Raw genomic sequence first — 114910 nt, forward strand, 5'->3', positions numbered from 1 at the left:
TCCCCCCCCCCCCCACCGTGGGCTCACGACTGGGGGGGGGGGTGCTGATAGAAAGGCCTGGTGCTGGCTCCGGAAAGGAGGGAGCCCAGGTGTTCCCAGAGCCCCCGCCCCCGCCCTTGCTAGCAGGAGGGTCCCCAGCCGCATGGGGTGTGGGGGCGGCTCCCCCCCCCACCTCGCCTTCACAGCCAGCGCCACTGAGGCCCAGCCAGGCTGGAGGGAGATCTGGAGATCTGAGTCTTGCAGGGCCTCTCCCGCCCCACCCGCCATGGGAGGTGGGTTTGGCACCCCGGCCGCCCCCACTGGCCCTACTTGAGGAATGGGGGTCTGCGGGTTGGGGAGTGGGGGCCTGGGGAGGGAGAGTTGGGGGGGATGGGGAGGGAGGTGGGGAGGGGGGAGCTGAGGAGGAAGGGGTGGGGAGGGAGGGCTGGGGAGGGGAAGGAAGGAGGGCTGGGAGCGGGAGGGAGGTGTGGGGGTGTGGGGAGGGAGGGCTGGGGAGGGGAGCGGCCAGGCTGCGGGGGGGGGGGGGTTTCTGGGCATCCGCTCGTTCTCTCTCTCCCTCCTCGCCAGCCCTCCCCTCTCCCCCTCCCCCCCCCCTCCTCTCCCGGGGAAGAAAGGTCACCGCGCAGCTGATTACTCAGAGCTCGGTTGCCGAGGCAACGGCGGGGGAAGCGGGACGGGCGGCTTTGAGGACGCGCGAGGTCGGCCGCGGGCGGCTGGAGCCGGCGCGGGGCCCCGGGCGCCGTGCGCGGTGCGGGCGGGGGAGCCGCGCGCCGAGGCCTCCCGCAGCCCCGGCCCGAGCTGCGGCTCCGCGGCGGCTCCCCCTTCCCCTTCCCGGGCGCTGCCAGGGGCGGGGCGGGGCGCACCGTCCCCCCCCCCCTCCCCCCGGGCCGGCTGCTTTACTGGGGCTCTCGACGGCTTCCGGCGCGCTCCTGGAGATGTGTGCACGCATGCACCCGCGTGCACACATGCACCCGCGTGCACAGCTATACACACGTGCACCTGCGTGCACGCCTGCACCACGTGCACGGTGCACCCACGTGCACAGGCCCCATCCACGCTACACACCTGCACGTGTGTGCATACCTGCGCTTGCAGATGTGCATGTGTTGGCATATGCACACGCATGCACAGTACGTTCACACGTACATACACGTGCACACACATGCATGCTCAGAGCCCTCGGCTTCCCCCACCTCCCTTGTGTTAAGAGGCCTGGGAGACCCCAGTGGGACCGGGACCAAGGTCTCTGAGGGCCAGCCTGACCCTGATCTCCTGAAGTGGGGTCCTGGGAAGGCTGCAGGGGATCCGGCAACTGGGAGGGGCCGAGGCCTGGCATTGAGGGGGACGGGATTGGGGTTCCCCCAGTTTATGTCCACGTCCTAACCCACGTGGGGGGCCTGCCCCATGGCTGGTCCTAATGTGAAATAACAGGCCACTTGAGCAAGCACTTGCTCTCTAAAGGTGCTGAGGGCGTGAAGCAGAGACAGGAAGCCGGCCCAGCTGCTCAAGAGCTCCAGATAGGAGGGCGGAGCCCCAGATAGGAGGGCGGAGCTCCAGATAGGAGGGCGGAGCTCCAGGTAGGAGGGCGGGAGCCCAAGATAGGAGGGCGGAGCTCCAGGTAGGAGGGCGGAGCTCCAGGTAGGAGGGCGGGGCTCCAGGTAGGAGGGCGGAGCTCCAGATAGGAGGGCGGAGCTCCAGGTAGGAGGGCGGAGCCTCAGAGCCAGCCTGGGCAAGACAAATCCAAGAGACTCCAATTCTATGAGCAAAAAGCAGGCTGAAGGCATGGCTCAAGCGGTAGAGCATCCTCCCTGAGCAAGAAAGCAAGCCAAGGAAAGATGGAGGTCCTGGGGGTCTTTTTGTTTGTTTGTTTTGTTTCTGGTTGTGGGGCTTGAATTCAGGGCCTGGGTGCTTGCTGTTCCTTTGCTCCTTTTGCTCAAGGCTAGTGCTCTACCACGTAGCCACAACTTCACTTTCACAGTTTCAGAGATAGAAGCTCGTGGGCACTTCTCTACTTGGGCTGGCTTCAAACCGTGATCCTCACATCTCAGCCTCCTGAGTAGCTAGGATTGCAGGCGTGAGGCACCAGCGCCCAGCAGAAGTCCTGATTTTTTTTTTTTTCTTGGCCAGTCCTGGGCTTTGGACTCAGGGCCCGAGCACTGTCCCTGGCTTCTTCCCGCTCAAGGCTAGCACTCCGCCACTTGAGCCACAGCGCCGCTTCTGGCCATTTTCTGTATATGTGGTGCTGGGGAATCGAACCTAGGGCCTCGTGTATCCGAGGCAGGCACTCTTGCCACTAGGCTATATCCCCAGCCCCAGAAGTCCTGATTTTAAGCCCTATTTTAAGTACTGTACACACACAAGAGAGGAAGGTGGGAGGGAGGGAGGGAGGGAGGGAGGGAGGGAGGGAGGGAAAGACAAACATACACTTCTATCATAGAACCAACCCACTCCTAGGCCTTTTTGTACAGGTAAAGGAAGGGAGCGCACTGCCCACCATCCGCAGGAAGACCAGAACATTCTCCGTACAGTCAGGAAGGACCCCAGTGGGCACCGGGTTCCGCCAGCGCTGCCCAGCCAGGAGAAGTAGCCCTGAGATGCACCCCAGCCTCGAGGCTGCGGGAAAGGCCGCTCCAGAAGGCACACCCTGAGGGTTCTCCTTGATGGAAAACCCCAGAAAACGCAGCCTAGTCTGGAGGAGCAGAAGGCAGCACATAGGCAGCCTGGGGGTGCTGGGGTGGGGGTGGGGGTGCCTTCGACCTCCCTTGGGCAAATGGCTTAAGGGGAGACCCAGGCCGGTAGCTGGCGAGGAATTTGATATTGGCCTGGCACCAGTGGCTCACGCCTGTAATCCCGGCGACGCAGAAGGCTGGGATCTGAGGATCAAAGTTTGAAACTACCAGGCGTGTGCAAAGGGCCTGTGGGTGGTGGGCGTTTTGGGGCTCTCAGCATGGAGTCAGTGAAGTGGGGAGCACAGACAAGATGTCTTTATGGGGCACTGGATCACGGGGTTGGGGGGAAGGGCGGCTCTGAGGGGGGAGGGGCTATGGGTGCAGTTTGCACCCCACTGCAAAGCTCAGGGCATCTCTGATTTGCTCTGAGTCCCCACCTGGCCCATGGCCGGGGGGGGGGGGGGTGGCATGGCCCCTTCATGGAGCCTGGGTACCCCGCTCCTTTGCTGTGTTCCCTGAGCAGAGCTCTGCTCTTCAGCTGTGGCGGCTCCCGGCCCCCTGGGCCCTGCACCTGGGAGGCCCCAGGTAGGCAGACCAGCTTTCACCGCTCCAGTCCAGCTGGTGAGCCCCCTCTCCCGCCCCCAGGCAGGTGCAGCCCCCCCACCCCACCCCCGCCCTCCCTCTGCAGGTGCAGAGGCCCCCAGCCCCCATCTAAAGCTGGCTCTCAAGTTCAGAGCCTGCGCCGCCCTTTATTATTTTTTTTTTTCCTTTGCTGAGCAGTGGCTTGGTTCTACCTTTGAAGGAAAACGGCTGGGCTCAACCAGACAGACAGGTTCTGGCCATGATAGGGGGGCTGGAGGGGGGGGGAGAGCTGCCTTCCCTCCCTCTGCGTGCTCTAGTGCCCTGGGCCCACTCCAAAGGGTACAGGGTCAGACATCCCTGGGCTGGGCTAGTCCTGCAGCCCTGGGGAGACCTGCCAGGAGCCCCTGGCGGGGGGGCTGAGGAGGGCACCCTCCTACCCTGAACCCCGCCGAAGACCCGAGCTGGAGTCAGATCCGGGCACACCAGCACACACATGCGAAGGCCCAGGGCGGGAATAAAGAGGTTAGCGCTCTCTGAACGCGTCCTGCGGAGAGGTGGAAGGCGGCTGGGTCTCAGAACAATCTGGGCTTGTGCTATGCCGTTGGTTGTTTTCTGCGTGGGTCCTGGGGTTTGAACCCTGAGCCTGAGCGCTGTCCTTGAGCTTTAGTGTTCAAGGATAACGCTCCAGCCCTTGAACCACAGCTCCACGTCTGGCTTTTTGGCGGTCACTTGGAGATAAGAAGCTCACAGATGAGCGGCTCCCGTCTGTCATCCTAGCTAGTCAGGAAGCTGAGATCTGAGGATCGCGGTTCAAAGCCAGCCCCAGGCAGGAAAGTCCTCATGAGACTCTTTGAAGTGGTGGAGCGCTAGCCTTGAGCTGAAGAGCTCGGGGACAGCGCCCAGGCCCCACATTCAAGCCCCATGACTGACAAATGAAACACCCCGGAAGGGTCCCCCCAGGTCTCCCGGGGGAGAAGGGATGGCGAACACAAAGGCCGACTCCGACCCAGGCAGCATGAAGCTGGTAGCCGCAGGTATGGGGAGGGAAGGGCAGGAGGGAGGGGGTGTCCCTGGGTGAGGGCAGACAGGGCCCCCTCGGAGCCTGACAGTGAGGGAGCCTGACAGACAGATGGGCAGCCCCAGTCCATCTGTCGCGGGGGAGGGAGGAGGCCCGGGAGCTGTGGGCGAAGGAATGAATGAACAAGGGAATGGAAGAACGAATCGACGAATAGGCGAATGAATGAACGAACGAGTGAATGAATGAATGAATGAATGCACAGAGCCTCAGGGCGGGGCTCCTGTGGCTCACGCTGTCACCCCCGCTTCTCAGGAGGCTGAGATCTGAGGGTCGCGGTTCCCAGCCAGCCCAGGCAGGGACGTCCGTGAGACTCGTTTCTCCCATGACCCACCAAAGTGCACGAGTGGAGTTGTGACTCAAGTGGTAGAGCGTCGGACTCGAGTGAACAACGGAAACAAATGAGACCATGAGTCCCGGAGTTCAAGGCCCAGGACCAGCACACACACGCACACACACGCGCACACACACACACACACAGAGCCAGCCGTGGGGTCAGCGATGCTCAGAGCATCCTCAGAGCCTGGGACAAAGGAGAGGAAGAGGCCGGGACCGGCAGCGGATGGCTGGCGACAGGACGCAGGACCGGACCAAGAGGAGATTCGGGGCTGAGCGTCTCCACGCCTGTCCAGTCCAGTGTACTTTCTCACGCACACTAAATGTCTTGCTCGTGTGTGTGTGTGTGTGTGTGTGTGCACGCACATGCGCACGCATGCCAGTCCTGAGGGTTGAACTCGGGCCTTTGTGGCCTCCCTCTGCTTTCATGCTCAAAGCTGGTGCCCTACCACTTGAGCCACAACTCCATTTTGGCTTTGTGGCGATTCACTGGAGATAAGGAGTCTCACCGACTTTCCTGTCTAGACTGGCTTTGAACCTAGAGCCTTAGATCTCAGCTTCCTGAGTAGCTGACAGCAGACAGAAGCCTCTGGCTCCTGGCTCTAGGCAGTGTTCAGGAACAGGGCCTTTGGAGGAAGCCAGCTCGCTTCTGTATCAGAGCACGATCATGAACAATATAATGAAAGGTCCAGAGCTGCGGATGACATGGTAGAGCCTGCTTGTAACCCCAGCTATGAGGAAGGTAGATGTAGAAGAATAACCGGAGGTCAGCCTCTGGCCCAAAATGAGAGAACCAAGTTGGGTATTCACGCCTGTAATCCCAGCGACTCAGGAGGCCGAGATCTGAGGATGGTCACTCAAAGCCAGCCCAGGAAGCAAGGTACGCGAGACTCTTATCTCCAATTAGTAACTCCAAAAAGCCGGCAGTGGAGTTGTGGCTCAAGAGGTAGAGCACCACCCTTGAGGAAACAAACTCAGGGCCAGTACCCAAGCCCTGAGTTCAAGCCTCAAGATCGGTGCCCAGAGGTTGAAGGACCTGACCCTCCAGGACAAGCAGGCCACTCTCTCCAAGGTTCCCCCCAGCTCGGCACCATTAAATCAATTTCTCCCCACCAGGTCCCCTTGGCCACCTCCCCCTGCATCTGGGGACAGTTAGGCCCTTGGTGACAAGCCAGGCAGGGTAAACCCACCGGCCCCTCCCTTTCTCCTCAGAGCTGCAGGCAGAGAAAACGCAAATGCATGCGGTCCTTCTGCCAACACAAAGCCCCAGGGCCCTGGTGCTGGTACGGAGGCTGCCTCGGGCTCCCGGGTGGCCTGTCCTTCCTCTGTCCCCCAGCCCGGCTTGGGAGCGTGTCGGGGTCTCAGGGGTACTTACTCACGTGCCGGGGTGTGAACTCAGATCTGGATACCAGGACAAAAGACGTGTGTGTGTGTGTGTGTGTGCGTGTGCCTTCAGGGCTTTGCAATCTTGCTCACTTTTCTGGCTCAGAGCTGGTGGTGCTCCACCACTCGAGTCACGCCTCCAGTCCAGCACTTTGCTGGTGATTTTCAAAACAGTCTCGGCAGATGTTTTTCTGCCCCGGCTGGCCTCCAATTTCTATCCCCCAGCTCTCGGCCTCCTCAGTAGCTAGGACTGCAGATGTGAGTCAGTGCCTGGCTCAGGAGGGGCTCGGCAGGGGAGGGCGATGGGCCCGGGAAGAGGAAGCTTCCGGGCCGGTGTGAGGTCTCTGCAGTTCCGCCCTCTGAAACCCTATCCAGCCTCCCCCTTCCCCGTGCTGCGCCCCCCCCCCCCCCGCCCCACCGCTCAGTCCCGCTTCCCAGGGCCCCTGTCTATGAAATGGGACAGTCACAGCTCCGTGGGTATCCAGGGAAGCTGCCGCTGGAAGCCTTGGGCCTGAGCTCCAGGCACCTGGAGATGGGCTGGACCCCAGCGCCCCGGTCCAGGGGGGGCCCAGGGGCTCCCACCCCGCGGTGCTGTCTCCCGGGCCCTGGCAGCCTGAGCTCGGGAGTGAACAGCCTGGCTGGCCGCCCTCACTCGCCCTGGGGCTTGGGCCTTGGTGGCCTCACAAGGGAGGATCTAGACTACCGGGACTCAAGGCTGTCCTCATTGACCTCAGCCAGGCTGGTAAATGGGGTTCCGCATGGGCAAATGATACAAGTGAGGCAGCAGGTTGTGAGGGGCTGCTGGCGGGGGTGGGGGGTCCGGTTCCAACCTGACCTTCTACCTAAATGCCCATGGGGGGCAGCTTTGCCGTCATGGCAAAGGGTAACCTGTCTACACAGCAGTACCAAGGAGCTACAACGCCTGACCCCCGGGATTCGCCTGTGCCAGGGGCCTGGTCTAATTGTGAATGCCCAGATTCTCATATTCTCATTCTCTCTCTCTCTCTCTCTCTCCCCAATTCTTTTATTTATTTATGTTTGCCAGTCCTGGGGCTTGAACTCAGGGCCTGAGCGCTGTCCCTGGCTTCTGTTTCTGCTCAAGGCTAGCACTCTGCCACTTGAGCCACCACGCCTGGCTTTTCTGTTTGTGTGGTGCTGAGGAATCGAACCCAGGGCTTCACGCGTGCTAGGCCAGCTCTCTACCAATCAGCCACATTCCCAGCCCCCAGTTCTTTTCTTTCTGTTATTTAATTTTTTATTGTTGCTATAAAGGTGATCCACAGAGGAATTAAAGTTACATAAGTCGGGCAATGAGCACATTTCTTTTTTGGACAACGTCTCCCCTTCAGCTTGCTTCTTTTCTGACAATGCCTAGGGCTTTTGGCAGGGCCTGCTTCTGAAGGAGCTTCTCCTCCCTCAGAGTCCCACACAGCCGTAGCCGGGATTGCAGGCATGCACCACCAGACCCCGCTTACATTTTGCATCTTAAAGTGGGCCCCAAGACTGCAGAAGCTTCAAGCTCCAGAAAAGCCCCCCATCTCCACTCCACGGGCGGGCAGGCCCCTGTCTGGCAGGCGGAGGCCTGGTGCCTCATCTGGGGGAGAAGGCTCCCTGGGCGGGGGGAAGGGTGCCCCGGGATGGCCAGCACTGCCCTGCACGGTGCCCATGCCTGAAGCTCTGGACCTCTGGGCAGTGCAGATGCACAGGAATCAGGGAGGGGTGGGAGGGAGAAGGGGAGAGGGGAGCCAAGGAGGAAAAGGGGGGGCCGGAGGTCAGACTGAAGGCCCTTGAAGGGCCTGAGCCACCACCACCTGCCCCACTTGGCTTTGGTGATATCCACGGGGACCCTGGGGTCCTGGCATGTGTTCCACGCAGGCCCCAAATGAGGAGGGGCCCCCACACGGAACCAGGCTCTGAGCTAGTGGCACCTGCGATTCGGACGGGCACGGACTAAATTCCTGCTCTTAACCTCCCTAAATATCTCTGGGGCGCGGGACGCGTGGTGGGGTCCGGGGCGCGTGGTGTCCACAGGGCTTGTGGCGGGCACGGGGCGTGTGGTGTCCACAGGTTGTGTGGCGGGGTCCGGGGCGCGCGGTGGGCACGGGGCACGTGGCGGGGTCCGTGGCCCGTGGTGGGGTCCGGGGTGCGTGGCGGGCACGGGGCGCGCGGTGGGCACGGGGCGCGCGGTGGGCACGGGGCGCGTGGTGGGGTCCGGGGCGCATGGCGGGCACGGGCGCGTGGTGGGGTCCGGGGCGCATGGCGGGCACGGGGCGCGTGGTTGGGTCCGGGGCGGGTGGCGGGGGTCCGGGGCGCGTGGCGGGGGTCCGGGGCGGGTGGCGGGCACGGGGCGCGTGGCGGGGTCCGGGGCGCGTGGCGGGGTCCGGGGCGCGTGGTGGGGTCCGGGGGCGCGTGGTGGGGTCCGGGGCGCGTGGTGGGGTCCGGGGCGGGTGGCGGGCACGGGGCGCGCGGTGGGCCGGCAGGAAGGACCGGGGAGAGGGAGGGGAGCTGCGGGCGTGGGCCGGCTGTTCCCACGCCCCGTGCCGGTTCAGGCCTCAGCGCCGTCCCGTCTGGCCGGGAGGCCCGGCCCGCCCCCCCCCCGCGCCCCCCGCGGTCCCCGCCGCCCCGGGGTGGAGGGCGGAGCGGGGACCCCGGGCTGGGGGCGCCCCCTCCCTCGCCCCGGACCGTCCATCACGGGTGGGGGCGCGCGCCGGGGCGGGGTCCCGGGGTGCCCGGCGGGCGCGGGGCCAGCGCGCGGGCGTCAGCTTCCGCCGCGGGTTCCCGCTCCGCTCGCGGCTTCTCCTTTTTCTCTTTTTTTTTTTTTTTTTTCTTTCCTGGACCGGAGCCCGGCGCCAGGCGTCTGGAACCGGCTCGACGGGCTCGGCGTTGGGGGCGGGGAGGAGGGGGAAGGGGAGGGGAGGGGGAGGAAGGAGGGCGCGCTCCGCTGCGGTGCGCGCGCGGGGACCGTAGGGGCGGCCCGCGGGGGGTCGCGGGGGGTGGGGTGGGGGTGGGGGGTGGGGGGTGGGGTGGGGGGGGCTTCGCGTGGCCGGGCGCCGGGTGCCATCAGCAAATCCTGTTCCCCCCCCCCTCCCGCCGAGGCCGGCAGGGTGTCCAGGATGAGGGGGAGGCCGGCGTGGTGGGGAGGCCTGGATGTCGGGGAAGGCCTGGGGGTGGGCAAGCCCGGGGATGGAGGGAGTCCGGGGGTCGGGGCCGAGCCCGGGCCTCTGTGGCCCTTGACTCCGTGTGGCTGCACTGGTAGACCCATTCAATGTCGGGGGACCCCCAGGTGGTCAGTGGGCGCCCCCCCCTCCTGCCTTGCTGGTCTCCAGGAGATGGATCAGGGCCGTCCCCGCCCGGTGCTGCAGTCTTGACTTACTTAGCTCAGGGCCACTGTTTATAGTTGCTAGGGTTTCTGAGGGCCTCGCCCCGACCAAGCCTCGTCCCTCCCCAGCCCGGAGGCCGCCCGAGGAAGGCCCGGCCTGCTGGAGGCCGCCTCCTCCCGCTCCCCCCACTGAGCGATGTGGAAATCTACCCAGACACAGCCATGAGCAGAAATTTCCAGCCTCTTGGGCCAAGCTAGGTTGGCTCCGGGTGTGGCCCCAGGCCTGGCTGGGCAGGCAATGGAGAGGCCACTGCGCCGCCGAGGGCCCCCCTGTGTACATGGAGGGGGGCTACCTGGCCTCCAGGAGCCTCATCTTGTCAGCTCCTTGGCCAGCAGGAAAAGCATTCATATCTCACACACACACACACACACACACACACACACACACGAGTCCCTATTCCCAGTTAGTCACAAAGGCAGGTCCCAAGATGTGCAATCCTAGCAATGTGACCTTATTTGAGCAACTCAGCCTCTCTGGGCCTCTCTGCCCAAAAAACAGACCGTGGCGCCTGCCTGTGAGTCACCAGCAGAGATCAGCACTGCGGCAGGGGGAGATGGGGCCCCCTTCCCCGCCCCCCCCCCCAAGCCACTCTGCCCAGCCCAGCCCTGGGTAGAAGGAGATGTTAGTATTTCTCGGGGTAAGGTCACATACTCAGAGGAGACCATGGGCTTTCTCAAGGACACACAGGAAGTGACAATTTGAATCTTGAGCTGCTGGCTTAGAGCCTGAATTCCTAACGAGAAGCCATTCAGATGTCCTTTAAAAATAGAGCACCGTCAAGCGCCTGCAAGCTCGCCTCTGCCAGAGGACACTCGCGAGGCCCCAGTGTGCAAAGTAGCCCCTACTGCCCCCACCTGTGGGGGACAGGTGACAGGTTGGGGGGCGGGAGGGGGTACACGGCCCCAGAACAGCTGAGGCTAGACCTGAGCAGTGAACAAGGGGGACAGACACAGGGCGGGTCACACAAAGGCCTGGTGGCGTCCCTGAGTGGGGCCGGGCGGGGAGTGGCCCCCCTGGAAAGCCACCTTCGCTGTGTAGACACCAGCAGCCATAGAGCGGCTGAGGGCAGAGGCAGGCCGTGCGTTACAGGCGCGTTAGCAGAAGCGGTCTGGAACCTTCCACAAGCACAGGGCGAGGTCAGGTTTACACTCCTTGGACTTTGCAATGCTTCCTTAGGTTTAGCTCTTTATTTCTGCATGCAGTGTCCAACCTCAACCAAAAGAGAGCAAGGAGGCTGAGCACCGGGGCTCACACCTGTCTCCCCATTCATTCAGGGGGCTCACACCTGTCTCCCCATTCATTCAGGGGGCTCACACCTGTATTCCCAGTTGCTCAGTGGTGAGATCTGAGGATCGTTTGAAGCCAGCAGAAAAGTCCATGGGACTCTTAAATCCAATTAACCACTAAACAACAACAACAACAACAAAACACAGGAAAACCAGAAGTGGTGGAGCATCAGCCTTGAGTGGAAAAGCTAAGGGACGGTGCCCAGGCCGAGTTCAAGCCCCAGAACCTGCACAAAAGGGAGGGAAGGAGGGAGGGGGCTGGAATACGACCTAGAGGTAGAGTGCTTGCCTCGCATACATGAAGCCCTGGGTTCGATTCCTCGGCACCACATATATAGAAAAAGCCAGAAGTGGCGCTGTGGCTCAAGTGGCAGAGCGCTAGCCTTGAGCAAAAAAGAAGCCAGGGACAGTGCTCAGGCCCTGAGTTCAAGCAAGAACTAGCAAAAAAAAAAAAAAATGTGAGGGGGGGCGGCGAGAGACAGAGGGGAGGGAGAAAGGAAGGAGGAAATAGGTAAAGGGACCCAGGAGGGTGCCCAAGCCAGAGGGCTTGCCCAGCAAGTAGCAGAGGGGCTTGGAGACCTCTCACCCCAGCCTCGATCCTAGCCAGGCATTTACACACACACACACCACACACACACACACACACGAGCTGGGGCCTGCCTGTGTCCTGTGTAGGTGCAACGGCCACTGCGCTTGCCCACACTCACAACTCCGGGGCGTGGCATTCCCACGGAGTCCAAACCCAGGCCTTCCTGCCTGTGTCTCCCAAGCCCATCCCTGCCGCCCTCCAGGTACCCCCCTCCTCCCCCCTCCCCCAGCCTCCTGCCCCTCCGGCCTGCTCAGAAACCCAGTCGCCCTCTGCACAGGACTCCATCCTCTTGGCTGGACACTTTTAGGGGAACTCCCGTTCACCCCCGCAAAGTCCAATGGGACCGTTGCTTCCTCCCCAGAGGGGCCCCCAGTCTCAGCCCCTGTCATTTAGCCCAGATCCTGTGGAGGTGCCAAAGGGGTGAGAAAGGCTGAAGAGCATGGCTGGGTGTGGGGCCCACGCCCCCCACACTGTGGGTGGAGAGGAGGGAACAGGGGACCGGGCAGTGCAGTCCGGGACTGGCCTCTGGGGTTGTGTGGCTGAGGAGCTGCCGAGACCCTTCGCTGGGGAGGGAGCCCCCCACCCCCCAATCTGGGCTGGGCTGCCAGCACCTCCACATGGGCCCAAGGGACCACAGCCCTCTCTTTGGAGCCCTGAATAGCATGTGCAGGGCTTGGGTAGGCAGCTGCCTGCTAAGCGCAGGTGCCAGCCCCCCATCTTTGTGAACCCCAAGTGGGGCTGATTGGCGGTAGGAGCACACGGGAGGTCCACAGCACTCCCCAAATAAATGAATGCCCGGCCCCGGGGACCCCAGGCCCAGGGAGGGGCGGGGAGTCTTGAGGCCTGCGGGGGCGGGGGGGGGGGCTGGTGTGGATCTGACTCCCCAGCCCTGCACAGAAGGGGGTGTCTGCACCCACACTCACCCCTCAGTTTCCCCATCTGTGAAAGTGACAGAGGTACCACAGAGACCTCTGAACAGGTTTGCCAGGAAGGCCCTCAGGAGAGAAGGCCTTCCAGCACCTTCTGTCTGCAGGTGTCACACAAACAGCCAGCCTGGCAGGACGGTGGGTCCCGAGTGTGCCCGGTGGGTCCCGTGTGTGTGTGTGTGCCCCGTGGGTCCCGTGTGTGTGCCCGGTGGGTCCCGTGTGTGTGTCCGGTGGGTCCCGTGTGTGTGTGTGTGCCCCGTGGGTCCCGTGTGTGTGCCCGGTGGATCCCGTGTGTGTGTGTGCCCCGTGGGTCCCGTGTGTGTGCCCGGTGGGTCCCGTGTGTGTGTGTGCCCCGTGGGTCCCGTGTGTGTGCCCGGTGGGTCCCGTGTGTGTGCCCGCGGGTCTGGACAGGGCCCAGCCTCTCTCCAGGCCTCCGTTTCCCATTTGTCCTTCGGGCCCCGCAGCCCTGCGGCTTTGGCCCTTCTCCAAACCAGCCTAGAGCCACACACACACACACACACGCGCGCGCGCACACACGCGCACGCACGCACACACAGGTCAGTGATTCAGATCTGGACATGTGTGTGCACACATGCCTGCACACATAGCCGGTGCTCACACACCCGCGGGGGGCTCGGGTCTGGACACGCGTGCACAGGCATTGCACACCCGCGGGGGGCTCGGGTCTGGACACGCGTGCACAGGCATTGCACACCCGCGGGGGGCTCGGGTCTGGACACGCGTGCACAGGCATTGCACACCCGCGGGGGGCTCGGGTCTGGACACGCGTGCACAGGCATTGCACACCCGCGGGGGGCTCGGGTCTGGACACGCGTGCACAGGCATTGCACACCCGCGGGGGGCTCGGGTCTGGAGCCCGTGGACACAGGCATTGCACACCCGCGGGGGGCTCGGGTCTGGAGCCCGTGGACACAGGCATGCACACCCGCGGGGGGCTCGGGTCTGGACACGCGTGCACAGGCATTGCACACCCGCGGGGGGCTCGGGTCTGGACACGCGTGCACAGGCATTGCACACCCACGGGAGGCTCGGGTCTGGAGCCCGTGGACACAGGCATTGCACACCCGCGGGGGGCTCGGGTCTGGACACGCGTGCACAGGCATTGCACACCCGCGGGGGGCTCGGGTCTGGAGCCCGTGGACACAGGCATTGCACACCCGCGGGGGGGCTCGGGTCTGGACACGCGTGCACAGGCATTGCACACCCGCGGGGGGCTCGGGTCTGGACACGCGTGCACAGGCATTGCACACCCGCGGGGGGCTCGGGTCTGGACACGCGTGCACAGGCATTGCACACCCGCGGGGGGCTCGGGTCTGGAGCCCGTGGACACAGGCATTGCACACCCCGCGGGGGCTCGGGTCTGGACACGCGTGCACAGGCATTGCACACCCACGGGAGGCTCGGGTCTGGAGGCCCGTGGACACAGGCATTGCACACCCGCGGGGGGCTCGGGTCTGGACACGCGTGCACAGGCATTGCACACCCGCGGGGGGCTCGGGTCTGGAGCCCGTGGACACAGGCATTGCACACCCGCGGGGGGGCTCGGGTCTGGACACGCGTGCACAGGCATTGCACACCCGCGGGGGCTCGGGTCTGGACACGCGTGCACAGGCATTGCACACCCGCGGGGGGCTCGGGTCTGGACACGCGTGCACAGGCATTGCACACCCGCGGGGGCTCGGGTCTGGAGCCCGTGGACACAGGCGCACTTCACCGCCCACGCCCCGCACACTGGAGTCTGCGGGGCGCCGGGCGCGGGCGGGGGGTGGGGGGGCGCTGACAGCCCGCGGTCCCCGCATCCCCGCGTCCCGGCTCATGAATATTCATGCCGCGGTGATTAAAATGCGGGGCCGCGGCAGGAGGCGGCGGCGGCGGCGGCGGGCGGGGCGCGGGCGGCCGGGGGCACCGGGATGGCTCGGGACCGGGCGGGGTTGGGGGGGGGCCCGGATCGCGGGCCTCTCGGGGGATCGCGGCCCCCGCACCCTCCTCCCCCCGCCCCCCCCCCGCCGCCCCGTTTCCCGGAGCCCGGCCGTGACGTCACCGCACAAAACTTTCCGCGCCGCCGCCGCCGCCGCCGCCGCCCGGCTCTGAGTCATCGCCGCCCCCGGCGGGCGTCGAGGCGGACGGGGGGGGGGGGGGGGGGGGGGAGGGTGCACACGGGGAGCGGGCGGCGGACGGGGGGGGGGGGAGGAGAAGCACAGGGGGAGGGCGGGCAGCGGGGGGGGGGGCAGGGGCGAGGGCGGGGGCGCCCTGGTGCGTGTGCCCCACCCTGGGATTTGAACTCCCGGCCTGGCGGGTGCTGGGGCCGGCGCTGTTCCACCGCAGCCACGGCCCCACTTCCGGCTGGCTCCTTGGCGCTGAGTCTCCTGCCTGCCCGGGTGGCTTTGAACCTCAGTCCTCAGATCTCAGCCTCCCCTCCCGAGGGGCTGGGGGGGGGGTGCGGGCCGCGTTCCTGGGGCTTGCTGGGGGTGCGGGCGGGCGGGCGGGCCGGCTGGTGGGGTGAGGGTTCTGGGGCAGGGTTTACAGGGGGGGATTGTGGGGTTGGTTGGGGTCCTCCAGGGGCAGGCCCCTCGGGGTGGGGGCGGGGTGGGGGTCCTGAGGCAGGTCCCTCGGGGTGGGGGGTCCAGGGGCAGACCCCTCGGGGTGGGTGGTCCAGGGGCAGGCCCCTCGGGGTGGGGGTCCTGGGTAGGGTTTGCAAGGGGAAGGGTTGTGGGGGCCGTGTCTCCCCGCTCAGGCCCACCCCTCCCTCAGGCTCCATCTTCTCTCCCCCAGACTCCTCCAGCCGGGGTGGGGTGGGGTGTGGGGGGGTGCCCCGATGATTAGCAGCCCCTCATTATTAGCAAAGCCCCCTCCCTGCCCAGGTAAGCGCCCCGCAAGGGCTCCGAGGCCGCCTCCAGCCTCCTTCCCGGCCTGGCCTGCGGCTTCTCATCTCGGGACTCCGCGTTTAGGGGCAAAACTAAAAAAGGTTCACCAACCCAGCCTGCTGCTCTCCGGCTGGTGAGGCTCTGGGCCCAGGGTCCCAGGGTGTCCCCCCCGCCCCCCACCCAGGTCAGCAGCGGAGCCTCCACCAGCCCGCACACCCCAGGAGCTAACAAAGGCCAGACCAGCCCTGCTGCCTGCCGGCAGCCCTCCCCCACCCCCCCACCCCCCCCAGTCTCCTGGAGCCCTTTCAAGTCCTCCAGTGCTCGGGCTGTCTCTTCATGCCTGCAGGCCTTTGCACGTTCTGTTCCCTTCCCCAGAACACGCTGCCTCTGCTCTTGCTTTCCTGGTTAACTCTCCGCCTCCATCTCCTTCCTGCTTCCCCCCGGGGGAGTGTCCTAGTTAGAACCACTCCACAACACACGCGCGGGCACTCACACACACAGACACACTCACGCACGCACACATCACACGCGCTTCGTATTCGAGGATGTACAGCTGCTCCTCCTACAGCCCCAGCTTCCGTGTGTGAACCCCAAGTGAGGACAGGGCCCCACATGGTCTGTTGCCACAACCCTTCAGGCCTTGGGTTCTTCCAGAGCTGCTGGGACCCAGCCCTCCCCCTCAAACCCTCCCCGCCCCCCAGGTTTTGCTATGGCCAGCCCAGCCCAGGGCCACTTCCCTCGGAGGCCCGTTTCCTCATTTGTACCTGGGATAACCCTGAAAAGGACCTTGTAGAAACCCAGAAATGTCTTCACTGGACGTGGTGGTCAGTCTGTCCACCAGCTTCCTTCTGGGCTGGGGCTTTGGGAACCCCGAGTCTTGAGGGTGCAGCTCCTCCCTCAATGAGTCTCCGGAGCCCGCTCATCCAGAAGCTGGCTGCTGCCAGCCCCAGGGCCGGGGTGGACAAAGGCCAGGTGCCAGCTGCTCCCTGGGGGCCTCTTCGGGTGGCCACCACCCCTGCTTGACCCTCTCCTATTTAGGGAGAGGTGGGCCCGGCCAAGCCCCCCTCCTCAGCAGAGGGACCACCCCGGTCCTGCTCAGTGGTTGCCACCTGAGCCCCCGCCTGCAGAGATGGAGAGGCTGAGGCACCAGCGGGGACAGGTGGGCCAGTGAGTGAGCTGCTTCCGGCTCACCTGTTCCCCGGGGGACAGAACTGCATGCTGGGAGCGCTGGGAGGCCATGGAGGCTAGCTGAGATCCCGTGTAAGCCGCAGGACAGACCATGGGAGGACGGAGACCCCCCCCCCCCTCCGGGAGGGACTTCAAAGTCTGCCCCCCCCAACCCGCTCACGCAGCCCCAGGACACACCGGTGGACACACTGGCCCTGCAGCCGGCAGCAAGACTTGGCCTTGGCTGGGGTACAGGCGGGACCCGGCTCAGCTCTGGGCTCCAGCCTGTTGTTTGCTTTCTGTGGGCCTCTTGCTGAGCTCTCTGTCTCCATTCCTCATTCTCTAGACTAAAGGGAGTCATTGCTGTTTTAAAATAAATGAATGAATGCAGAGGTCGTGTGTCCAAACGGGCGGGCGCTACAAGCTGGCAAGAACGCAACAGACACTCGCAGCCATTTTCCATCTCCTGTTGTTTGCACAGTATTGGTGCTGAAAGTCTTTCACTGGGTTTTTACTTTTCTGTACCATGTGAGTCACAGTTCTACCTCCAGGTTTTGGGTGATTAATTGGAAATAAGAATTTCATGGACTTTCCTGCCCGGGCTGGCTTCGAACTGGGATCCTCAGATCTCGGCCTCCTGGGTAGCTGGGACGGCAGCTGGCTTGTCTTCTGGTCTTGAATCCAGGGCAGGTCCAAGTCCCCTTCACAGTGCCCACTGGGGACCCCTCCCAACATCAGGCACTGTGGGGAGACCCAGAGCCAACAGGCTGCCCAAGCCTGGTCCCCTGGCCCCCACGCCAGGTGCGACATGAATTGGCTTCAGAAAATGTCCTAGCTACTCTGTTCACGAGTCTAGTCCGCTTATTCTGCTATCCAGGAAAGGCGTCCGAGAGGGCTGGGGAAGAAGAAGAGGCTGGCATGACGAAGATGGAGAGAACAGGTCGCGCACAGAGGGAGTAGCATGCGTGAAGACCCTGGGCAGAGCAAGTCTGCCCAAGTCAGAGATAGGGTCCTGATGCTGGAGCTCAGAGCCAAAGGGGAGCCAGGCGGCCTGACTCGTGTGTGCGTGTGTGTGTGTGCGCGCGCGCGCGTGTGTGTGTGTGCGTGTGTGGAGAGGGAGGGGAGAGGAAGTGGTCAAAGACTGTGTCAGGAAGAGGGAAAGCCGATAGAAAAGGGCGGCCGGCCGGGACTGTGGGAGAAGCTGGCACACTGGCAGGAAGCTCCCCAGGATCTGGCATTTGGTAGGGAGGTGGGAGAAGACTGGGGATCTCTCTAGGGATCTGGTCAGGGCTGGGTATGTGACAAGGTCGAGGCTGAGAAGGGAGACACCCCCCCCCTCCAGAGGAAGCCCCCCCCCCTATCTGTGACTCAGGGCCTCTGCAGCAGCACTGGATCCCAACCGGAACCCAGTGCCTGGGACCATGCGCAGGACCCCTGGGGCCAGCAGTGCCGCGATTCCTTTCTCCAGGATGCTGGGAGGTGGCTGTCTGCAGAGGGAGGGAGGGAGGGAGGGAGGGAGGGGGAGGCTGGAAGGGGAGGGGGTGTCTCCGCCGCTGCAGCTGCTGACTTCTAAGCAGGCCCCCAGCCTTCCAGGTGTGCTCGTCTCCTGAAGAGATGCTTGTCAAGGAAGCCGGGCAGGATGCATTTGATCTAGCAGTGCGATAGCCTGATTATAAGTTGCAAGCACTTAAGACGCCACTCACGTGGGCCCGCCTGGGCTGACCCACCAGTCACACGGAGACAGGAAGCTTCCCTGGGCCCCCACGACCACCTCCGGTAGCCCAGCACCCCGTTTGTGCTCCAGCTGTCCCCCCCACCCCCCCCCGCTTTGGGGGGGCCGGGGGGGGGGATCCTGTCTCTCTGGGAGGCCCTGGCTGCTCGGCCTGTCACAGGGCCCCGGGCTGTGGTCAGGCTCGCTGGATCTCAGTCCTGGGTCTCCGGTGGAGGCGGCGGCGGGAAGCAGCCCCTCCCCGGAAGTAGCTGTGCTGTGTGGCTCTGGAATGTTCTCGCTGGGTGACCTTGGGATGTAACTCCACTGCTGGGAAACCGTTTCCTCCCTCTGAAAACCTCTCACAGCAAACGTGGTCCCTGCAGAAGGGAGGCCGTGTGGAGCGCGGGGGTGGGGTGGGGGGGTGGGGGGGTGGGGGAGGGAACCCACGCGGGGCGCCCCGCGCTGGGCAGGCACGCGGGGAAGGAAGCAGCAAAGGCCGGCGCCCCGCGGGGTGAAGGCGGCCGTCCAAGGCCGCACAGCCAGACCGGGTTCGGGTTCTGACCACCTGACCCCCCCCCCCCCCCGCCAGCCACCGGCCCAGCCGGAACTTGGCCCCTCCGGGTCTCGCGTGTGGCCCGGCCCCCGAGCCCCGCGGGCCCGAAAGGGTTAACGGGCTCCGCCGCGCAGGCCCCGCCTCCGGAGCTAGCCAGCCAATGGGCGCGCGCGGCGGTGAGGTAATGCGGGGCGGGGCGGGGCCAGCGCGCGGCGGGCCGGTCCCTGCAGTCTCCTCACCCCTCACCTTTGACCCTGGGGTCCCAGTTCCCCCCACACACACACACACGCCACGCCCACCGGGCCGCCCGAGGGCGGCGGAGCTCCTCACGTCGGCTTGCTGTGGGGGGGGGGGGGGAGGATCCCCGAGCCGCCCGGCCATCACACCCCGGGCCTCAGTTTCCTACCCGCGGGTAGGCCGGTGACCCCTCCCCGGCCTGAGCCGCTGCTCGAGGGACCCCGGCCCTCGGCGACCTCGCGACCCCCGCGCCGTGTCAAAGTTCCACCCGCACCAAAGTGAGCTGCGCGCCCAGGCGGGTCCCGGGGGGGGGGGTGGGGTGGGCGGCGGCCCTCCCCTCCCCTCCCCTCCCCCGCCCCCTCCCCCTCCCCCTCCCTCCCGGCCCGCCGGGCACGAGGCGGTTAAAGCCCGCGCGGCGCGCAGGCCGCGGCGACCGCCGGGCTCCGCGGAGGGGGGGGTGGGGAGGGAGGGGGGGGTGGGGAGGGGGGAGGGGGCGGGGCGGGCGGGCTCGGCGCAGAACCGCGGAAAGCTATTCTCAGGGGCTCGGGAGAGGGAGGGCGGCGCAGCGGGAGCGGCTGCTTCCCAGAAAGTTGATTATTTTTAACCCAGGAAGAAGAAAGGAAGGAGGCCGGGAGAAGGACTCGGAGAAAAGACGGGAGCGAGGAGGGGGGGGAGGATGAAGAGGAGGGCGGGAGGGGGGGGTGGAGGCGGGAGCCCGCTGGACCCGCCCCCGGCCCCCCCGCTGAGACCGCCGCCCCCCCCCTCCAGCGGCCATGAACCCCAAGGTGCTGCCCAGCCAGTGGGCAGCGCCCCAACCTTGGTCCCCACCCCCCTGCCTGGCCACTGGAGCCGGAGCCCAGCCGCCAGGGCCTGCTGGGGCGGGGGTGGGGGGCCCCGCTGGGCCTGCGGCTGGATCAAGGGCCTGGCACCCCCCTTCTGCCAGGCAGGAACACACATTCAGACAAGGCCTGGGGGGGGAGGGGCCGGGGGCCGGCGCTGGAAGATGGCCACAGCTGGGACACAGCCCCCCCATCCCCCACCCATCCCCGGGGGCTGGCCGTCAGGGAGGGGGCCGCAGGCTGCCCCGAGGAAGGAAGGAAGGACACAGTGACTGGGAACCGAGTCCGGGGGGGGGGGGGGGAGCCCTGACCTCTGCGGGGATCCGAGGAGGTGCCTGGGACCGTGCCAGCTGGATGAGGGACCCCAGCCTCCAAGCCAGAGCCCCAGCCCGAGCTTTGGAAGGGTTTTACAGAGGGCAGTGGGGCGGGGAGACCAGATAGATCCACAGGGCTCCTGGGGAGGTGGGGGGCAGGGGAGGAGCTGGACTTGGGCAAGGTTGGGGAGGTGCTTGTGACAGGACTGGGAGACCGGGCTGTGGCTGACGTCATGATGAGAGCTGGTAAGTCCCTAGAGGTGGGCAGCTCAGGGGCCAGCTCCTGGCAGGCTAGGCCAGCATTCCTTCGGAACAGCAGGAAGGGTGTGACCCGGGGAGGGAACAGCCTGAGTAAAGGTGTGAGGTGAGAGGAAAGGGAACTTGTTGTGGGAAATGCTGGAATCTTCTGGGTGGGGCTGAGTCTGATCTTGGTGGACAGAGGAGCCTGGATCCTAGTGTGGGGAGCAGATGAGGGAAAGGAGGGGCATTTGGCAGCTGGACGCAGCAGCCCTGTGAGGGGCTGTGCTGGCTGGACTTGGAGGCGTGTCAGGGACCCAGCACTGAGCAGCCTGTGGGCGTGGCTGAGTGGCCGTGGGGTGTCCTGGCATCGCGGGGACGGGCTTGAGTATCCAGGCCGCCCCTACCGAGCCACCGTGGAACCTTGTCAGCATCTGAGCCATCTCCAGCTGCTGGGCACTGGACACCTCAACCTCTGCAGGGTGCTGGGGCAGCTGCCGAAGGCCAGCCCTGGGCCATGGGGGGGGGGGCTGTGTCCTAGGGGTGCTCAGGGGCACCGACCTTCACACCAGGTGGGGCCTGATTCTAGAAGGCCAGCCACTGGTCTGAGCTGGGTGGGTGGGTAGGGGTGAGGGTCCTAGGTAGCCAGAGGCCCTGGGAAGGGAGGCTGTGGGAATCAGGGCCCCCTGGAGCTGGAACCACTGAAACTTCAACACATGGCAGAGAGGAGGAAAGGGACCACGTGGCTTGGTTCTCCATCTGAGGGTTCGCAGAGTCCAGCCCAGTCACCCCAGCTCTATTTGCAGTCACAAAACCTGCAGTGTCTTGTAGGTCTCTGTGCTTATGGGTCCCCCATAAAAGGCTTTGCCAGGACAGTGGTGAGAGGAAGGGGAGCCGTCTCCAAGATGACCCCCCCCCACGGGCCCTGCTACCCCTGCCAGGCCCTCCCCCCAGGGTGCCACTGAAAGTCAACGTCCAGTGTATGGGGCTGGCAGGCCAAGGTAACTCATGCCAGTAATCCCAGCCACTCAGGAGGCTGAGATCTGAGGATCATGGTCTGAAGCCTCAAAAGTGGGGTTCAGAGAAGTTTCTGAGTTCCCCAGAGCCGCAGGGCGCAGACCCTGTGGGGGGTTGTGCTCCCGGGCCTGCCACGGCCCCCACCTCCCCTCCTGAGCCCACACAGTAGCCTGGGGACCCCTCAGTCGGGGTCTTGTCACTGTGCCTTCCCAACCCCCCTCCCCCAGAGCCAGCCCTGAGCAGAGGGGGAGCGGCGGCGAGGCAGAGAAAGGAAGGGCTGCCGGGCTCCGAGCCACCGGGCTCCCCGCTTTCTTCTTCCTTGTCTCAGGCTCTTTGTTAAGCTCGCTTTCAGCCCAGCAGCCGAGCCCGAGAGCGGGGAGCTGAGGATAATTGCTGTGTCTAGACAATGTCTGGTTTGAGGCTCCGTCTCTGTGCCTCGCTGGGCTCCCGATGCCCAGCCCCGCTGCCCCTGCCCCGCGCCCTCCACGGCCCAGCCCCTCCCGGGCTGCTGGGGGTGCCCTGCCTCCCTCCTCCTCGCCCCCCACTGCCCGGCGCTCCCTCCCTCCCTCCCCCTCTCCTCCAGGCCTGTGGGGGACACAGGTGGTCTGGCACCGGACCTGGCACCAGCTGGGAGGCTGGAAGAAGAGGCCCCCAGCTTCTGGCTGCTTAGAAGTCTGGACGGTGGGCAGAGCTTGCAGGTTCTGGACTTAGTCCTGCAAACAGCCTTCTTGCTCCTTCCATCACGTTCCCAGCCCAGGTTCGGGGAGCCTAGGAAAACACTGAGGGGCTGCTGGGAAGAACTTCCGGCCACCGAGCGGCCAGGGAGGACGGGGGATTTCGTATTTGCACAGGGTTTTGTCATCTGTTGGTTTTTTTTGGGGGGTGGTGGTGGTTTTGTTTTGTTTTGTTTGAAAGTGAGGCAGACACTAGGAAGGTGATCTTGAGGTTCTGGGTCTTTCTGGGCCCAGCTCATCTGTGGACTCTAGAAGATTCCGCAGTGGTGGGCTGATGTCTGGATAGGTGCTCAGGTTGAGCCAGCGGCCGTAGCAGCAACCCCACACCCCGCCCCGCCCCTCCTCACACCCCGCCCCTCCTCACACCCCGCGTGGGAGAACCAAGCGCCTCTCATTTTTGTGATGCTCCATGGCCCAGAAGGCAGAACGGGCCCCCGGCGAGCCCCGTGGTACAGAACATTGAAGGGAGGCCTGGGGAGCCGAGCTGGGGCTCCAAGGGGCAGCGCGCTGGCCTGGAGCGGACCAAGCTCGGGGACAGCGCCCGCGCCCGGAGTCCAACCCCACGACAAAAAAGAAGAAAGTCGAGGCACAGAGAAGTGACTTGTCTGAAGTCACGCAGCCTCAGAGCTAGGATTTGGACCCCTCGGGTGAGGAAGGAGGAGGCCCCTTCCATCCACAGCGGGCAGCCCCCCTGCCCCCCGCTCTGCCGCTGCTCTTCCTGCCCTCCCCAGCTCGTTGCAGTACTGGCATTTGAACTCACGTCTGGGGCTTGCTAGGTAGACGGCTACTGCTTGAGCCGCACCCCCCGCCCTTTTGCTTTATTTCTCTTTCCGACGGGGCCCGGTCTTCCTGTCAGCGCTGGACGCAAGACCTTGACTCACCCACCAGCCATTCCTGAGAAGCTGGCGCCCTCGGGGCAGGGCAGGGGCGGGGCTGGCTTCCCCCCCAAGGCCCTCATGCTGCCCGGCCTTGGGTCTCGGGCCTGGAGAATGGGTGTCCAGGATGCGTGCCAGCAGGGAGGCAGCCGGGGTCCCCACCGGAGAGACAAAGGCAGCGGCTGCCCGGGCTGCTTGGGCCCAGGAGGCCGGCAGCCTTCGCGGGCCAACAGAAGGCCATACATAATTCATTGCCAAACGGCCGCGGGCGGCTCTCAGCGGGGCTCAGCGCCTGGCACTTGGCTGGCTCGCTGGCTGTGCCGGCACATGGCTTCCTCCCATCTTCCCGCGCAGGAGGGGCCGGGCAGACCCGGCACCCGGGGTGGACCCAGGCCCAAGCCGCCCGCTCCTCGGGGGCCAGGCTGGGCCCTGGGCTGGAGACGCGACCATCAGGGATGCCCTGGTCCCTGGAGGAAGAGACAGACCCCAGGAGCGGGGAGCCGGGGGACCCCCCCCCTCGCCTCTGCCAGACTGCCCCTCAGGAGGGGAGGAGGCCTCCCCACCTCGCGCCTCCTCTCCGTGACTCTGAGACCAGGCAGGCTATTTGGGGGGGGGGGGGGGAGCAGCCCGTTCCCTCTGGGCTCCGCTTGGGAGCTGATAACAGGCACAGAGCCTTAGACATGAAGGACAGGCTCAAGGTCACCAATGGCACAGCCAGCTGACCGGGGTGGCCTCGTGGAATGGACAGGGGAGGGATCCTCGGGGGACGGAAGCACCCTAGGCTGGGATCCAATGCACAGGACCCAATACAAGGGACAGCAAGCCCCAGGGGGTGGGAGGACACAGCACCCCTGCTCGGGAGCCCCAGGAGACCTTCCTGTCAGGCACAGGGGTGCGTGCCTGTCACCCCAGCACTCCAGAGCCCACAGCAGGGAGGCAAGAGGTCCACGTCAGCCCGGCTCTCAGAACCAAAAATAAACACCAGGCGCCGGTGGCTCACGCCTGTAATCCACGCTGCTCTGGAGACTGAGATCTGAAGGTCAAAGTTCAAAGCCAACTTGGGCAGAAAGTGTGTGAGAATCTATCTCCAATTAATCACAGAAAACGCGGTAGAGTGCTTGTCCTGAGCAAGTAGGAGCTCAAGAACAGCACCCAAGCCCAGAGCTTGAGCCCCAGGACTGGCAAGTGAATGAATACCTAAAAGAAGCAGCAGCTAAGGAAAGAAAAATAGCCTCTATATGTATGCATAGAGTTACCAGTCCCACGGCCTCCCTTATCCTCTAGAAGCCTGAAGTGCTATCTGGTATTATTTCTATAAGCCTGAAGTGCTATCTGGTATTATTTCCCTTTAGCTCCAACACTTTTGTTTAGTATTTCTTTTTTTGTTTTGTTTTTTAACACAGACTTGCCATGGACATAGCCCAACCTGGCCTCAGGCTCCAGGCTCCAGGCTCCCCTCAGGCTCCAGGCTCCAGGCTCCCCTCAGGCTCCAGGCTCCCCTCAGGCTCCAGGCTCCAGGCTCCCCTCAGGCTCCAGGCTCCCCTCAGGCTCCAGGCTCCCCTCAGGCTCCAGGCTAGCCACAGGCTGGCCACAGACTCCAGGCTGGCCTCAGGCTCCAGGCTGACCTCAGGCTCCAGGCTCCCCTCAGGCTCCAGGCTCCAGGCTGACCTCAGGCTCCAGGATAGCCTCAGATTCCAGGTTAGCCATAGACTCTAGGCTGGCTTCAGGCTCCAGGCTAGCCTCAGATTCCAGGTTATCCACAGGCTCCAGGCTGGCCTCGGTCTCCAGGCTAGCTACAAACTCATGACCTTCCTGCCTGGCTCCTCATGAGCTGGAATTACAGGCACTTCCCACCAAACCCCAGATTTGTTCCACCGGCACCCAGCCATTAGAAATTCTTAAGCTTCACTTCTCTTGCATTTTCCATTCTCATTTGTCTTTTCCTTGATTAATATAAGATGGTATACAGAGGGGTTACAGTTACTTAAGTCAGGGTAAGAGTGCATTTCTTTTTGGACAATGTTACCCCTTCCCTTGCTCTCTTCCAGCATTTTCATTTTTCAAAAACAGGATTGATTTCTCCATCTGGTGGATAATCTCACTGATGCCATTCTCTCCTTACTTCTAAATATTGTTCTATTGACTTCCGACTTGCATTGTTTTGATGTGAAGTCTGCAGTCCTTTGCATCATCTTTGCCCCCTGCTCGCAGGCTTTACCTTTCCCCAGCAGCGCGCCCCTCCTCTTCCTTTTTCTTTCCCTTCCCTTTCTTTATCTTTTTGGTGGCACTAGGGCTTGAGGAAATTTCTTCAGCCCTTTCTCCTCTGGTTATTTCTCGGAAAGGGTCTTGCATTTTTGCCCTGAGCAGGTTTTGGCTTCCATCCTGCCCCCACATAGGTAGGATTACAGTTGTGTGCCACAACACCCAACTGATTTTGTCTTTATTTTTGTTTTATAGCAGTCTGACTGCAATGTGTCTTCTTCCTAGGCTGCTTTTCTCCTCTTCCTCCTTCTCCTCTTCCTCCTCCTTCTTTTTCTTTGTGCCAGTCAGTCTTGGGCCTGGAACTCAGGACGTGGATGCCTTCCCTGAGCATTTGTGCTCAAGGCTTTACCACAGAGCCACAACTCTGTTTCCAGCTTTCTGGCGGCTAATTGGAGCTAAGAGTCTCACAAAGCCCTAGCTGGCTTTCAGCTGTGATCCTCAAGTCTCAGCCTCCCGAGTAGTGAGGATTGCAGATGTGTGCTTCCTCTTTCTAAAAAGACAGTTTCAACAGCTTTCAGTGTCCCATAAACTTCACTGACCATATTCATCTTTATCCACTGGTGCCCCAAACAGAGCTGTTTTGATCTCCTGTCATTCATTTTTTTTCAGTGCACATTAATTGCACCAAGGGGTTTCATGAATTTCAGACATATATATGAAGTAATTTCTGTTTTAAATATATAATGAGGATGTGTCGTATCCTCCTGTTTCTTTGCAGTGTCTAGCAATTTTTTACCGTACGCTCGACCTTGCCAGTGAGCGTAGAATCTAGACTGCAGACACCGGTTTACTGTGGACTGTAGACTGGTGTAGAGCATTTTCCCAGTGTGTGTGAAGCTTGATCCTCAGCACCATAAAAGCAAAACAGCGCAACACAAAGCGAACTCTGTCTCCCTCAGTCCAAACGACTCTATGCTGAGCGTGGAGGCCACGCCTGTAATCCCAGCACTTAGGAGGCTAAGGCAGGAAAATCACAAGTTCAAGGCCTGCCTAGCTGGAACTAGTGAGCTCCAGGTCAGGCTGGGCTACTGAGAGACCTCGGATGGGAAGAGGGGATGGGTGGTGGGGAGGGAGAGACAGAACAAAACTCTGGGTGGTGGGTGCTATGTTCTGAAGCATTTTCTTTGTGCAGTCTGCAGTCTTTTCTCTCTGTGGTGTGGTGTGTTTGTGTTTTGCTGGGTTTTTCTTAGCCTAGCGTTTAAGACTTTGTTAGGGCAGGTGTGTAAATGTGTTTTTATATGTGTTGAGTGTGTTGTGTGTGTGGCACATGTTTGTGTATGTGTTTGTGTGTGTGTGTATGATGCATCTGCTCCTAATTCGTGGTCCATGGTCTCCGAGGATCTCCATGGAAAGCTTCTGAAGCCCCTCCAACTCGCTGAGATTTGATCTAGAAAAATCTATCTCCCCAAAGCCCAGTAGCACAGAACTCAGCCCTTCCCCCTCCCCACTATGCCTTGCCGGGGAGGCAAGGGCCTTCTCCCTCTGTGGAAGCTGCCCCTCTGCCAGCCAGCACAGCCTGGGCACACCACGGCCAGGCGAGTGCCCGGCGCTCCCCCTCCACTTCGGTCTGTCTGGGGTCACCTTTCAGTACTTTCAAGCCAATCTGTTTTAAGCCTGGTACTGGTGGCTCACACCTGTAATCCTAGCTACTCAGGAGGCTGAGATCTGAGGATCCAGGGTTCAAAGCCAGTTGGACAGGAGTCTGTGAGATTCTTATCCCCAATTAGCTACCAAAAACAAAACAAAAAAATGAAATAAATCAAAAAACATTAGTGGAGCTGTGGCTCAACTGGCAGAGTGCTAGCCTTGAGCGAAAAAGCTAAGCAAGAGCACAAGACCCTGAGTTCAAGCCCCAGGACTTGCACACACACACAAAAAGACCCCTCAGCCCCTCCCAGGCAGGACTAGAAATTGGGAGTCCTGACCGCTGCCACTGTCCTTCCTCTCGCATGATTAGGGTGGCCTCTGCCTCAGTTTCCCCATCTGCAGCACAGGGGGCATATGCCAACACTTCCATCTGTGTTGGAGTACCAAAGCACCAACACGGTGCTTTGAAAACCAGAACACAACACATATCGCTCCCCGAGATCTACATGTCGCACCCCAAGACCTGACACCTTGCAGGGTGCTGAGCACAGTGAGCCCAATCTTGAGTTTACAGGGGCAGCAGGAGAACCGGAGCCAAGCCCCCTTGGGGGAAAGACCCGGAGCTTTCCAAGAGACAAATAACTCGCAATTTAAATGCATAAGAGCCCGGGCTGTGCCACCGCGTATGCAGATAGATGCAAATGATATGCAAACGAGGCTGAGTAAACCTGGGTTTGCCAATGCGCTTTGCCAAGCAGTCAGTGATGAGGTTCAGCCAGGTCTGGCCTGTGCCAGAAGCTCACTTCTGAGGCCCAGAGGCCTTGCAGGGAGGTAACACTCAGTTGCACCTTCTTCTAGAAGCTTCTAAGACCCAGGCGGCTGCTGAGGCTGGCTTTGGTGTCTGGTTGTCCACAGGGGCTCTTTACCTGCCTCCAAACTGAGCCCCCCAGGGCAGGGGTTCCCCTGGGAACTACACCCCGGGGAATGTCCCAGAGCGGGCAGGGTGGCTGACCCACGCCGCGCCCGCGCCACGCCCACCTTTGTCTGTTTCCTCTATCAAGTACCAATGGCGTCCACGTCTACCAATGTTAGGAAGCGTTGCAGACACTTCTTGTGTCCCCTGGGACCCCCCCCCCACCCCCGGCCCCTCAAAGGACCGCCCTGTCTTCCGGGGAGCAGGGCCACCTTCCTGGGAGCGTCCCCGGGGTGCCCCGAAGCTGACAGGGTGGCCTGGGGCGGTGTGGAGCAGAGGCCCATGGAGCAGGCTTTTGCGGGGGGGGGGGGGTCGGGGGGGCAGGAGAGGGGAAGTGTGCTCCCAGAGTCCTGGGGGACCCCGCCCTCCCCCTCCCCCAGCAGCAGCTTCAGCCCGCGGCGCGCCCCGTAACCCCAGCCACTGAGGAGACTGAGATCTGACGATCGCGGTTCAAAGCCAGCCTGGGTGGGAAAATACTAGAGACTCTTCAAGTAAGCACCAAACAAGCTGGAAGCGAAGCAGGGGGTGCGGCCTAGCGGTAGAGCGCTCTCCTCGCACGCATGAAGCCCGGGGTTCCATTCCTCAGCACCACATACACAGAAAAAGCCGGAAGTCGTGTAGTGACTCAAGTGGCAGAGCGCTAGCCTTGAGCAAAAGAAGCTCAGGGACAGCGCCCAGGCCTCGAGTTCAAGCCCCAGGACTGGCACAAAAACAAACAAAAAAGAAGCCCACAGAGTGCAGTGCTCCCATTTTTTTTTTTTAATTGAGAGGAAGACACAAATTCTATTGCCCTCCCTCCCCCTCCCCTGCCTCCGTATCTGCCTCTGCTTCAGAGAGCACCAAGGTCCTGTCCCCACCACAGCCCTACTCCCCTCCCTTTCCCAGGCTGAGCTGGGGGGGGGGGGAGGGCTGGGTCCAGTGGCCTGCACCTCCCTGTCAGAGGACAGTGGACAGTGCTGTCCCCATAGCAGTAGCTGGGAGCTGGGAGGAGGCTAAGGTTGGGCTAAAACAGCTCCTTCCATGTCCTGAAACCCGACGCAGAAGCTGGCCCTGGCCGGGTGGGAGGGGGCGGGCCTGCTCCCTCCCACGTTGGACACGCCCCTTGATCCAGGCGGGTCAGCCCAGGACGGGCCTCCAAGGTCAGGTTTAAGGGCAGAGCCGAGGCTGGGAATCTTCGCTGCTCAGGAAGCTGAGATCCGGAGGACCCGGGTTTCCAAGTCCATCTGGGCGGAGAAATCTGTGGGATTCTGACCTCCCGTGAACCAGCCAAAGGCCAGACTAGAGGCACGGCTCTGGTGGCAGAGCAGCAGCCAAGCAAGCGAGCGGGTCCCAGGGTTCATACTCTGCTATTAGAAAAAAAAAAGTCAACACAAGAACTAAGGGTGCTTAGCAGGGGTGCGCCCCGTGTTCCACCCCAGCACCCCCCAGAGAAGCCGCTGCTGCAGGCACCCCCAGCCTGCTCCGCGACATCGCCAAACCCGTTCTGTCCCTCCATGCTCGGGGGGGGGTCAGCATCCGAGGCAGAATCGAACCCCCAGACCCGCAGCCGCACGCACGGGACCCCATTCCCAGCGAGGGCGCAGCCTCCCCGCGTTGGAGATAACAGTGGCCCCTCCAACAGCCTTTTAATGCATGGCCGAGCCTGCGGGCGGGGGGGGGGGGGGGAGAGGAGAGACTCAGGGGCAGAGACAAAGAGGGAGCTGAAAACCAGGGCCAGATGGGCCCAGGGGCTGGAGGGGGGGGCCTGGAGTGAGGGGGTTTGGGGGGCTGGGAGTAGGAGGGCACATGGAGGGGGCCTTGCAGTGCTGGACTCAGTAGCTGGGGGTGCACTTACACCCCCATGGGTGCAAGGTGCTAGGCCTTGGGCTGAGTCCCTAGAGTGGGCAGACCCCGCCCCCCACCCCCACCCCCGCCAGCCTGGAGCCCCGCGGCTCTGGAAAGCCACAACTACAGCCTTCAAGGTGTGGGGTTTGATAGACCACTCTGCTCCCCACATGCCCTGGAAACTCCCAAAGCAAGAATCAATTTCTAACCAAACCAGGCACCGGGTGTGGCTCAGGCCTGCAACCCTAGCTACTCAGGAGGCTGAGATCTGAAGATGGCGGTTCAAAGCCAGCCTGGGCAGAAAAGTCTCCCGGAGACTCTTCTCTCCAATTAACCACTCCCAAGCCAGAAGTGGTGCTGTGGCTCAAGTGGTAGAGCACCAGCCTTGAGCAGAAAGAGGCCTTGAGTTCAAGCCCCATAGCTGGCAGAAAAGAGGAGTCATCTCTCTCTCTGTCTGTCTCTATCTGTCTCTGTCTCTCTCTCTCGATTTGCCCTCGGACTTGCCAGGCAGATACTCTGCTAAGCCATGCCTCCAAGCCCTTTTCTGTGCTGACTTTTTTTTTGGCCAGTCCTGGGCCTTGGACTCAGGGCCTGAGCACTGTCCCTGGCTTCTTTTTGCTCAAGGCTAGCACTCTGCCACTTGAGTCACAACGCCACTTCTGGCCATTTTCTGTATATGTGGTGCTAGGGAATTGAACCCAGGGCCTCATGTATACGAGGCAAGCACTCTTGCCACTAGGCCATATCCCCAGCCCTTGTTTTTGTTTTTTAAAACAGATAGGGTCTCACTCCCTACCCAGCCTGCACCTGGGCTTTGATCCTCCTATTTTAAGCTTCGGGCCACAGCTGGGATGGTAGGAGTGCCAAGACCCTTTCACTGAGATGTTGTCTTGCAGATACCAAAGCGAGACCTTACAGCCTGGCCTCCTTGGAGTTCTCTGCAGATGAGTTCACGAGGAGAAAAAATATATCACAAAGCAAAAGCCGCCCTAAGTGAGATCCAGTGGTAAAACGGGATCCAGCAGGACTGGCTCTTCTAACAAGCAGACAGGACTGACTCCGCCAGCAGAGGCGCTGAGCCAGGAGAGAACCCGGACCAGCACACCGAGGCCCTGGGTTCCAGTCCCAGCTCTATACACAAATATACACAGTCACATCTTGGGAGGCCGAGATGTGAGGATTGCAGTTCAAAGCCAGCCTGGGAAGGCAAGCCCAAGAGATTCTTATCTCCAGTTATCCGTGAAAAAGCTGGAAGTAGAGCTATGGCTCAAGTGGCCAGGCACCAGCCTTAAACACAGCAGCTCAGGGACAATGCCTACGCCCTGAGTTGGAACCCCAGGATGGGTACAAACAAACAACTAATGAAAGCTTAACAAAGCCAGCCCATTAGGCTGAAGAAGAGGGAATGTTCCAGAAACAGAATCAGGGCTCTGTGTGGCTCAGTGTAGACCGTGTGTTTAATCTGCAGATGTCTAGGTTCAGTACCAGCACCTCACAGCTAAGAAGGGAAGGGAACTTGGGAGTCATTCTCTGGGAGCAAATATCCAAATCTTCAGAGTCCCAGGAGAACAGAGCAGCCGGAGAAAGCCAAGGACCCGGAAGGAGGAGCAGGGCCAATCCTAACATCGCTGCCAACTAAGTGAGACGCGTATTCAGACTGCAAATGGCTACCAGGAGTCCAAGAAAATGGAGGAAGACATTTGTCACTAACATGTACCACTGTGGAATCCACAGCCAGCCAAATTATGAAGAGTCCACGCTGAGGACACAATGCAGACATTTTCAGAAATGAATGCACTTGGGGCTGGGAATGTGGCTTAGTGGTAGAGTGCTTGCTTAGCATGCATGAAGCCCTGGGTTCGATTCTTCAGTACCACATAAACTAAAAAAAAAACAACTGGAAGTGGTATTGTGGCTCAAGTGGTAGAACACTAGCTAGCCTTGAGCAAAAGAGGGTCAGGAACAGTGCCCAGGCCCCGAGTTCAAGCCCCAGGAGGGAAGGAAAGGAGGGAAGGAAAGGAAGGGAGGGAGGGAGGGAGGGAGGGAGGGAGAGAGAGAGAAGGAGGGAGGGAGGGAGGGAGGGAGAGAGAGAGAAGGAGGGAGGGAGGGAGGGAGGGAGGGAGAGAGAGAGAAGGAGGGAGGGAGGGAGGGAGGGAGGAAGAGAGAAGAGAAGAGAAGAGAAGAATGAATACACTCTAAGAAGTCAGCTCTCAGCCGGGCACTGGTGGCTCACGCCTGTGATCCTAGCTACTCAGTAGGAGGCTACGATCTGTGGATGGCAGTTCGCAGTCACCCCAGGACAGGAGAGTCCGAGACTCTTATCTCCAGTGAGCCACCGAAAAGCTGGGAATGGAGTCATGGCTCAAGTGGTAGCAGACTCAATGCTATTAAACTGACAAACAGCAGCCGCCTGCCTCTTCTGTCACGCCTGTGGCGCCGCCTGGGCCGCCGGTGAGTGGCCCCCGGGTCCTGCAGCCTGGTCCTCACCCATGTCCCCGTGAAGGGAGGCGCGGGCCAGTGCTCCCCATCTTCCAGCGCCAGGCCCAGTGAGTGACCGACAGGAGGGCAGTGCGCGCGGCGTGGGCCCGCTGGGCGGAGGGGGGCCGGGGCCCGGGGCAGCACACGGGGTGGGGGTGGGGGGGGCCTGGGCAAGCCTTCATCCTGCTACTAAAAGCGTGAGCCATTGCAAACGGGAGCATGCCTGTTTCTGGATTTTCCCATGCAAGTTTCAGGCTGTGGGGGAGCCTGGGTAATGGAACCCAGAGAAGAATGGCAGGGCTGGAGGGGGCGGGGCCGAGCCGCCGCTCACATTCCTCTCCCCGCACGCAACGGTGAGGGACAGAGGTTGGACGTGCACGCGGCAGGACACCATTTGTGGAAGGTGCGTGGTGCCGGTGGCGCATCCCCGTGAAGCAGGAGGCTGAGCTGGAAGGATCAAGGTCTGAAGTCAGCCTGTGCCGGCGAATCTGCGACACTCTGATCTGCAATTAATCAGCAAAGAGCTAGAAGTGGAGCGACGGTGCACAGTGGCGGGTCAGCCTTGAGCGAGAAACACCACCAAGGGAGAGCGCCAGGCTCTGAGTTCAAGACCTAACGCAGACACACACACACAAAAGAAAGGATGGGCCGGGGCGCTGGTGGCTCGCACCTGCAATCCTAGCTACTCAGGAGGCTGAGATCTAAGGATCACGGTTCAAAGCCAACCTGGGCAGAAAAGTCCATGAGACTCTAATCTCCAAATAACCACCAGAAAACCGGAAGCGGCGCTGTGGCTCTAAGTGGTAGAGCGCTAGCCTTGAACTGAAGAGCTCAGGGACGGCGCCCAGGCCCAGAGTTCAAGCCCCACAATGGACAACAGAAAGAAAAGAAAAAGAAAGGGCGAGAGGGAGAGGAGAGGAGGGGAAGGGAGGGAAAGGGAGGGAAGGGGAGGGAAGGGGAAGGAAGGGAAGGGAGTCTACTTGAGCTTGCCCAGCATGGAAGGAAGCAGCCAGGCAGAGGCTGGACAAGACCTGAACCCAGGAGGAATCTGGGGAACAGACAGGTCGGGGGAGGGGGTGTCTGCCAATCGGGCTCTGGGTCCAGCAGAGCCCCCAGCAGCCCCGTGTCTGTGGGAACCCGCATCCAGCTGTGAACCCCTCCCGTTAGGTTTATTCCAGGTGCACACACGGGCAGCGCCAGCGCTCAGCCAGTCAGCAAACCAGCAGGCTGCCGAGCGGGCTGCAGAAAAGATACTTTTGGTCAATGGTAACCGTTTAATTGGGGCTTAATTAATTAATGTTCCCAGAGCGTTTGCCACGCTTCGGCCCTGCCAGAAGAGGCCCCGGACGATTATTTCATCAGCTGCTAGCTGGGTGTTTTTGGCCATTGGGAATTGTAGGTGTGTAAGATGCCAAATTAAATTAGGTGCAGGTAAACGGGAAATGAGTGTCCTTGGGTGACCTTGCCTCTCTCTACACATTTCCTTCTTCCCTTCTGCCTTCCAGAAATATCCTGGGTCTAGCGGAACCACTCTCCCTATCAACCTGGGCTGCCGGATTCTTACTTTTTGTTTACTTCTTTTGTGCCGGTCCTAGGATTTGAACTCAGGGCCTGAGCCCTACCCCTTAGCTTTTTCACTCAAGGCTAGCGCTCTACCACTCGATCCACAGCTCCTCTTTCCACGTTTCGGTGGTTCATTGGAGATAAGAGTCTCAGGGACTTTCCTACCCAGACTGGCTTCAAACTGCAATACACAGCCTCCTGAGTAGCTGGGTGACAGGCAGAAGCCACCTGGAGGGGGGGGGGGTACCTGGCATCATGCAGGGCTTCCTAAGTGCTTGGAGCCCTCACCCCCCCACCCCCCACCTCTGCCTCTCTGCCCATCCTTTGGCCCTCAAAGGGCCCGGCTGGGCAGAGCAGTTCAGGGGCCCCTGCCCTTTCCCAGCCGCCCGCACCCCTGCAGCTCAGGAATCCCCAAAGGGACCCAACACTGGGCCCCCCCCCCCGCTGCTGAACCCTAGCTGCCTCCCTCACTGGAACCAGGGGTCCCCCACCATGGAGAAAGGGGGTGCAAAGGAGACCCTGGCCTTCACTGGGGCTCAGTCTCCACCTGGAAAAACTTGCTTTGCACGTGAAGGTCTCTGAGGCCCTTCCAGCTCCAAATGGCTAGGATTTCCTGCTGATGGCCTTCAAATGAATACTTCCCCCCCCCCGCCCCCCCCCCGGCTGGGCTCTGGTGGCTCCCGCCTGTCGTCCTAGCTACTCAGAAGGCTGAGATCTGAGGACTGTGGTTCAAAGCCGGCCCAGGCAGGAAAGTTCATGAGCCTCGTCTCCAATGAGGCACCAACAAAGGCAGAAGTAGAGGTGCAGGCAGCCCGGGCAGTGGGCCTTGGGGGGCAGGGCCCGGCCTCGGGGGTACAGTGGGCAGGGCCCTGGGGAGGGCAGAGACCTGAGCCTGGGCAGCGGAGCTCCGAGCACACAGACTAGGGTGAACCCACGAGGCTCTGGGCTATGGGGGGGCATGGGTCGGGGTGCACTAATCAATCAGGGGGTGCACAGACAGAGGTGCACAAATCGAGATGAGGGCGGGGTGCACGGCTCGGGGGAAGGCGTGCAGCCCGGGGCCATGGACAGGTCAGGGTGCACTGGGCAGTGCCCTCCCCCTCCCCCTCCCTCCTTCCCCCTTTCCCCCCCTCCTCCCCAGACATTTTCCACAGGCTCCACCCCGACCAGGAAGCCACTGCCCTGGCCTGGCCGGAACCTGTGGCAGAGCCCGAGCACCAGGGGCTGCTGACCAAACCCCGGCTCCCCGTCCTCCACCCTTCCTCCCTGCTCCAGGGCGCAGAGTGGCAGGAAGGGGAGGGTCACCCCACGCCCCTGGGGACACCTGTGGGCTCTCCTCCTGTGGGGACCCCTCCCTGGGCTCTCCTCCTGTGGGGACCCCCTCCCTGGGCTCTCCTCCTGTGGGGACCCCCTCCCTGGGCTCTCCTCCTGTGGGGACCCCTCCCTGGGCTCTCCCACCTGTGGGGACCCCTCCCTGGGCTCTCCTCCTGTGGGGACCCCCTCCCTGGGCTCTCCCGCCTGTGGGGACCCCTCCCTGGGCTCTCCTCCTGTGGGGGACCCCTCCCTGGGCTCTCCCGCCTGTGGGGACCCCTCCCTGGGCTCTCCTCCTGTGGGGACCCCCTCCCTGGGCTCTCCCGCCTGTCCCGGGCTGATCTGAGGCTGGACCTCACCTACGCCTTGGGAGGCAGAGCTGCCGGCACATTTGGGGTACACGTGTCCAGGGAGGGATCTTCAAATCCCCTGGCCTTTCGCAGCCTCCAGACACCCCTCACACGGGTTCTGAATGCATCCACTGCATTACTTGAGACGTCCTGTATTCCGGGCACATTTCCAGAATTTTCCGGGGTTGCTCTTTTCCCATAACCACCGTAAACAGCCCCCCACCACCCCCACCCCGCCCATGCTCGTCAGCGCCCCACGATGCCTCACTCCCTCAGAGCGACCCAAGGCGCCACCTGGGCAGGCGTGTGTGTGCACACCCCGCACGCGCGTGGGGCGTGCGTGTGTGTGCCAGGCCTAGAGTGTGAACTCGGGGCCTCGGGCCGTCTGTCGCTTGGCTTTCCGGACGGCTTGCGGGGTGAGCCGCCGCAGGGAACTGGGGAGACCCTGTGTGCAGTTCCCCCACGCGCCCCCCACCCTTGTGAGGCTCCGCCCAGATGTCGGGGAGACTCCGGAGGGCGAGACGGAGGCGGGAGGCCCGGCGGGACGGAGCGGGGGTGGGGGGTGGGGTGGGGGGGCGCTCTGGATGGGGCAGTGCCCCTCAGCGGGCACCGCGAGGCCTGAGGAACAGGAGAAAGGAGGCGCCCGCCGTCCAAAGGCAAGGGCGTCCAAGGTCAGGCCTGGCCATTCCCGCCCTTCAGGGAGGAGTGAGGGGCAGGGAAAGGAGCTCACGGGGGGGGAGGGGGGGAGGAGGGGGGAGGGGGCATGTGCACACAGTGGGGGAGGCCGAGCCCCATCTTTGAGGTACAGGCCAGCTGAAGAACTGGGGTGAGGGGAGGGCTTGCATAAACAGTCCCAGACCACCCGTGGTTCAGGGGGGTCACTGTCTCGGTTAGGGGGGTCAGGGAAGTCTTTATCTTTGTTATTACCTGGGGGAGCAGTCCGGTCCTTTTTGGTTTTTTGTGCTGGTCCTGGGGCTTGAACTCGGGGGGCCTGGGTGCTGTCCTCAGCTTTTCCACTCAGCTAGTGCTCTACCACTTGAGCCACAGCTCCGCTTCGGGCTTCCTTTGCTGGTCCACACAAGGCTCATGGTCTGTCTTCCCCTGCCTGGCTTTGAACCTCGATCGTCAGATCTCAGCCTCCTGGGTAGCTGGGATGCCAGGCGCCCCGCACAGGGGCAGCAGTGGGATTCTTGTGACGTGACTCCCTTGGCAGGAAACTGTCCTCCCTGGGGGGGGGGGAGGGAGGGGGGGGTGTCCTGCCAGGGCTGCTGCTCCCTCCCTCCGGGGCAGTTTCAGTCCCTGGTCATAAAGACGCGATGGCCAGTGCTGTCCTTCCCAGAGCCAAAGGTGACTGCGGCGGAGAGGGCGGGAGGAGACGGCTCCTTGGGGCGTTGGGAGGAGGAAGTCCGCCATGATGGCCGGTTGTCCGCTCCCGGTGCTCACGCCTGTGATCCCAGCTGCTCAGGGTGCTGAGATCCCAGAGTCCTGGTCCGAAGCCAGCTTGGGCAGGAGAGTCCTTGAGGCTCTTCCCTCCAACTCCCCTCCAAGAGGCCCCAGCGGGGGCGCCGTGGCTCAAGCGGCAGAGCGCTAGCCTTGAGCGAAAAAGCCGAGGGACAGTGCCGAGGCCCCGAGTTCAAGCCGCGGTACCAGAGGACGGAAGAAGTCCCTGTGGCCTCCGACGTGGCCAGGTCATCGCGGCAGAGCGCGGCTGGGATCATCTGAGATGCTTCCTCACTGCGGTTCCAGTCGCTGTGGGTGGGCTGCGGGCGGGTGGCCTCTCCGGGGAGGACCCCGCTTCGGCCGTGCGTGCGGCTTGAGCCCCCACTGAGATCACCCCTGAGAAATCCCCATCTGCAGAGCCGGCCTGCAGGACCGCGGCTCCCCGCCCATCGGGAGGTTCTCACTACAGCGCTTGCAGGAACTCTGAGGTGTCGCCCTCCTCTGTAACCCCATTCTTTATGGGGTGAAAGACTACTGAGTAATGAAAAAGGACAGTCGGCACCCACAGAGTCAATCCCAGAACCATCCCCCCCCGCCCCCCCGTGCAAAGAGCCACACGCAAAAAGGTCACTTCCCTCTGGGTTCCTTCTGGATCTAAGTGCACCAGGGAACTTTCCGGAAGGACGGGAAGGCTCTGTGTCTTCCTCGTGGTAACACAGATGCGAGGAATCCCCGGCTGTTTGGGGATGTGACTGCCTTTTACCAACTAAAGAATGGCTCTAGGGCTGGGCGCCGGGGCTCACGCCTGTGATCCCAGCTACGCAGGAGACTGAGTTCTGAGGATCGCAGTTCAAAGCCAGCCCGGGCAGGGAAGTCCACGAGACTCTTATCTCCAGTTATCCTCCCCCTCCTCCCTGCCAGAAAACCAGAAGGGGCGCTGTGGCTCAAGCGGCAGAGTGCTAGCCTTGAGCAAAAAAGAACTCAGGGTCAGCGCCCAGGTCCTGAGTTCAAGCCTCACGCCTGGCAAAAAAAAGAAGAGATTCAAAGGCTGATGCTCTTGGGGCTGGGAATATGGCCTAGTGGTAGAGTGCTCACCTCGTATACGTGAAGCCCTGGGTTCGATTCCCCAGCACCACATGTATAAAAAATGGCCAGAAGGGGCGCTGTGGCTCAAGTGGCAGAGTGCTAGCCTTGAGCAAAAAGAAGCCAGGGACAGTGCTCAGGCCCTGAGTCCAAGGCCCAGGACTGGAAAAAACAAAATAAAGGCTGAAGCTCTTGTAGTCCTAGCAAGCCCAGGACCAGCACACACAACACACAACACAAACAACAACAACGGCAGATTCCGATGAAGAGAAAGGACCCAGAGTCCGGGCAGCGCAGAAGTCAGAACCAGGCAGAAAGCCACCAGCCCGGCCCTCTCTGTCCCTCCTTCCCTCCCTCCCCCCACACCCCAGTGACTTTGGGGGGGGGGGAATCGTCTCCCTCAGCTCCCAGGCCCCCCCCCCGGCCCCCCCCCCCATCCCGTTGTCTGGGGCCCTCGGTGAAACCCGAACCGCCCCCTCCTCAGTCTGGAATGCAGTCTGGCAGGGGGGCGGGAGGAGCCCCAACAAAGGGCGAAACCACTTTGGAATCGCTTCCTGCCCTCACCTGCACTGCCCCCTCTACCCCCCCCCCCCCCGCTGCCCCTCAGTGCTGGGGTCACTGCCCTCCTCCCCCACGCCTTCTCCCGGCTCTGGCCTCAGCGGGGAAGGCAGAGGGGCCCGCGGGGGGCCGGGGTCCCCTTCTCCTCTCAGCTCCTGCACACTCTGGGAGGCCCAGTTTGCTCCCTATGCCTTTTGGGGTTCTGACTCCTGTGGGGCCTCCATGGTGGGGCCACCAGCCGGAGTCCAGCTGCAACCCCAGGTGGGGGTCCCCAGGAGCTGGCGAAGGACGCTGCCACCCCCTTACCCCATCTCTGAGGGAGGACAAGGGGGCACAACCCCCGCTTCTGCCCTCAGACATCCCCCCTCGGGGGAGGGGGCAGCGCCAGGCGGACCTCACAGGGGACCTCAGGAGTCAGGACAGGGGCAGCAGCCACAGCCCCCCTCAGGCCTCTCCCCACCCCCACCCCAGCCCCCAGCCCCCCTCACGCCTCTCCCCGCCCCCACCCCAGCCCCGAGCCCCCCTCACGCCTCTCCCCACCCCCACCCCAGCGCCCAGCTTAGGATTTTGGTGTTTGTTGTTGTTGGTAGTGGTGTGTGTGTGTGTGTTGGTTCCGGGGACTTGAACTCAGAGCCTGGGTGCGGTCGCTCAGATCTTCTGCTCAAAGCTGGCATTCTATCACGTGACCCACAGCCCCGCCCCTGGCTTCCCCCTGGTTAACTGAAGAAGAGTCTCCTGGACTTTCCCGCCCAGGCTGGCTTCCGACCACGATCCTCGGATCTCAGCCTCCTGAGGGCCAGGGGACACCAGGGCCTGTGAGGCGGAGGGGGGGGCATTTGATCCCCCCACCTCCGTTCAAAGCCCTCCCCTCTGGCCTCCCCACCCATGCCAGCCCCGCAGGCAGGACGCCCCAGGCCCAGGCTGCCCCCCCACCCCACAGTGTGAGGACCAGGTGGGGGGGGGGCGGAGTCTCTCCTGCAGTTCCCACCACCCCTCAGTCACCCCCCCCCCCAGCCCATAAATATGGCTGAGGACCGAGCACCGGGCAGGGGCTGCGGGGTGGCTGTGAACAAAGTCCCGTCATGGCCTCTTTGGAAGAGAAGCAAGAACAGAAGTAGACTTGCCGATGCCGGCCAGAGCCAGCAGGCTATAGCATGAGCCGTGAATGAATGAATGGATGAATGAATGAGTGAATGAGAGCCCCTGCCCACCACCTAGGCCCAGCCTGCTCTTCTTGCAGGTCCGGCTTGCTCTCCCGGGAGAGACCCAATGCCCAGGCGGCCATGAATCACGAGGCTGGCCGGGGCCTGACCTCTGGCTGACCCGAGCCCCTCCTCCAGAGCGCAGAGAGCCTGTGTCTCCCCTCCCTGTGGGGAGCTCTGGGTCCTGCCACGGGCCACGGGGGGGGGGGGGCCACACTCCAGGAGGCCGGCCACCCCTCCAGGACAGCCCAGTGGCTGGCGTCTCCTCCACACTCCTTGCCAAAGCTGAGGCCTGGGCCCCAGCTAGCCTCCTGCTGGGCTCTGCCCCTGGTGCCCCGGGCCTCGGCCCCCCACCCCCCACCCCTGCCACTCACCACAGGGCCTCTGCTGCCCCAACACTCACAAAGGAGAACTGTCCCGGATGACCTGCCCCGGGAGCTCAGGCTCGAGGAACAGAGTCGCAACACCTTGGTGTCACCAATATGGCAGGGGGCGGGCCCTGGGGAGGACCTCAGGACCCATGATCGGGAGGTGGAGGCAAGAAGACCTCCAGTTTAAACTAGCCTAGGCAGAGTGACTTAGCAAGATCCTATCTAGGAAAGACAATTTAACTTAGCAGCAAGAGTGCTTTCCTAGCAAACGTGAGACTCGGGGGTTTAATCCTCAGTACCATGAAAACAGATGAAAGAATGACCAAAAGAACACGGTGATGTGGCTGTATGGGAGGACATTTGCCTTGCAAGCCTGAGTCCCTGGGTTCAATTCCTAGGAACACACACACACACACACACACTTACACAGATGCAAACATACCCACAACTTATCCAACTGGAAAGCACCAGGCATGCTGGGCTCTGGTGGCTCACGCCCGTGGCCCGTGGCTACTCAGGAGGCTGAGATCTGAGGCTCCGCGGGCAGGAAAGTCCAGGACAGTGTTATCTCCAATTAATCACAGAAAAAGCTGGGAGTGGCATTGTAGCGAAGTGGTAGAGCACTAGCCGTGAGCAAAAGGAGCTCAGGAAACAGTGTCCAGGCCCAGAGTTCAAGGCCCATGACTGGCAAAAAAAACAAAAATAAAAGGTACCAGGCATGCAAAGTAGGAAGAAAGTATGCCTCAGGAGAGAAACATCCAGGTAGCACACACCTTTATTCCCACCTCTGGAAACTGAGGCAGGAGCATCTTGAGTCTGAGGCCCATTGGGCTACGAGGGGAGAATTTGTCTAAAGAGAGAGAAGGATTCCAGGGCAGAGGAGCTCAAGGTCACATCCTTGCTTACAAGCTAGAAACAGCAGAGAAAGATGTGATAACCATTATAATCATATCCCATAGTTTCAAAAAAATTAAGCAGAGACATGGGGAGTTAGTAAAAAAAGACCCCAATTGATGAAAATGACAATGTCTGAGGAGTACTGACAGATCAGACAAGGCGGACGAAAATATGGGTGAACTCAAAGGCCCAGCAATAGAAACTCACCAAGATAAGGGGAGCAGATAATCACAGGGAAGGAAGGAGAGAAGAGCTCGGAGGCTCCAAGGTAGCTCCAGGAAGGAAGCAGCCCCCCCCCTCTCTATATATATATACATATATATGAAATAATAACTGAAATATTCCCCAAAGATGAAATCTATAGACTTTGTAGCCAAGAAGCTGCACAAACCCCAGCAGAACGTGTGGTGACAGACTATGGAGAAGGCAGGCGAGGAGGAGGCCCGGGCTGGTCCCCTGGTTTTCTGTGGAGGTGGGGCAGGTGTCCAGGGATCGGAGTGGGGAGGGCCTGGACCGGCGGGGGGCACTGATGGAGGTGCGGGACAGCAGACAGGGCGGGTCTGATGTTGAAGTGACAGATCAGACATTCAGGAGGCCGGGGGGTGCTGTGGACACTGGAGGGAGGGACGAGGGCCAGGGTGGAGCCCCAGCCCCGACATCAGCCAGTCAAGGGGCAGAGTAGGAAGCGCCACCGGGGGTGGTGGTGTGGAGCTTAGCTGTCCACAGCTGCACCAAGTGCCTGCGAACCCCCCTAGACGTGGGCGGGGGGGGGGGGGGGCGGCGCGCAGGGGCGCAGTCACCCAGGGGACACCGCGCAGGAGATCTCAGCAGGCTGCGCCAGCTGCCGCCCCAGCTCCGGGCGGGGACCCAATCGAGAGGATCCCGGCCAGGAAGCGGGGTGCTCCAAGCGGAGCGGGGCGCAGGTGTGCGTGTGAGAGGCGCGCATGGCCACAGCCCCGTGGGGGAAGCCCAGCGGCTCATGGCAGCCTCCCCTGGCGAGGCACCCGGGGAGGCCTCGGCCTGCTGGTCCAGGCCACCTGCTGTCTGCAGCCGCTGCCAGCCCCGGAGCCCGAGGTGGGTGAGGAGCAGCTGGCTGCCGGGCGGACTCCATCCAGCTCGGCTCTCCACCTCCCCCGTCAGGCAACCAGCACGACGCCCCGCCCACCCCAAGCCCCGCCCACCCCGCTCCGGGCCACGCCCCCAGCGCCGGCTATCTGCATGAAGTCCCGCCCCTTCCGAGCCCCGCCCTCCGCACAAAGCTCCTCCCCTTTCCAAGCCACGCCCCCTCAGCCGGCAATCCTGCCGGGAAGCCCGGCTCCATCACAAGTCCCTCCCCTTCCAAGCCACACCCCCTCCGCGGGCAACGAGCACGAGGCCCCGCCCCGAGCCCCGCCCCGCCCGCCCAGCGCATCCGGCAGGAGCTCCGGGTTCCTCACAGGCGGGAGCACCAGCGTCCCGAGCGGAGGTTCTGTGCCCGAGCACGCGGGCGCGCACGCACTCACAGGAGCCGGCTCCGCGTGCCGTGAGCGCTCACCCCCCACAAGTGTGCCCAGAAAGCCACGTGGAAATGCAGAGGACCGAGACCTGGAGCTATCCTCAGGGCAGCCCGGCTCCGCCCTCCCCGGCCTCCTCGCGGCGGGCGGAAGGTCCGAAGGGGCCGGAGGGAAGGCTCGTCCCGGAAAGGCCTCTCCCTTCCGGAGGAGGGGCCCAGGTCTCACCCTCGGTTCCGCCTGCTTCCTTACCTGGCCCGAGGGGAGGACACTTCCCCCCCCCACGAGGCAGGGGGGGGCTGAGCGCCTCCAGGCCCTTTTGTCTATTTTGGGGTAAGGCCTTGAGGGGCCCTGGCACACCCAGGGCCCGGCTCAACACTGACACATCCAGGTCCCGATTCAGCCCCGACACACTCAGGGCCCGGCCCAACCCCGACACACCCAGGGCCCGGCCCAGCCCCGACACACCCAGGGAGCCCTGGCACACCCAGGGCCCGGCCCAACCCCGACACACCCAGGGCCCGGCCCAACCCCGACACACCCAGGGCCCGGCCCAGCCCCGACACACCCAGGGCCCACCCCAGCCCTGGCACACCCAGGGCCCACCCCAGCCCTGGCACACCCAGGGCCCACCCCAGCCCTGGCACACCCAGGGCCCGGCCCAACCCCGACACACCCAGGGCCCGGCCCAACCCCGACACACCCAGGGCCCGGCCCAGCCCGACACACCCAGGGCCCACCCCAGCCCTGGCACACCCAGGGCCCGGCTCAACCCTGACACACCCAGGGCCCAGCCCAGCCCTGGCACACCCAGGGCCCGGCCCAACCCCGACACACCCAGGGCCCGGCCCAGCCCCGACACACCCAGGGCCCGGCCCAACCCTGGCACACCCAGGGCCCGGCCCAGCCCTGGCACACCCAGGGCCCGGCCCAACCCTCACACACCCAGGGCCTGGCCCAGCCCTGACACACCCAGGGCCCGGCTCAACCCTGACACACCCAGGGCCCGGCCCAACCCTGACACACCCAGGGCCCAGCCCAGGCACACCCAGGGCCCGGCCCAACCCTGGCACACCCAGGGCCTGGCCCAAGCCCGGCACACCCAGCCCGGCCCAACCCTCACACACCCAGGGCCTGGCCCAGCCCTGACACACCCAGGGCCCAGCCCTGGCACACCCAGGGCCCGGCCCAACCCTGACACACCCAGGGCCCGGCCCAACCCCGGCACACCCAGGGCCCGGCTCTTCCTTTCTCGCTCGCGCCGGCACTGACCCTCCGTCCCCCCAGTCTCCCCTTCCGAGCGGCCGGGGCTGCGGGCGAGGCTGGCGGCCGCCTCTGCGGTTCCCAGGCCACGCGGTCCCCTCTCCCGCGCTCAGCCTGCGCTCCGGGGTCACCAGCCCTGCACACACGCATGCACACGCACACACACGCAGCCTGCCCGTCAGTGGTACTGTGCTTAGTGGGGGGCAGGGGCTGGGCACCCCAATATAGGAGCAGGATTAGAACTCAGATTCCGCTCCAGCCCCGCTCGCTGTGTGGGGAGGGGCCGGGCCGGGCCGGGGTCCGCCTCCCTCCCTCCCTCCCTCCCTCCCTCCCGGAGCTTCCTCCTCCTGAGCCCGGCTGGAGGCGGAGCTGGGGGCGGGAAAGCCCCCCACCCCCCCCCCCCACGCTGGGCGCACCGAGACCCGGGGCCTGGGGCCCTGATCCCACCCCGAGGCGCCTCAGCGACGCGCTCCTGGCCGCTCCCCGCCCAGCCTGCAGATGAGGAAACTGAGGCAGGGAGAGCCCTGGGGGTCGGGCCGTGTGGGGGGGGGGCCGCAGGGACGTCCTGTCCCCCCCCCCCGCCCCGCGCCCCGCGCCCCGCAGCGGTCAGCGCGGAGCTCGGCCCGGGCCCGCCGGGGATCGATAACTCATTTCACCGCGGCGGCCGCCCCGGTTTTTCCCGATAATTGTGCGCGGGCAGCGGCGGGCGCGGCCGGGCCGGATCAATGCGGCGCCCGCGGGGCCCCGCTCCCGCCCCGGGCCCTCGCCCCCGGAGCGCCCCAAACCCCGGGCCCCGGGCCGGGCCGGCGAGGCACACGGCCACCCCACAGGGCTGGACTGGGGGTGGAGCTCCGGCCCCACCGCAGGCCTCAGTTTCCCGGCCCTCCGAGGGCCCCGGGCCCCCAGCGGGAAGCGGACGAGCTCAGGCCGGGAGGGGGGAGCAAAGCCGGGAAGTGGGGCGGAATGGGGGCGCAATGCAGCCCCCCCCCCCCAGGGCCCCGCGGGGCGTCAGCCCCGGGCCCCGCCACCGGCTTTCCGCAGCTCCGAGCCGCTGCACCCGAGCTGTGCGCAAGGTCGCCGGAAAGCTGCAGACTCGGCGAGAATGCCGGAGGGAGGGGGGACGAGGAGGACGGCGGAGGGGGAGGCAGGAGGGGGCGGAGGCGGGACGGGAGACAGGAGGGGGTGGAGGAGAGGACAGGGGGGCAGAAGGGGAGACAGGAGAACCTGGGGGACGAGCTGCGAGGCAGGGCAGAGTTCTCCGGGGGAAATCGGGGTGCAGATGAGGAGGCTGGAGATGGAAGGGAGATGTGCTAGGGGCTGGGGTATGGAACAATCCAGAAACAAGCCTCACCCAACAGTGGGTCTGCTTGTCCAGCCGTCCAGCCAGCCACCGGACTGGGCTGCCCGCCTCCCCCCCCATGTCTTCGGGGGTCTGGGGAGCACTGGGCTGGGAGTCAGGGCCACTCTGGCGGGCTGGGACGCAGGCAGGCGCCTTGCAGCCCCCGCCCTGGCTGTGTGAGGACCAAATGCGCGTGCGCTGCCACGCCACGGATGCCTTACTCCCTCCCACCCCACCAAGTGAGATGGGGGCGACAGTGATCAGAGACCAGGCCTCACCCCCGGCCTTGGGGTTCACGTGAGCCACCCCAGAGGCTCCAGTCAGCCCTGGTGGCGGGGCCCGCCGGGCTCCCAGCTACAACCAACCAGCACAAAACTGCACGGCCTTGAGCCAAAAGGCCAGTCGAGAGCATGAGTCCTGAGTTCAAGTCCCAGAAGTGCCCAGTGCCTGTCTCTGTGGGCTAGGGCCAGGCCAGACCCCCTCCACCAGGGGCTGGGTGTGGGGGGGAGATGGGGGGCCCATCGGGGCTCTGCCCCTCCTCCCTTTAGCCACGCCCAGGCTGGAGGTGGAGGGAGGTCAGGGAGGAAGGGCGAGCTGTACTGGGGGGCCTCTGGAACCCCTTCCTTCCCGCTGGGACCCTCACTGTGCCACCCCTCCCCCACAAGCAACTGGTAAGGACCCGGCCTGCCCTGAGTGAGGGGCGCCCAGGGCTAGAGCTTGACCCCCCCCCCACCGGAGCACACCTGTGCACAAGAACCCACCCTGCTTCATTCATTCAACCAAAGGGCTCTGGGCCGGCCGGGGCCCCGTGCTGGGCGCTGGGCCCCCAGACAAAGACCCACATTCATGACTGATTGTAGGAATCCTCTTCCAGTTTTGTTTTGTTTTTTTGGGGGGGTAGGGGGACGCCTGGCTCAGAACCTACATTTCCCAGCTTCCGGTGCAGCTTGGCAACACCCATGTGACCAGGTCCTGACCAATGGAATGCTGACAGAAGACATGGTTTGCGCCACTTCCTGGGAGGTGGCTTTAAAAGACGAGGGCAGGCGGGGAACGTGGCTCGGTGGTGGAGCGCTCGCCTCGCAGGCACGAAGCCGCGGCTTCCATTCCTCAGCACCACGTACACAGAAAAAGCCGGAAGTGTGCAATAACCTGGGGGGGGAAGCCCCGCCCCATGTTGTCATCATTGCCACGCCCCACTGCAGAGCCTAAAAGGAAATCCCGCCCCACATTGAGGAGACATGAACCACTACCCCCAGACTGCAGGCAGCGGGGCGGGGTGGGGTGGGGTGGGGCTATAAGAGGACAGGATTTCTGGGAGAAGGGGAAGAGACGTGGAGAAAGCAAGACACCGGGAGGTGCCTCGTGGATCTGAGCAGTGCCCGGGGTCCCCTCAGGCCAGGAGAGCCCCGAGCCCTGGGCCTGTGTCGTGGAAAGGTCAACCCCGAGCTTGCGGACAGGGAGGCCCAAGTCCAGACGAGCTGCGCAGGGAGGCCCGAGTCCGGGCCTGCAGCGAATGGAGGCCGGAGTGGCCTAGCTCTGGGCCGGAAGGGAGGAGAGGCCTGCAGAGCCGAGGCCTGCTGAGAGCCAGGGGCGTGAGGAGGGTGGACAGAGAGTGGAGTGGAATGGAGCGGAGCCGAGCAGAGCCTGCGGCCTGCGGAGGAGTCTGGAGCCTGAGGCCTGGGGGGGTAGAGCGGAGCGGAGCCGGTCGGAGGAGCGGAGCCTGAGGCCTGGGGGGAAGTCCAAAGCCTGAGACCTGTGAGGAGTCCCGAGCCTGGTGCTTGTGGAAGGAGCAGAGACTGAGCAGTCTGCGGAGGCCCGTGGGGAGTGGAGGCCCACTGGGAGCCACGTGGAAAGTGAAGGCCCCCAGAGAGGGGAGAGGCCGGTGGAGAACAGGAGGCCTGCAGAAAGGCCTGTGGAAAGGAAGAAAGGAGGGAAACTCGCCCCCTGGAGGCTGCAACCCCTCCTAGCTCTGGGGTGGCCCGGGGCAAGGCCGTTGCAAACTGACTAATAAAACTCATTTCTCACCTTTAACAGTGCTGGGTGGATTTTCTTGCTCCCCGGAATACAATAAGTGGCGCTGTGGCTCAAGTGGCAGAGTGCTGGCCTTGAGCAAAAAGAAGCCAGGGACAGTGCCCAGGCCCTGAGTCCAAGCCCCAGGACTGGAAAAAAACAAAAGAACAAGAGCACTCTCTCTTTCCTCCCACCCCTTTTTGTGACCAGAATTGTGAGTACAGAGGTTGGTGCTGCTGCAGCCGTTTTGCCCTGTGAGGTTGAAGCCATGTGTGGTGAGGATGGCAGAACACCACCACAGGAGCGCAGGTACCCAGGGGGCGCGGAGCCCCAGCCCCTGGAGACCTGTATTCACTTAACCCCGGCAATGCTGGAAACTTTTCTTGTTTAACCTGGCCGGGGGTGTGGCCGGGATGGGGCTGAGCTCTTGAAGGAGGGAGAGGCCCGAGGCCAAGCCCTAGGCCACTGGGAGCTGGGGAAGGGCCTGGTCCTGAACCTCACCCGGCCCTGCCCTGGAGCCTGGGAGGTGCTGGGCAAGCAGTGGCCATCAGGACGCACAGTGGGCCATCGTGGTGCACAGTGGGTCTCCAGGGCAGGGCGCGGGTGCGGAAGCCACGGCTGGACCGGGCAGGAAATCCTAGATGGGCGTGTCCTGCGACGCAGGCGGCCTCAGCTGGGAACATTCTGACTTGGGGGGCCAGAAGGTGCGGGGGTCAGGGGTCGCTGAGGCTGGGGGAAGAAGTGGGTGGTGAGCTATCACCCCTTCTGCTCCCCTACCTCAGGGCCACCCCACCCAGCTGGCAGGGCGGCTCCACCCACGGGCCTCTGCCCCCCCTGGCATCCGTCCCCTCCTCCAGGAAGTCTTCCCTGTGGTCTGTGGCTGGGTCAGCCCTGCTATGGCCCCACTCGGGGCTTGAACTGGGGGCCCAGGCGCGGTCCCTGAGCCTTTTCAACCAAAGATGGCACTCCACTACTTGAGCCACAGCTCCGCCTTTGGCATTTTGGTGGTTCCTTGGAGATAATAGTCTCACAGACTTTCCCAAAGCCCAAGGCTGGCTTCGAACTGCGATCCTCAGACCTCAGCCTCCCGTGTGGCTGACCGTGACCGCCCAGCGCGGGGCTCCAGGGAGGTCTTGTGCTGGACCCGGGCTGCCTTCCCATCAGCCCAGGGGCTGACGCTGGCGGTGGGGAGGCCTTCGAGCACCAGGGTCCCCGTTACCCAAGCACCCCGGGGCTGGACTGGACGGGCAGCACCGAAGCCTCTGGTTTTCCCCCTTCCTGGGGTCTCTTGGGGGCCCTGGGGTAGGCAGGCCAACCTCTCCCCCTCCCCTCCGTCCCTGGCTGGGCAGCTGGCACCTCCTGCCTTGCAAGTCCTCCGCGGCTGGGGCTGCCATGATGCTCTGCACGCAGGAGGGAAACTGAGGCCGGCAGACGCGACCCGCACGGTGGGACGGGTCAGAATCCCACCCCCGGCTCCCGGGGCTTCCTCTGCTGGGCTCCGACCCGAGGTCAGGCGGGGGAGCTGCTCACCCCCGGGAGGGCGGGCCCCGGGGCCCCAGGGTGCCGGGCCCCAGGGTGCCGGGCCCGGGCCGGCTCGGACAGCGTGGCCGCCCGCAGACGCCAGCCCGGCCCCGGCCCTCCCGTTCCTCCCCGGAAAATCAGATAATGAAGGAAGCCAAGCACCGTGAAATGAGACACAGCCGCGCCAGAGCCGCAGAGTGGGGGAGCCATCAGGCAGCAGGGGGGCGAGGGGGGGGCGCCCCTGCCTGCGGGGCAGGGAAACTGAGGCCCAGAGCGCGGTGGGGAGATGCGTTGGGCTCGGCGGGAGCAGCTGGGCGGTCCCTGGGCTCCCGGAACACTGCGGCTACCTTTTCCTGTGAGTGCCGGTACTGGGGCTTGAACTCGGGGCCTTGCGTTCCCGGCTCTTTTCCACTGCAGGCTGGCACTCTGTCACTCTGGCTTTTTCTGGTTAGTTGGGGACAAGACTTTGCTGTCTAGGCTGGCTTTGAACTGTGACCCTCAGATCTCGGCCTCCTGAGTGGCTGGGAGGGCCGGGGCGGGGGGGGGAGCAGGCGTCAGCGAGGCCTTCTGGAAGGACATTAGAGGTAGGTGTGCCAGGCCCAGTGGCACAAAGGAGGCGGGGCCCTGCAGGGCCCTGGCCCGGGAGGGTGGCACTCAACGGGGTGAAGGGAACCAGGGGCCCCAGCACTGCCCAGGGCAGGGGGGGGGCAAAGGGGGAAGCCGAGGAGGGGAAAGGCCCGGCCCGCTGCAGAGCCAGAGGTGAAAGGTCAAAGGGGAAACGTGCAAGTTACATTCCCATGGAGGCCAGGAAATGGTGTCAGGGCCTTAACGCCACACTCGCTGGAGGCCCCAGCCGGACCCCAGGGCAGAACTCTCCTCCCCTGTCTGGGGCCTGGCTCCCCTGACCCATCTCTTCTAGAAGGTTCTGTGGGCAGGGGCTTGCTGTTCTTCCTGAGACAGCTGGTTATGGAGTAGGAAGGTCTCCTTGTCCTTGCCTGGGAGGAGGGGGGAGGGAGGGGGGGTGAGGGGAAGGGGGATGGAGATGGGGGAGGGGCCCCCACTGTCTGTGGCTCCCCACGGCGGCGTCAGCCCCCCTCGCCGGCTCCAGGCCGAGCTGCAGGGGGGTCTCACCCCGTCCTTCCGTCCCCAGCCTAGCCACCCCCGGGCTGGGCGCTGCTCTGCCTTGAGTTTGCATTCAAGTGCCTCTGGGGGGGTGTGTGTGTGCGTGTGCACGGTCTGTGCACGCACACGTGAGCACACGCTTGCCCGTGGGTGTGCAGGTGCACCGTGCACATGTGTATGCTTAGGTGTGCACACTGCATGAGTGTGTGTACATGCTTGCACGGGTGTGCGTGCGGGTGTGCGTGCATGCACTCGCGTGTGCACTGGGCACTGAGTCTTGTCAGGAGTGTAGACCGCGCAGGCCACCTTGGCTCAGGTCCTGGCTTGGTCATTTCCCAGCTCCACTCTGACTCGGGGGTTCACTGGCCACCAGGGTCTCCCGGGCTTTTCTGCCCACACTGGCTTTGAACCCGGGTCCTCGGGTCTCGGCCTCCTGAGTAGCTGGGATTCCAGGGGGCGCGGGGCTGAGGGGCGGCCGGTCACCCCCCAGGCAGGCAGGCAGGCGCCTGCCCCGCGGGGCCGCCCGGGCTCTGGAAGGTTCTGCAGGGGCCGGGCTCGTGCCCTCTCGTGGAGTTGTTCGGGGGGGATGCGGGGCGCCGGCCCCCCCCCTCCGCCACCCCCCTCCCCCCCCCCCCCCCCGTCCAGCCCCGGCGCCCGCATCGCCTCCCATGCTGGGCACGGTGCCGGGGCAAAGTCCCGAGGGAGGGTGGGTGGCGCTGCCCGTCGTGCGTTGGGGGTCCCCACTGCCCCCAAAGCCCCCGCCAGCGCGCCCCCTGGGGCCAGGGCTCCCCCCCCAGGAATTGGGGGACACAGAGCCCAGGCAGGATGAGAGCGGAGACCCAGCTCAGCCCAGGCCCCGAACCCCAACCAGGGCTTGGCTGCCGCCCGGGCACCCCGAGTCCGCTCCACCCCGCTGCCAGGGACCGGCGCCCCGCGGGGCCCCGTGTGCAGGTGTGTGCGCGCGCATGCGCGTGTGAGGATGCTGGGCGGGGGCGCGGGGCGCGGGGCCGCGGGGTGCGGGCGGCCCCCCCTCCCTCCCCCGTGCGCCTCCTCCCGGCCGGGCCGGGCGCCGCTGGGGCGCGGGTTCGGAGCTGCGGCGGGCGGGCCGGGGTCTCGGGCCGCCGGGAGCGAAGTTTCCCGCCGGCCCGGGCCGGGAAGTTTGGCGGCGCAAAGCCGGGACGACGCTGCCCCCGCGTGGCGGAGGCGCGCGCTGCAGCCGCGGCCCGCGGGGAAACCGAGGCGCCTGGGGAGGCGGGCGGAGGCCCACGGGGACCCGCCCGCCCCGGGGGTGCCACGCGCCCCACCCCCGGCCCCCGGCCGGGAGCGGGGCGGGGTGGGGGGGGAGCAAGGCCCGGAGGCGGCGCGCAGGGCCCCCCACGCCTGTCCCCCCAGCCACGCAGGAGGCTGAGATGGGAGGATCGCGGTTCAAAGCCAGCCGGGGGCCAACGAGCCGCCGGGGCTCAGGTCCCGGCTTCGCCCCGGGCCTCCCACCTTCCAGGAGGAGGGGCCCCGGGCCCCCGGCCTGCAGAGACCCCCAGTCAGGCTCCGGGAGACCCACGTGGCTGGCTGGTTTATTTGTGGGGTGAGGAGGGGCTCCCCCCTCGGCGTGGCCCCCCGGGCCCGGGCCGGGCGTCGGCAGGCTTTCCTCCATCCACCCCGCGCCGCCGTCGGGGCTACGGGCGGCTGCGCTTCAGGACGGACTGAAGCACCAGGCTGGGCAGGAAGGGCTCCTGGGGGGCAAGAAAGGCGGGGCGGCTGGGCTGCGAGGGCTCCCTGGGGGGCTGCGGGGACCCCAGGCTGGAGACGGGCTCCCCAGGCCCCCCATCCCCTGGGGGGGGGCTTCCTGCCCTGGAGGGTGGGGAGGGGGCTGGCAATGGTCAGCCCCATTCTCCACCAGGAGGGTGGGCTGGATTCGAACCCAGCCCCTGGCCCAGCACACTGGGCCTGGCGCTCACCCGCTTGTGGCTACAGGAGCAGGGCAATGGGCTTCCGTGATCCAGGGTGCCATAGGCGTCCAGGAAGGCTTTGTAGTCTCCCCTTGGTTTTGGGGTGCTGGCTCTGGCGATGAAGGGCAGGCGGGTGCGCAGGGAGGCATTGGAGGCACTGGAGAAGGGGCGCTGCGGCTCCTGGGGGGGTCTGGGGGAGCCGGAGCCGGTGAGCCCTGCCCTGCCCCCCTCCCCGCGGCTGGACGGGGCGGCCCTGCCCCCCTCCCCGCGGCTGGACGGGGCGGCCCCCCGCCTCACACGCCAGTGCGCTCCCAGTACGAGCTGCTGCTCATGGCCTCTTTGAGTCTGGGGTACACCGCCTTGGGCAGACTCTCCAGCCACTTCCCCACGTTCCTCAACACCCGCTCGGGCACAGAACCTTCTGGAAGTGTGGTGGGCTCTTCCTCGAAGACATTCCTGTGGACTAGAGAAGAGAAGGCTTGACTGAGTGGGGGGGGGGCGGGTGGTCAGAGGCCCCTCCTTCCTCCCTCCCCCTCCTCTCCTTCCTCCCCCCTCCCCCAGCAAGGCCAAGCAGAGCCTGTCTCCATGGCAACACCAGGCTCCCCAGTGCCTTCTGGGAAAGCTTGGGTTTAACAACATGTCTGCCATTATTACAACGCTGTGCCCCCCACCCATACTTGTGTTCCAGTCCAACACGGGGGCCCCGACCTGACGGGGAGCTGGGCCCCCACCCTGCAACACGGGGACCCCACAATGCAACACGGGGCCCCCACCCTGCAACACAGGGACCCCACCCTGCAACATGGGGCCCCCACCCTGCAACACGGGCCCCGTCCTGAGGGGGACCTGGGCCCCCACCATGGAGCTCAGAGGTGATGCTTAAGAATCCTGGGAGGAGGATGGGCATCAAGCTGCCCCCCCGGGGTCCAGCGCCATGTGAGCGGGGTCCCCCCTCATGTCCCTGCCTTCCCACACCAGGTCCTCCTTATCACCCCAGAAACTGGGCACAAATCACAGCTCGGGGATCCAACTTTGTGTGGCTGTCTGGGGCCCCCCGTTTTGTGGGCCCACGGCGGGGGGGACTCGGTGCCAATGCAGACCAAGGGCAAGGCCCTGTGGAGCCCTGGGCAAAGAGGGGATCGGGGTTCAGCCCGGGCCGGGCCTCTGCCCCGCCTTCTCTGGGCACCTGCTGGAAGTGGTCGGAACAGAGACCGTCACGGTCCCCCGGTCCCCAGAGGGCCAAGTGCACATCCTGCCTGGGCCCTGGGGGGCGCGGGGTGCAGTCTCCCCTTCCCACCGTCCTGGCCTCTCTGCAGCCAGCCCGGCCATCTCCCCAATCTCCCCGCCCACATGGGAGGAAGATGTTTCTGGAAGTTTCTGGCCCAGGTGGTGAGGGTCCAGGGCAGGCCGTTTCTCCCTGGGCCTCACTACAGGGGTCCTTGGCCTCGAACTCACCACCAGTCACCTGCAGCCTCTGGGCAGGCGGGCAGGCCGTCACCAGGGCCTGGAGCCCCAGGCCCCCCGCTTCTTACCGGCACAGCTGCGCTCCCAGTATCTGCGCTCCGAGTCCCGCAGGGTCTCGTCTGCAAACCGCACCCTGAACGGGCAGCAGCGCCGGCTGCGGCGGGGCACGGTGCCCTCCCGGGGGCTGTGGATCAGCACGGTCTTGATCCGGGGGACCTGTGAGCTGGAGAGCCTGCCGACAGAGAGGGGGAGCAGAGCCTGAGCCCCAGGACCCCAGCAGCTGACCAGGGCCGGTGTTCTGTGGCCCAGGCCCTGGGACAACGGAGCCACGCGCGGGCCCCAACGGAGCGCTTCCTGCTGGCGGCCAGTGGCCGGCCGGGCACGGGGCACCACGCCCACGTGGCCCCACTTTACCCACGGGGAAACTGAGGTACAGGGACTTGCAGCTGGGAAGGGTTGCATCCAAGATGGCATCTGACCCAGAGCCAGTGCTCAGCCCCAACAAGCAAGCAGCGAAAGAGCCCACCGGCCCAGGGCCCCGCTGACCCGGGACTCCGAGGGCCTCCTGTGTTTCTTTATTGGAGAGGTCAGCTTCCCCCGAACGGTTAGGAAGGGATGGAAGGAGCTGTGTGTGTAGACACCTCCAACTGAGTCAGGTGCTCGTGGTCACACCTGTAATCCCAGCTACTCCAGAGGCTGAGGTCTGGGGACGGTGGTTCAAAGCCAACCTGGACAGAGAAGTCGATCAAATTCTTATTTCCAGTGAGCCAAGAGAACAAAAAAATCAGAGCTGGAGGTGTGGCTCAAGCGGTAGAATGCCAGCCTCGAGCAGAAAACGCCCAGCGAGGAGCCTCAGGACCTAAGTTCCAGCCCCAGCGCGTGCACACGTGCGCACACACACACACAGTGTACCTGTCACGTTTACGTTACCGACACAGTGGTTTCACGTGTCGTTAGATTTCAGCCTCCAGGTCCACCCACGGCACTGTCACTCTGAAAGGGCACCGCGGATGGTATTAGGTACTCATGTTTTCTCTGTCGGTGCCCATCGGCCCTGCCACACCTTTGTGCAGCTGCACAGGGGACACTGGGAGGGGACGAGGACGCGGCCTGACTACAAGGATGGGGATCTGTGGCCCAAGACCTGCTCCCGAGCCAGACAAAGGCATTCACCCCCCAGCTCTGCCTGCCGTTCGGAGACTGTGACATCCCCACTCGGGGAGGAGGGCTGGAACCCGGGCCAAGGCACCCCGGGGCCCCCACAGAGCCCATTGGGGAACCTCACACAGGTCAATTTTGAGCTCGATTCTGGTCCATCATTGTATCTGGAGCACAGTGCTGGGAAGGGTTCTGTGCTGTGATCCATTAGTAATGTCTGCCCTGGTTCAGGAGCAGGAAGAATGGTGTGTGATTAGTCATGTCTGCCCTGGTTCAGGAGCAGCAAGAATGGTGTGTGATTAGTCATGTCTGCCCTGGTTCAGGAGTAGCAAGAATGGTTTTGGATTAGTAATGTCTGTTAAGTTTGGTTTGTAGTCCCAAGGAAACCACCACCCAGGCAGGTGTTCTACCGACGAGCTGCTCTTCCAGCCCTGAGTCTGGCTGTTTTGACCCACCCCTACTCTTGGGACGGAGGGTGAACACAGAAACTTGAGCTTGTTAGACTTGTACTCTACCACCTGAGCCACACCTCTGCTCTGTTTTGGTTGGTTAGGGCCTTGCTTCCTGCCGGGGCACACACCCAAATTGTGGCCCGCCTACTTTTAGGCTCACTGGCTGAGATTACAGGTGTGAGCCACTGGTACCCTGCCCGCAAGTTATGTCTGAGGTAGTTTTCATCCCTGCCGGGGTGTGCGCCTGGACTGAGATCCACCTGTCATGGGCTCCCTGCCACAGCGGGGATGGTGGGGTGGACTACAGCGTCTGGCATTCCTCTGGAGAGGCGTCTGAAGGCCTTGTCTGCCTGGGCTGCCTTGGGACCACAGCTGTCCAGCTCTCAGCTGCCCACATCACCCCACCCATGGATCAAGATCCCGAACTTTGTTCTGTGCGGGCTGGACTCAGACGGCTAATCTGAGCCTCCCGATGACTGGGATTCCAGGCCGGAGCCACGGGTGCCCCGCTCACCTCCATCCTTGGTTGTATTTGACTTGTGGTAAAATCTAGTGAATGCTGGAAAAAGAAGTGCATGAATGAGGGTAGGAGGGGGGAGGACTGGAGGGGTGGGTGGGTCGATGGTGGAGGGACCGGGAGATGAATTAATGACACAATCTGCAAAGGAGAACTGAAGGGTGGGTGAGTGGGCATGTGGATTTCTGGAAGGTTCTAGTACAAGAGGCAGAGTGTCCTGGATTTGCAGATGGATGGATTTGTGGTGTGGCTGGTTCCGGGATGGCGGGTAGGGCCGGGGACGTTAGTGCAGGTCAAGGATGGATGGAGAGACGGAGGTCCAGGCCCATGGCTGGCTAATTCCGGGGTGGCGCGGAGGGGGCAGGGGAAGGAAGCCGGCCCGTCCTCCGCCCTCGCCCCGTCCAGGACTCACGGGTTGGCCGTGCTCGCGGTGAGTTTCCAGCGGTCACCTCTCCTCGGGCCCGGCCCCGGCGGCGGGTGGGGGTGGCCGGGCGGGAGGTGGTGGAAATGGGTGGGGTGGTGCCTGGAAGACAGAGGCGGCGTCCTTGGCAGCGGCCGGAGGGGCGCCCGGCCCGGCCCGCCCGCCCGCCCGCCCGGGCTGCCGTCACTCACCACAGCTCGGGCAGGAAGGGGCAGGTGGGGCACTGGGGGCTCCGGCTGCCCGCGTGGACCCCGCCATGGCCGCGTGTCTGTGCTGAGAGCCAGGGAGAAGGGGGGCGTCAGGGCGCCGGCCGCCCGGGGCCTGCGCTTGTGGCCTTGGGGGCGCTTGGAGACGCTCGGGGGACGGGGCTGGCGGGAGAGGTCAGAAGTCCCGGGGGTCCAGGACGCGGGGTGCGGGACTGGCGGGGGGTGGGGTCGGAGCCCCCGGGGGTGCGGGGCGGTTGGAGGCCCCGGGGGTCCAGGGGTGCGGGGCTGGTGGGGACATTCGGAGCCCCCAGGGGTCCAGAACGTGGACGGGCGGGGTTTGGGGGTTGGCCGGAGCGGGGAGAGGGGGGGCGGGTTGCGGGGCTGGTGGAGGAGGCGGTCGGAGCCCCCGGGGATCCGGGCCTTGGGGTGCGGGGCTGGGGGGGGTCGGAGCCCCGGGGGGGGGTTGCGGGGCTGGTGTGGGGGGGGCGGCCGGGGCCCCCGCGGGTTCGGGCTTGGGGTGCGGGGCTGGGGGAGTCGGAGCCCCGGGGGGGTGTGGGGCTGGTGTGGGGGGCGGTCGGGGCCCCCGCGGGTTCGGGCTTGGGGTGCGCGGCTGGGGGGTTCGGAGCCCCAGGGGGGGTCGGTCGGGGCCCCCGCGGGTTCGGGCTTGGGGTGCGGGGCTGGGGGGGGTCAGAGCCCCGGGGGGGTGCGGGGCTGGTGTGGGGGGTCGGTCGGGGCCCCCGCGGGTTCGGGCTTGGGGTGCGGGTCTGGGGGGGGCGGTCAGAGCCCCAGCGGGGGTGTGGGGCTGGTGTGGGGGGGCGGTCGGGGCCCCCGCGGGTTCGGGCTTGGGGTGCGGGGCTGGGGGGGTCGGCCCTGTCCCCCCGCCCCGCTGCCGGCCTCACTGTGCGGCCTCGGGGCCTCGGCGCGCTTGGGCTGCATCGCCCGCAGGAAGTCCCGCAACTTGCTGGGCAGAAGGTCGCCCAGAAGCCCGCCCAGGGAGTCGGGGGGCGCCCAGGGCCTCTCGCGGGGCGCCGGGGCCTCCCCGGCCCACGACCGCGACCCCCGGGGGCCGCCGGCCGGGAGCAGCGGCGGCAGCAGCGAGGGGGCCCGAGCCGCGGGGCGCCCGCCGCCCGCCCGGGGCTCGGGGTCGCGGTCCCGCCTCCAGGCGCCGCCCGCACCTCGCGGCGCCCGCGGCTCGGGCCGGGCCAGCTCGGGCAGCAGCAGCAGCGGGACGCCCCACGGGCCCGCGCGGAGGCCCCGCTCCTGGGCCCGCGGGCCGGGCGCGCGCCGGGCCATGCTCAGCCCCGGCGGCTCAGGGCATCCTCGGCCGGCCGGGCGCGGAGGCGAGGGCGGCGCGGGGCGGCGCTCGGGCCATGGCGGCGGCGGCGCGGGGCGCGGGCTCAGGCCCCGGCCCGGCCCCGGCGCGCGGGGCCCCGGCGCGGCCTCTGTGTCCTCACCCGCGAAGGCGGTGACGGGGCCGTGACGCGCGGGCGCCGGGCCGGGCCGGGCCCCGCCGCCCCCCTGCGCCCCGGGGGTCACCCTGGAAGAGTGGCTGCACGAAAAGCATTCTCACCTAAAACGACGGTGATGCCCTGCAGGGGTTCGACGCCGCCCTGCTCCTGATCAACCCTGCGACCCGCGACGACCCGGGGCCCCTGGCCCTGCTGGGCAGGAGGAGCGGCGCGGGCGCGCGCGCCCCCTGGTGGACAGGAGCAGCAGTGCGGGGGAACGCGCGCCCCCTGGTGGACAGGAGGAGCAGCGCAGGGAACGCGCGCCCCCTGGTGGACAGGAGGAGCAGCGCAGACAATGTGCACTCTCTAGTGGACAGGAGGAGCAGTGCAGGGAACACACGCCCCCTGGTGGACAGGAGGAACAGTGCAGAGAATGCGCGCCCCCTGCACCCCCTGGTGGACAGGAGGAGCAGCACAGAGAATGTGCACTCTCTAGTGGACAGGAGGAGCAGCGCGGGAACGTGCGCCCCCTGGTGGACAGGAGCAGCAGTGCGGGGGAAACGCGCACCCTCTGGTGGACAGAAGGAGCAGCGCAGAGAATGTGCACTCTCTAGTGGACAGGAGGAGCAACATAGAGAACGAGCCCCCCCTGGTGGACAAGAGAGCAGTGCAGAGAACGCACGCCCCCTGCACCCTCTGGTGGACAGGAGGAGCAGCACGGGGAACACGCACTCTCTAGTGAACAGGAGGAGCAGTGCGGAGAACGCACGCCTCCTGGTGGACAGGAGGAGCAGCGCAGGAAACACGCACCCCTTGGTAGACAGGAGGAGTAGCATGGAGAATGCACGCCCCCTGGTGGACAAGAGGAGCAGCACAGAGAACATGCATCCCCTGGTGGACAGGAGGGGCAGCACAGAGAACGAGCGCCCCCTGGTGAACAGGGAGAGCAGCACGGAGAATGCGTTCTGGTGGACAGGAGGAGCAGCGCGGAGAACGTGCACCCTCTGGTGGACAGGAGGAGCAGCACGGAGAACACGCACTCTCTAGTGGACAGGAGGAGTAGTGCAGGGAACGCGCGCCCCCTGGTGGACAGGAGGAGCAGCACAGCGAACGAGTGCCCCCTGGTGGACAGGAGGAGCAGCGCAGAGAACGCATGCCCTCTGGTGGACAGGAGGAGCAGCACAGCGAACGAGCGCCCCCTGGTGGACAGGAGGAGCAGCGTGGAGAACGTGTCCTGGTGGGCACAGAGGGAATAGCAGAGAGAACGCGCGCCCCCTGGTGGGCAGGAGGAGCAGCGCGGAGAATGCATGCCCTCTGGTAGACAGGAGCAGCACAGAGAACGAGCGCCCCCTGGTGGACAGGAGGAATAGCAGAGAGAATGCGCACCCTCTGGTGGACAGTGCAATGTGAAAGCACGCCCCCTGATGGACAGGCTGAGCAGTACACAGTGAACACGTGCCCTCTGATGGAAAGGCCAAGTAGCACTGAACAAACGCTCGCCCCCTGGCAGATAGGTGGAACCATTCAGGTCAGTGAAAAACTTGTCCTCTGGTGGACAGGCAGAGAGGTGCAGAGTGGATGCGCCCCCCGCCCCCCGTGGACAGACCAAACAGTGCTGAACGAATGCACGCCCCCAATGGACAGGCCAAGCAATGCTGAACATGCCCCCTGGTGGATAAGTTGAACCATGCAGGTCAGAGAGTGAAAGATTGCCCTCTGGTGGACAGACCAAGCAATACTGAGTGAACGCAGGCCCCCCCCCCCCCGGTGGACAGGCCACCGATAAGAGGATGCACGCCCCCTGGTGGGCAGGCCGAGCAACACTGAGTGGATGCACAGCCCCTAGTGGACAAGCCGAGCAATGCTGAGCATTCACGCATGACCCCGGTGGGCGGGCCGAGCAGTGTGGAGTGGATGCACGCCCCCTGGTGGACGGACCGACCAAAGGCTGCAATTAGGAAACCCGTTCTCCCTATCACGTGGCCACCCAGGCCCCCACCCCTGGGGTGGGAGCTTGCTAGACATTCATTTGCTTTCCCTTTCCCCTACTTCCCATCCCAGATTCTGAAGCAGTGGGTTGGCAGGAACCCAGGATCTCGAGTACCTCCATGGAACCCAGGACCCCTACCTGCCACTCCCAGCCCAGATAGAGCACTTTGAACAAACACCCGCTTTAGAGACTGAGCACCAGACTCTGCTCAGAACTGCACTAGGGTCTCGGGGCCAGCCTGCTTCCCCGCACACCCTCACTCCCAGGCTAGGTCTGCTCTCACCTGGCTTCTGGGAATTGGTACACTCACCGTGTCTGGATTTGGGGGCAAGGTCTCTGAAGATCTTGTGAGTTTTGGACCTCTTAGCAGGTGGACCAGTCCTTGGGAGAGCCTCATCTTCCTGTCTGTCCCCTCCACCAGCCCCTCCCAGGTGTCAGGGGGCCGCTTCTGAGCCATTGTGATCTGCACATCACCCAAGATCACTGCCAGGCAGAGGACACAGAGGCTTAGGGGCGGTGCAGGGTCTGTTGCTGGGTGCTGTCCCTGGATGCTACGGCTGCAGAGGACCAATGCCCAGGGATGCCTGGTCAGGGCAGCCAGGCCCTAGGGAAGGGCCCAGCTTCAGCCACCCTGGAAGACAGAGGGGAGTGGGGAGTGGGTGGTGTTGGGTGGGCAGCTCCAGAGGAGCTGACAGTTTGTTACTAAGTGTCTAGGCTAAGCTGGCACCATGGGTCACACCTATAATCCTAGCTACTCAGGAGGCTGAGATCTGAGGATCAAGGTTCAAAAGCTTCCTGGGATGAGAAATCCCTGAGGCTCTTATCCCTCAACTAGAAAAAAGTCTGAAAGCATAGCTGTGGCTCAAGTAGTAGAGCACCATCCTTGAGCACAAGCACTTAGGGACAGGGACCAGACTCTGAGTGCAAGCTCCAGAACTGGCACATGCACAAACATGCACACACACACACACACACACACACACACACACACACACACTTTGTCAAATTACTGGGTATTAGCCTGGCAGAACCATCCAAAAGATGCCGTTTATTTTCTGGAAAGTTCCTCAGTAGGAATCAAAGGCCACAGTTCCTTTGGAAGTTAGGATAATGAGTGAAGGAGCTAGGCAGTTTTGAACTTAAGAGTATGAGATGGTGTGTACACGTGTTGTTTCTGGTGGCACTGGAGTTCGATCAAAGCCTTGCACTTGCCAGGCAGGTGTTCTACCACTTGAGCCACACCCCCAGCCCTGTCACAAGGAATTTAAAACATGGGTGAAGGCCACCAGGACAACCAGATGGCATCAAAGAGCTTTCTAACCCTTGTTGTCATTGTCTTCTTCTTCCTCCTCTTCCTCCTCCTCCACCTCCTTCTCTTCTCTCCTCGCCCCCTCTTGCCCAAGATTGAGACTCAAACTCAATGGCTAACACTTTTGCTCACTGGATAGCACTCTTATCAATTCAACCAGGCCTCTAGCCTCCAGCCCTTGCATTTCACAAACATTCACTGGGCAAAGTCTTAAGTGCTAGGCTTGAGAATTCGGAGGTCCCCTAGCCATGGAAAGGCCTTGGAACATGCCAGTAGGAGTAGGGGGAAGGATTTTCTCTTGCATCGATGGGAAATAGGGTAGGGCAGGGACTGGTTTGGAGGCATTTAAAAGACTGGATCGGAGCTAGCTTCCCAAAGAGGATTCTACACAGTCAGGATCTAGAAAGATGGAAAATGAAGCCTGTGAAAGGCGTCTAGTCTTGACAATAACGTGATCTAGAATAGCTTAGAAAGTATGCCAAATTATATATACATCAACTGAAATGCTGAAGGAGCTTTTCACTCCCTTCTCTAACTTCATAGGTTAAAGGAAGCACACACTGGGTGTCATAGTGCATGCCTATAATCCCCGCCCTCACAGACTAAAACCTGGGTAACTCATTGAAACCCTGACCAAAAAAACCCAGACAAACCAACCAAGCACTTTAAGTGCTTCCTGTGTGCACTGCCCAAATGAAGGCATTTGTACACTGACCATCAAGATGTTAGTTTAGGGACTGTCCGCTCACTTAAGATGAATGCTGTCGTTATAATTACTATCATTCCCAGAAAAGCTGTTGAAAGTGAAGGCTGGGCTGGCAACACTCCCCACACAAGTGCCAGAGCCTTGCCGAGCAGGAGAGGAGGCTGAAGCTCAGAAGGCCTATCCACCTGCAAGCTTCAAGGCCATCCCAGAGCAGGGTGCCAGGGGCTCACACCTGTCCTCCTAGCTACTCAGGAGGCTGAGATCTGAGGACCAGGGTTTGAAGGCAAGCCCAGCAGGAAAGTCTGAAAGACTCTTATCTCCAGTTAACCACAAAAAGCTAGAAGTGGGGCTGGGAATATGGCCTAGTGGTAGAGTGCTTGCCTTGTATACATGAAGCCCTGGGTTCCATTCCTCAGCACCACATATATAGAAAAAGCCAGAAGGGGCGCTGTGGCTCAAGTGGCAGAGCGCTAGCCTTGAGCAAAAAGAAGCCAGGGATAGTGCTCAGGCCCTGAGTCCAAGGCCCCAGGACTGGCAAAAAAAAAAAGCTAGAAGTGGAGCTGTGGCTCAAGTGGTAGAGTGTGTGTGTTTGCACTTGCACACACACACACACACACACACATCAGCCCAGGTAACTGTAACCCTTTAAGGATGGGAACTTGTTTTGCTTATCCGGCCTAGCAAATAAGCAGAACAACCTCCCTTCCCTTCCTTTCTCCCCTCTCCTCCCTGCCTGTCTAGTTTTTCCTCTGCCAGCGTGTTAAGTTGCTTATGAGCAACCATGGCCCTATTTCCCTCTTTTTTTTTTTTTTTTTTTTCCTACCGAGTGGGAAACCCACACACCCTTCAATTACAGGACCAGCATAGCTGGGTATGGCGGCCCACGCCTGTAAGCCCCAGATCTGGAAAGTTGGTGGTGCAGAAAAGATCTTAAGATCGAGGGCAGCCTGGATTATACAATCTCCAAAAAACTAATAACAATAATAATAATTAAAAACGGGGAGAGAGAAGGCCCAGCTGGGTGCGGTGGCTCCCCCCGGTTACCCTTGACCCGAGGGTCGCAGTTCAAAGCCAGCGGGGGCAGGGAGGTCGGGGGAACTCAGCCGTGGGGCGGCGGCTCGCGTGACACCCGCCGAGTGTGCGCCCGCGGCCGGCACCCGGCTCGCCCGCCAGCCCGCGGGCGCCGGGAACCCACCTGCGCGCGGCCGGCTCGCTCGGCGCTCCGCCCGGAACCGGAGACGACGCGGGTTGGCTGCGAGCCCGAGGGAAGGGGCGGGACTACCGGCGGGGGCGTGGCCCGGGTGGGCCACGCCCACCCGCGCGTCCGGAAGTGACGCGCGCGGACAAAGACAGCGCGGCGCGAGGCGTCCGGTGTCCCTGCCGTGCCGCGGTGGCTCCTGGGTCCTCGCCGCCGCCTCCCGGTCCTTGTACTTCTCCCCGGCTCCCGGGCCCTGCGTGGGGTGAGTAGCGCGAGGAGGGCCCGAGGGGCGGCGGCCACCGGGAGCGGGGAGGGCCCGGGGCCGGGGCCGGGCGTGTGCGCGTCCCGGGAGGGCCACACAGGCCGGGGGCCGGGCCTGGAGGACCCGGAGGGCCACATGGGCCTGGGGACCGGGGACCAAGAGGGCCTCACGGGCCTGGGACCCGGGGACCGGGTGGTTAATACCGGGCCTGGGCTTGGCCGCTGGGATGGAGGAGAGGCGGAAGGTCGCGGCTCTGCAAGCTTGGGCTGGGAGCTTGTCCCAGGCGCAGCAAGCCGCTTTCCGAGCCTCAGTTTCCCCTCTGGGACTCGAGGTTGGGGAGGGGGCCCACTGGCAGGGGGTCGGCAGGATGCGTGGAGTACCGGGCTGAGCCTGGCACACCGGAGCGCCATTTCACAGATCAGATTTACTTTGGGCCTAGCCCAGCACCGGGGCACAGGTGCAGCTCAGACAGCTGTCGCCAGGAGCCCTTGAGACCAAGGTCAGCTGAGCCGGGTGCCCGACTCCCTCCTCACTTTGCTCCGCTGCCTGCGCTGTTTCAAGGCCCTTGGCTTCTTTTTTTTTTTTTTTGCGGCTGGTTTTCTGTGTATATAACCTAGGGTCTGTGCACGTCGAATGTTCCAGTAAAGGCCTGAAGCCAGAGGATCTGGAGGACAATTGGCTAAACTGCAGTGACTCTGATCTACGTGAACCCCATCACCCCCCTCCACCCACCCTGTAGGCTCCCATTGGTTGGAGGGGCTGTTAGGCCAATAACAGTTCCCCACCCCATCCCACCACAGCTGTTGCTATGATTCAATGAATCTTTCTTACAAGATCTTTAAGGTCAAGAGAGAACAAGAGAAGCCAGCCTTGGTGGCTCAGCCACTCAGGAGGCTGAGTTCCGAGGATGGCGGTTCAAAGCCTGCCCAGGCAGGAAAGTTGGTGAGACTCTTAAATTCTATTACACCCCCCCCCTCCCGCAAAATAAAAGGCCAGAAGTGGAGCTGTGGCTCAAGTAGGGGAAAAGCTAAGGGACAGTTCCCATGCCCTGAGTTCAAGCCCACGTATTGAGAAAAATAAAGGGGAGGGGGGAAAGGAGTGAGAGAGAGGGAGGAAGAGGAAGGATGTGCCTGGCACTGTGTGAAGTCCTCCAAGCTTTTCGTGTGCACACTTAATAATCCTCATGGCCTCAGCCTTCTCCTAAAGTCAGTGTCACTTCCCATGTAGAAAGAAGAAACCAAAGAACTTTGAAATTAGGATGTTTTGAAAAAAAAAATTTAATTTTTGGCTGGTCAGGGGGCTTATACTCGGGGCTTGGGTGCTGTCCCTGACCATTTTGCTCAAGGCTAGCCTCTACCACTTGAACCACATTTCCACTTGGGTCTTTTTTGGGTGGTTAACTGGAAATGGAGTCTCATGGATTTTCCTGTCCAGGCTGCCTTTGAACGGTGACCCTCAGATCTCAGCCTCCGGAGTAACTAGAATTAACAAACGTGAGCCACCTGTGCCCACTTAAAATTGCATTTTATTATTTTGTCTTTAATGCAGGACTGGGATTTGAATTCACACTTGCTAGGCAGACACTCGACCACTTGAGCCACACTCCTAGCCTTTTTGTTAGGTTTTTGCCTATGCCGGACTGGACCTTGATCTTCCATGGGGTTAGGGTGACAGGCCCATACCACCACACCCAGCTTGATGGTTGAGATGAGGATCTCTATAGAACCATGGTCTTGCCCAATCTCCATATCCCAGTAGGTTGGAGCCACGGAGCAAGTTTTGCATTATTACTGTTATCATTCTGTGCCTCCCTTCTCCCACTGTTGCGGAGCCCTGCGTTCTCCTTACCCCATGCTGTCTACGCCCATCATGGAGAGCAGGCCCGGTCCCCCAGGCTGCACACCAGCAGGGGTGGTCACTCCTGGCAGACTTGCCCTCCCCTTCCCTTCACGGTGATAGCAAAGGTCATGGCCACCATTCTCTTGCCTGGGTCCTGGGAGAAAGGGTGCTGGGCACGGGCCAGGTATGGCCACGTGGGGCGGGGAAGAGGATGTGCTGGTCCAGGGGTTTGGCTTGATGAACCAGGGGTCTTTTCTTTATTGGGTCTAGCTCCTAGCTGCACTGTGTCTGCCCCTGACTGACCCCTTCCTGGGTCTTACAGCTCCTCACTGTGCTTGGACTTCCTGACCAAGCCTGCTGTTCCCACTAGAGGGCCTAGGGTGGACAGGACACACACACACACACACACACACACACACACACACACACACACACATCTGTTTTCATGAATCAGCTGTTTCAGCGAGTGTCAGTCAGACTTGCCATTTCCCGCCAGCTGTGCCTCCCTGCCAGCTTCCCGGAGTCTGCTTGCTGGTGAAATTCTTGTAAATCACATTATCCCAGGGACCTTGACTTTGAAAGGGATCAGGTTGTGAGGTATTTGGTAAAGCAAACAATCACCTTGTGGGGTCCAGCCCTGGTGATGCCAGTGGTGAATAGTTAGGCTTTGTCCTTGGCTGGCAACATTGTATTCTTAACAGGGGCTTTAACTGGCACCCTGCTCTTGGCTTTTTTTGTTCTAGTCCTGTGCTCTGCCACTTGAATCATACCACTGTATCCAGCATTTTGCTGAGGAGTTGGGGAGTCTCACCGACTTTGCTGCCTGGGCTGGCATCAAAGCTTGTCTTGAGCAGCCAGGATTACGGGCGTGAGCCGCCTGCACTTGGCCTAGCATTTTCTTAGTAGTGGCAAATGTCGACAGGCACAAGCTCATTCAGGCATTCCACAGCTAGGGGGAAACCTGGGGGGGCGGGGGGAGCGGGCAGGTAAGCAGGGAGAGATGGGAGATCGCCTCATAAGTGTTTGGCCCATTTGCTCGGGAGCGAATCTTGCTGAGTGGCCCTGTGTCCCGTGGGTTAGCAGAGGAAAGCGGGGATGAATCTTGGGGTGTCACCATCTCTCCAAGGAGCCCCAGTCCAGTGGGGAGATGGGTCTGTGGGCCCAGCCTGGTGGGCAGGCCTTAGGAGGGCTTGGGGTGATCTTGCTGCCTGCGTGCAGGGGCGCCCTGCTGGCGTGGTGAGAAGCGTGGTTTGAAGGCGGTCCTTGGCTGGGGCGCGCTCCCCTGGCGCCCGCCGCGCCAGGCCCCGCAGGTACGCGGCGGCGCTCAGGCTGGCAGCCCCTCTCCAGGGCTCCTGTCCATGCTCTTGTGCCTGTGCCTGGCTTGCAGCTGGCCACCAGCCTGGCCGCAGTGAGGAATGCGGGGTGTGGTACTTGGAACCAAGGTCCCCCTGCCTGGTACTCCACAGAATGGAAGCTCGTTGTGGCCCTAAACACTGTACCCGAAGAGCAACGAGACAAGAATTCAAGGTGGCGCTGGGTGCCAGTGGCTCACGCCTGTAACCCTAGCTACTCAAGAGGCTGAGGTCTGAGGATCACAGTTCAAAGGCAGCCTGGGCAGGAAAGTCCAGTAAACCAGCTAAAAGTCAGTAGTGGAGCTGTGGCTCAGGTGGTAGCGGGCCAGCCTTGAGCCAAAAAGCTGGGCATAGGATAGTAGCCAGGCCCTGAATTCAAGCCCCAAGACCGCCAGAAGCAAGATTCTGAAGTGGGGTTCAAGCAGACCTTGGTCTAGATCACAGACCCAGAGAGAGCTGGACTCTCCCTGGGCATACTCAGTTCCTTTTCTGGGTGCCCGGGAGCATTCTTGCAGTGCTTGGCCTTGTGGGCAGGCTGCTTCTGGAAGGTTCTGCTTTTAGAATAGTTTGGAGTGGGCTACAAACAGTTTGAGCTTCTCGCCCTTGTCCCTTATGGTCTGAAGGCCCCATGCTCAGCTGGGGTCCTTGTCACTTGGTCCTGGGGTTTTTGAGGACCTCTTCCCTGCCCCCCCCCCCCCACCGCCAAGCATTCGCTGTGACTGTGGAAGGCAGTTCCAGGGGCTCACGGCCCGCGGGGGGGCCAGCAGGTGGGTTCTTGCAGCCCAGCCCTCCAGGCCTGCATGGGGTGAGACAGCCTCACCTCTACCAGACGCCATGCGGGCCACAGGGCTTAGTGCTGGGCCCCAGACGTAGCAAGCTGTGAACCGCAGCGCCCTGCTCCATGGGGCTGACCTGTAGGGAGGCTGAAAAACAGGAGGAAACCGAGTCAGGACACACTAAAGACAGCTAGTCACGGGGAGGGGGTGGCCCGGGCCACTTCAGATAAGCAGCTGGGGAGGTGCTGAGGTGACACAAGCCGAGCCCACCTGGTGGAGGCGTGGCCTGCCAGGGAGACCTGACCGCACGTGCGTCCGTCTGCTCGTGCGTCACGGCGCCCGGGCCCTGCTATCACCACCCCCCTCCCTCCCGTTCTTCCGTGTTCTTCCCTCATCCGCCACACTGCCTCGGGTGTCTGCCCCTTCCGGAGCCCTCCTCGTCCTTCAGGGTCCGCCTGGATCCCTCTGAGCTGTGCCCGTCTCCCCTGGAGAAGGCCTCCTCCCTCCAGGGCTGGCGTGCAGCTCAGCGTGGAGCTTCCCACGTGCAGAGGCCCTGGGTTCATCCTCAGTACCCCAAAAAGAACTCCGTCCTGAGTGTGAGAGCCCTTGTTTTTCTTCTGTGTTTTAGCTGCTTCCATTTTCCTTCCTGTCCTTCAGGCCCTGAGCGCCCTGGGCTGGGCAGCCAGGCTGTCAGGAGCGTGCGTGCGTGCGCCGTTCTTCTGTTCTCCTCTGCCTCTCCCCTCTCCTGTGGAGGTCCCCACTGTCATCCTTGGTCACGGCTCTGCCAGGCTGCGTCCCTGCGTGTGGAAGGACCAGCCCCGCCCTGAGCTGCTGCCATGCTGCTGAGGCCTAGGAGGCAGAGGAGGGGCCTGGGTCTGCTCAGGCCTCCCGAGGCCCACCCCGTGCCCATGCCCAGGGCTGGGGTCCCTGCTCGGTGTGAGCTCCTTTTCCTTCAGAGTGGATCAGGGTCCCGAGGCTGCAGGTCACAGCCAAGCACCGCGTAGCTACGTGGGCCGCTAGATGCCAGGGTCTCTTGCTAGGACCGGAATGCAGGAGACATGGCGCCACAACCTCAGGGGCAGACGCAAATCTCGGTGTGGGAATGGCTTCCTGGCTCCCAAGCCTGGGCCACACCGGCCCTCCCCGTGGCCTTGCTGGGTCCTGACCCAGCCACTCTTTCCTGTAGGAGTTGCCCCTGCCCAGGGTGGTGACACTGACGTGGCTGGTGCCAGCATGACGAGCGAGCTGATTGAAGATGAGACCCAATTCTACTCGAAGGCCAAGACCTACTGGCAGCAGATCCCGCCCACGGTGGACGGCATGCTTGGGGGGTATGGCTACATCTCCAACATCGACCTCAGCAGCTCCCGGAAGTTCCTGCAGAGGTTTTTGAGGGTAGGCAGGTCTGATGTCCTCTCCAGGAGAGGCCGTGGCTCACCGGCAAAGCGTGGGACCAGGCAGGTGGCAGGACTGAGCCTGTGCATTTCTGGGGCCTCCCCCACCTGCCCCGCTCTGCCTGGCTGGGGTCCCTGGGGTGCCCCCTCCCACCGTCACTCTGCCTTGATTCTGTTGAATTCTTCAGCTCAGGGCTGCCTCTTCCTGGGTCTCGAGCCGGGAGACACATGCCACTTTGAGTGGACGTTGCCTCCACCTTAGGAATGCGTGGTCCCAGTGTGCCGCGCTCCCCCCACACCCCCCCCTCCCCGGCTGGTGCCCAGTCCTGACCTGGCGCGGGTGGGCGTGCGCCGTTTCCCCGTGTCACGGCCTCCTCTGCCGTTTAGGAAGGCCCAAATAAGACGGGGACGTCGTGTGCTCTGGACTGCGGCGCGGGCATCGGGAGGATCACCAAGCGGCTGCTCCTGCCGCTCTTCCGGGTGGTGGACATGGTGGACGTGACCGAGGACTTTCTGGCCAAAGCCAAAACCTACCTGGGGGAGGAGGGCAAGCGGGTGAGGAACTACTTCTGCTGCGGGCTGCAGGACTTCAGCCCCGAGCCCAGCTCCTACGACGTCATCTGGATCCAGTGGGTGATAGGTGAGGCTCCCGGGGCCTTCCCACACCACAGGGCTGGTTTCACCAGAACACCTGCCGGCCACCCAAAAGGCGGTGTTCAGGAGCTTCAGTGGCCAGCGACACTGATTCAGAGAAGGGAGTTTTGTAAGGCCTAGCCAAGGGTTTGGGGTAGCACTAGGGTTTGGACTCGGGGCCCAGCGCTTGCTTGGCAGGTGCCGTACTGCTGAGCTCTCCCCCCAGCCCAGGGTGGAGAAAGCAGGGGGAGGTAGAGGGCGGCCGTCCTTGTGCTCTGCTGTTCTGGGCCGCACACTCCTGGGAGCTCCCGCTCCGAGCTCCAGGCGAAGCCCCAGGGCGGGCGGGCCGCTGGCTCCGAGGTCCACACTGGGCCCGGCCCATGGACTTGCGGTGGAGGCGAGGGCTTGGGCGCACTCCCCCCAGTGGAGCGGGTGGTGGTGGAGTGTGGGGGCTCGGCTGAGCCCCACCCAGGCAGCTGGGCCCCCAGCTCCAGGCTGTTCAGTATGGGCGACTCCTGAGCCTTGGCTGTCTTCTGCGCGTCCTGGGGTCCGAGTAGAGCCGAGGAGCCGGGAGGACACACAGAATGAGGGGAGGGGGCCATTCCGTGCCAGCCCTGTAACCACGCCTCTGCACCCAGGCCACCTGACGGATCAGCACCTGGCGGAGTTCCTGCGGCGCTGCCAGCGTGGCCTGCGCCCCAACGGCATCATCGTCATCAAGGACAACATGGCGCAGGAAGGCGTCATCCTGGACGACGTGGACAGCAGCGTGTGCCGCGACCTCCAGGTGGTCCGCAGGATCATCCACGGCGCCGGCCTCCGCCTCCTGGCCGAGGAGAGGCAGGAGAACCTTCCCGATGAGATCTACCACGTCTACAGCTTTGCCCTGAGATGAGCCGGGCTGGCAGAGCGCCAGGGACCAGAGCTAGGGTGGGGCTGGCAGTGGCGAGGCCCGGGCTCCAGGCCAGGGGCTCCGAGAGCCAAGCCACTAAATACACTTGTGTGCTCTCCACACACTTACATTTCTTAAACGCGCCAAGAGGGAGCCGGCAGGGAGGGGTGCCACGCGGGGCTGAGGAGGCGCCCACCCTGCTGCACGGGGGCCGGGCGGTCGGGCACCGGCCGGGAGCTCCGCCATGCCAGGCGCCTCGCGTGGAGGAGGAGGCCGCACGCCTCTCCTTGGCTGCGGCCTCCTGGGCAGGAAGGGGCCAGGCTGGCCAGTGTCTGGCCCACTCCTGTTAACCAGGGGTTCCTCTTTGGCAGGCATTTTTAGTCAAAAATAAAAAGGGGTGAACCGGTCTGGTGTGGTACTTTACAGAGACGCAAGTCAGGTGACTAAGAGATCACCGGGGAAACAGGTCCCCTTCACCCAAATGCATAGCGCGGCAGGACTGAAGCACCGTCACACAGACAGCCCAGAGAACCACTTTAATTTTCCAATATAAATAGACCACTGCATCACCTTGGCTGATTCCCAAAGGCACCTGCAAGTGACGGGGTGCGCCCAGGTGGTGTGGTCCCTCCAGGCTTGGCTTGCTCCAGACGAGCCCCCTACAAGCCCGGCCTGGACACGGGCCTGTCCTGGTCCACTCATGATTGCTTCTTAGAAGGCATGGTCCCTGAGACCTGGGCTGGGCCTGGGCGGGTGGCAGGACGTGCGGTCCCTTCAGCGGGCTCCAGCAAGGGGAAAGCCCCGCCACGGCCCACGCCCCTCCCCTGCTCACCAAAAGCACTTTGTGGCTACGCCTGTGACGGCAAGGCAGGCGGGTCCTCGGTTGGGCGCCACCCGGTGGTGGCTCTCCACAGGACAAGCCAAATGGCACTGTGATCCCCAAATACCTACAGCAGGCGCTCACCCAGTCTACCTGCCTCCCTCCAGTGTGGGCTGAAACTTGCGGTGCTGCCACAGGGGAGGGGCACCAGTGGCCCTGGAAGACACAGCCACGCGGCCCAGATCCCAGGCCCCCAGGAGGCTGGCACAGGTGAAGTCTGCTGGCAGCTGCCCAAACCACCCCCCTAAGACTGGTCAGCTGTCGTCCTCGGCCACGCCGCTGTGTGCGCTCAGAAGGTACCACTTGAGCCGGTCAGGCAAGGGCAGCGCTTTGACCTTGGTGTCCACGGGCCAAGGCTGCAGGTGTAGCCGGATGGACACGCGGCACAGGTGCTTGAGGGGTGGCGGGTGGCGCTCCAGCTGCCGCAGGGAGGCGTGCAGGGCCTGCACCTGCGCTGCCAGGCTGCCCACGGGGTGGATGTCGAAGCTCGTGGGCAGCTGCAGCCTTGGCGAGTTGGTCACCATGAGGTCCAGCACGGTCTCGGCTTTGCGCAGGAGCTCCCCACAGCTCTCGTCCTCGGCGCAGCCCACGGGGGCGCAGAGCCGCTCGAAGACGAGGTGGAAGCCAGACCAGCAGCTGGCACCGTGCAAAGAACAGTTGTAGGCGGCCCCCGACTCCAGGAGGAAGCGCAGCAGGGGGAGATGCAGCCTGAAGCTCTTGAGGCAGATGTAGGTGAGGGACTCGTGGGCTGGACACTCGCTGGGGTCGGCCCCGTGGGCCAGCAGCAGCTGTGTGACTTGCAGGCAGAAGCGGTTGATCATGCTCACCTCATCCTTGTCCCCGCCCACGGCCTCGCCCAGCAGGAAGATGATGCAGGTGAACACAGTGTCCCCATCTTTGGTGGTGGCCTTGACGTCTGCTCCTGGAAGAGCCATTAGAGCACAGGGTGGGGGCGGCCTTCAGCCCTGGCCAAGCAAAGCTGGAGGGGTGGGGGGCCCCCAGGTGGTCCTCCCCGGGGTGAAAGGACGAGGGCGCCGGCCTCACCTCCCTCCAGCAGGAGCCGGATGTTGTCCGTGTTGTGGACCTGTACCCCATCGCTGCTGGCCAGAGCGTGCAGCAGAGCAGTCTTCCCTGGGAAGGAGGGAGAAAGGTGGGAGGTGGGGGCACCGAGGCCAGCGACCCCCAAGTGGGGATGGAGCTGGACCCCTGAAGGTCAGACCTTGAAATAGACTCCTCAGGGCTGAGGGCCCCTCTCCGCCCCACAGCAGGGGGGCAGGCCAGCATAGCAACACTTCCCTGCACCCCACGAGGCCTCTCAAGGGAACCACAGAGGCTGGGTACACTTCTTACCCACCCCTGCTGGCAGCCCGAGGCGGGGTGCGGGACAATGAGCTCACGGTCCTCCCGAGCCCCTGGGCTCCACCTGGGCCACTGGCCCGGGGGGCTGGCATCAAGCTGACCTCCCGGACCCCTCTGCCTTTCCAGAGCACCCACCGTGCTTGTCAGCCGCGTTGACATCCGCCCCCAGGTCCAGGAGGCGCCGCAGGCAGGGCAGGCGCTCAGGCTCCTCGCTGGCCAGATCCAGGGGGCTGCTCTCGTGAATCTGAGCCGGGACAGCACCAACCAGGTCGGTCTGGGGCTGGCGCGGCTGCTCAGGGACCCTAGCATACCCCAGCTGGGCTGGCAGCTCTTACCCGGTCCCTCCGGTTGATGTCGGCCCCGTGGCGGACCAGCAGCTCCACCATGTCAGGCTGGTTCCGCAGGACGGCAATGTGCAGGGCTGTGTAGTACGTCACGGGGTCTGAGAGGACAGGCGGCTTGCATCAGGCTCGGGCCCCAGCACCCTCCCTCCAGGTGTGCAGAGCCCTCCTCAGAGGTGCTCTCCAGCTACAAGTCCTCCCTGCTTTACGCATGTGGGCCTCAGTTGCCCCTTCTGCTTAGCGGGGCAATGAGACAGCCCATCCTCCCTCAGGACAGCAGGGGACTTGCAGAGGCGACTCAAGCCTGGCAATGCCGCTGGGCTCTCTGGCTCAGTCCCATTTTGTACCCCAGGCGGGCCTGGGTTGCACAGTGATCCTCCACCTTTGAGGGGCTGGCGGCCAGGTTCCTGAAGCCCGGTCAGGTGGTGAAGTGATGGACTTCAGCTGCTGGACTCCCCCAGGGGCCTGGCAGCCTCTGAGCCTGTCCCAAGGGGCAGGCTGTATACGGGGTCAGCCCTGACCCCCATTCTCTTGCAAGCAGCCGTCTCTTGTCTCCCCTGCCTTCACCTGGTGAAAGCCAGAGAGGACAGGAGAGCGGCCCATGCCCACTCCTTCCCAGCCAGAAGCTGACAGGGCCCTGCTGCCTCAGTGGTCTACCTGTGGCCTCCCGTCTGTGGTATGAACAAACCCATGGGGTAGCTCAATGTGGCAGAAAATCAACTTCGCTTGGCTCTAGCTGGGAGCCACAGGCACCAGTGATGTGAGCAGGATTAGCCTGGAGTCTGGGCTCTAAGAGGACAGTAAAGCAGAGGCCGACCCCGGGCTCCTCCCGCTGACCTTCAAAGTTGAGGTTGGCTCCATTCCTCAGGAGCACGTCCGCCGCCCGCATCAGCCCCAGCTCCGCCATCTTCAGCAGGGCGTTGCTCACACCTTCCTGGTAGAAGGGGGAGTGGGCCTTCTTCTCCAGAAGCTCTGTGAGGACCAGGATTCGGCTCTCCTCACTGGCAACATAACTGGGCCTGGGAGGAGGAAGCAGACCAGCTGAGGGCTGGAGTGGGCGGGCCCTGGCACCTGCTGAACCCACTCAAGGGGTCGAGGCCTCAGCTCTGTGGGGGCACTTTTTCATGGGATGTCTAGTTGGGAAGGTCACTCCTTCAGCTGGCTCAGAGACAGAGACAGACACAGACAGCACTGCTGGTCCCTGCAGTGATACAAAGTTTCCTATCTGGGATGGGACTACAGAGCCCCAGAGGGAAGAAACCAGAACCTGACCCTGGTGCTCCTCCCTCCAGAGAGGACCTGTGCTGGAAGCGGGTGCTACTTGCCTGTGATCCCAGCTACTCAGGAGGCTGAGATCTGAGGCCTTCAGCTCAAAACCAGCTTGGATAGAAAAGTCTGTGAGACTGTTACGTTCAATTAGCCACCCAAATGCCAGAAGTGGAGCTGTGGCTCAAATGACAGAGCACCAGCCTTGAGTGAAAGAGCTAAGGGATGGTGCCCTGGCCGAGACCAACCCCCAGAACCGACAGACAGACAGACAGACAGACACACACACACACCTTCACTCCCTTATGGGTGCCATGACTGCTCAAAAGACTCCGCACTTCCCTCTCGTCCCTCCCCACCACGCCAGGAGCCCCTGGGCGGTCAGGCCAGCACCACCTGCTAAGAACTGCTTAGACCCTGGACAACTTCCAAAGCTCGCACACTGCTCCTGTGAGACTCCCAAACGCCTTCAGAGGTGGCCACGTCGTCCCCCCTGCACTTGTGCCTCTACTCACGGTCCCGTAGTCGCACCCACCCCCTGCTTCAGCTATCTGCTGGCGGCCCAAGAGTCGCCCTGTCTGTGTGGGGCAGGATCGGTGTCATCCCCCTGCTGAGCCGTGCCCTGGCGGTGCCCTGGCCTCGGGACGCAGAATGCACAGCTAGGAAGCATCTCCGCCGGCCGCTGGGCACCCCGATAAGCGGCGCAGCCGCCCTCCGCTGTGCCGCCCCCCGCTGGGGCCGCCTCGCGGGTGCCTGCTGATAATCACCGCCGGGCCCGTCCACGGCTCTCCTCGCCCCCGAGAACTCAGGTCCCCAGTACCCAGCGGTCCGTGCAGGGGCCTGCATGGCGGCCCCCAAAGCTCAGCTCCTCAGTGCTCGGCGACCAGAATAGCGGCCCTCGGGCTCCGCCCCGTTCCCGCCCCAGACGAGGCGCCGGCCGGAGCTCCCCGGCCGCGGTCTCCGCACAGCCACCGCCCGGCGCCGCGGGACTCGAGGTGCGGTGGGGCCCGGGCGGCTGGCGGGACGCAGCGAGCGACCCACCCGTCCAGGGGCTCCTGCCGCTCGGGGTCCGGGATGCCCAGGGCGCCCAGGATGGCGTCCACCAGCGGCTGGTACTCGAAGATGATCCTCCGGAAGCCGTGCAGGAACGGCATCGCGGCGGGACGCCGGCCGCTCGCGTCCCGGCGGGGGCCCCGTACGCCGCTACGCACCCGGACCCGGAGACGGAGACCCAGCCGCCGCACCGCCCGAGCCGCCTTCCGCACCGGAAGTGATCGGCACCGCACTTCCGGTTCGCGCCGGCCGGGCTCGGAGCGCGTGCGCCACAGCGCCCCCGCGCGGCCCGGAGGCCCGAGGACCAGCGCGGAGGCGGCCGCAGGCGCCGGCGGGGCCCCAACCCCCGGGCACCCTGCCCGCGCCCCGCCTTCGCTTCCCCGTCTGTGAAATGGGACGATCGCCCCCCTCGATCGCCTTCTCCGTCCAGGATCGGTGCTGCAAGCCGAGCGCCGGGGCACGCCTGCAAGCCCAGCCACTCGGGAGGACCGCGGTTCGAAGCCAGCAGCCCCGAAGCCCGTGAGAGTCTCATCTCCAGTCACACACGCACACGCACACGCATGCCTGCTCAAGCGCCCGCGCACACACACACTCACACTCGCACACTCAGCGCCCCGCAGATGGACGGAGGCCGTGAGTTGAGCAGGGGGACCCCATGTCTCCATCCCGGCAGCCTACCTCAGGCCGGCATTTGAGCCCCTGTCCCCCCCACCCCCCCCACCCCCCCCACCCCCCAGAGCGGGGTATGCCGCTCAGCTCAGCCCGCAGCAAGAGCTGGATCCGGTGACTAGCCCTGACATTGTGCTCTCGTGGGGAAGGAAGGAGGGTTTCCCGCTCACCCAGCAAAATCCAAGGGGCCCCGGGGTTCCCGGCCGGTCTCTCCAGTCATTACCTAGAAGGTGGGGGGATGGAGTGGAAAAGCTGCTCCTACTTTAAAGCTCCACACCTTCAACACGGCAAGTTCTCTGTTTCTGTGGGTTGGGGTTCTCTTGGCTTCCGGGACTACCCCCCTCCATCCAGAAAACCACCATCACCATCCCCTGCTTAAGCCCTTTATATAGAATAGCATAATATTCGCAGAGAAACTACCAGTATCTTTAACTCCAGCTGCCTTAAGATACCTGACTCAAGGGAAATGCTGCGTGAATGGTGGTTATGTTGTATTATTTCAGGAATAGCAGCAAGGACAAAGTCTGTATGTAGCTGGGCATGATGGAGCCTGCCTGCCATCTCAGCTTTTCAGGAGACTGAGATGAGGAGGATTGTGGTTCAAAGCCAGCCTAGGGCAAAAAGTTCTCAAAATCCCTTCTCAGCCAATAACAATCTGTTCTCCCAGCTATTTGGGAAATGCACATAGGAGGGCCCTGGTCCAGGCCAGGCTTGCATTTATGGAGTCCTTTCTTTTCTTCTCTGGCTCTGGGCTGGAGATGACCTGGACGTTTAGAAGGGAGGAGCTGACCTCTGACCTCTCACTGCCCTGTAGAAAGCGCTGAGCCCCTTGACCTCCCTCCTGTCAGCAAGAGGAGCCTTATTTCCTCCATCTGCCTCTCATTAAGGCTCTGTCACTCAGAGCCTCCGATCCAGAGCTGATCTCTCTTTCCTTGTCTGCCCCCAAGCGCCTGGCCAGTGAGCCGCCACCCTGCCCCTCAGCCCCAGAGTTCCTCAGCGGAGTGGGGAGCAAACACCCAGAGCACCTACTCCCCAGGAAGAACGGGAGTCACGCTGGCCATCCAATACTCAGAGAGGGGAAGCCTCAGTATATAAAGAACTGTTAAAAAAAAATCAACAACAAGCAGGCAAAAACACCAGTAGAAACAGGGACAAAGGATGTGCACAGGAAAGTCACAAAATGTGAAAAAAAAAACTGTCCCCCCAACCCCCCCAAACAACTCAAAACCTAAGGAGAGATGAGCAGCCTCCCTAGCTGCCCAACAATAATAACTAACAGATAGGACTTGGTGTTCATGAGACAAAATGACACAAACTGAAGTGGCCCCTGGAGGAGCGCATCTGGGAGGTGTTGTGTTGGGGGGGGGCGGTGCAGCGGGCTCTCCTGGTGGGGGTCAGTGTTGCTGACCCCTTGCTGAGACAGAGCAGCCCTGATCTCCGTGCACACCCCATCCGAGATGGGGTCCAGGTGTGTCCCCGCAGATGCCCTCTGTCCCCAGACTCCTCCCTCCGCACTTCACTTCCTGAGCCTGGGCTGGGGTGCAGCTCATTTCTCTCCCCAGTGGCAGGGGTGCTCGGGTTTCTACGGGCATCCACGGGGGGCCTCAGCAGCCACAGTGGCCAGGCCCAGGTCCCTGAGCGCAGCTGGACGAACCAACACACCGTTGCCACACTTCGAAGTAAGGAACAGCCCAGGAGCCAGGCTCGGAGGGAGGGAGGGAGGGTGAGCCAGTGGGAGGGAGGGAGGGAAAATCGGGGGTGGGGTATGGGAGAGACCAGGCACCCCAGCTCTAACCTCGCCTGCAGGCCACTGCCCAGCTGGTCTTTTACCGTGGGGTTCTCTGAGACACACACACATACACTAATGCACACACATTGCTCACACACACACACAGACCCTCTCATACCTTCCCACATTTTCCCAGTGCACGCACTGTTGTCACACTCAGACACTTGCCCTAACACTACCCCAAGCTCTTACACACACACACACACACACAGCCTCCACACTCCCCCACCTTCTCAGACACACAACCACAGAATCAACTCTCCCTCTCACCCCCCTCGGCCCAGGTGTGCCGCTCCAGGGGTGTGTGGCATCCAGGCCCCCTCCAGCCCCCCCAGAGGGTGGCCTCACCTAGAGGTGTCACTTAGGAGGTCCTTGAGGGGGAATTTGTGGAGAGGCCGCGTGTGTGTGTGTGTGTGTGTGTGTGTGTGTGTGTGTCTGGGGGAGGGAGTGTCCCGAGGCTTGAACTCATGGCCTGGGCACTTTCCCTGAGCCTTTTCACTGAAGGCTGGAGCTCTACCGCTTCTGGCTTTTGGCTGATTAATTGGAGAGAAGCATCCCAAGGACTTTCCCGCCTGGGCTGGTTTCAAACCAGAATTCTCAGATCTCAGCCTCCTGGGTAGCTAGGATTATAGGCGTGAGCCACCAGTGCCTGCCTGAGAAGTCACTCCTTCCTTCCTCCCTCCCTCCTTCCTTTCCTTCCTTCCTTCTTCTTTTCTTCCTTCCTCTCTTCCTCCCCTCTCCTTCCTTCCTCCCTCTCTCCCATCTCCCTCCCTCTCCTTTCTCTCCCCCTCTCTTTTTTCCTTCTCTCAGCCCTCCTGTCCTTCCATTTGGTGGCCACTCGGTGCAGTGCACTGTCTGGATGTGACAGGCACCGATTCTCTCCCCACTGTGACCAGGCCTGGGCTGCAAGGCGAACAGCGGACCGGCTAGACACGTTTCCAGCATGCGGGGGGGGGGGGGGGTGCCGGGAGCCAGCACCCTCTGCCCCCTCCTGTCTGCACGTCTCCAGACCCAGCCCCCCTCCCTTTCATTCCTCCCTCTCACATCTGACCCCACCCTGAGTCATCCGCCCGCCCAAAGGCCCAGCTTGCTCAGAATCCTTGTGCAGAAAGTGGGGGGCCCCATGTCAGGAGCTTCCTCTGTAGGCTCACAGGGGAAGTTGAGGCACCGGGGTTGGGCTGGGACAGTAGCTAGGCCTTTGGCTTGGCCTGCCAAGGTGCCCAGGGATGTCTGTGTGCCCTTGGCTGTCCTGGGCCCCCCAGTCCCGCCCAGGCTGTAGCTCCTGCAGCTGTGCTGGGCAGGGGCCTCTGGGAGCGGCTCAGGGGCTGAACCCCGATGGGCAGCTGCCACAGAGGACACCAGGGGCGTAGCTGTGCACCACCTCCCATCACCGTCCCCACCTGGCCAACTCCACCCTGGAAAGGGGGACCCGGGAGGCCCAGGAAGCCCACCGAGGCCGGTGGAGGCCCATACCTGCCCCACCTCTGGTGACTGATTAGGCCCCAGCCCCGGACCCCAGGATTCCTGGTCTAGAGACCCTGCCAGTGCCTACTTGGCCTCAGGCCCTGGCAGGCCAGCTCCAGGCCCAGAGCTCAGGGGAGGGGCCCTGCAGCCCAGCCCATCTCTCTGCCAAAAGCCAGTGGAAAGGGAGGGCAGGCATGGGAGCCCAGGGCCTTTGTGCTCCAGGGGAGACTCCTCCAAGCGGACAGGACAGGAAAATCCCATGGCTGCCCATCCATCGTCAGAGAGACAGAATGGGTCCAGTGAGCGCCTGCCCAGGAGGGGAATCTGATCGTTAAAAGTCCCTCCTGCTGGGGGGGGGGGACTTAATTAAATTGCTGGAGCGGCTGGGAGAGGGACCACATCTGGATCCAATATGCAGGCTTTGCTAGTGTTCTCTCTCTCTCTCTCTCTCTCTCTCTCTCTCTCTCCTGCAACAGGGAATATGGCAGATCTGTGGAGACCGGGTTCCCCAGGGGACAGGATTCTTGGAAGCCTGAGTGGTGAGAGCCAACCAAGGCAGGCGGATCCCCAGCCCCACAGTGAAGGAGACAGAGAGAGGCCGGGAAACAGAGGACCATGAAGACAATAGAGGCGGAAAAAGGGTCAGCCGTGCAATGGGCATTGGTTGAGGCTGGGAAGTCCAGGACCATTTTACAGATGGGAAGAATAGTCTCAGAAAGCTCTAGAAACCAACATGTCCTGACAACAGTCTGTTGCACTTGCCAGGCACTTTGCCCCTCCTCTCTTGGCTGGTGAGCCCCTCCCTGCACCGGTGGGAATGGAGTCACTTGTTCTAGGTGTGAGGGGAGGTGTCCTAGGACGGCAGAGTGCGTGGATAGCAGCGCAGGTTTGCTCCGGGCCTGTGGGTGTGCTGTCTAGACGTGTGGTGTGAGCCATTTGGCATCTGTGTATTTCACACTGGCGCTCGGATCTGAGGAGATGGCAGGGTGGGAGATGGGTAGTCCGGTCCCAGCAGGCGCTGGCACGGCCCCGGGCAGGCTCACCCCACCTGGGCTGTGGGGAGAGGATAAGGCGGGCCTTGCACTGGGTGGGAGCTGGCGGGTGGCAGGGGGTGGGGGGGCGACCCTGCAGGACGGTGTCCTTCCCAGGAGGCCTTTCCTGGGCATGGAAATGGGCAGGAGGTCTCCTGCATGGACCTCCAAGGCCAAGCCATGGAACACTGGTCTAGAACTCTCTTCCAGCCACTTTCCTACTCTGAGTCTGGCCCTGGCTTCACACTTGCTGGTTTCTTCCCAGGTCCCAGATTCATGGCCCAGCCCAGTGGCCACATCCCGGCCAGCCAGGGAGCAGGGGAAGGATATGCCCCCCCCCCCCTACAGCCATCAGCACCTCGGAAAGCCTGCCTCCTCCCATGACCCGAGTCCATGCTCTGCTCTGTCACGGCTGAGGCCTTCGCTCTGTCTCCGCTCTGACACGGTGGCCAAAGTCGAGGCCTGTCCGGTCCACAGGCCCCTGACCTGACCCCAGCCCAGCCAGGGCGGGCAGAGAAACGAGCTAGGCATATTTGTGAAATGATGTCCCATAATCTTGGTGGATCCAAAGTAGCTTAAAAAATATCCTTTGAGCTCTCTGGTGTGGAGGGGAGCGTGGCATACAAAGACAAAAGCAAAAACGAAAAGCAGAAGCAAAACAAAAGCAAAGCAGAAACAAAAACAGAAGCCACAGGAGGCGAGGGGCTGCTCCACAGCTCATCCCCACTGTGGGGGCCTCCAGCCTGGCTGCACTGAAATCTAGCCACCTCCTGCCTGCCAAGCTCTGCTCGCTCTTCCAGGTGGAGGCGTTGAGGCCACTTACCCCGCACCCCAGGAAGTCCTCCTGATACCTGGCTTGCAGGTCCCGGGTCTTGCTCCTAATTCTCTCTCAAAATCAGCTCCATGACCGCACTGTCTGCTTCTGCTCGGTCTCTCGTGCCCAGCCTGAGCCCTGCACAGGCTTCCGCAGGGAAATCTGTGGTCGTGACTACGCCCTAGATGAAGAGCGGGAAGCAGGCCGGGTCCTGCCGGACGGCTCTGGTCCAGGCCCTGGTTCTGTGGCTGAGCACCATAGGCTGGAGGTTAGGCAGGCAGAGCCATGCACCCTCCCACCCCACCCTTCTTATCCACATTTCACAGACTTGAACCCAGATCTGTGTGGGGCAGAGTTACGGATATGACCTCTGAGCAGTCCTTCCTCATGGGGCCAGGAAGGGGTTCTCCAAGAATCTGGGGGAGCCATAGCCTCTGAGTGGCAGAGGCAGGCAGGATGGGGGAGGACGTGGGTGGAAGGCTTGAATGGGACAAGACATATTAAAATGTGGGTGGGGCTGGGAATGTGGCCTAGCGGTAGAGCGCTTGCCTCGTATACGTGAAGCCCTGGGTTCGATTCCTCAACACCACATATATAGAGAAAGCCAGAAATGGCGCTGTCACTCAAGTGGCAGCGTGCTAGCCTTGAGCAAAAAGAAGCCAGGGACGGTGCTCAGGCCCTGAGTTCAAGCCCCAGGACTGGCATTCAAAAATGTGAGTCATCAGATGGGACAGAGGCTGTACTGGGGGTGGGGGTGGGGGACAAAAGCAGTCGTCGAAGGCTGTACTGAGGTCCCCCAGGGGGACGGGAGAACCAGCAACCCAACCCAAGGGTCAGACCTGCAGCAGCGCTAACTCAACACAAATGAAGCCAGCGCGCCAGGGCCAGGCGTGGGAGAGGCCCTGACAAGGTGCTGATATACAGACTTTTAAATAAATGTATCTCATTAGAGATGCGTCGTCTGGTGAGAGAAAAATGATGCCCTTCCCCACGCTGTGTCTCACTTCCAAAAGAGAAAAGAAAAAGAAAACCTTGTGCTACAGCTTTAACAGGAAACAGCATTAATACAGATTGTTTTATTTTAAAAACCTTGACCTCTACTTCAAAAAAAAAAAAAAGAGTCATTAGGAACTCCCCCCTTTCAGAGGCAGCCAGGGCGATTAAGGGAGGCCGGTTCATTTCTCAATGACTTACAGCCAGGGCAGGGGGAGTGGGGGGGGGAGGGAGGAGGAGGAATCAGGGCTAATTTAAAGCTCCCAGCAGAAAGGCGTGTAAATCTTTGCAGGTCTTAAGAAACTTTAGGAGACTAGTAAGTCTGAGGGAGGGGAAAAGTGGAAGGGCCTCCCCCCCCCACTTTCTTCCATCCTCGCACCCTGCTTTGGAACTCTGATCTCTTTGATCATAAAAATAGTCATATTTCAGCTCCAAAATATCAGCCATCAGCGGGCTAAGGAAGTGGGTTTCCATGGGGAGCGTGACTGTCCGTCAGACCCTGGGTTTCATGATTTAGAACCTGCCTGGGGCAGGCTGTGAACTCTGCCCACCCTGCCTTACCCCTGCAGGTAAGTTGTAAATAATAACCAGCCATCATTTTGTCTCCTAATTAAGCTGGGAGACTCATGTGCAACGTGTGTGTGTGTGTGTGTGTGTGTGTGTGTGTGTGTGTGTGTGTGCTGATACTGGGATCTGAACTCAGGGCCTTGCATTCTTGCTTAGCTTTTCTGCGTGAGGCTGGTGCTCTACCACTTGAGCCACAGCTCCACTTCTGGCTTTTTGGTGGTTCACTGGAGATAAGAGTCTTCATGGACTTTTCTGCCCTAGCGGGCTTCAAACCTTGGTCCTCAGATCGCAGTCCCCTGAGTGGCTAGGATTACGGGCCTGAGCCTCCAGGGCATGGCTCATTTGCATGTGCCACCATGCCCAGCCTCAGACGCAATTTTCTCCTCCTCTTCTTCAACCCTGGGCCTGAGCACCCTGAGTTCCTGCTGTTCAAGGTTAGTGCTCTACCTGAGTGAGCCACAGTGCCACTTCCAGCTTTTTCAGTGTCATTTATTGGAGATAAGAGTCTCACTTTCTGGCCTGGGCTGGCTTTTAACCCAGATCCTCAGATCTCAGTCTCCTGAGTCGCTAGGGTTGACAGGCGTGAGCCCCTGTCACCTGGCGTGACTTTCTGAGCCCAGGTTGGTGGAATCTTGTGTATCTAGAGGGCTGACTATAAAGTTGGCCAAGTGTTGAGCCAGTTACTGTACAGATGAGGATCCCAGCCAGGAGGGGGAAACGGAGGTTTGGACAGGTTTGCAGAACAAGCCTCCTTCAGGCCTGGGAAGAGCCCTCCACCCCTCCACCATGGCAGCCTGACACAATATCCACAGAGCACTGTTGCCTGTCACCATTTATAGCATGCAGCATGAGTAGCATTCCCTGTGGGAGCCTTCGTGAGCTCTGCCCGCTCTCTGTCTCCTGGGGGCCGCAGGCTGAGCCTACCTGTCCTCGGGCTGTCGCCCCATCTGTGGAATGGGCTGGTCTTTGCATGGCTGACAGTCAAAGATCTTGCAGAGATGTTGTGAGGGCTAAAGAATAGCCCTCTCCAGGGCCATGGCCTGGGTTCCACCCGTGACAGAGCCCTGTTCTGAGTGCGAGGTCCTTGCCGAGGTTTGATCTAGGGAGGGAGAGCTGGGCTCGGAGAAGCGGTGTATAGATCACGCAGCAGTACCCGGTGTTGCGAGGATGGAACCTAGGTAGGCCCTGACAGGAGCCCGTCTGAGCCCGGGAGGCAGCTTCTCCTTGGTGGCCTTCCTTGGACTATTTCAGGAGCTTGCCAGGTGCATCCGCGAGGGCTCCTCACTGCCCAGAGCCCCGCCTGTCCTGGCTCTGTCCCTCAGAAAGCTGGCCACCCCACACCCCAGAGTAGCTGGGATGCCAGTGGCTCTCGCAGGTCATCCCAGCTACTCCGGAGGCCGAGATCTGAGGATCGTGGTTTGAAGCCAGCCGGGGCAGGAACATCTGTGAGATTCTTATCGCTAACTAATCACCCAAAATCGGGAAGTAGGGCTGGGGATACGGCCTAGTGGCAAGAGTGCTTGCCTCGTATACATGAGGCCCTGGGTTCGATTCCCTAGCACCACATATACAGAAAATGGCCAGAAGTGGCGCTGTGGCTCAAGTGGTAGAGTGCTAGCCTTGAGCAAAAAGAAGCCAGGGACAGTGCTCAGGCCCTGAGTTCACGGCCCAGGACTGGCCCTCCCCCCAAAAAAATCTGAAAGTGGAGGCATGGCTCTAGTGGTAGAACACCAGCCTTGAGTGAAAAAGTGAGGACCTGAATTCAAGCCCCAATACACACACACACACACACACACACACACACACACACACGCTGTGTGAGCAGCACCGGGGAGAGTGCCCTGGTTCCCACACCGAGCTGCTACGAGCCCCCGGGGGAGAAGGAAGGCCACCTGCCAGCCTTTCTCACCGCACACAGCTGGGGCAGCATTCTGGGGAAGGCCGGTCATCCCTGACGCTCAACCTCTGTGTGGGTTGGCCTTGGTGGCTTGCTTTGCCTGAAGCCACTCTGGGAACGCTCAGTCTCATTTGGAGGGATGACTCCTTTCTGGGAGAAAAGCCCCCAAGTAAATGACGTCCTGAGAAAGGCAGGCTGCCCGCCAGTCTGCAGGCCTCCCTCGATGGGCATGGGTTTTCTTTGAGAGGGGATCTTGAAGACCGCCTTCAGGTGTGGCTGTTTGGGTTGATTTTTTTTTCTTTTTGTGCTGGTCCTAGGATTTGAACTCAGCACCTGGGTGGGCACCTTCTCTGAGCTCTTTTGCTCAAGGCTAGTGCTCTATCACTGAGCCACAGCTCCACTTCTGGCTTTTTGCTGGTTCGTTGGCAGTGAATCTTGAATCTCAGGGCCTCCTTTTTCCCACCCAGACTGGCTTTGAACCCTGGTCTTCTGATCACAGTCGCCTGCATAGCTAAAAGTATGGGTAGGAGCCGCTAGTGCCCAGCTCGGCTGGGTCGAGCGCAGGCTTTGTGGTGACAGCTTGAGGCTGAGGGTGAACCAGCAGCCTGGGCCGAGACCCCGGGCATCTGAGGCCGAGTCTCAGCTCAGCTCACCCCGTGAGGCTTTTCTGGGCTTTCCTTGGAAAACACAAACAATGTCTGTCCCTCTCTCCCTGTCACCTGTCAGTCCGGCTGTCACTTCCTGTGTACACTGGGAATTCTTGAGGATAACCCCCAGTTCCCGGCTTGTTTTTCCTTTAGGAGGTCTGAGGCACAGAACGGAGGGTCACCCAAGGAGGGACAGAAGAGATGCGATGAGCTGTGTGTGTGTGTGTGTGTGTGTGTGTGTGTGTGTACACGCATCAGTTCTGGGGCTTGAACTCAGGGCCTGGATGCTGTCCCAGAGCTTTATTATTATTATTATTATTTTATTTGCTCAAGGTTAGCGCTCTATCACTTGAGCCACAGCTCCACTTCCAGCTTCTGGCTGGTTCGTGGGAGATAAGAGTTTCATAAGCTTTCCCGCCCACCTTGGCTTTGCCGTGGGATCCTCTAGGGTGACGGGCGTGGGGCACCACGGGGTGTCTGGCCCGCAGAGCTAGCCTTTGCCCTTTGGCGGGCAGGGCAGGGCAGGCTTCGCGGTCTGCAGGAGGGAGCCCGGGCGAGGCCCGGTGACACCGGCCCGAGGTGGTCCCGGCGGGCCCGGGGATGGACGGGGTGGTCTGCGCCCTCCTGGAGCCTCCCCCCCCCGACCTGCGGGCCCCAGGGGAGGGCCGGCGGGGACCCTCACGCGGGCGTGGCCCACCCACTGAAGTGCGGGAGGGGGTGGGGGGAGGGAGGGAGGGAGGGAGGGAGGACCCCCGCGCCCCGGGCTCCGCCCCGCCCCTCCGGGGACGCGGCCCCCTCCCCGCGGCCGGGCGGGGCGGTGGGGACCGGAGGCCGGCGCGAGGCCGAGCCGCAGCGCGGCGGAGCCGGCGGTCCGTCCGTCCGTCCGTCCGTCCGTCCCGCCGGCGGAGCGGGAGGAGGAACGCTTCTCCCCCCCCTCTCCCACCCCACCCCCCCCTCCACCCCCGACGGGCGTCACTGCGGGGCCGGCGGGGCCGGGCGGCCGGGACCCGCGGGGCGGCATGGACGGCGCGACCGCCGCCTTCGCGCCGGGCCAGCCGGGGCCGGGGCCGGGGCCGACCGCGCCCGCGCCGGGGCCGGGGCCGGGCGACTGCGCCCAGGCGCGCACCAACTTCTCGGTGAGCCACCTCCTGGACCTGGAGGAGGCGGCGGGGCGGCTGGCGGCGCGGCCGGCGGCCCGGGCCCGCGCGAGGGCGGGCGCCGCGCGGGAGCCGTCCGGGGGCAGCAGCGGCAGCGAGGCGGCGCCGCAGGACGGTGAGTGCGGCGGGGCCCGGGGCCCGGGCGCGCGCGCGGGACTGGAACCCGGAGCCGGCGCGGGCGGGCGCGGGCGGGCGCGGGCGGGCGCGGGCGGGCGCGGGCGGCCGGGGAGGTGCGGGGGACCCTGGGCTGCGGCGATCCACACGCGACGCGGGGGGGGGGGGCGCCCGGTGCGGGACAGGCTGCCACCCTGGGGCCCCCGGGCCGCCCGCTGAGCTCCCGGCTTGGGGACGGTCCGCGTCGGGGGTGGGGGGGTGTGGTGGGGGGTCCGGGCCTCCTCGGTGACCTCGGGGAGGCGGGCGCCCTGGTGGTGCCCCAGTCCCCGCCACTCCATTCCCGCACGTAACTGGGGAGAAGGTGTAATGCAAGTGTTGTCATGGTACAGCTGGGGAAACTGAGGCTTTGGAGGGACAAAGGGACGGACCCTCACAGCGGACTCCCACCTCTGTCGCCCTCCCCGTACACCCTCACCAGGCCTGGGGTTCTTGGAGGGGGGCAGCCCCCATCTGCCCAGGGAGCCCTCCGAGGTGCAGCAGCGGCTCGGCCAGGCCTCTCTTCCCGGCGCAGGTTAAAGGTCATCAGGAAGGGGCTTTTAAAACAAACAATTCACCCAAGTGGCTGTTAATTCACCCGGCCACAGAGTCCGGAGGCGTGGGGGATGGGGAGAAGATGGAGAGTGGAGGACCAGGGTCCAGCAGCTCACCCGCGTCCTGGGGGGGCGGGGGGGGGGATGGAGATGAGTGCAACTCCATCACCCGACTACCTGTCATCCCAGCCGCTCAGGAGGCTGAGATCCGAGGATCAAGGTTTGAAGCCAGCTGGGGCGGCAAAGTTTGTGACCGCGCACACACACACAAAAAAAGCCACAAGTGGAGCTGTGGCTCAAGTGGTAGAGCACCAGGGTTGGGTGACAAAGCCAAGCAGGAATACAAGGCCCTGAGTTCAAGCCCCAGGATGGCCCCAGGACACGGGAGCTCAGTGGCCGCGCCAGCCGGCATCCGCTGGGCTCCGGGAGGCCGCACTCTCGCACTGCGTGCGTGCCACTGGCTGCCCTGTCCAGCTCTGGCGACGGCCAGCGGGGTGACGGGCCCTGGGAGGGGCGGGGTGGGGTCCCCACTTTATGGTGCGGGCAAGGGTTCCACGCGGGAGTCGGGTGCCTTGTAGCTAGCTCACAGTTCCTCGGGGATGAGGGCCAGCCCCCCTCCCGGTGAGGGAGGTGCTGGTGGGGAGACAGGCAGACATTGCAGGTGAAGGGAATGGAGGGCGGGGGGACAGGAAGAAACAAAGAGATGAGGGGGCTCTGGCGGGTGGCCCCTGGCCCTGGCCCTGGCCAGACTCTGGAGGTGGAGGCGAGGCTGAAGTGGTGGAGCCCCAGCTTGCCGGTGCTGGGGGACCCTTCTCACTGCCAGTCAGGAGGAGATGAGGAAGGGCTCCAAGGTGGAGGAGAAGGAACCCCTCTCCCCCCCCCTTTTTTGGTCGGTTCTGGGGCTTGAACTCAGGGCCCGGGCTCTGTCCCTGAGCCTCTCTCTGCTCAGGGCTAGCGCTCTACCACTTGAGCCACGGTCCCACTTCCAGCTTTTTCAGTTTACGTGGTACTGAGGAATCGAACCCAGGGCTTCATGCATGCTAGGCAAGCACTCCACCACTTAACCATAGTCTCCGCCACCCCTCTTCCTTTAACCTGGGGAGCCCAGTGGCATTGGACCCATTGGAAACTGGTCCCCCAGGGCTGGAGCAGGGCTCAGCAGCAGAGCCCTGAGGCCTGAGTTCCACTGCCAGTACCACACACACTCACACACACACGTGCGTGCACACACACAAGCATGTGTGCACTCCACATACACACACACACACATACACACAGAGAGCCAGATCCTCTGGTACCAGAACTTGGGACACCAGGGTGCTATCTCCCCATCTAGGGTCTCCGGAGCCCCCATACCTCACTGAGAGCCCCCACACACTTGGAAGTGGGTTTTCCTGTGACCTCTGGGCCCTTCCCAGGTGCAACAAGAGAGACTGGCCTAGAGATGAGTGGCCTTCTAGTAGGAAAATAACTTAAAAAAAATTTTTTTCCAGTCCTGGGGTTTGAACTCAGGGCCTGAGCACTGTCCCTGGCTTCTTTTTGCTCAAGGCTAGCACTCTGCCACCTGAGCCGCAGCGCCACCTCTGGCCTTTTCTATACATGTGGTGCTGGGGAATCGAACCTAGGGCTTCTCTTGCCACTAGGCCATATTCCCAGCCCCTCTAGTAGGAAAATAGAAGTTACTGGAAAACCAACTGAACTAGAAAATGGATGCGTTTTGTTTTCACTCTGCCAGTTTAGCCAGTTCAGAAAACGGCGTCACCTCAATGGCGTTCATTCGTAGGACTCGCTCGTCCATCCAGCCCCACCCTCCTGCCAATGGCTTCTCAGCCTCTGCCACCCGCCTCCGGAGCTGCTGGCCCTCGTCACTGTGGCTTCGCCGGTGACTCAAAACAAACTGAGGGTCTCGGGTTCCTCCCAAATCAAACGCCAAGAGCTGTGCCTGGGCGCTGAAATACGCCGACCATGTTAGGAAAATAAACCCTTGTCTGCTGCCTTTTTCAGTGACTTACAACAAAAGAAACCACATTAATAATCCAGAGTTTCTTTAAAGCATTCCCTCCTGTGGGCAGGGCGGAAACCGGACCGTGGACACACTGTGCAAATAAACACAGCCCCTGGAGCCAGGCAGGGGTGAGGCCCCCAGGGCCCATGGCTCAGGGCTAGAACCTGCTTGGGAACAGCCCAGGACACACTTCAGGAGATCCTGGTGGTTCCTAAGAAGAGTCCCCTCGCTCTCTCTTTCCCTCCTTTCCTCCCCTCCTGCCCTCCCTCCTTTCCTTCCTTCTCAGCATTGCTAAGAGTGCAGATCCGTGGCATTAAACACGTTCACGTTGTTACGTAAGCACCACCACCATCACCCAGCTCCTGAAACCGCATCCTCCCAGACCTATCTCCCCCTCCCCACCCCGCATCCCCCTTCTACTTCCTGTCTATGAATTTGACTAGCTAGGTCATTCAGATATGCGACATCATACACCGTTTGTCCTTTGGTAATGTCTAAGAGGTTCGTGGATGGAGCATGTGTCCATGTTTCTTTCCTTTTGAAGGCTGTGTAATGTTCCGCTGTATTAATGTACCTCACTCTGTTCATACACTCAGTCAGCGATTGATACTTGGGTTGTAGCTACCAATTGTAAACAGCGCTGATGTCAGGATGGTGTGCCTACCTGCACAGTGTGCAAATAACTGCTTTTCATTCTTTGGAGTACGTTCCCAGAAGTGGAATTACTGGGTCATATGATAATTCTCTTTCCTTTTTCTTTCCTTTTTTTTTTTTTTTTGCAGGAATAGGGATTTACTTAGGGCCCCAAGCTTGGCTATTCTAGCAGGTGCTCTTGAGTTATAACCACTTGAGTTATATCCCAGCTCCCTTTTGACTTGCGGTGTGTGTGCGCGCGCACGCGTGCTTGTGTCAGGAACTCTCAGTCTCCCTCAACTTTTCGCAGCACAGCTAGCGCTCTACTACTTGAACTATAGCGCCACTTCATTGGAGGTGAGAGCTTCTCAGATTTATCTGCCTGGGCTGGCTTTGAATTTTGATCCTCAGATCTCAGCTTCCTGAGTAGCTAAAATTACAGGTGTGAGCCGACGGCACTGGACTGCCTTGGCTATTTATTTATTTTGCCAACACTGGAGCTGGAACTCAGTCCCTTAGCTTTTGCACTTAAGGATAGTATTCTACCACTTGAGCCATACTTCCATTTATGGCTTTTTTTTTTTTTTTTGGCCAGTCCTGGGCCTTGGACTCAGGGCCTGAGCACTGTCCCTGGCTTCTTCCCGCTCAAGGCTAGCACTCTGCCACTTGAGCCACAGCGCCGCTTCTGGCCGTTTTCTGTATATGTGGTGCTGGGGAATCGAACCTAGGGCCTCGTGTATCCGAGGCAGGCACTCTTGCCACTAGGCTATATCCCCAGCCCCATTTATGGCTTTTTGCTGGTGAAATGGAATAAGTGTCTCATGGACTTTTCTGTCTGGGCTGGCTTTGAACTGCCATCTCCAGTCCTTAGATCTCAGTCTCCTGAGTAGCTAGGATAACAGGCATAAGCTACAATCATTTGGCTACTCTATCTATCTATCTATCTATCTATCATCAATCATCTATCTACCTAGGCAGTTGTGGGACTTGAATCCAGGGCCTGGGCTCTGTCCCTGAGCCTTTCCACTCAAGGCTAGTGCTCTAGACCTTTCAGCCATAGCACCACTTCCACTTTTCTGGTGGTTCAATGGAGATAAGAGTCTCACAGACTCTCCTGCCCAGACTGGCTTCAAACCTCCATCCTCCAATCTCAGCCTCCCGAGTAGCTAGGATTACAGGCGTGAGCTACCGATACCTTACCTTGTTTATTTTTGACATAGGGCCTCTGTTTCTGCCCAGGCTTGCCTGGTCTGTGATCCTCCTGCTTGAGCGTCCCTGTGTCCCTGGGTCCCTGGGGATAACAGGCACAGAGTGCAGACCTGGTGTCCCCCCCCCTCCCATAGCTAGGCGGCAGCCTCCATTTCCTGACCTCCACCTTGCAAGTAGCTAGGATGGCAGGCGTGAACCTCAGCACTAGGCCCTGACTTCAGGTTTTAGCTGGATTTCTGGTAACTGATTTTGAAACAAGGCATCCGCAAAAGCTGGCCTTCCAGACAGGAGCAGGGGCTCTGAAGGGGAGGGCGTAACAAGTGGGTCTGGGCCTTTGAAAGATGGCAGCCTCGTCTTCCCTCCGCCTTCTCCCCTTCCGTCTTTAGAAGCAGCAGTGACAACACCTGTGTGTGCTTGTGCCCCGAGGCCTAAAAAGAACCTCAGTGTGGCCGCCCAGAGACATCCCTCCCGGCAAGTCCTGAGTGGGTGTGGCCCGCTGAGACCACGGGGCATAAAGTTGGAGCTGCCAAGGTGCCAGCTGCCGAGACCCCCTAGCCAGGCAGCGCCGTTGATTTCTGCCCTGTTGTTTAGAGGCCTAGAGAGGTAAAGCGACCTGCCCAAGGTCCCACAGCCGGGAGGGAGGACTGCCTTTCTCTCCTGAGCAGACCAGGGTCTGGGCGGGCCGAGTGGGAGCCGGCCTGGTGGTCGGGGGACGCCCTGCTGGGCTTGGGAATTAAGGAGGGTAGAGAGACAGGGGACAGCTCTGTGCACCTGCAGGGCTTCTGAGACCAGAAGGCAGGGGCTTTGGTGGCTTTTCCTGCACAGGGCCCTGCGGTCAGGTTGGACAAGATAGACCTTGGCAGAGTTTCGTGGTGTCCCAGGCCTGGGACAGCTCTGGCTAGAAGCAGACTCGGGCAGGTGGTTTAAGAAGGGTTAGCTTGGCTGGGGATATGGCCTAGTGGCAAGAGCGCTCGCCTCGTATACGTGAAGCCCTGGGTTCGATTCCCCAGCACCACATATATAGAAAATGGCCCGAAGTGGTGCCGTGGCTCAAGTGGCAGAGTGCTAGCCTTGAGCAAGAAGAAGCCAGGGACAGCGCTCAGGCCCTGAGTCCAAGCCCCAGGACTGGCCTGTGCGTGCGCGCACACCTCTGTAGCGTGGTCGTTTCAGAGCGAAGGAAGAGTGCGGAAGCTCAGGTGGGTCAGGTCAGGAGGAGTCCATCACGGACTGGCCTTTGGGACCCACCACGTGGCAGGGTCACAGACAGAGCCACACCCCGGGCCGGGCACGCACACGCACACGCACACGCACACGCACACGCACTCCACTCGGAGGAGGCCGGGACAGCCAGGACAGCGGGGGCGTGGCCAGCGGGCAGACTCGGCCACGTGCAGCAGGAAGTAGTGGAGCTGCTGGGGGCCATCGTCCAGGCTATGCTGAACCCCGGCACAGAGACAGGGTGCCACCAGCTTCCAGCAGGTGAGGGAGGTGACGCGGTGGGGGGTGGGGGGAGGAGGCGGCACTCACTAGGCGGGGAGGGGCAGAAACCCCCCCCCTTCTGCCCAGGACGTGGCCAGCGGTGTGAGGCACAGCAAGGAGAGCCGCCGGGGGCACCCCCCCACCCCGCGGGGCGGGCGGAAGACGCCGATCGAGCGCGGGCGCCGGTGTGCGCGCCCCCGAGCCCTGCGGCCCACATCTGGGGAGCTGCTCGTTCCCAGCCGGGCTCACGGGGCCACGGCGATGACAAGTCACGGCCCACATGAGGCCCTTTACGGGTAATGATAGCTTTTATTGTATCCTGAAAAAATGAGGCGAGCTCTGGAAGATATTACTTTGGGTCTTTCTTTGTGATGGATTTGTATTTCGGGCCTGGGAGGGGTGGGGGTTAGAAACATGGCCGCTGGCACCTTCCAGTTTGGGGGTACAATGAGAGGGCCTAGAAGAGGCGGGGGGTATGACTTATAGAGAAGCCAGGAAGCCCAGAAGGCTGGGCAGGGGCCGGGGGACTGCTGGGCGAGGGCTGCCGTCTTTGGTGGTCCTGGGTGTGAAGCAGGGCAGCCCCACCCAGAGCAGAACCGGAGCTTGGGGGGGGGAAGGGGGAGGGGAGGGGGGAGGGAGGATGTGCCGCATTCTGTGACACTGCTGCCTGTGGGGGCCCAGACCAGGGGTTGTGAAAGCGGGGCTTGAGCCCAGCCCGCCACCTCCCCACCCCCCCCGTTGCTGGGCCTCGGTTCCCCGTGTGTAAGTAGAGTGGACTATTTCTGCTCCGTGTTCTTCGTGTGTGTATGTGTGCATTGGTCCCGGGGCTTGAACTCGGGGCCTGGGTATTGTCCCTTAGCATCTTCACCCGAGGCTGGCCTTCTACCACTTGCACACAGCTCCAGCTTTTGGCTGATGTATTGGAGATTGGGGTCTCTTGGATGTGTCTGCCTTGGGTTGGCTTTGAACCTTGATCCTCAGAGCTTGGCCTCCTGAGTATCTGGGATTACAGGGTGTGAGCCATGGCACTTGGCTCTGCCTAGCTTTGAGGTCCCGGGAGCCGCCCAGTTAGCACTGTGAAGCTGGTTGAAATGCGCGTTCCTAGGCCCCAGGGTTCCATCGCTCCGGGCCCACAGGGGGCCCGCAGTCTAATGCCCTCGGCGCGTTTTATCCGTTCTGCTGAAGCTTCTCCTAGAGCCGACTCTGCAGCCCCTTGCCCTCCTCAGTTTACCCAAGTAGGAAACCGTCCACTGGGGGAGTGAGCCAGCAGCTGTCCCCTGTAAATGTAAGTTTGGAAGGATCTAGAGAGTCTGTAAGGACTGAGTGTCCAGGAGAGGCGAGGGCCAAGCCCTAAGGCCTGGGAAGCCTGGCCGAGCTGGAAGCTGCTCCGTGGGGTACAGGGGAAAGGAGGGGGGCCCCAGCTGTGCGACACTCAGTGGCCCCCCAGAAGTGCCCATGGTCCCCGAGCCAGGGAGGAAGGAGCTGGGCCAGGCAGAAGCCTCACTGCAGAATGGAGGGTCTCTCTGGAAAGATCTTCTGGCCTCCTGCCTTCGCGTTGCCTGTCACATCTCCCAAGCTGCCCTGGAGAGGCTACCTCGGGGGGGGGGGGAAGGGGCACCCCCGGGACTCCCCCCCCTCCCCAGGGGACAGCCTTCTCTCCCAGACCATCCCCCGCCCCCACACCCCCTCCCTGCCTGGCCTTCCAGCTGTGCCCCCCCCCCACAACACACACCCCCCGCCCCGGCTGGCCTCCCTTTTTTTTTTTTTGCCGTGGGCACAGACATGCACACCCCAGAGATGGCGTTATTAAAAATGACATTTAACCAGAGCCGGAATTACCACGCCGATGGTTGCGAACGTCAGAATCAAAGCAGGCGCCGGCGGGCGGGCGGGCCTGGCAGGGGCCTCGTGGGCTCTCTGCCGCCATATAAAACCCCCGCAGCACGCAGACTGCGTCTTGAAAGCCGGCGCACCTCGTCTCATTAGACTAACAAATAACACGTAACGCAAAACAGCTGTCCACGGAGGCCCCTAATGCGCTCAAGATGGGCCGCGGGCAGCCCAGGATGCAGGGTGCAGGTTTGGGGGAGGGGGGCCCCCCTCTGCGCTCGGAGGCCCTGGCCAGCTCCCGTGGGCCCCAGGACCTCCCTCTCCTTTCCTCCCTTTGCCTCGGTGGTTCACCCCAGGCCCGTGTGCAAAGGGCCGGGGCTCTGGATGGCAGGCTCCACACCCCAGGGCGGCGGTGTGACCTTGGCCCCTCCCTCCATGCACTCGGGATCGGGGCCCTGGTAGGGAGGGGTGCGCGGGGTGGGAGGGGGTGGTTGCGGAACGCTGGCTTGGCAGGTAACAGCCCTCCCGAAAGAGTCTCCACAGAGAGGTTTAGTGACTTGCTCAAAGTCACACAGCCGGTGGAGAAGCCAGGCTTCTTCTTGGACCCAGAGCCTAGGACAGGCTTTTTATTTGTGTGTGTGTGTGTGTGCACACGCGCGTGCGCGTGCACGCGTGCCCATGAGCACTGGTGCTGGTGGGCCTTGAACTCAAGGCCTTTAGCTTTCTTTTTACTCAAGGCTGGCTCTCTACCACTCGAGCCACAGTTCCACTTGTGGTTTTTGCTGACTTGGGACCTCAGTCGTCAGAGCTCAGCTCCGGGGTGGCTAGGATGACAGGCGTGCGCACCAGCACCGGCGAGGATGTGCTTTGGAGGACCCTGTAGCACAGGCTCGGAGGACATGAGACCCAGCCCTGCCCTTGGAGGGCTCCCGGACCAGGGGGTGCTTGTGAGAGAGAGGGGCCTCTCTCTGCCCACATGGAGCCCGCAGCCCTGCAAAGCCCTCTCCGTGACCCCCCGCTCCTTGGAAGCCAGAGGGGGCCTCGAGCTGCAGGGCTCCACAGACCTGGAGCCTCTCAGAGCCCAAAGTCCCATCTCACAGCTCAAACTGGGGGAGGAAGGGCTGAGTTCCAGACTCAGGGAAAACCGGAGGACCCCATCCCAAAAGACCTTGCCTTATTCTAACAGACCTCCATCTTACTCCATGCTCCCCCTTCCCACCAAGACAGGCTCCATTCTCTTCCTCTAAGAAAGCGAGTGGGGCTCCATTCATTCATTCATTCATTCATTCACCCAGTACACACATACAAGACCTTATGAGCGAGGTACAACATTATCCTCCTATCATAGCTGAGAAACAGAGGCTCAGAAAATTAACAACCCCCCCCCCGGTCACCCTGGGGAGACTCAGTGACCCCCACATGGCCCCACATCCTGTCCCAGAGGGCCAAGGAACTGCAGGGTCCTCTTGCGGTCAATTGGCCAGGCCCAGAATCTGGGCTCCTTTGTTCTTGTATTCACCTGAGTTGACCTTGACCCAGTCGGGGAGGGGAGGGGGGCTCCGGATCCTTCAGTGATCGTGGGGCAGGGATGGGGTGAGCCAGGGAGTCCCCCACTTCAGGAAGCTGTGTTTCCTAGCGACATGATGCTTTAATTGGAAGGCCAGATTCTCTGGGAGAGTCAGCTCCCTGGCTACCGTAGCCAAGCCAGGAGACTGTCAGGGCTCCAAGCGGGAAATTGCCAGAGACAAGAAGTAAAAATGGACTGCTCTTGTTTCACAGGGAAGGAAAAAAGAAAAGGCAGGGATCTAATGTCAGCCGAAAGCATTCCTGCTTAAAGAACACAGTGGCAGGGGTTAGACATTTCATGTCTGGTTGGAGTTGGGAGAAAGGAAGCTGCTTTTTTTTTTTTTTCTTTCCTTGTGCTGGTACTGAGGCTTGAACTCAGGACCTGGGTGTTGTCTCTACTTTTTGCTGAAGGCTGGAGCTTTACCACTTGAACCATACACCTCTACTTCTGGCTTTTTTTTCTCCCTTTTTGCTGGTTAACTCGAGATAAGAGTCTCATGGACTTTTATGAGCTGATTGATTTTGAACTGGAATCCTCGGGTCTCAGCCTCCTGAGTAGCTAGATGACAGGTGTGAGCCACTGGTGCCCAGCTAAGGGGACCACCTTCTAGTTTCTCTGTCAGGGCATGGAAAGTGGGGGGCAGCATCATGGGTCCCTGCGGAATGCAGGGACAGAGAGGACTGAGGTAAAGGAGCTGTCTCAGCTACCATGCGAGCCCATGGCCTCTAGCTTGGCTGCAAGGTTAGGAAGGCCTCCTAGAGGAAACTACTGAACTGCTTCAAGAAGCCCAGATCTTGAGTTGGGAGCAGGGAGGCCTGGGAGCCCTGTAGGACCCAATGCACCACCCAGGAGGGTGGCAGAGGAGTGTGTACAGAGAGACTGAGCAACCATGGCTGGTGATTAATTCGACATTTCCTGCCAGGACTGTGTGTTGCAAGTGCACAGTGACTCGGATGTAGAAATGTCATTAACCAGAGGAGGAAGGTTGTCCCAGCCTGTCTGGCTGCAGATCCCATGTCCACCTCCCCACACTTGACAGAGACAGTCTTTTGGCGGGGGGGGGGGGGGGGCTTGAACTCAGGGCCTGGGTGCTGTCCTTGAGCCTCTTTGTGCTCAAGGCTAGTGCTCTGCCACTTTGTCATCCTCAGATCTCAGCCTCCTGGGTAGCTAGGATTACAGGTGTGAGCCAGCAGTGCCCAGCTCGATAGACAGACTGATGGACCCATTTTCCTGACTGGGAAGCTGAGAGCCAGAGTGACCGCTAACTTACATGGTAAGGCCATGGAACTATCCAGCCTTGGGCCTTTGGCTACAGTATCTCTTCTTGTCCCTCCTGCCCGCCCCCTCTGCTGGCAGGAGCCTCAGGCTGAGCTCCTTCTGACCTTTCCCAGCCTCCTTCAGAGGAGGCAGAATGAGAAGGTTCCCCACACTGGAGCAGGAGCTGATAGACTAAAACCAGAGCTGCTCCTGGCCCAAGCAGGCGGGCAGGCAGGGAAAATACTTGGACAGGGACCAAGGGACCTCCCAGCTGTCCCAGTGCAGCCAGATGCTGATGCAGGCAAAGCACTGAGAAGCAGCCCTAGACCATTCCCTTGGGTCCTCTGGGGTGGGAGGGCCTACTGTTCTTGGGGTGGGACATGATGGGTGTGGCCTGGCTGGGCTGTGAGATTCTGGCTTTCACCTCTGTCTCACTTGCTGAGTGAACTGGGGAATCCATTTCTCTCCCTGAGCCTCCAGTTCCGCCTTGGCAGGGTGGGTATGGGCGTGGGCATCGGCGCTGCCCCTGCAGCGTTGGCTGTTGGTAGGAGAGGATGAGGAGGTGGGTGGGGGCTCCACTAGCGGCAGCTTGCTTTATTGTTGGGAGGAGGGGGGACTTCCTTCCCAGATGGAGAACTGATCTGGCTGGCTCCTAGGAGCTGAGAGTGGGACAGAATTCCAGGCTCTGCAGAGCTGGTAAGGAAAGGGAGGCAGCTGCCAGGCACGGGAGGCTCACGCCTGCAATCCTAGCTACCCAGGAGGCTGGGATCTAAGGATCGTAGTTCACGGCCAGCCAGCAAAGTCCATGAGTCTCTTAACTCCAATTAACCAGCAAAAAGCTGGAAGTGGCGCTGTGGCTAAAGTGGTAGGGTGCTAGCCTTGAGCACAAACGCTCAGTGCCAAAGCCCAGGCCCTAGGCCCTGAGTTCAAGCCCCAGTACTGGCTGCCTCAGTGTCTCCAGCCCGCAGGCCCCAGCTGCTCCGCACCTGCCCTGATGATTGCCTGGTGGCCCAAATCCTCCAGGACGGACAGCCCTGAGGACAACCCAGCCTAGCCCAGCCTAGCCCAGCCTGGCCGGCAGGACTCTGCCACCACCCCTGTGCAGAAGGGAGGCAGCACACATTATTCCCCAAGTAACTGTGTCTAATTTCATGACCAACACCGTCACTAAAACACAGCGCAACTATTTTTATAATGTGCGGTTTGGGGTTAAAAATTCAAATTAGAGATTAATTGCAACTCCTAGGAGATCTGTGGATAACACGTCTGACTTTCAGATGTGCAGACTATGTCCGCGCATGCGCGCGCGCGCTTCCAGCCAGGCTCCAGGCACGTGGAAACCATGCGGGCGCATGCGCACTTTCAGCCAGCCAGCCGGCAGGCGTGCCCGCGCATGTGCACCCGCTCCCAGACGGTGGGGGTGGCTTCTGCCGCTTGCTCGTGGGACATGCGGGTCCCTACGCTGTCCTCCTCCTTTATCCAGGACCTTGGTGTCCATACTGCCCTCTGCATCTAGAATTTTCCTCTCCATCTTCCCACGGGGCAGGCATACCCCTGAGTCGGAGCTGCAGCCATTGTTTGCCAGAAGCGTCCCTGGAAGGGGGGTGTGTGGGGGGGGGCAGCTCCAGGGCTCGGCCAGGACATCGGGGCCCTCCCCTTCCCCGAGGGGCTCTGGCCTCGGTGGCCTCTTCCGGAAAGTGGGGTGATGGCGACACCGACCCCGCCGGCGTGGCTTGCGTTGTGATCACTGGGCCTTCAGTGAGATCCCCCTCTCCCTTCCCCTCTCCCGGGCTGGCACTGGGAGACACCCTCCGCTCAGCCTTGGGGGGGCTCGCCATTGGAAGTGGGGTGTCATCACCCCGAAGCTACTCAGCCAGCATCCACCCAGCAGCAGAGGTGAGGTTCAGACCCACTCCGGAGAGCCCCAGTGAGGCTCTCCCGAGGCAGAGTTGTTACTGGGAGCCCCCACCCCCCAGCAGGCTTCAAAGAGCCACCTCCTGGGCTAGCGGGGGGCCAGGGACCCACAGATCCCTGTGGCTGGGGCCGGGCTGGGAGCAGAGGGGAGGACCCACCCGGTAATGCCCTCACCACAGCCTTGGGGTGTGAAGGCCCAGCAGAAGTCTCACTGTACTCTGATTGGGCCCCTGCCCAGCTCTGAGCCAATCACAGTGGCAGAGAGAATCTGGGTGCGGATTGGCTGGAGCTTGGGTGTGGGGCGTGGCTTCCCTGGACCTGGCTCACAGGTGCGAGGGAAGGATCCCCTGAAAAGCCCTGAGTCGCAGCTAGTGCTTCACACAGCATCCTTTCGTGGGAGGTGAGAATGCAGGGCTTACAAGGAGGTGAAGATGAGTTTTGGGGGAACAGTGCCCCGGCCAGAGGGAACTGCGGCTGCAAAAGTGTAATGTCGCCAGGCACCGGTGGCTCACGCCTGCAATCCTAGCCACTCACAAGGCATCTGAGGTTCGTGGCTCAAAGCCAGCCCCGGTGGGGAAGTCCGCGAGACTCTTTTCTTCAATTAACAACTAAAAACCAGATGTGAGGCTGGGGATATGGTCTAGTGGCAAGAGTGCTTGCCTCATATACATGAAGCCCTGGGTTCGATTCCCCAGCACCACATATATAGAAAACGGCCAGAAGTGGCGCTGTGGCTCAAGTGGCAGAGTGCTAGCCTTGAGCAAGAAGAAGCCAGGGACAGTGCTCAGGCCCTGAGTTCAAGCCCCAGGACTGGTAAATAATAATAATAAATAAATAAAATAAGAAACCAGATGTGGAGCTGTGGCTCAAAGTAAGAGAGCACTAGCTCTACTACTTAGTAATCAAGGGCCCAGGCCCTGAGTTCAAGCCCCATGACCAACCAAAAAAAGGAAAACAAGGAGCAGTTCCCAAGGGTGGACAAGTAGCTCCTGGTACCTGAGCTCTGCAGCCTGGGGCATTGAGCTGTCCACCGCCTCCACGTATTCAAAGTAACATCTTCCAAGATGCACCCCAAGGGCAGGACAAGCTCTTTGTGTCTGTGTGGAGTTAGGGCCCGGAGGGTTCACTGGCCACCCTGCCACTCTATCCACTGCCTTTCCGTGGGGTAGGGCCCAAAGAGGCCCCTGAAACCTGGGACTCACTGCTGAGTGGAACCTGAAACAGGAGACCAAGGCTAGAAGCCAGTGTGAGGAGGCTGATGCAGACATGAACGTGTCCAAGGAGCTCTGAGCATCAAGGGCTTTTCCAGTAGGGTCTTGTAGGCTGAGTAGGAGCCCATCATTTGCCCAGGACACACATCCTTCCCCAGCTGTGTGGCGTGGTGTCCTCCCCTCTGTGCTTGCCCTGGGTTGGTGCAGTAAGTGGAGCTTCCAGATTCAGTGTCAAGAGGCCCGGCCCGTACTGTGGCTTAGGGGGTGCCGGGGACACCCTTGTGGCCCTTAGTGCACGCCTGTCTCTCCAGGCTCTCCTCTTTTGGACGCCCACCTCCTTCTTCTTCCAGTTCTTCTCTGAGCTTCCAGAGCACTCCAGACTTCAGTACGAAGTGTGCCTGGTTCGCTTTGAATCCTGCCGGTGCCTCTGGATGGCTGGATGGCCTTGGCTGGTTGGTTGCTCCTCAGGGCTGATCACTAGGAGGCCTGCACAGGCTCCTCTTGGGAATACTGAGGGGCTGGATATGGAAATCTCCTGGGGGTGAGGCCGGCCAGGCTCCAATGAGAAGGCTGGGAAGCTGTATGCCCCGCCCACCTGCAGATGTCTCCTCCTCCCTTCAGGACCCTGCGGAGCCACCCTGCAGGCAATCTGCAGGTTTTGCAGTGGAGAAACAGGCTCATTTGGAGTGAGGGACCCACCCACCCCCACCCCCAGCCGTAGAGCTGGGGCTCAGCTCTAGGCCTCTCTGATGCCCCAAGACTGTGCCCTTGGCATCCCCAGAAAGAGGCCTTCAACCAAGCTGGAGTCACACAACTGGGGTTCGTGAGGATTCTGACGCACCACTGCATCACTGCTGAGTCTGACTCTGGCTCTTTTTATACTGCATGGGGGCTTGAACTCAGGACCTGGATGCTCTCCCTTGGCTTCTTTGGTCAAGGCTGGAGAGCTACTTCTTGAGCCACACCTCCACTTCCGGCTTTTTGGTGGTTAATTGGACTTTCCTGTCCTGGTTGGCTTTGAACCTCAATCCTCATATCTCATCCTCATGAGTAGCTAGGTTTACAGGCGGGAGCCACCCGCACCTGGCTACAAACTCTGTTTGGTACCAACGAAGCACTCTGTTGCTCAGACAGACAGACAGACAGACGGATGGAAGTGGTTTCCTCCTGGATTTTCTGACATTGGCTCCAGGTCCCTCTTGACCAAACTGCAGCTTGGCTGTTACACTCTGAGCCTGCTGGGGAAGAAAGCAAGGATCTGAGGAGCCGACCTCCCCTCCCCTGGTGGGGCCCTCTCCCCTGGTAGCTTGAGCAACAGGCCCCCACATTCTGGGGGGGGTGGTAAGGGCAGGAGTGAGGGCCCCCCCCAGCTTGGAATCTTTAAAACAGGACGGAATCTTTAACACAGGAATCTTTAACACAGGAATCTTTAACACCGGACGTGGCTGGAAAGTAAAAAGGCCTCTCTCCCTGCCCCCTTGGATGCCTGGATTACCTGCAGCCTTTGAAAGTGGCTTCCTTGTAAAATCCAGAGTTTCTGACAGGCTCAGGTAGCAGGCTGCCATGTGAATTCAGAGGGTATTAATAGGAAAGTTCCTCCCAGGCGTTTGTATAAGCAGCTGGGGGGGAGGGCTTTCCTCCCAATTTCCAGGTAGGTGGGACCCTTTGATGTGGGCACACTTCCCTGCAAAGCCCCCTCCACAGAGGGGAGGGGGCAAAGGGCGATGGACAATTTACTTGCAAGCACCCATGCTTAGCTCAGGGCAGTGGAAGGCCGGGGCCTCCACCTCCTGCTGCAGCCAGACAGTCCAAATCTACCTTCGTTTACGCCAGTCTAGTGGGAGGGACTGTTCCTACAGACACCGAGGACTAAGTCCTACCTTCCAGAACGTGGAAACGCACTTGTGCCCGTAATCCCAGCACTTGGAAGGCCAAGGCAGGAGAATTGTGAGTTGAGGTCAGTTTGGACTACCTAGTGAGACCCGCGCCGGTGGCTCCCGCCCGACATCCTAGCTACTCAGAGGGCTGAGATCTGAGGGTTGAGATTCAAAGCCAGCCCAGGCAGGAAAGTCCCTGAGACTCTTATCTCCAATGAACCACCAGAAAACCGGAAGTGGCGCTGTGGCTCCAGTAGCAGAGCGCTAGCTAGCCTTGAGCGGAAGAGCTTAGGGACAGCACCCAGGCCCAGAGTTCAAGCCCCATGACCAACAGAAAAAAAAATAATAATAATCAAGTGCAGGGAAGGAAGAAAGCAAGCACCAGTGACTCACACCTGTAATCCCACCTATTCAGGAGGCTGAGAATAGTCTAGGAGACTCCTCCACGTGGCAGAGTGCTTGCTGTAAAGCCCTGAGTTCAAGGCCACACCCCTCCCAATAAGAACAAAGAAACAAGGGTGGCCCTGGCATGGGCCCCCGCTGCTGGGGTGGATATGGGGGGTGTGGGGTCCGCAGATTCCCAATCAACAAACGTTCCCAGGCTGTCCTACAACGCCCCACATCTCCAGGGGGGGCGCCCCAAGTGAGGGGTCTCAGTGCTTCCAACTTGAGGGCACCTTGGGCCCCAGGTTTGTAGGTATTAAAGGAAACGCGGGTGGGCACGAGCCTCAGTTTCCCCGCCCGGCAGCCGGTGGTGAGGGCGGGGTGCGGGGGGTGGGGTGGGGGGACGGACTCCCCGGGGCTGGGCGCGCCGGGCCATTAACGCGAGCGCGTCTGGGCCGCGGGGTCTGCGGCGAGGCCGGCGCCAGCGGCCGCCGGGAACCAGATGTGCGGCGGCGCCGCTCTGGCCGCCCCGGCGGGCGCGCTCGCACGCACCGGCTGGCGCGCACATGGCGGGGCGCGGCCCGCACCCCGGTCCCCCACGCGCCCCACGCGCCGCGCCCCGCACCCTAGCCCGGGCACGCACGGCCGGGGGGGGGGAGGCCCCCCTGCCCCGTGGAGACGCAGCCCCCGCCCCACAGGCCGGGGACCCCCCCCCCCGCCCCTCCCCAGAGTTTGTTTTTCCCAAGCGCACGCGTGAGGCTTTCCCGTGGCTGTGAGTCAGAGCTTCCCCCACGATGGGGCGTGGGGCCGCCGGGGCCAGACGAGGCGGAGCCGCGGGGCGGGGGCTGCCCCCCCTCAGGACCACCGGGGACAGTGGGCCCCCCCCCCCCGCCCCAGCCGTGCCAACCCTGAACCCGAGGCCCCCGGGACCCGAGGGGACCAAGACCGGCAGGGGCTCTGGGAGACCTTAGACAAGATGGGGGGGGGGGGGTGCAGCCCCAGGGAGGCCAGCCGTGGAGGGCCACCCATCAGGTGGCTCCCCCTGTCCAAGGGAAACAGCCCAGCCTGGTGATGGCCAAGAGGAACTCCTCCCAGGGGGAAGCCCGGCAGAGCTCCTCCCCACGGGGGGAGTGCTGAGACCCCGGTGATGAGAGAGAGAGGAGAGAGAGAGAGAGAGAGAGAGAGAGAGAGAGAGAGAGAGAGAGAGAGAGAGCGAGAGCTGAGACCCCGGTGATCCCAGAGAAAGAGAGTGCTGAGACCCCGGTGATCCCAGAGAGAGACAGAGAGAGTGCTGAGACCCCGGTGATCCCAGAGAGAGAGAGTGCTGAGACCCCGGTGATCCCAGAGAGAGAGAGAGTGCTGAGACCCTGGTAATCCAGAGAGAGAGAGAGAGAGAGAGAGAGTGCTGAGACCCTGGTGATCCCAGAGAGAGAGAGTGCTGAGACCCTGGTGATCCCAGAGAGAGAGAGTGCTGAGACCCTGGAGCTGGGGGAGCAGGCAGCACTAAGGGCAGCGCTTAGTTAGGAGGCCTCCCTGTGCCAGGCATTTAAGGAGGCTGCTGGTTCTCAGCTGTGTAATTTTCCACAGCCAGGTTTAGAGGTTTGCTTAAGTGGGATTTAAACCATTCATTGGCCTCCAAATAAAGGTAATGTGCTTGGCACTACATCCCAGACAGTTTTAAGAACTCTACTTGCTTCTTCTTCTTTGTTGCCTCCTCCTCCTCCTCCTCCTCCCCCCTCCCCCCTCCTCCTCCTCCTCCTCCTTCTCCTCCTCCTCCTCCCCCCTCCTCCCCCTCCTCCCTCCTCCTCCTCTTCCTTCTCCCTCCTCCTCCTCTTCCTTCTCCCTCCTCCTCCTCCTCCTCCTCCTCCTCCTCCTCCTCCTCCCTCCTCCCCTTCCTCCTGCTGCTGCCCCCTACAACTGGGGCTTGAACTCAGGGATTCCCGCTTGCTCAGCTTGCTTGCGCATCTGGTGCTTTACAACTTGAGCCACACCTCCAGCTTGGCTTTTGCTGATTATTTTGGAGATGAAGTCACCTGGACTTCTTGTCCAGGTGGGCTTTGGACCAGGGTCTTCTTCAGATCTCAGCCTCCCGAGTAGCTAGGATTACAGGTGTGAGTCACCGAACGTGGCTACGTTCATTCATTTAATTCTCCTATCAGCCGACCTTGCTTGTGCCCCCCTTGCTAGCCGGGAAAGCTGGCCAGAGGGAGGTCCTGACTGCCGCAGGGTTACTCGGTGGAGAAGCTGGAGCTCGGGCCTGGGCACCTGGCAGCCGCCTCCACTGTCTTGGGTAAACACCCTTGCAGACTTTTGTGGGTCCACCTGCTCAATCAAGTGGGAATGCGGAAAGTGCTGGGGGGAATGAGCCATGTTTCCCTTGGAAACAGATAGTTTAGAAATCCCAGATTAAGTGAGGCAACTACTAGCCCTGTGTGTCTAAAAAGGCAGTCAAAGTGGGGGTGAGCTGGGCCCTGGTGGCTCACGCCTGTCACCCTAGCCACTCAGGAGGCTGAGATCTGAGGATTACGACTGGAAGCCAGGCTGGGCAAGAAAGTCCAAAAGACTCTTACCTCCAATAAACTACTCACAAAAAGCTGGAAGTGGCGCTGTGGCTCAAGTGGTAGAGTGCTAGCCTAGAGCGAAAGAAGCTCAGGGACCGTGCTCAGGCCCTGAGTTCAAGCCCCAGGACTGACAAAAGAAGAAAAGAAGGTTAAAGCCAGGTGTTGGTGGCTCACGCCTGTAATCGTAGCTACTCATGAGGCTGAGGTCTGAGGATTCTGGTCAAAGCCAGCCCAGGTAGAAAAGTCCTGTGAGACTCTTATCTCCAATGAACCCCTCAAAAACTGGAAATGGTGCTGTGACTTAAAGTAGTAGAGTGCTAGCTTTAAGCACAAAGAGCTCAGGGACAGTGCCTAGGTCCTGAGTTCAAGCCCAATGACCAGGAAAAAAAAAAGGCTGAGATCTGAGGATCATGGTTCAAAGTCAGCCTGGGCAAGAAAGACCATGAGACTCCTAAAATCCCAAAAGGCTGGAAGTGGAGCTGTGGCTCAAGTAGTAGAGTGCCAGCCTTGACTGAAAAAGACGAAGGACAGAGCCCAGTCCTGAGTTCAAGCCCCAGTACCGGCACGAGAGAGAGAGTTCTTGAGTTCAAGTCTAAGACCAGCAACACACACACACACACACACACTTTTTGTGGCCAGCCCCCTGCCTCACTTCCCAGCCGGCTGCAGCCTGTCAGAGACCCAGGGACCCTAAAACAAAAGAGGACGTCAAGATTAGCCCAAAGCAGCAACCTCACTGGTCTGGAAATGGTTAAGAGGAGCAGACCCCAGGGCCCTCATTACCTTGGGGGTTCCACAATGAATCTGGCACTTGGCCATTGGCCTTCGATTAGAACCAGACGGACAGGCGTGAACCCCTTCTCAGGAGGGATTGTTTCCTCCTGGTGACTCTATTCCCACTAACCCTGCACCTGGCTGTCTGGATCTCGGGGCCCGGGTCTCAGGACTGGAGACTGGGCTGACCACAGTGTGGCCAGAGGCTCCTGAAACCTTGCCCTCTGGTCTCAGTGCAGGGCGGAGGTGGTCGGGGGGACTTGGGGGGGCCTCTGTGTGAGGCACTGCGGTCTGGGGCTGTGGCCTTCCAGGCTGCCCTTGGAGGGGCCACTGCCTTCCTGCCCCCCCCCCCGGGTGCCTGTATATAGAAATGTCTTCTCAGCCTGCCGCAGGTAGCGCGCACATTAATCCTAGCTACTCTGGAGGCGGAGATCTGAGGATTATGGTTCAAAGCCAGCCCAGGCAGGAAAATCCTGTGGTATTCTTATCTCCAATTAACAACTAGAAAACTGGAAGTGGTGCTGTGGCTCAAGTGGTAGAGCGCTAGCCTGTGTCCTAGTGACACTCCCTGCGAGGGGTCCTACCTTCCCCCGCCATGCAGCGCCCCTCGCCTACTCCTTTCTGGTTTTGCTCCCCCTCCCACCCCCTGTCACCCCCTCCCAGTTTTGAGTGCTGGTGATTTGTGGGGGGAAGGGTGGGGAGAGTCCCTTTGGATCTCTGCCCACTCCAGATTTCTTTCTTTCTCTTTTGCCAGTCCTGGGGCTTGGACTCGGGGCCTGAGCGCTGTCCCTGGCTTCTTTTTGCTCAAGGCTAGCACTCTACCTCTGAAGCCACAGCGCCACTTCCGGCTTTTTCTGTGTATGTGGTGCTGAGGAGTCGAACCCAGGGCTTCACGCATGTTAGGCAAAGCACTCTACCACTAAGCCACATTCTCAACTGCCCAGATTTCCTTCTATTCCCTTCTTCTGTTCTGTTTTATATAACAACTTTCTTGAGATATAATTCACTGGCTTAAAGCATGTGGGGAAATTTCTAGTATGCCCAATGTGTTGCGTGCGTGACCACCGCCTCAGTTATTTACTTATTGTCATTTATGGGGCTTGAACTCAGGGCCTGGACACTGTCCCCGAACCTTTTTGTGCTCAAGGCTAGCACTCTGCCATTTGAGCCACAGCGCCACTTCCATTTTTGAGAGGTTAATTGGCGATCAGAGTCTCACAGGGACTTTTCAGCCCTGTCTGCCTTTGAACTGTGATCCTCAGAGCTCAGCCTCCTGAGTAGCTAGGATGACAGGCATGGGCCACCGGTGCCTGGGTTCCAATAGTTATGTAGTTGTTTACCCTCCCTAGGGGGCTCTGGGGAGACATGAGGGACCCCAGCCCCTGCCAGCCTCCAGGACCACCCCACACCGGCTGGAGAGCCTTCCACACCAGGCTCCTGGCCAAGGCTGGAAGGGCCGGGGGCAGCGCGGTTCCAGGCAGCAGTGGCGCCTGAACTTGGGCTCTTCCCTGTTGGGCTGGGACCCTCCCTCCTCCCCCCTCCCCCCCGCTGGATGGGCCTTGTTCATCTCCACCTGCACGATGGGGGTTTGGATTCCAGGGTGGCACCGCGCACAGGCGTCCACACACGCACAGGAGGAACCTGCTCGGGACAGCAGGGCAGACACCCAAGTCCTCATTCACTCATTCATCCACTCATTCACTCATTCAACCTTTGGGCTACCTGCGCCAGGCCCGCAGCAGGCTCCAGGGAGACAGAGAAGGTGTTGCAGCCTCTGCTGGGCCTGGCCGTGCGTGGCCCGCGCTGGGTCAGAGCGCACGGGACTCGGGGGGCTCTAGCTGGGGGTGAGGGGGGGTCCAGAACTGTGCGCCATGCCCCTACACTAGTGACGGACTGGGGAGCCAACCCTGTGTACCCCATCAGCAGGCCGCACTGCCTGTGCCCCCCTCCAGCCGTGCCCCCCCCCGCCATAAATACTTCTGCATCCTCTGACAAAGCCCAGTGTTAATTTGTGAAATCCGCACCCAGGTCCCAGGGAGCCGGATTGGCCTCCATCGCTGCACCTGGGGGGGGTGGGGGCAAGGGGGGGGGACTGCTTATTTGGTTAGAATAAATGTTAATTAATAAAAGCTATTTATTTGGGTTGGATCTGGCCCTGGCCCTGGGGTCAGGAGCAAACTGACTCTATTTGAAGCAAAAACAAACAGCGTTTCTCCACAGCTTGAGAAAGACAGGCGGGGAGAGGCTGCGTTTATTTGTCTTCAGAAGAATTTACAGTTAATTCCCTCCAGACTATTTAGACCCTTAATTACTCGAAATAAGAGGAACCGGGGGTGCGGGGGGGGGGGGGAGTGGGGGACTCTTGATCATTTGTCCATCTTTAGCTTACAGTTGGCCAAATAAATGTGAGTGTGAAATCATTTCATGGCAGAGAACTGTACACGGGCGTTCTGACATGAGGGAGGCATTGGGGGCGGTGTCACTGGGGGGGGGTGAGGGGAGGGAGCCCCGAGGCGGGCCTCTTCTCTCTGAATACACCCCCTTCCTCGTCCAGGCCTGCGCTATCTCAATGCCTGGATCACAGAGAAGAGGTTTCAGACTCTGGCTCGTTGGTGGTGGTGGTGGGGCTTGAACTCAGGGCCTGGTTCTGCCACTCCGCTTTTTTACTCAAGGCTGGCACGCTACCACTTCAGCCATACCTTCATTTCCAGCTTTTTACTGGTGAATCAGAGCTAAGAATCTCACTGGACTTTCCTGCCTGGGCTGGACTCAAACTATGATCCTCTCAGCGTACTCAGTAGGATTACAGGCATGAGCCACGCACGCACGCACGCACGCACGCACGCACGCACGTACGCACGCGCACACACCTCACCTTCCTGCGGAAGGAGCTGACCAGGGACCGTGTGTGGACACCAGTCGGTGTTGGGGTTCAGGGTCTTGGTGTGGGGGGGCAGGGGAGGGGACAGCAGCCAATGCCGCCCCTTTTCTTGGGACCCACATCCCCGGGGAAGATTTCCTCTGCGGCCTGGGCCAGGCTGGGGTGCAAAATGCCTTTCAAGACCCCAGGGTGTGGAATGCCTCAGAAACTTCCCCCCAAGACTCTTTTGTGACTGACAGGGCTACTGCGTTGGGCCTGTGCCTGAGCAGCACTGCTTGAAGGAGGGCAGGTCTGGAGTGGCTGGACTTCTAGAAGTTTCCATCTCTGCTTTCTGGCTCTTGACTCCTTCCCTCCCCCACCCCACCCCCGCCCCCCAGTTTTCAGTGCCCAGCACTCGTTTCTTCTCCGCTGGGGTGGGGGCGAGGGACTTCCTCAGGCTCTGGCCATATTCACCCGCCTTTTGCTCCCGAGTGACCTGCGCGCTGTCCAGGCCCAAGGCCACCTTGCAGGCTGCTCCAGCCCCGCCAGGCCCTCCCACCGCTGCAGGTGCTTGCAAGGATTTCCCAAGGGCTCAAAGCACAGCAAAACTCTCAGTCCTCCCCCCTAAACCAGGGGTGCTCCCCTCAGTGCTCTTATTTTGGAGCATACAGCCTAGGATGTGGGGGCCTGCCTGTGTACTGGAGGATAATTAGCCATAGCACCCCAACCTCTCTACTGGGAAGCCATAGCACCCCTCCCTGACTCTGGGCTGGGACTGTAGCCCAGCGGCTGAGGGGAGGCGAGTTCCAGCCTCAGCACCTTGGGTAAATAAGCGAAGGCAACGGAGCAGGGCCTGAGGCGGTCTAGAAGCTCCGGAAGCTATCGGGACAAAAGCCAGTCCCAAGCTGGGCCCTGGTAGCTCACGCCAGTCATCCTAGCTGCTCAGAAGCCCGAGGTCTGCAGGATCATGGTGCCAAGCTGGCCTGGGTAGACAATTCCATGAGACTCCATTTCCAAGAAACCAGCAAAATGCTGGGTGGGAGGCATGGTTCGGGGGGTAGAGAGCCAGCTGTCAGCAAGGAAGTCCAGTGATCAGGGCCTGAGTTCAAATTCCAGCACCAGTTAAAAAAGAAAAGAAAAATAATATCAGAGAAAGGAGAGAGGGTGATGCCTTTTGGAGACATATTCCTAACATATTGCTGAAGCGTGGAGGGAGAACTCACCGGAATCTCAGGAAATAGACACAGGCCAGTGGCAGCTCTGGTGCGCGGGGCACGAACTCCTGCCAGCCGGGCTTTTAGCTGTGTGCCTGTCATCTTATGAGCCCCGCGGGGCGTGGGCCTCGTGCTCTTCCGTGACGCTTCCTCCCGAGGCCTGCGGGGTTATCACAAGAAGGTCCAGAGTGCCATAGATGCAGTTTTGCCCTTGGGTATTGTTTGAGTTCTTCCTTCTTTCTTTTTGGCAGTCCTGGGGTTTGAACTCGGGGTCTTGGTACTTGCTAGGTGGGCACTCCTGCGTCGTCCCCCCCCCCCCGTGCCAGTACTAGGGCTTGAACTTGGGGCCTGAGTGCTGCCCCTACTCTTTTGCTCAAGGCTGGTTCTCTACCACTCGAGCCACAGCTCCGCTTCCAGCTTTTTATGGTTCATTGGAGATGAGAGTCTCCTGGACGTCTCCTGCCTGGGCTGGCTTCAAGCCACGACCCTCAGACCTCAGCCTCCTGGGGATTACAGGATTATGGGCATGAGCCACCGGTCAGGCTATGTACTGGATATTTTTGAGGTCAGATCTTGCTTGGCAGCCAGGGACTTGCCTGGACCATGACGCACCGATGCTAGGCTCCCCACCGGAGGCAGGATAACAGGCTGGTGCCTACACCCTGACCGTAGTGGAGATGGACGTCTCCAACTTTTACTGCCCCAGCTGGCCTTGAACTTTAATCCTTTCAACCTCAGCCTTACAAGAAGCAAAAACTACAGGTGAGAGTCACCAGAGCCCGGCTAGCCCTGAGTAAATTCCACCAGTCAACAGTATCTGGACATGTCCACTGAGTCCTGCAAGGGGCAGGGGAGGCCCAGTGGGGCCCCCGGAAGAGCAGGCGCCATGCCTTTGCCAGGGCTCTGCTTCCCAGAGCTGCACCTCGCCCAGGAGGCTCCTTACCAGGGGTCACCCTAGCCACTGCCCTCAGGCCCGGGGCTACATCCTTCAGCCCCATCTCAAGCACCCCCTTCTGGAAAGGGTTCCCCCTCCTCGCTGTGTCCTTCTGAGCCCTTGCCAGCACAGCCTGGCATAGCCCAGACCCCAAAGCACTGCAACGTCTGACTCAAGGCCTGTCGTTGAATTCAAAATGACTGACTGTCCAGTCCCCAGCAGAGCGCCGGCACCTTGGCACCACGCACCCCAAAGGCTGTCGTGTGTAGCGCTGTCCTGGGAAGGCTGCTAATGGATGAGTTTGGGGAACAGGATGAGGACCTGGTGCCGGAGTGGTAGGTTCAAATCTCTCCCACCCCGTGAGTGACCTTGGGCCAAACCCTGAGTCCTGACTCCTGTATGCGCCTCTGCACATGAGGGACGCGGCGCCATCTAGTGGACACCCGTGAGCACAAGCGCTCAGCATGGTAATGGTTATTATTATCAGGCAGAGATGCACCAGTAATACCCGGTGAATATGACTAAAAGAATGGATGGATTGCGTGAGTGGGAGCCGGTGGTTCACGCCTGGATATCAGGGGCCTGAGATCTGAGGACTGCTGTTTGAAGCCAGCCCAGGCACGGTACTTACCTCCAACTAATTACCAAAAATGTCTGTCAGTCAGACGTGGTCCCGGTTGTAGAGTGTCTTGAACAAAAAAAAAAAAAAAGGGGTTAAAGGGCGGACCTCGGCGCCCCAGGCGCCCCCTGACCTCTGCACCCCTCCACAGGCGAGTGTCTCAGCCCCAGCCAGGGAAGCTCAGCCAAACGGAAGAAGAAGCAGCGGCGGAACCGCACGACGTTCAACAGCAGCCAGCTGCAGGCGCTGGAGCGCGTGTTTGAGCGCACGCACTACCCGGACGCCTTTGTGCGCGAAGAGCTGGCCCGGCGAGTCAACCTCAGCGAGGCCCGGGTCCAGGTGAGCGCCGCCCATCCCCGTCACCGCCATTCACCCAGGGCTTGGTGAAGACAGGAGGGCCGGAGTTCAAATCCCAAGCCTTCTTGCTACAATACTAGCTGTGTGATCTGGAGCACCTTACTTAGCCTCTCTGTGCTCCGGTTCCTGCCTGCAGGAAACGCCTGGTCTATTCTGTAGGAAGGCTTTTGTTTTTGCCAGCACTGCGGCTTAAACGCAAGGCCTAGGTGCCGTCCTTTTCATTTAAGGCTCGTTAGTGCTTTATGACTGAGCCACCCTCCCACTTCCAGCTTTTCACTGGTTAATTGGAGGTAAGAGTCTCATGGACTTTCCCGCAGGCAGGCTCTGAACCTCGATCCTCAGCCTCGTGAGTAGCTGGGGTTCTGGGCGTGAGGAACTGATCAGGGCACAAGGTTCAAGCCCGTCTGTAATCCTAGCTACCTCTTGAGAGTTGGAGAACCAGGAATCCTTTTTCAAAGCCAGCCTGGGACAGAAACGTTTGGGAGACTCCATCTCAACCAAGGCCCAAGGCTGGTCTGGGCACACACCTGCTATCACAAGCAACGTGGGGAAGCACAAATAGGATCACAATCCAGGCTCCCCTGGGCAGAAGGCAAGGCCTCACCTCAAAAATGACCCATGCAAAACACAGCTGGAGGCGTGGCGCAAGTCGGCAGCGCGCTGACTTTGCAAGCGTGAGGCCTCGAGTTCAACCCCCACTTCCACCAGAAACACTCTTGTAAAGGGCTCCCCACAGTGCCTGGCGTGAAGGCTTTCCACAGCCAGCGCGAGCGTCCTCGGGCTTTAGGCCCAAGGCTGGTGCAGGCCCGGGACCCCCCCCACGAGCCTGGACCCCCCCCCCAGCCTGGCTGAGCTCCGCTCACCACACCTGCCGCTCTAGGTCTGGTTCCAGAACCGCAGGGCCAAGTTCCGCCGGAACGAACGGGCCATGCTGGCCAACCGCTCCGCCTCCCTGCTCAAACCCTACAGCCAGGAGGCCGCCATGGAGCAGCCCGTGGCGCCCCGGCCCACCGCCCTGAGTCCGGACTATCTCTCCTGGCCGGCGTCCTCCCCGTACAGGTGAGCGAGCGGGGAGCACTGCGCACGCGCACGTGCATGCGCGTGTGGGGATGGATTGGCCTGGCCCTCCTGGGGGGGTGAGTGGGGGCCTGTCTGGCCTGGGGGGCGTGTTTGCTCGGGGGCGGGCCCGGGGCCTGGGGCGGGGCAGGCCTGGGGGCCGGGCATGTCTGGGGCGGGCCCGGGGGCGTGGCAGGCCTGGGGGCGGGGCCCGGGCGGGGCCTGTCTGGGGCGGGGCCTGTCTGGCCGGGGCGGGCCTGGGGGGCCGGGCATGTCTGGGGCGGGCCCGGGGGCGTGGCAGGCCTGGGGGCGGGGCCCGGGCGGGGCCTGTCTGGCCGGGGCGGGGCCTGGGGCGGGGCAGGCCTGGGGCGGGGCCTGTCTGGGGCGGGGCCTGTCTGGCCGGGGCGGGCCTGGGGCTGGGCAGGCCTGGGGGCCGGGCATGTCTGGGGCGGGCCCGGGGGCGTGGCAGGACTGGGGGCGGGGCCCGGGCGGGGCCTGGGGCGGGGCAGGCCTGGAGGCGTGGCCTGTCTGGCTGGGGCGGGCCCGGGGGCGTGGCAGGCCTGGGGGCGGGGCCCGGGCGGGGCCTGTCTGGCCGGGGCGGGGCAGGCCTGGGGGCGGGGCAGGCCTGGGGGCGGGGCCTGTCTGGCTGGGGCGGGGCCTGGGGCGGGGCAGGCCTGGGGGCGGGCCTGGGGAGGGCCTGGCGTGGAAGCCTTGGGGTGTGGAGGGTTGCCAGCACCTTCGGGGATCGTCCCAGGCGGGAGCCTCACATTCTAGCTGAAAAGACACCCAGGTGGCCAGGCAGAAAGGAAGGAGGAGGTGGTTCAGGGAAGATGCGGGAGGGGCAGGGAGAAAGGAGCCCTAAATTTACAACCCCAGGGGTGCAGCTCCCCCAGCCCGGTCTGTGTACATGTCTCTGCCGCAGGAAGCAGGGCTGGGCGGGCTTGTGAGATCTCAGTCATTCTCCCAACCATCTTCCCCACCCTGTTCTTACCTAGACAGGTGTGTTTATCCCACCTCCATCCTGCACCGCGGGGGGCATGGGACAGGGCCAGGCTCTGCTCTCAGGAGGGCCACAGTCCAGCCAGGAAAGAAAAAGAGGGAGGGGACACCCAGTGCTGCTGGCTCGTGCCTGTAATCCTAGCCACCCAAGAGTCTAGGATCTGGGGATCAGTTCAAAGCCAGCCAGCCCCGGGCAGAAAAGTCTGTGAGGTTTTTATCTCCAGTTGTCCACCAAAGGGCCAGAAGTGGAGCCGTGGCTCAAGGAGTAGAGAGCACCAGTCTTGAGCAAAATAGCTAGGGGAGAGCAAAAGGCCCTGAGTGCAAAGCCTCAGTGCCACAACACAGAAAGGGGAAGGGGTCCTTTGAGCCAGCACAACTCTGGTTGCTTCTGCTTGCCTTCCACCCCCCGCCCCCCCCCCGCAGCCCACCCAGGGGCTCAGGCAGGAGGCAGGACCATCAGAGACAATCAGGCAGCCATAGTCCTTGCATTTCCATCATCTCCAGCTCTGTGCCACCCTACAGCCCTGGGGGCTCTGGCCCAGCCACCCCAGGAGCCAGCATGGCCAGCAGCATTGCCAGCCTGCGTCTCAAAGCCAAGGAATTCAGCCTGCACCACAGCCAGGTGCCCACAGTGAACTGAGAGACGGCCCTGCCCGGCCACTGCCTCCCCAGCCCGAGGACAGCCGGGAAGACGGGGACACACACCGGAAGTGGCTTTCTCCTGTCCTGTGTCCACGACACACCGGCCGGGCTCTCCTGGCCCCTGCCATGAACCCCGACTCCGGAAGCCTGTGGGGCCTGGGCACCCGGGAGATGAGACAGTTGCCTGTGACCCCGGGAGGGGCTGGACCACACGATGGCACAGGAAGCCACCGAGGACTCCACTCACTTCGTGTGTTGAAGCCATGAAGCTTTTGTCTTGAGGAAATAAAACCTTTAGAAAAAAAATAATAATAAAGCCTCACAGAGCCTGGCACCAGTGCCTCACGCCTATAATCCTAGCAACGCAGGAGGCTGAGATCTGAGGATTGCAGTTTGAAGCCAGCCTGGGCAGGAAAGCCCGTGAGACTCTTATCACCAATTAATTACCAAAAGGCCAGAAGTGGAGCTATGGCTCAAGTGGTACAATACTAAACTTGAGCATAAAAGCTCAGGCACAGTGCCCGGGCCCCGAGTTCAAGCCCCAGGACTGGCACAAAAAAAAAAAAAATATATATATATATATAAATAAAAAATAAAAAGTCTCCCAGGTTGTGGTGGTTAAGACGGAGATGGGGCTGGGATTTGATGGGGTCCAACCAGCCTTTAGGGGATTCTTGGTCCCTGCACCTGGCTCACCAGCAGCCTGGAGGGCCTCCTGCCCCCCACCCTGTGTGGGTTTTCAAGTACCGGTCCTCCATGACGCCCCTGCCCCCAGAGTCTGGGGTGGGGAGCGGCAGGAGTCAGGGTGCAGGACTGCATTCCGGGACACTGAGAGGTGGCAGGGCCGCGGCGGTGGGGAGCCATCGCTGAGGGGTGCTTGGAGGTCCTGCCGGGCTCGTGCTGCCCCTGCCGATGGGTGGCCCACCAGGACAGTCCGGGCCGCCCCGCTGTATTTGACCTTCTTGAAGGTGCCAGGATAACTCAAGTTTGGTGCTGCCAATTGCAGTGCAGGACAGAGTCCCAGGGTGGGGGCTTATTAGTTGGGGGCCTAGGAATGCCAACTTTAGAACAAGCCAGGGGTCCTGTTCCCACGGTGGCCTGGTCCAGCCTCGGGGCCGCAAGGCTGTCAGTGTAACTTCCTCCCCCGCCCCCGCCCCCCTGTTGAGAAAATAAACCGGCTAATTGTTCACACATGTGGCCACTCTCCCTGCCAGACAGAAATATCCAAACATTGCCATTGGGGTGGTAGCTCCGGCTGCAGGCTGTGTGGGCAGCTTCCTGGGCAGCTGGCCGGGGGGGGGGCTCTCTTTTCCATCAGGTCAAGGTACCTGCACACCGCCACCCCCCCCCCCCCAGGCCCAGAGAACTTGGACTCGTCTCTCTACTACCTCAGTGCCATTTGGTCGAGGGAGCCTGGAGGAGGGCATCGTGGGTCTGCCTTTATTTCTTACAGCAAATGAGTCTCGAGACCGACACTTGGGAAAATCAAAAC

General features: G+C 61.9%; 4 protein-coding genes across 5 annotated transcripts; 2 read left to right on the forward strand and 2 right to left on the reverse strand.

Annotated features, from left to right (window-relative positions):
- Nucleotides 1-51115: 51115 nt before the first annotated feature.
- On the reverse strand, nt 51116-59478 carry C1H9orf50 (chromosome 1 C9orf50 homolog; the record flags this gene model as incomplete). The annotated part of the gene is made up of 7 exons (XM_048353261.1): nt 51116-51172; nt 51398-51578; nt 51686-51851; nt 52921-53084; nt 55392-55502; nt 55592-55673; nt 59355-59478. Coding segments are annotated over 7 exons (885 nt in total), but the record flags the coding sequence as incomplete, so codon positions are not given.
- A 2893-nt stretch (nt 59479-62371) lies between these two features.
- Ntmt1 (N-terminal Xaa-Pro-Lys N-methyltransferase 1) lies at nt 62372-69812 on the forward strand. 2 transcript variants are annotated; one of them, XM_048344762.1, is made up of 4 exons: nt 62372-62519; nt 67673-67881; nt 68268-68520; nt 69152-69812. In XM_048344762.1, exons 2-4 carry the CDS (start codon nt 67720-67722, stop codon nt 69406-69408), a joined length of 672 nt encoding a protein of 223 aa, XP_048200719.1. In that variant the 5' UTR covers nt 62372-62519; nt 67673-67719; the 3' UTR covers nt 69409-69812. The 2 variants fall into 2 exon arrangements, with proteins under 2 accessions (XP_048200719.1, XP_048200727.1); XM_048344770.1 differs by lacking the exon at nt 62372-62519 and having other exon boundaries at nt 67679-67817.
- An 83-nt stretch (nt 69813-69895) lies between these two features.
- Nucleotides 69896-74508, reverse strand: Asb6 (ankyrin repeat and SOCS box containing 6). The gene is made up of 6 exons (XM_048344736.1): nt 74293-74508; nt 72823-73004; nt 71980-72086; nt 71780-71888; nt 71330-71416; nt 69896-71207 (listed from the first exon to the last, which is right to left on the reverse strand). Exons 1-6 carry the CDS (start codon nt 74403-74405, stop codon nt 70540-70542), a joined length of 1266 nt encoding a protein of 421 aa, XP_048200693.1. The 5' UTR covers nt 74406-74508; the 3' UTR covers nt 69896-70539.
- A 10686-nt stretch (nt 74509-85194) lies between these two features.
- On the forward strand, nt 85195-113773 carry Prrx2 (paired related homeobox 2). Its single transcript, XM_048344748.1, has 4 exons — nt 85195-85447; nt 110516-110703; nt 111602-111780; nt 113281-113773. The coding sequence occupies exons 1-4, from the start codon at nt 85195-85197 to the stop codon at nt 113414-113416; spliced, it is 756 nt and encodes a 251-aa protein (XP_048200705.1). The 3' UTR covers nt 113417-113773.
- The last annotated feature ends 1137 nt before the right edge of the window (nt 113774-114910 follow it).

The sequence above is a fragment of the Perognathus longimembris genome, chromosome 1 (assembly GCF_023159225.1).
Source record: "Perognathus longimembris pacificus isolate PPM17 chromosome 1, ASM2315922v1, whole genome shotgun sequence".
Classification (NCBI taxonomy): Eukaryota; Metazoa; Chordata; class Mammalia; order Rodentia; family Heteromyidae; genus Perognathus; species Perognathus longimembris.

Excerpts from the sequence above, each read along its gene's own strand:
- Ntmt1 (XM_048344762.1), top strand. The coding sequence starts at position 67,720 with ATGACGAGCGAGCTGATTGAAGATGAGACCCAATTCTACTCGAAGGCC. Across the intron at positions 67,882-68,267 it reads TCCTGCAGAGGTTTTTGAGG|GAAGGCCCAAATAAGACGGG; the intron begins GTAGGCAGGTCT and ends TCTGCCGTTTAG. Across the intron at positions 68,521-69,151 it reads CTGGATCCAGTGGGTGATAG|GCCACCTGACGGATCAGCAC; the intron begins GTGAGGCTCCCG and ends CTCTGCACCCAG.
- Asb6 (XM_048344736.1), bottom strand. The coding sequence starts at position 74,405 with ATGCCGTTCCTGCACGGCTTCCGGAGGATCATCTTCGAGTACCAGCCG. Across the intron at positions 72,087-72,822 it reads AGCCAACCTCAACTTTGAAG|ACCCCGTGACGTACTACACA; the intron begins GTCAGCGGGAGG and ends CTGTCCTCTCAG. Across the intron at positions 71,417-71,779 it reads CAACGCGGCTGACAAGCACG|GGAAGACTGCTCTGCTGCAC; the intron begins GTGGGTGCTCTG and ends CCTCCTTCCCAG.
- Prrx2 (XM_048344748.1), top strand. The coding sequence starts at position 85,195 with ATGGACGGCGCGACCGCCGCCTTCGCGCCGGGCCAGCCGGGGCCGGGG. Across the intron at positions 110,704-111,601 it reads TCAGCGAGGCCCGGGTCCAG|GTCTGGTTCCAGAACCGCAG; the intron begins GTGAGCGCCGCC and ends CTGCCGCTCTAG. Across the intron at positions 111,781-113,280 it reads CCGGCGTCCTCCCCGTACAG|CTCTGTGCCACCCTACAGCC; the intron begins GTGAGCGAGCGG and ends CATCATCTCCAG.